This window comes from Zootoca vivipara, chromosome 6, assembly GCF_963506605.1.
Source record: "Zootoca vivipara chromosome 6, rZooViv1.1, whole genome shotgun sequence".
Taxonomy (NCBI): Eukaryota; Metazoa; Chordata; class Lepidosauria; order Squamata; family Lacertidae; genus Zootoca; species Zootoca vivipara.
Genome location: NC_083281.1, coordinates 71624712 through 71738077, shown reverse-complemented (window position 1 = coordinate 71738077; position 113366 = coordinate 71624712). Strand labels below are relative to the sequence as shown.

At 43.3% G+C, this 113366-nt stretch overlaps 4 protein-coding genes across 6 annotated transcripts; 2 read left to right on the top strand and 2 right to left on the bottom strand.

Annotated features, from left to right (window-relative positions):
• Positions 1-5398: 5398 nt before the first annotated feature.
• Positions 5399-49279, top strand: RHPN2 (rhophilin Rho GTPase binding protein 2). Its single transcript, XM_035117952.2, has 15 exons — positions 5399-5800; positions 17403-17518; positions 19960-20088; positions 22459-22534; positions 26803-26880; positions 27537-27661; positions 28125-28291; positions 34514-34701; positions 37384-37540; positions 39912-40031; positions 41136-41330; positions 42410-42486; positions 44034-44180; positions 45504-45659; positions 46331-49279. Exons 1-15 carry the CDS (start codon positions 5732-5734, stop codon positions 46583-46585), a joined length of 2055 nt encoding a protein of 684 aa, XP_034973843.1. The 5' UTR covers positions 5399-5731; the 3' UTR covers positions 46586-49279.
• Positions 49280-54551: 5272 nt separating this feature from the next.
• Positions 54552-57604, bottom strand: FAAP24 (FA core complex associated protein 24). Its single transcript, XM_035121007.2, has 4 exons — positions 57484-57604; positions 57042-57181; positions 56196-56348; positions 54552-54929 (listed from the first exon to the last, which is right to left on the bottom strand). Exons 1-4 carry the CDS (start codon positions 57590-57592, stop codon positions 54681-54683), a joined length of 651 nt encoding a protein of 216 aa, XP_034976898.2. The 5' UTR covers positions 57593-57604; the 3' UTR covers positions 54552-54680.
• Positions 57605-59607: 2003 nt separating this feature from the next.
• CEP89 (centrosomal protein 89) lies at positions 59608-112415 on the top strand. 3 transcript variants are annotated; one of them, XM_060276102.1, is made up of 19 exons: positions 59608-59771; positions 62306-62412; positions 63868-64029; positions 64523-64721; positions 67099-67192; positions 68155-68183; positions 68733-68787; positions 70204-70413; positions 73654-73796; positions 74268-74318; positions 79444-79527; positions 80473-80580; positions 82288-82399; positions 83430-83610; positions 85589-85756; positions 86509-86650; positions 88889-88978; positions 103395-103564; positions 111813-112415. In XM_060276102.1, exons 1-19 carry the CDS (start codon positions 59733-59735, stop codon positions 112051-112053), a joined length of 2385 nt encoding a protein of 794 aa, XP_060132085.1. In that variant the 5' UTR covers positions 59608-59732; the 3' UTR covers positions 112054-112415. The 3 variants fall into 3 exon arrangements, with proteins under 3 accessions (XP_060132085.1, XP_060132084.1, XP_060132086.1); XM_060276101.1 differs by having other exon boundaries at positions 64520-64721; XM_060276103.1 differs by lacking the exon at positions 62306-62412 and having other exon boundaries at positions 59662-59771; positions 64520-64721.
• Positions 94014-103399, bottom strand: LOC118086936 (E3 ubiquitin-protein ligase RNF182-like). The gene is made up of 3 exons (XM_035119040.2): positions 103252-103399; positions 98041-98116; positions 94014-95611 (listed from the first exon to the last, which is right to left on the bottom strand). Exon 3 carries the CDS (start codon positions 95593-95595, stop codon positions 94870-94872), a length of 726 nt encoding a protein of 241 aa, XP_034974931.2. The 5' UTR covers positions 95596-95611; positions 98041-98116; positions 103252-103399; the 3' UTR covers positions 94014-94869.
• Positions 112416-113366: the final 951 nt, after the last annotated feature.

Genomic DNA, 113366 nt, shown 5'->3' with positions numbered 1-113366 from the left:
AATCACGTTCAAAGTAAATTTCTTGCCCTCGAATAGTTCTGGGCACTGTGATTTGTGAAGGTTTGTTGAGAAATGTCTCATTATGACAGATAAACTACAGTGCCCTGAACTCTTTGATTGAAATAATGTGCTTCAGATTTGAAGGCTACCAGATTTATTGTAGCATAAGCTTTCTTGGGTTAAGAGTCTACTTTGCCAGATGCACGATGCATGCATCTGATCCTTAGTTGGCTGGTTTATATGTGTATGTGTGATTTTCCCCACCCCGGTTTTAAAAGTTATGAGGCATGTCTGAAGAACACGTTTCTAAAACCTGTCATACATTGGCCAGAAGAGGTCAGTCAAGGACTTATCATCAATATCGAAGGGTTGCCAGAAGGGTTGCCCTCATTTTGATGCAGTAAGTAGAGTAGGAGCACTCTTGTGCCACTTTTTACAGTCATGGCTTCTTCCAGAGAATCCTGGAAAGTGCAGTTCATTAAGAGTCCAGGGAACTGCAGCTCAGTGACATTGGTCAGTTTCCAGGATTCAAATGTATGACATGGATGTGATCCAACTTGGGGCACCTTAAAGACTAATACAGTTATTATGATATAAACTTTCAGGACTATAAGACATTGCATCAAGGATGATGTCACTGAAGGAGGCAGGAACGAGATATGGAAGGTTCTTCAAGGTCCAGACTATGGGAAGTCCGGGGGGGTTAATAATTGGAATTACAATTTGGTCTTTTTTTGTTTTAGTTTGTTGTTTTTAATTGGATTATGATTATATGTTGATTGGCTGTTTTTATTGGAAAATTAATAAAAATGTTTTGTTTTGTTTTTAAAAAAGGAGGTTGTCACTGCTCTTTTCCCTCTGGCTGCCTTTAATCTTTAAAGGTAAAATATAAAACATACTCAAGCATAACTTCAGAATTATTGAAGGAAAGTGGTTGTTGTTGTTAATTGAATTTATAGTTTTGTGTCCATGCACAAAGTTGGCATGAAGTATAACAACAGTAAAAACTCAACAAGTTCTAAAGATGTCTCCAACCAACAGAATTTGAATGCAAAAAACTACATCCCTCAGGTTGAGTGCAAATAAATGACTTAAGGCTGAAAAAACAAAATAAATTTGGAGAATAGATTCCATATAGAAATTCAATTCAAATGTATGTACTAGTTCATTGGAAGTGTTTTATTGTTTAAATACAGTACTTAAAAGATCATATCACCCCTTGTATGCCTAACTGCACTTCACAGGAGAAAGCCTTCTGCAGATACCATTGCACCAGGAGGTCCACTCTGTAGACATAGGAATCATGTTCTTAGTGTGGTGGTACCTCCCCTTTGGAACTTCCTCCTGATATGTATCAGACAGAAACCATATCTGGTGTCTTTTTGGTGCCTGTTGAAGACATTTCTTATTCAACAAGACTTTTAAGTGGATATTTTTATCCCAACCTGTATCTGTATTGGTTATGATTTTTTTTACAGTAATTGGAATTATTTTGATGGTTTTAATTTGTAGTTTTTTATTATTACTTTGAGATATTATATAATAAGTGATTTATGAATGGAATGGGATAAATACAAAAATAAATAGTGTACATTTAGTGTTGTTAGCGTACGTAACAGGAGATCTGTATTCAAATTCATGATTGGCCACAAAACTGGATGAGCTTGTGTCAGTCAGCCCTTTTCAGCCTAAGCTACCACGCAAGGTTGTTTTGTGGATAAAATTGAAGAGGCCTTTCTGTCTTTTTTCTCATTCTACTAATCACTGTCAAATTTTATTTTAATTTTTGAATATTCACTTTAACAAACCAAAAAGAGTATATTTTATTCAGTGCAAAAGAAAGTATCTGAGACCTCCAGGGTTAGGGCGGTATATGAATTCAATATATATATATGAATTCAATAAATAATAATCTTTTTTCTATCCATTTATCTTCAGCCTAGGAACACGTTGACAGCCTTAAGAGAAAAGTTCTTATCAACATACCGTAGTCATCCTAACTCACTCATCAGATTGCCATATTAGCTGGACAACCCATAAAAATTTCTGCCTGACCTTTAGAACTAGAGTTGTGCATTTGTCACTAGCATCACACACACATAAATCTTTTTACAATTGACAACACACTCACCCCACCTAGAGCTTTATAATAGTTAAGATAAACAAGCTGGGATTGATCAAACATACCAGATACTGTATATATAGAATCATAGAATAATAGAGTTGGAAGGGACTATCAGGGGCATTTAGTCCAACCCCCTGCAATGCAGGAATCTTTTGCCCAGCGTGGAGCTCGAACCCTTGACCCTTGAGATTACGAGGGTTCTACCCACAGAAAATATCATCCATCCATCTATCTATCATCTATCTCCTGCCTAGTCTGTTAGATGAAAACATTTATCACAGATGACTAATAATGCTTTTGCCAAAAATAGCAAATTTCTGCCATGAGCACATTATGTCTCAATGATTTTCAAGTAGTTCATGGGGGTGGGGGGAGTTTAGGAACCACTATAATCAATAATTCTTGTGCCCAGTAGCAACTAATTTAGGCAGTCCTGTGCACACTTATTGACTGATTTAATTTCTATATGGCCTTTTGATTCTGATGTGCTACATTTAAACAGGGCGGTCCAACATGTGGCCCAAGGCCCACCTCAAGGCCTTTTGTTTCAGCCCACCGGAGCATTTGAGGAGGCATGAGGGCTCTGACAGGATCCTCCAGTCTCCTTCCCAAAGCCTAGTTAGTGCTTTCCCAGCATTAGGAAGAAGGTGGTAGGGCTCTATAATTCTGCCAGAGCCTCGTGCCTCCTTTCTAAAATCTGGCACCTTACCTGGCTTTGGGAAAGCAGCATGGGGTGGGGGTGGGGCAACAAATTTTGACCTTGTTCCCTCCTCCTGTGCAACAAGGCGGTGTACAGGCCATGGGTTCTGTGTTGAAGTACTCTTGAAGCCCAACTTGTTGAAGTACTCTTGAAGCCCACTGGCTACCCCACCCCCCACCCCTGTAGCTACGGCTCTGCCTTGATGTTATTTTAAAATGAATAGAAAATTAAATTCACAGCTTTTTAGAATAGTAGGCTTGGGTTTTTCCAATAATAACACTACAAAAATAGCACTTGTCATCTTTGCCATGGTTGTTGTAAAAGCCTTCTTACGTGCCTTTCTATTTTTATAGACTATCACTGTGTACTTCCCACTGACCGGAACACAACTGGGTGTTCAAGAATGCTGGGTGTAAGTCTGTTGCAATTCATCCTGAGACCTTTTTTTGTGAATGAACAGCATTTTGAAGCTGCTCCCCACGCTATGGAGAATGACTCAGTCATGAAAGAGGGAAGGGTAATGAGCCATAGTGACCACATTATCTCTTGTGTTGCAGAAGTTAAAGTGAAGCAATAGAAATAAAATTCTTCTCCAGAAATAGAGACAAAATGATGACAAAAGAAGCAGCTCTAAAACACCAGGGAGAGGAAAGCTTCCAGCAGGGAAGAGTTTCCTGGCAACTAATTGTTTTCCTTTGATTCACACAGCTGCCACTTGCTATTGCCTACCCATGCCAAAGATGCAAAGCTTGCTCTGAATTAATTTAAGAATTAATGTTCTTCAATGATTGTAGCTGTCTACTCATAAAATGATTCATTCTACAAAAAACTGGACCAAATAACAACAAAAAGTGTACTGTATATGGAGAACTCTTTCCGCATGAATTCACAACCAAGGAACTTGGCAACAGGTGATGCCAAAACTATTTTCAACAAAATACCTCACCAAATAATCCAGACCAGAGTAAGCTTAGCACAGTCAAGAAATAAAGAGGATACATCCGTTTGTGGATCAGGAATTGGTTAAGTGGCAGGAAGCAGAGAGTAGGAATAAATTGACACATTTGCTTATTGTGTGATTAAAAAACAACCCATAAAACACTTTGTTCTAAAAAGAAAAAACCCTCAATTGGCTGGATCTGTGGGCAGCTCCTCAGGAAAAGGCACTCCAACCCCCGACTGACTGTATCTGTCCACACTGGTTTTACTGAACTTTGCCAGCCTTGATTGCTTTGGTTGGTAAGTTTTTGGGTTTTTTTAACAGTAAATTTTTATTATTTTCTTTTTCCAATTGTTCAACTTCATACAAAACATAATTGACAACTGTACAGCAAGTAGCTTTGTCAAGCTTTGACTTCCCTCCTCCCCTCAGCAGGTAAATTACTCCATCCCAATCGCGTATTTCCTAAATTTTATTTAACATCAGGGATGTAAGGTTTATTTCAATCCCGCTAGGCTAGTGTCTCCATATATTTATAGTTGTCTTTTACGTATTCTACACATTTACACCACTCTTTTCGAAATCTCGTATCGTCCTGGTCTCGGATTCTGTAGGTCAGTTTGGCCATTTCCATACAGTCTAGCATTTTCATTTGCCACTCTGCTATCTAAGGTATCTCTTGTGATTTCCTCTTTGGGGCTATTAATGTTCTTGCCGCCACAGTGGCATACATAAACAGTCTTTGGTCTGGTTGGTAAGTTTTGGTGCATGTGCTGTTCTTGACTTGCTCTGGCCCTGGCTCCTGGCTTATTGTGCAGTTGCTGGTTGCCCTCTCCTGGTTCATCCCCTCTGGCTGATGCCACAGCCCACCTTTGACAGCTAGGCAGGTCCCACCACTGTTAGTGTTATCTTCACAGGCATTGGGGATGGCATTGTGGACATCCCCTTCAGATGCAAGCAAATCTTCAGAGAGTTTTTCCTTGCACACACAGACATGGGGGGGGGGGTGTTTTCCTCCAGGGGACCTTTTTTATTTTGCATTCATTTGCTTGCACAAGACCTACACACAGATTATTAGTCTATCTCTGGGCCTTTATTGAGCGTCTGTTCTGATTTGTTTGCATGGAGTTATTGGACAAGGAGCCTTCCTCCTGATTTGCCTGTAGAGTGTTTATACCACGCCTCACCTCCCTGTTCCTCATTCATTCATCTTACACTTTTCAGTGCCTTTCCTCATCACTTTCCAAGCTGTAAAACATCACTATTTTTTAAAAAGTGGATTTTTTTACTCCAAGGTGAGGGGGCACTGCCATTCACTCTAACTGTGCCCGCCTAAATATCCAGCACGTGCTTGACTCCCTCCTGCAAAATACTGACAGTCTGGAGGCAACCTGGTTCTTCAGAAGACTTCAGGAGGACACAAACAGTGTTGCTTGGGGAGTTGCGGAATCGAGTTGCTGGCTGGTGTTTCCCCCTAAGTTTTCCATGGCAGATCGGCTGCTTGAATCAGCGTCACTTTCGGTAAAAACTCTCCTTGGCGCATCAGCTGAGGAGCCTCCCTCTGCCTGCTGTTAGGGAGAGAAGAAAAGCTGCCGCTCCCTGCACACCCCGAGGTGTCTCTATTGACTCTCCGAAGGGTTGGCTCAGCTGTCCTGATAGCGCCGTTGCTAGGAGCGGACTCCGCCTGGCTCCACAAATACACAGGAGATCCGAGGAGGCGGTCTCTCCCTCCCTCACCCCACCCCGATCTCCCGTGGGCTTCCCCAGGTAGAGGAGGAGGAGGAGCGACGGAAGGCGAGGGGATCGAGAGTGCAGCAGGGATCCGGGCTCTCTCAGACATTCATCGACTGGACGGTGCGCCGCGCCGCGCCGACGAGCCAGACTCCGCGAGCAAGGCAAGCGCAGCGACTCTAGTCTCTTATCGCAGGGCGAGGTGGGAATTACCCCGGACTTTGCTGCTCTGGCTATGACGGACGCGTTGTTGCCCTCGGGCTGCCGGGCGGCGGACCAGAGGGGAGACTGCTACTTTCGAAAGGTAAGTCGAGGCAAAAGCATCGCGGCGACCTGACCTGCGGACAGATGGGTGGGTGGCAGGCAGCGCACGCCCCCCCCTCCCGCCGCCGCTCCGTAGGCAAGGCGCAGCGCGATTGAATCTGCCTGCCACCCCGATCTATACTTTATGACCTGAAGAACCCTTGGCTCCGCCAGGAATTTGGAAAGCCAGGGGAGGCGGTTATGGTCCAGTATGGTCAAAACTTTGATTTGGCTTTTTGAAGGGTGTTTTTTTTCTCCTAGTAAAAGCTAAGCATAACAGGTGGGGTGGGGAGTCTTTGGGGGATTTGAATAGCTGTTTCATTGTGTGGTTGAATGTATTTGCTTATCTGCCTAGAGCAAGTTGATAATAACAGTAGTTATCTTATGGAAACATAAATGACGGTGAGAGGGCAATTAGCAGTTGCTGGAATTGTTGGAGACATTGCTGCCTTCTAGAAGGAGCGTGAATAATCTTTAGAGTTGCTACCATTTTGCCTAGCAGGGCTACCTTGTCCATAATACAGTAGTGTCTGGACATACATACAAAAATTCAACAGGGACAGATGTCCCCAGCAGGGAACTTTTATGGTGGGAACAGCTGTTAGCTCTTATCAGAGGAAATACAGAGAGACACAGTCCTACATATGTTTACTCAAAAATAAGTACCACTGTGTTCAGTGAGGCTTTCTCACAAGTAAACATATATAGGATTGTAGCCACAAGTACATAGGCATAGCCAAGGGGGGACAGGGAAGGGCCCTGCCCCCCAATAAATAAAATTCAATAAAAATACATAGCAAACTGACGTTCTCCCCGCCCCCAACCAAAAGCTCTGTCCCACCTAACAAAAATCCTGGCTATACCCTTACACAAGTAACTGCTAACATTTACCAATGAAAAAATTATTTGTTTGTATCCAACCAAATCCTGCCTTCTATTTTTGTTAGTGCTTGTCTTTATGTGGAAGTTATTCACATTGAACTCAAAAGTACCTACTCCCAGTTTTTATTGGTTGGGAAGTTTTTAATGTTTGATGTTTGATGTTTTTATATGTGCTGGAAGCTGCCCAGAGTGGCTGGGGAAACCCAGCCAGATGGGTGAGGTATAAATTATTATTATTATTATTATTATTATTATTATTATTTTATCACAATAAAATTAACAAACTATATTACTCCCAGTTTTTAAGTGTACATAGGACTGCAACTTTTAGCTTCGTAATGTATTTTTTTCTAATGCCTAGAGAGCCTTTTTATAAAAGGGACCCAGGTGGCGCTGTGGGTTAAACCACAGAGTCTAGGGCTTGCTGATCAGAAGGTCAGCGGTTCGAATCCCTGCAACGGTGTGAGCTCCCGTTGCAGCTCCTGCCCACCTAGCAGTTCAAAAGCACATCAAAGTGCAAGTAGATCAATAGGGACCGCTCCGGCGGGAAGGTAAACGGCGTTTCCGTGCGCTGCTCTGGTTGCCAGAAGCAGCTTTGTCATGCTGGCCACATGACCCGGAAGCTGTCTGCGGACAAATGCCGGCTCCCTCGGTCTGTAGAGCGAGATGAGCACCGCAACCCCAGAGTCGGACACGACTGGACCTGATGGTCAGGGGCCCCTTTACCTTTACTAGAGAGCCCATAGTTTTATATTTCAAAACTGTGTGTGAGAGAGAGACAAATCTATTGCCCTCAATTTTTCAGAAGGTAGAAACTCATTATAGAGTAGGATTTATTCAATCCTATTATAAAACAAGGAAGCTGTTATTATGCCATCCAAATAGGTACAACTTGATAGATGGCTGCAGAGTTAGGTACTAATTTGGTACATTCCAGCACTAGGTACATCTAAGAAAGAAAACAAGTAGTAAGCAACCTCTTTAACAGATTGGATGGCATGGTGTATTCCTCCCATTTTGGAGACTGTTCTAATTATCAGAATCTGATACAGAAGTGACCTCTGCCCTTTGCTACTCTTGTACTTTTAGATGGGAATCACAGCCTCTTTAAAAATGTAAAATTGTCTCCACCACCACCTCTTGCAGAAAATAAACTTGGCAGGGATTTCCAGAAGCCAGGTCAGATTAATTTTTTACTAAAGCATGTCTGCAGTTTCCAGACCAAACCAAGTGGGTGGTTTAGCGAACTAAAGTAAAGATTTCTTTAGTGCAAGCAGTTTTTTTTTTTTTAAAGCATTGCAGCCTACATTTCTAGACTAGCCCTCATGCAGTGGGATCCACAAGCCGTTTCAGCAGGGACACTTGGGCTTAAAGCTGAGCCCAGGAGATGCAACTGTAGGTCAGGGGTAGAGCACTAACTTTGCATGCAGAGACACACAGGTTCGATCCCTGGCATCTCCACTTAAACTGGTCAGGTTTATTGTGTGTATGGGGGGGGGGGGAAGACCCTGTATGAAGAACTGCTGCCAGTCAGAGGAGATGTTACTGGGAAACGTGGACAAATTATTAGACTCTGTAAAAGGTGGCTTCTTGTGTCCCAGTCGGGGGATGTTTGAAACTCCATGATGCAGCCTCCACTTTGAGGTTAAGCAAGTCTGGGTCAGGTTTGGTCAATGCCAGGATGAGCTCCATGGAAGAAAGATGGGTTATAAATAAACGATGTGGATCACAACTATAGCTTCCGTAAAACGGCTTGCAAACTTGATCACAGTGCGAACACCCCTTCCCCTCAAACATTCTCCTAACTCTGATGGGTTGTGAAGCTGGTCTGAAACTTGAGTTAACTTTAGCTAAAAGCAGCTAATAAAGGGAACTGCTGGCCCCAGGCTTGTAAAGGGAAAGCTATTCAAAAGGAAACACGATAAGGCATTTTAGATTAGGGCATTTTTCAGCTGGCTAAGAGCCTGACAATACAGCAGCTAGCCCCAGGTGAGTACTTAAAAGGTTTGTAAACCTCTCCCTGCATATCAGATTACCCAGGTTAAATTTAGGGCACTTCTGAAACTCTGGCAGCTCATTTTGTGAGCTCCCAACAGGTTTCATCAGGTGCCTCATCAGAAAGTTATGTAAGTGCTGCCAAGTGTGCTTGACTGAACTCTCTGTCCATTTACAATTATTCTATGTAACATATCATCAGACCTAATAATATATAGATAGGGAACAATTTCCATTTTAAATAGTGGTACAAACATCAGAATTCCTGCATAGAAAGCACTTCGGTCTAGGAAGATGTAGGTAAAGGTAAAGGTACTGTAAATGACCCCTGGATGGTTAAGTCCACTCAAAGGCGACTATGGGATGCGACGCTCATCTTGCTTAAGGCCGAGGGAGCATCTTTCCAGGTCATGTGGCCAGTATGACTAAACCGCTTCTGGTGCAACGGGACACCATGATGGAAACCAGAGTGCACGGAAACACTGTTTACCATCCTACCACAGTGATACCTATTTATCTACTAGCCCTAGTGTGCTTTCAAACTGCTAGGTTGGCAGAAGCTGGGACATTCCCCTGTAGGAAAATGTATCCAACCTCAGCCCTGGGCAGATGTTATTTTCTAGTAATTGGGGGAGGCAGAGGCAGAGTTTCACCATCTTCGCATATTCAATCTCTGCTATTTCTTCATGAGAGTTGTGGAACCTGGGGACAACATTCTAGCCACCATGTGCTGTATTGGAGCATTTAACTACGAAGACCCAAGTTCAAATCCCTGCTCAGCCACAGAGATTTGATGTGGGTTTTCTGGAAAAATTCAAATTTTAACATTTTCAATTTTCATCTGATTTTTTTCATGCCCTACAGCAGGGGTGGGAACAGGATCACATCTGTGGGCCAGATCCTTATCTCTCACACCCAGACAACATTGAGGCTATCTGCCTGTCATTCACCTGACATGATCATCGTGGCTGACAACTGTCAAAGCTAAATGGCAGTTGTCATAACTGCCAGTCAGCTGAACCTCATTCAAAGCCTTGCTTTTGCCACTCAGCTGCATACATAATCGTTAGCAAGGATCATGTTGAAAAGTAATCTAGGCTGATTTGTTTGCATATCATTAGAATCATGTATATGCCAACTGAAGTGATGCAAATGGCAGAGGTGGTGTTCTTGCTGTGGATTGGGCAGAGTCTTTTCATATCCAGCAGAAGCAATCCTGATGTCTGGAAAAAAACATCCCAACCTGCCTCTTACAGTAAATCATGTGTAGTCATTTTCTTATCTTGCATTAACTTTCAAGCATTGGCAAATGTAGGCAAGAGGTGCCATTCATTGCAGCCCTGCGCTTGTTGGAGCAGATAGCTGAATGATTAATCACAGGCATGAACAGTAGCTCACCGTGATGTGCAAACACACTCATCAGCAATAAGCTGGAGCTGGTGACTTCCTTATTACTAAGTATGCAGCTATATATTTAGATGCAGGCAAGTGAGAAATTGACTCTGGAGAATGAAAGGGCTATGAACATTTGTGACCAGTCTTCATCCTCACGTGGACAGTGCATGTGCCAATGGGTGGGAATGAAACGTTGAGTGCATTCCCCACATTTAGAAGAAAAAGAAAACCTGCATAAAGGAAAACAAGCTTTGCTCAAATTCTGTTTGACTTTCTTATTTGCATTGCTCAGTTGAAACAGCTGGCAAGTGATCATACTAACACTTATAGAGCAGAGTATCAACCAGATACTGCTGGCAAAACAATCTCATGTAAGAAAGAGACGGAGAGAGAAAGGTGCATAGTTCTACAAGTTAAAAAGCAAAGATTTCTGGTGAATTGTGTGTGACATACTCGGGGTGGCCTATGACAAATCATTCACTATTTTATTTTATTATCTGTGAAGCAGTAGTCCTAGTGACCTTTCTCACAGTGGAATTCAAGAAGAGCCATGTTGCACTGACACCCCCCCCCAGGCTTGTATGCTCCAACATTTCTCTTTCCAACAGCAACTGGCCATATCTTTTTGGAAAGCCCATGAGCAGGACGCAACGGCACCCACTGCCCCTGCTTCGCCCCTTCCCAGCATCTGACAGACGCAGAGGGAAAGCCTACACCCATAGATTATCTTGGAAGCTGGACCCTGTGCAATCAAACAACCAGCTTTCACGAAATCTTATAGAGAGGTGTGCATGCATTGGCTTTCCTCCTCCTGGTATCCATGACCAATGCGTGGACATCAGAGGTGAGCCAAAGGAAGCCATGTGACTCAGAGGTGAGGTCAGCAGTGTGATCATTGTCCCTAGTAACTATGTCAGGACCCCTTCATATATACAATGTGTGGAGCAGTCTAAAATATTGAAGTGATCCAGGGTAGAAATGCTACAGGGAACAGGTGCTTTAGTGTAGGTTGAGCTGCTGCAGGTGGTGCGGAAGCCCAAACGGAAATGACCCAGCTTCATTTTAGGAATGCATTTGTTTGCCCGCTTTCACCGTTTGAAAAGGAGAGAGAACTTTCTGTCCTTGCCCTTGTCAATGATTATACAGAAAGAGGAAGATCTTAAATGGACCTCTATCTTTTTGAACACCCACCCATGCCTTTAAAGATGTAAATACAGGAAGTCTGGGCAAAAGGCTAATGTCAGCGTACTTGCCAATTTTTATTTACACAGTCTGGTGGAGTTTTCACACTTTTTATCTAAGGCAGGAACGGGTAACTTGTAGCCCTCCAGATGTTAATGGATTACAGCTCCCAGCATCCCATTGGCTAGGTCAGCTGCTGGGGCTGCTGGGAGTTGGGAGTCCAAGAGCATCTTGAGAGCCACAGGTTCCCCATCCCTAATCTAACAGGTCCCACCATTGGTTCCCCCTTTCTTTGCTTAAGGGCTCTCTGCTTGTCTAATTTCATGTCAATAGCGGCAGCCTGATAAAAGTGTGCATATGCAAACCATTTTACCGATTACAAACTTTTCCCAGCCTGGGAACCTGGAGGTATTCCTGCATTGCCTCTGGTGATTGATTGAAAGGCCCAGTCAAGCTACTTTCCTAAAAGCTTGTGTTGGCAAGTTTGCCTCAGGCCTCCATGCTTGTTTAGTCGTTTAGTCGTGTCCGACTCTTCGTGACCCCATGGACCATAGCCTCCATGCTATGATCCACCTTCTGGCTGTCACAAATATGTCTCAGATTTATGTAACTGTTATGTGCTGAGTACACACAGAAGGTGGTTATATATTAACTGCTGGTTTTTAAATAGCCATTCACCCCACTTCTACTTGTACACAGAGGTTCCCTATTATGTTGACACCATTCTGTGATAGGAATAAATTGTCTTGCTGGCTCAGACTGAGGTCCATCTAATTCAGCATTCTTGTTTCAAACAATGGCCAGACAGATGCTCTCTTGGGCCCAGGATTTATTTTTTTTGCCTGAGGTGAAAGACTGGTGGCCCACCAGCACCACCCCATGTACAGAAGCCCCACAGAATGAACAGTAGAGTTGGAGGGTGCCCTGCAGGGCGTTATCCCAGCTGTATGCTGAATGTAGGAGCTCTATAGCTGGACCAACCATAGAGAAGCTTTCCAATCTCTGATGACACCCAGGAAGGGAGAGTCCACTGCCTCGCTATGTAGCCATTCCTATGGTTGAATGAACAGTCTCCTGCCTCCCATAAAACTGTTGGATCCTTCTGTTTCTTAAAAGCCATCCAAGCTAGTGGCAATTGCCACATTTTGGGGTAGTGGAGTAGTATCACTCTGGTGATATGTTGCATGAAGAATCAATTCCTTTCATCGGTTTCCTTGAGTGACTGACATGGGAATGTAGAGGATACAAGCAAAGGGGTTAATGGAGCTCCTTGTCTGAGGAAACCTTTTTGTATTTGGGAGTATTTGCTGTGTCAGTGTTTGTTTGCTCTGGAGGTAGGACAGTAACACAGGGTGGAGCAGAATGCCTCACTTTAACCATTGAGGCACACCCAGATTCAACTCTGTTTCAACTTCTCTTTTGCCATTAACATGCATCTCAGCTTATCAGTTGTCAGTTTATCATGACATCATTTGAAATATCTCATCCACTGGCAACACTGAATACATTCAGTACTATACCTCTTCCGCTGAATAAGCGATCAGAGCTTTGTTAATGATGTCACAACTGCAGCTTCCAATTTCAAAATCCAACACTGTCAGTGTTTATTGGAGAGTCTGTGTGGAAGTGGATGGGTATATCTGGCTTCTGTTTTGTATAAGTGCAAGGTGTTACATCTTTTGCTTTTCCAGATTTGCTAGCAGCACCATCAATTATCACGTTATGCAGTTAAGAGTGGGTTATTGCCTAAGCAGGGTCAGCTTATTGCGCTATGAAGCAATCTGTACACTTGAGAAATAAATATGTGAATACTGGTGGTTTATGTCTTTCTCTGTCCCCAGGTGAAATCAGTTCCACAACAGCTAGACTCTTTCCTCCTGCCCCTGTTTGCAGAATAAGAATCTTAAGGACAGCTTTTAAGTATTTTGGGCTGCTAGAATTCCAGTATATATCCATTCTTACAATAAATATGGGATCTATATCAGGGTTGAGGAATCTGTGGCCCTCCAGGTATTGTGGGAAGGCCAGTGCCTCTCAGTGCCAGGCAGCCTGGCAAATGGTCATATATGGTTGTTGTTGTTGTTGTTGTTGTTCCACAACATCTAGAGCAGGGGTCAGCAAGGTTTACCTTGCCTGGGCCAGTTCACTCCAGCGGAGATCCCTCCATGGGCTGGATTGCCCCCCCCCAATTTCCGGTGTCTGTGCAGACACGATTTCTGACATCTGTGCATGCACATACGCGATTTCCACTGCCGCAGAGACCCCGTGCCGTGTCACACCACGCTGATTTAGCACAGTGTGCGGGGGCTTGCTGAGCGGGTGACTTGGTTGGGGGGCGGCTCATGGGCCAGTTAAACGACCTAGGTTGCCTACCCCTGATCTAGAGGGCTATAGACACAGGGAGATCCTTACTCCTCCCAGATGCATCTAAGCCAGGCATGTCAAACATGCGGCCCTCCAGATGTTTTGGCCTACAACTCCCATGATCCCTAGCTAGCAGGACCAGTGGTTGGGGAAGAGGGGAATTGTAGTCCAAAACATCTGGAGGGCCGCATGTTTGACATGCCTGAATTCTAAGCCAAGTGCCACCTAGTGATTAAACTCTGATTACCCTTTCCTCTGAGGCATTGTGGGAAAGGTCACCAGGAACGTTCCGGTGCCATCACCGTGATGGTGGCAAACTGCTCCCCCCCTTTTCATATAATGTTAAATAGTAGTTTGCTGCTATTACAGAAAACTGGCACAGGTGCTAAGCAAGACCTGGAGTGCCCACATCACTACTTTGCTTCGCAGCTAGTGGACAGGTGAGCTGGGTAGGCAGCAGCAGCATATGCTGAATGGAGGGATGGAGGAACACAAGCCGCTGTGCCTCCCAGCCTGCTGCCTGAGCTATGTAGCTTCACATTGTTCATGGTAGGGCTGGCCCTGCTCACACTGATCCTTCTTTGGCTAGAGATGTTGGGGGTTCACTTGGGAATCACTCTGCCAGTGAGCTGTGCTCCTTTACCTATGTTGAAATACATACAGCAGAGCTTGGATTCAATGTTGCTTTTCTCCCTACAGGGCAAGGCCTGAGCATGTAAACTTGAGATTTTTATTGGGTTGAGATTTCCCCCCTGGAAGGTGCGCCTCAAGCAGGCCCACAGATTTTGCATTTCCATTCTCCCTTGTACTTGGTTTCAGAGAGCAAAGCTCATCAGTAACAAGAGATTAATTCACGATGACATGTTGTTCGGTCAGTTTGGCAAACATGAAGCTTCCTAGAGATGATTATGCAAGTTCTTGGGCCAATTTGCATACATACTCCAACCGTCCCTATTGGTCAGGGACAGCCCCTGTTTTCTCTAACATGTCCCTGGGAAAACTCTGCTACTGTTTCCCCCCCTTTACGGGCACATCTCTTGATATCCGGTTAGTGTGAGTTGTGACATTTGACATGCTTCAGGTCTGTGGAAGTTAACATCTCTGTGTTGTATCCAATTGACTAAGTCTGAATCCACCTCTCTGAATTAAGGGCATGGATGTATCTGTGTGTCTAATGTGTGCATACACACACATGTGAACTTTAAGGTGAAGCTCAGTTTGAACTGGCAGGCAACTAAATGACCAATTATTTTACTGGTTTTGAGAATAGTGCAGGGCATGCTGTTATGCTTAGAGCAAATAAATACAGACTTGAGATTAGGCAATGGAAAAGCCATAGTTTCATGTAATGAGAATGAGCCACAATAAGCTCATGTACCGTATTTCTCTCCCACCTGCAGCCCAGCTGTGAAGAGGACTTTGAAAACTTCTGCTTCTGCTTTAGATTTAAATTAACCACAACTTGTTTTGTTGCCCATAGATGCATGCTATGTTTTTGCACGACATCCAAATGTAGCAAATGCATAATTTGGAATTAGGCAGTAATCACTTGTAATTATGATGGAGGTGTTAGTGGCTTGCTCCTCTTTTCATATTTTCAGTGTTGGTGGGTGTGCTTTTCAGACTTCATCAACATCACAGAATGAATTAGTTCCATTAATGAATGAAGAACATCAGGTGATGCTTTTAGTCTCAGCACCTATGATATATGTTTCTTCTGAGAGCCCCAGCATTTGCTGAAATTGGACTTCGTGTAGAGGTTTAGAACACTGCGTTTCCTGGAGAAAAATCTGTTGCAGGATGTGTTAGTGATTAAGCAATTATTTTGTCATTGGGTTAAACAAAGACATGATTTAGACTTAAGGCTTTGAATGCTGAACAAGTTATGAAGACAAGGTGCCTAAGCAACCCACCAGTCTTGTGAGAGTGTTATCCTAGGTACTAATCCAAGAAATTGCAACAAGCAACAATCCTGTGCAATGCTGGTAGCCAGGTTATCCTAGTTCAAAGAAATGTCCATTTTTTTCCTGAAACACTATAGCTAATAGTATATCATGGGTGTTATTAATTTCAGCTAACTCCAGCTCTGTGGAAAGGAAGCAGACTCACCAAGAGACAAGGTTGCCCATCCACTCTAGACAATATTATTTTTATGTAAATATTTATAAACTGCACTTTCATAAAAAAATACAAGCATACAAAATGATAATAAAACACCAGTGGCAACATAATAATAGCTGGTAAGAAGAAATCAACATTGCAAAGGCCTCCTTGAATAATAGCATTTTTAGGAGACATCTAAAGGAAGGCAGGAATGATTCTTGCTGAATCTCTACCTGTTTCGGGAGTTCCAACAGGACAGTCCTCAGCCAATCTTTCTTGCAATATTTGCAATGTAGTGTCACTCTGAGGCTTTATGGGAAATTAAATAGTTTGTCTGATGCTGCCAAGTTAGACCCACAGTTGGAAGCCCAACTGGAGAACTTTTGCTATGGATCCTCTCAAACTGGTCCAAACAAGGCCCCTAAAACTTGAAACAAGTACAGTATCAGTTACCAGCCTTTTCTTGGTTTCGAGTCCTTGCTCCCATGACTGGGTTTGCTCTTAAACAAACCCTTTTAACTTTGTTCTGCGGTCATAATAATATTTGAACTTCTTATCCACCTGTAAGAGGATTTTGACCACAAAAATGAAAACACTTCTGCTTATCAATATAGAAGAAGTGGAATGCCTTCTGGTTTTCTTTGTGAGATTGCACCAGGAATGCAAGCAAGACTTTTCTTTTTAATCTAATCAATATTTTGTAATTGAACGTTGAAGGAAAACACACCCCATAAGTCCTTATGAAGCCCTCATATAATCAGCCATGTTTTCAACCATCTGGAAAGCCAGTACTGGAAAGAGATTTCAAATTTCTATTTGCTAGCCTTTTGTTTTATTTAAATGGATTGGTGCTCATTGTTCTGAAAACTTTTGGGATGAAGGGTGGGATATAAATCTTAATAATATTAATACTAATGACCTCCTATTGCTTGAACCTGCCCACCAACTGCCTTCCTCTTCCAATGTATTCTATTGCCAAGACGGGTGCGATTGGCAGGGACTGGGGGCAGAGCCTTCTTTAGTATCAATATCAGCAGACTTGTAGGAACCCCAAGGTTTGCAGAGGTATGAAATAAATATGTGGGGAAAAACAACTTCTAAGGGGGGAAATAGAAACCCCAAACAGCTCAGTGAGGGCTGACTGTTGGAGGGTTTGGAAAAAGAAAACCAGGAGGGCGAGATGATGGAAACGGAGTGTCCTGATCACAAGCACCACATGCTGCAGCATTTTGTTGCAGGTTCCACTGGTTACTGTGTGAGGCAGGCACCCCCAAACTGCGACCCTCCAGATGTTTTGGCCTACAACTCCCATGATCCCTAGCTAACAGGACCAGTGGTTGGGGAAGATGGGAATTGTAGTCCAAAACATCTGGAGGGCCAAAGTTTGGGGATGCCTGGTGTGAGGCATGCTTGGAGTCACATAAGTATTTGTAGAATATTTATAAAGGACAGAAGCTATTGGCAAAGGCTGTAGAGAGATCTTGGCTTGGGTCAAAGATGCAACTCCTCGTTGCTTCCACATTAGTAAGAGGATTGGGAAACACTGTGTTGGATGACATATATGTTTTTTTTATTTTTTAAAAATGTGGAGATCAGTGTTATCTGCTTAGGGAGGTGTCCATTCATTCTTTAGTTCTTTGCTCATCCACTTTTGATAAACGATGTGTGCTTCTGTAATCCAGGGGTGCAACCCTCTTGCGGAGACTGGACGGAGCAAACTGCAGAACCAAAGAGCAGTTCTCAACCAGCAGATACTGAAGGCGGTGAGGATGAGAGCTGGCGCTGAAAACCTCCTCCGGTATGTTCCCACGACTTCCCTCCTCCCTCTGCCCACAGCCCCAGAATGCAGCCTTTGTTCTGTCCAACAGGAGCAGCCTCTGAATCCCAGCCAGCAGCCCAGCGACTCCCAACATCTCACTGAAGAAATTGCAGCTAGGAATAATCCTGCATGTAGACTCATTGTAGTATTTTTAGCCTTTCATCTATCGGAAATTTGTCTGCTCTAAAAGCTCTCCCTTGCTTTTCTTTACACATGTTTTGTTTTGCAGTACTGTATTTAAAAGAAATCATATTTATTTGTGTACTGCCTTTCCATTTAAAACAACTCACTCAGGGTTTACTCCAAACTGCGTAACAGAAATAATGAAAAAGCAATCTTAAACAGATAAAACATCAGCATTTCTAACAAACACAGTAATGGATAATTTCATAACTATCTTTTGATGCCATAATAGTTAATTGAATAAACATATTTTTCAGCAGTAGGGAGCAGCTAGGATAGCTCAATACACAACATGATTCCAATATTTCAAACAATTCATTTCATAAATCTAATGGCTTGGGTTCTAAGATAACTTAAGAAAATTTGCAGAAGGAAAGTTTCTCGTCCGTTCCTTCTTCATGCAACCTGACTGGAGGTTTGGGGGCCCTCATTTGCTGAGCAAATTGGGATCAGGCATAGGGACCCTCCCAAACAAAGTGGCACAGAAGTGGGGTGGGGAGACATTCCTTCCCCAAACTTTCTTAAGTTAACTTGGGATCCAAGCAGACATCTGAAAGCTGTGCATGTTGCTGTTTTCTGTTGGTGTTTGTTGGCCTTGTTTGTTGCTTGTTACTCAGCAATTTCCAAAGAACTTGCAGCACATTTTAATAACATAAGCATGCATAAAATACATTATAATGTTGACACATTCATACAAAAACCTATGTAATTAATTTAAAATAGGCAAAACAGTCCTTGCCCCAGACAACCTCAGAAAGCTTTGACAACACACAAGCAGCAAAAGCAACATTATTATAGTCCATCAAAAGCCTGGACAAAAGGTTAAAATGAACCCCCCCTTTTATTAAAAGGGATCTAGTTCAGAGTTTTGAAGCTGAAACCAAAGCAAAAATCTGAGCTAGTCCTGCTTGGAGAAGGTGAGGAGTTTGCAGATTTTAGCTGGGCATGTTAAGCCTAGATTTGGCTGTGTACATGCTATGCCTTTCAAGCACATTCAAAGCACATTTCCGCCCTCAAATAATTCTGGTCATTGTAGCTTACCCCTCACAGAGTTAAATTTGTAGCAACTCTTAACAAACTACAATGCCTGGAATTATTTGAGGGCGGAAATGTGCTTTAAAGTATGGTGTGTGTGCGCAACCTTTGTTGCTAGCAACTCCCCTGTTCCATGCTGTGTCCCTGCACAAAGCCCAGCCTGGCACCATTTTGAAAGAAGTAAACCTTTACTAAGGCCCTACCTTTAGAGAATGAAGCAGCTGCCCCAGGTGGAAGGGCAGGGACAGCAGAGAGCTGCTCTTCCTGGGGGCCCCTGACCATTTCATTTTGATGGAGGGCTAAGCTGTTTGTGCTGTGTGGCTTGCCCTGTACTCTCTAAACTCTAGCCTGCTGCCGTCACATTCAGCGAAGGGTACAGTCCTCTCACCAGAGTTCAACAGCTGGTCTGGTAGAGTTGTGTGGGCAGCTACTATCTTGACCTTTTTACCTCAGGTAGCAAAATGTCTTGGGCAAACCCTAGCGACAGCTTTAAAAAAAGAAGTGAGGGATAAATTATAAGTTCTCTCTGCCACTCACCAACACTTGGCGACCTGTCAACTGCATTTGTGGGCCTTGGCTACAGTGCTATGGGTCAATGGAAACCATTGCCATTAAAAACTGCAGTGGAATTGTTAGGCAGGCCTATTGCTTTGTTTGTCTTCTTCGGCTTAACAATCACAACAATAGTATCTGTGCCATGAATGTTGTCTTGAAAGCCACTCCACATTCTTTTCGTTTGGCAGTGGGCCATATCAATTCTGAAACCAGAGTTTTTTCATGTCTATTATTAAGGGGGAAATCTCAGAAATGTAGAGAATGCCGGTAAGGCCCATTATACAATAAAGAGGCTGTCCTCAAAGCGTTCTCAAAGGTGCAGCGCATAGTTAAACTATGTAACTAGCTCCCACAGGAGGCAATGATGGCCACCAGCCTAGATGGCTTTAAAAGAGGGTTGGACACATTCATTGAGGGAGGTTAAGGCTATCAACAATGGCTAAGCACTTCCTCCACAATAGGATGCAGCAATGCTTTTGAATACCAGCTGCAGGAAGCCACAGGAGGGGAAAGTGCTCTTGTGTCCGGGTCCTGCTTCCCTTTGGGGCATCTGGTTGGCCTCTGTGAGAACAGGATGCTGGACTGTATGGGCCACTGGCCTGATCCAGCTGGCTCTTCTGATGTGTATGCCTTTTTCTTCCTGGCAGGGCGACAACCAGCAACAAGGTGCGCGAGCAGGTGCTGCTGGAACTCAGCTTCGTCAACTCAGACCTGCAGATCCTTAAGGAGGAGCTGGAAGGACTCAACATCTCTGTTGAGGTTTACCGGAACACAGAGTGAGTGGGGGAGGAGCTATTGTAGTATTGTTCCCCAGACAAGTATGTTACCTGTGAGTAAAAAAAAAACAAAAAACACAAAACAAATATTTGTCTGACAGAGGGGAAAAAATGCAGAGAACAAAGCTGCACAGGAGAGAGGCGAAAATATTCAGTTTGGTCTGGCTGTTGACTGAGGAGATTACAGCGGGTATTTACCTTCCTCCTTGGGAAAGGTATTAAAAGCAATTAATTCTGATCCCTAATCCTCAGAAATGCCTTCGAAGAGGTGACTTGAATGGGGAGTGGCAGAGAAGGCCAGAACTAACTTCTCCTCTTGGTATTAAGCTGCACAAAGCCAGCAGGCAAAGTGGGGCGCTGATTTGCAGTGAAACATTTAATGCCAGGCTTTGCTGTTCCGTTCTTTCCCTTTTCATAGTTATTTGTCCCTCTCATTTAATAATTTCTTTCTCTCTTAAATAAATAAATAAATAAATAAATATTCCTCTCAGGGGTATACATTTTAATTCTCTGAAACCTCAAGCCCATTGTCGGCACTGTCACAAACTTATATCCCAGCCTGCTTTTAAAAGACAATATACTGTAGCTCTGTTGTGCACCGCCCCCATGCTGTTGTTGTTGTTGTTGTTGTTGCTTTGCTTGATCTTAACAGCCCACACTTTAGCATAGATTTAAGGGACATTTTGGAAAAGGCTGTGTGTGCTGCCAGTCAAAATTGAGAAGTTTATTATTTCTCCCACCATGAGGTTGGCATTTCAATGAGAGATTGAATTCCACCCTGCATTCATCTTAGAGCTGGCAGGAACACAGGTGCCCATGGAAATTTGTGCACAAACATGGCAAACTTAATAAAGATGGATCAGAGGGGAATGCCTCGAATCAACAAGCAAAGGGTTCGTTTTAATGTCGTGGTTAATGCCAGGGATTTGGTTTTGATTTCTCTGAGAGTGGTATGCCTGTGAATAACAATGAATGGTTTTGTAACCCGTTCTGCATCAGGTTGTTTATTTGTACATCAGTGATGAGGGGAAGGAAGGCTGGGAGGAAGGGAGCCTTAAACTACTTTGGCAGACTTTGCATTTTTTATGTGAAAATGCTGAGGGGTTGTATTTAAAAGAAGGCCTGCACTCTTTCATGGAGCCCTTCCCTATGCTAGAGTTGAACAACACATTTGTATTGCATTGCATTGCATTGCATTTGCAGCATTTATACTCCATACTTTAACAAAAAAGACTGTTTGAGTGGCTTAAGAAAACAGTGTTAAGATGGTTCCTGTCCTCAGGTTCACAATCTAGAAAGCCATGGAGCCATGGCACACATAAGAGCATGAGAGCCTGCTGGATCAGGCCAATAGCCCATTTCGTTCAGCATCCTGTTCCCATGGTGGCCAAACAGTTGCCTATGGAAAACCAGCAAGCAGGACCTGAGCACAAGAGCCCTCTTCCCTCCTGTGGTTTCCAGCAACCAGCATTCGGAAGCCTTGCTGCCTCCAACTGTGGAAGCAGAGCAATAGCTATCATGGACAGTAGCCATAAAGAGCCCTCTTTAATGGAAGACCATAAAGAGGCAGAAGAAGCAACCTCCAGTCAGTGGCTTTATCTCTTGATAAAGAGCAGCCGCCCCCCTCCCTTAAGCTCTCTTCCCAGATCAGATTCAGGAGTGGAGCAGGTAACAATGTCGCCCTCCTCCCTTGTCAATGTCAGTGCTGGCTCTAGTGGGCTCACCCTGCCTTGAAATGCTGCCCCCCACCCACCCACCCACTGCAATCAGATTCAGGAGCTGAGTTGGTGACAACAACAGAACTGGTGATGCACATACATACACCCATAGGTGTCCATAGAGGCCTTACTTGGTCCCCTTTCCTTGCTGAAACTAGGCTTTGAAAGAAGTGTTCTGTTCACCATTAGAATAGGTTGAGTGGCATGTGTGCTTGGTGGCATGGAGTGGGTGGTGCCCACAGCAGTCCCCCCATTTAGTAAGTGTGGTCTCAGGCTCATAAAAGGTCAACCAGGAGGTCAACCTTAAGAGAGGTCAGCGGCCTATGTCTGCCTATGAATGTCTGCCTATGTTTAACTCATTGCATGGCCTTGGGCAAGTCACTTCAACTTTCATCTCCACTTCCTCCTCTTTGAAATGGAAAGGAGTTTGTTGTGAGGGTGAAGGAAGAGTTTGCAAGCCACTTTTTGGTTTGCTTGCTTTTTAAATGATGCAATTGAACCTATTGGGGTATAGGTGTCAAACAAGCTAGTCTACACTTATGGATACTATATAGAGGTTCATAGAACAACCACTTTCCTACACCAATTTGCGGTTTTTGAAAAGTTGGGGGAGGGGAAATTTGATCTTAATCTTCTTCTTTTTTTAACACAGGGAGGCTTTTAGCATTCCTCTGATACCACTTGGCTTGAAAGAGACCAAAGACGTTGACTTCGCAGTTCCTTTGAAGGTAGCGTTTCTACTAAGCAAGGAAAAAGTATACACTGCAGATGTTGGGGTGATAAGACAGATTCAAATTCTCATTATGACTTAATTTGCTCCCCAGGGAAATGTTTCAAGAGAAATTTACAAGCCACAAAAGTTGGTTTAGATTCACAATAAAAACCTTGATTCGACGGTGAATCTCAGGGTTTCATTGTTAAGAAAAATCTTCTAAATTTATCACTCCCACCTAGATTATTTCTAGCTCTTATGGTTAAGAGAATTAAAAAAAAAGTTGCATGCTTTAAATTCCAAGAGCAGATTACAAATATGGGCCAGGCATTACTTCGTCTTTTGAGAAAAACAATAATGTCTCATTCATGCTGTCATAACATTAAAATTGCACACTTCTTTGTGGTTCTTCTACTGTGCTAGTCCCATTGTGTCTAGAGATTGCGGTGGAGGCACTAGCGAAGAACCATTTCTTTAGGAATATGGAGAGATGCTTTGCCCATAGGGGCCTTTCCTACCCTTATCAAATGTTACTGTGAGATGCTGGATTTACTCTCCTGCAGAGATGTGCAAGTCCACATGCATGAGCATTTATACACCACAAAATGCACAGCCTGCCAGTCCCCAGACTGGGGAGGCTCATTTTACACAGCTGATAACAGATTGTGGGCACTTGTGCAATTTGAAGATATATTTACGTGAAAGAACAAACCCCTTCCTTGGTTTTTAAAACAACTCAAGACTGGCTGTTGCAGAGTAAATGAAAGCAGCATGAGGAACAGGACTTGGGTCAATGGTCAGACAATCATATTTTGCTTTACTAAGCTGAACCATAGAAAACCCTTTTGGCTGCACAATCAGTTCCATTGCATGATCTGGCAAACCCAGACGTCATCCATGAACTATAGTTTGCCACTGGGTGATATCCAATGTTATTTGCACAATACTAACTTGGGTCCATAAATTTCAATGGGTTGCGATCAACGTAGCATTAAGCAGATTGTTCCATTAGTGAAAGGATTTATCCATGCACAATGGAGCAATCTATCCCTCTCTTCTCCCTGTATGTCCTCTGTAAACCTGTTCCGGGGCTTCCCCCAAATCTCTGGAGTAGATCTGGGGATGGTGAAAGGCACACACAGGGGGAGGACTCTCATTGTGCTAGTGCCCAGTGGGTTTACTTTAAGTAGAATTTCATTGGTTACAACCCATTGTTTCCAAAATTGTAGTTAACAGCTTTGGGATGAGCCAGGATGCTACGCTATGGTTTAAAGTAGCCTTAATATCCTGACTTGCGGTTCGAGGACCCGCCCCCCGCAATAAATAAAGACACAGTGACACGTGGTATTAAGGTTGATGGGTAGAATAAGGCCACAACTTTATTGGTTAAAGCAAGTGAGAGGTATTGGCTTAGGCATTGGACTCGCTAGCAAGCGTGACTCCGCCCCGCTTGGCGGGGGGGGGGTCATATCAGGTTAACACCCCAAGGGAGGAGCCTGTTGATGCAAATACAACTGAAAGCTCACCCTGGTGCCACCGGGGTTGTGCCATGGCCCTAGCCACCAGCAGGGCGTCGGACGGGATCCACGACCGCCGGATCCCTTTAAGGGGATACCCCTATAAGAGGAGGGTTGGATGATGGCCACAACCAGTCCTCGAACACACCAGACAACTCCATATTCCAATGCCTACCGCCAAATACCGAAGAAGTTGTGACGAATTGCTACGAGGTAGGCGAAAAAACCAAGAGGCCGGTGCCAATTAGCCAATTGGAGAAAAAACTCCTACCCGGACCCTTTGGGCCACCAAAGGCGACCCAAAGGCGACCAACCGAAGTCCATAGCAAGGTCAAAATGAACCTGACTAAGGGACGACCTAAAGGGCGGGTGGGTGGGAGATCCGATGTGGTGCAGGGGCGAAAAGGGGCGATCTGGAGCCTGCCGCGCTAATTTAAAGACCTGTTAGCTCCGCCCCCCCCAGCTGGCCCTATTGGCCAGCCCTGAGCGCGGCAGGTAAAGGTGGAGCAGGGGGGCGGGAACCGCCCCCTGCTCACTGCGTAGAGCGGGTCCCGCCCGCAAATTCCCCCCTCTCTGAAGAGGAGGGATCTTGTTTCAAAGCTCTTAACTTGTTGGTTTGGGCGACATTTAATGGAAGACTTCTTGGCAGAAGCTTGTTTGCCAGGATCATGCAAAGGTAGGAATAGGGTTGCCAGACTCAATAGAGGACAGGACTTCTGTGCCTTTAATTACCCTGCTCTCTTTTGAGTCTGGAAACCTTAAAGAGAAACCAGCAGACCCTTTGCCTGGAAATTAAACAAAGGGTCTGCTGGTTTCTCTTTAAGGTTTCCAGACTCAAAAGAGAGCAGGGTAATTAAAGGCACAGAAGTTCTGTCCTCTATTGAGTCTGGCAACCCTAGGTAGGAATGAAGGGACTGCGGGTGCTGAAATCTGAATGCAGGCACTATGAGGTTGGGGTGAGGGCGGTGAGTGTCACATGTTGGAGGCCATTGGTAGCCCTGCAGTGTAATAACCTAGATAAGGGCCCCAGAGTTCTGAGTTGACCAAGGCTGGTTTGTTGGCCTGTAGTTTTTAGCAAGAGGTAGACAGGTTTTACTTGCTTTACTGCAAGATGGTTGTGAGGTTTTATGGTTCTCTTTCCTAGACTGATCTACTGATCTGCTTTTATGTGTGTGTATTGCCTTGCTCCACTGAATTGGTGGTATAAAAATTCCCTGTCTGCCCAAAGTAATTCCCAGATGCCTTCTTTTGAGCCAATCACACACAAGACTGAAGAGCTCTGGTTTTAAATTTTCTTGGTACAAGTAAAACACCAAATAAATGTCCACAGAAATCTGAATGGAGAGCAGGCTTTGGCTCAGGCAGGCAGTTGTGACTTTTAATAGACTTTGTTTCAAGTGCTGTTGCTGCTTCTGTGCAGTAAATGAATCACATGAACAACCCCCCCTTTTGAAACAGGAAAGTGAGACAGAGAAGGACAGAGAAAGATTTATCAAGATTCTGTCTGGGGCACTGGGGAGCTGGGCAAATATTTACACCATGAATGAAATCAGGTTCTCTGCCCCTGTCCATGGCCATTCTGTCTCACTCCAAATGAACCGACCCTCCCGCAATGCTGTGCACATCTAGGTTTATTCTGCTAATTTACCCCCTGCCCCCTTTCATTTTAAAATGCATAGTCCATTTCCAATAGTATTCTTGTGCCCTGAATGGGATTATGAAACAGGTGTGTGTGTGCAGGAAACCCTGTCTTTGCCAGAGAAATGTCAGAATTAGGCAACAGACTGATCTTCCCAGCAAACATTTCTAAGGTTTGAAGTTGAGTTTGCTCCCTTTTAACCTGGCCAGTGGTGAATAGTCAGCCTTTTAATCTCAGAGGAGCAAAGTGGACATGAAACAATTTATAGAATACCCAAGAGTGTAAGAAGAGTCTTGCTAGATCAGAAAAAAGGGCCACCCATCCTTTTCCTCATAGTGACCCGCCACATGGCATCTCAACAAGCAGGTCATCAAGGTCAAAACACAGTCCTGATGTTGCTCCTCAGCAACTGCTATTCAAGGGTAGACTGCTTCTAAATGTGAAGGTTCTGTACTGGAGAGGGGAACCGGATCTGTATGTGCCCCCTCATTCCATTCAGTTTGATCATTCCTGTCTTCAGGCAAAGCTAGCAGACATCATGCCTTGTGGCAGTCAGTTCTGCTAATTAGTTTTGTGGTGTTGATTTTGTTGGATGGCCCAGAATTCTAGTGCGACAGAAGAGAGAGAGAAATTCTCGGTCCACTTCCTCCACCCAAGGTGTGCATACTGTCTAGTCGCATGCTTCACATACAAAATTGGAAACTGGCTCATCTTTTGCATAGTGGTGGTCATAGCCTTTAAGCAGCAATTTCAATTTTCAGAGTGTGTGTGTGTGACATGAGCTTCTCTGGATTTTTTGTCTCTTAGAATGTGCTATGCTCTTTACTAAGAGATGCTGAACAAATGTCATTCAATGGCCAACCTTCAATGTTATAAACCAGCCCTCAAGGCTTGGGGCTTTTCTAAAAATTAGGTGAGGATTTAGGCTTCATACAGAGTCAAGGACTCTACTTGCTTAAGGTTAGTTATTTTTTGGCAAATGCACATGTCAGTTCAGGGCTACATGATTAGGTGAGCTCTTCATTACTTATTGATAGCATTGTCAAAGTTTTTCTTTAAAATACTTGTGCAGCCATGGTGAAGAAATTCAGGATTTGAACTGTACCATGTCTCCTTTATCATTTCCAGGACTTTATCCTGGAACACTACAGTGAAGAAGGTTCTGAATACGAAAATGAAATTGCTGATCTTATGGACTTAAGACAAGTAAGTTAAGTCTGTTTAGAAAATGGACTTGGATTTCAAGTGTTGTGTGTTTTTTTAAAAAAACACACACCTGTAGATGAGAACTTAAAAAAAAAAAACGATTTAGATGCAAGACTGGCCCTAGGCATCTCCCCAAAGGAACATTGGCCACATAGGAACTTGAACTAGATGCTCCAAAAAAAACACAAAACCTGTACCTGTATAAACTGTGGACATGGTAGCTGTAATTCCTGCATTGCAGGGGGTTGGATAGATGATCCTTGGGGTCCCTTCCACCTCTATGATTCTCTAGGTGCCGGGAGAAATGGGCTCACTACAAAAAAGTAATTGCCATATTTTAGGTGTTCGCTTGCTATCCATTAGTTTATTACTAGTGAATAATTGGAATTTGGATACCCCCACTGCCTGGATCTTGTGTTCATTTGTACACTGCCTAACAGTGTAGCAATGCTTTGTTTTCATTTGCCTTCACTTTGACCTCACTTTTGTAAATGTAGTCATTGTAAATCATTTAAGAAGCCACTTTGGGCATGACGAAGTGAGCTGTGACCTATGAAAATATGTTCAGAACTCTGTACTAATGTGACGGTGTAAAATCCATTTACCTGGCACATGTTGATGACATACCATGGTGAATGTATGTTTTGTATTCTAAGGCCTGCCGTACCCCCAGCAGAGATGAATCGGGAGTTGAGATGTTGATGAGCTATTTTGTTCAGCTCGGCTTTGTAGAGAATAGATTTTTTTCACCCAGCAGACACCTGGGGATTTTATTTACCTGGTAAGTTCCATTTAGAATGTTGTTAGTGTTGGTTCTAATGCATTGGGAGCGCAGCTTTGTGGGTTTGAAATTTGACCTGATGGATTGCAGCCCTGTGTTTCTGGAGGCAAAATGCAAAGCCTCCCATTTGGCCAAAAAAGCTCTTAGCGATCCAGTCAAGCATTGCAAGGAAGGGGTGTGCTGCTTTTAAGAGAGCAAAAAGAAATGTGCTTTCTAGTTGACAAAGCTCAGCAATTAATGTGTGTTACGTGCCCTGGATTATGAGCATTGTTGACTCTTAGTTAAAGTAAAAAAGAGCCCATCAATGAGCTGGTGCAAATGTAATGCTTGTCAGATGCTTAACTGTAGCTAAGAGGGTTGGGAGTGGGTCTTAAAATTGTTCTTTGTCCTAATCCCCTCACCACCACCACACCACCCTTCTTAATTACATACATATTCGGTTTTGTTTCTGTTTTTGCTGAAGGTATGACTCTTTCACTGGTGTTCCTGTCTGCCAGAAGAACCTGTTGCTGGAAAAAGCTAGTGTTCTGTTCAACATCGGAGCTCTCTACACCCAGATTGGCACAAGGTGCCATCAGCAGACGCAGGCTGGGCTTCAAAAGGCCATTGAGGCTTTTCAGAATGCAGCAGGTAGGGAAGAGTTGTATGTTGGTTCTCCAAACACCTTGGGATAGTGGCTTGATCCAGTTGCTTCTCTTTTGCATGCATAGAGCCTTACACGTTTCACATGAGCTTGTGTGTGCACACTGTACCTGTCAGGCACATCCAAAGCGTGTTCTTTCCCGTAGAGATTTCTGGGCACTGTAGTTCATCCTCCCAGAGCTACAATTCTCAGCAGTCCTTTACCAATGACAGTGCCCAGAATTCTTTGAGGGAAAGAATGTGCTTCAAATGTACCTAAAGATGTAGTGTGTACACAGCCTTCATTTAATTGCAATGTATTTGCCCTCAAAAGAGACCCAGGATTAAACAGGTTTTTAGCATGAGAGGGGCACACGCTTAAAACAATAATAATTAAAATATTCACTTTTCAAGTTTAGTCCCATCCTATATAATAAAGTCCCTGTGTCTCTGCGTCCAGTCCCTGTGTCCCTGTGTCCGCGCTAATGCGCATGTGCCCCACGGACACAGGGTCTGGACGAAGAGGTGGGACGTACACACGTGCGCACTCTCTCCCCCCCTCAACCCTCTGCCCTCCGTTCCCCTGCGGCGGCGGACCAAGATGGCGGCCTCGGGTCCGCCTCCTCCTCCTCCTGACAACCCTACCTGGCCCGTGGGAGGAGCGGCGGGGCCGCGGCCTTCCCTCCCTCTCTGCGCTCGGCCGCGGGACACGACGGGAGAGCGCTTTGTTTAATTGCGTTCCCGGCGCGCCCCGTGGCCGAGCGCAGAAAGGGAGGGAAGGCCGCGGCCCCGTCGCACCTCTAGCGCCCGTTTTCTTAACGGGCTGAATGAGACTACAGTGGTACCTCGGTTTATGAACACAATTGGTTCCGGAAGTCTGTTCATAAACTGAAGCATTCATAAACTGAAGCGAACTTTCCCATTGAAAGTAATGGAAAATGGATTAATCCGTTCCAGACGATCCGCGGAGTAACCGTTCATAAACTGAAGCGAACTTTTCCATTGAAAGTAATGGAAAGTGGATTAATCCGTTCCAGACGGGTCCGTGAAGTACTTAAACTGAAGCGTTCATAAACTGAAACATGGGTGTAATTGGTTCCGGAAGTCTGTTCATAAACTGAAGCGTTCATAAACTGAAGCGAACTTTCCCATTAAAAGTAATGGAAAGTGAATTAATCCGTTCCAGATGGGTCCGCGGCGTTCATAAACCGAAAATTCATAAACCGAGGTGTTCATAAACCGAGGTTCCACTGTAGTTAAATATAAAACTGCCCAAGTAACTCATTTAGTTGAGACTAAGGGTTGTATCCGATTTAGCTACATACACAGCATATATTGATAACCCCTGCCCCCCCCAAACCCTAGGAATCATAGCTCTGTGAGGGGTAAACTACAATTCCCAGTACCGGTATTTTGTCTGTCTGTCTGTCTGTCTCTCTCTGTCTCTCTCTCTTTCTCTCTGTGTGTGCATGTGCGTGTTTTAAACGTGTGGTGTGTATGCAGCCTAAATTTTATTCCGGAGTAGACCCATTGAAATGAAGTGACAGTGTTAGTTATGCTCAGCCATTTTCGTGGGTTTCCTTTCTAACTTTGGATGCAACCCAAAGTGAATATTATGGTTAACAATTAATGAGCTGTAGTTTCAAGGCCTTAGAGACTGTGGTCCATTATTAACAGCTTTTTTTTAGTCTCATAATGTGGTCTTTCTCCTCTCCTTCCCTAACGTAGGCATTGCACTGGCTGGTATATAATTTATTGCAGCTTATACTCCAAAGGAAGGGCTGCCTGTAACTTGGTGGCAGAGCACTTGTTTTGCATGCAGAAGGTCCTAGGTTCAGTCCCTGGCAGCATCTTCAGGTAGGGCTGGGAAAGTCTCTTGGCTAAAACCATAGGGAGCTGCTGCCAGTCACTGCAGTACTGAGCTGGAGAGGCCAAGGGTCTGATTTGGGGTAAGGTAGCTTCCTGTGTCTCCAATGATCCACACTTTAAATTATCCCCACCCTAAGTGCAATGGCATCCTATATTGTGCACACCAATCTCTGACGGGTGAGACGTTCAGGGGTCTCGGCACATACCTTGGTTTGTATTTCCTTGCAGTGGTGGTCACAGGAGACTGAGGGCATTTTCTGTGCCCTAAGGTTTATTTTTCCTGGTTTTAATTTGGTTTAGTTAAAGGAAAAAATAGAATATGGAGAAATACAAGGAGAATCCCCTGGATGCCCAGATCCAGGTTTGGGACAAGTACTCTTTGGTGAGAGAGTCCCAGCAGAGATTTTAAAATCATAAAACATGCAGCAAAATAAGTGTGGAAATATACGTAGGCTGTTGGACCATTAAAATATTCCCTTGTAAGTTGCTTCCAAAGTTACCCACTTCTCTTAGCATAGATATAGAGACCATACATTTGGTAAGTTAAAAATGGTTTACTTACAAATTATCCAAAGGTCAGATTCATGTGCTTTTACATACAGCAGCAAGAAAAGACAGACAGTTTAACTTACACAATGATAAGACTTTCTATATTACTTGTATAGAAATACAAAGATGGCTTGCTAAAGCCACGTGGTCTAAGCTTCAAGCATCCAGCTTAGACATCTGTACTGTTTGGGTTCACATGGTGGAAGAAAAAAGACCCAAAGGGGTTGGTAGCCCTTCCTCCCAAGGCCTAGCTAAGCCTGGCAGGACAATTTTCCAAAATTGTACCATCTGTTCATGAGAGGGAAATGTCAGAAGACTTGGGAGAAAGCCAAGATTTTCAGAAGTCCAAAAAAGTTGTGGGTTTTTTTGGGGTGTGTGTATGTGTGTGACCGACACCTCTAAGTACAACCCAACAAGGACTAAGTGTTATCTGTGGTCACGGAATGCTGGCTGGCTGGCAATGGGAGGAATGGAATGAATTGGAATGGCCTAATTTCTGAACAGCACCTGCAAGCTACACACTGCAACATTTTGTTGCAGGCCCCACTTGTCTATTTTGCATAATTTGTACTCGGCACAGAATCTGCGCCCCCCGGAGCAGGATTCTGCCTCCCAGACCCTTGAATACAATCAAACTACACACAGACCCAGCTGAGATTATTCTGAGATGGGCACCCAGCCTAAATCTGTCTGCTTCAAAGATGTGCCTTTCCAGCAAAATGCTTTTCATTGTACCTGTGGGGCGTGACCACATAGCATTGTGCACAATGCGTTATCATTCATAACCGTACACGTAGTTCTTTGTGGACAGAGGGAAGATTGTTGCTATGGCTTTCGTCTATAAACACAACCCTGTGCATACATATATGTACTTAAGAGACGGAAGGAAAAAAAAAAGGTCACGGCTGAAGTTCTTATGATGTAAAGATGAACTAAACCAAGACAAGCTGCTGTGGACTTTAGTCCGTGGATCTGTTAAGAAATTGAGGGTTTGGCATTTTTAAAATCTAAATCTGACAGCTATTTCTGTGAGAAGTTGAGAAGAACCTTTGCTTCCAGAATCTATTACAGCTGCTTTTAAGGCAAAACGTATTATAAATGGAGCATTTAATAAAAGATTGCCCCACCCAAGACTGCTTTTCATATGACAATGGAAGCAGGAAATTTAAAACTAACAAAAGCTCCACCATAATGTCAGTAACCCCCTTGAGTGGGGGATGGGGGAATTCACAGAACCAAATAATGCAATGCTCCATTCTCTGTCCTATTGGGCAATTAAAAACTTGCTTCTGAAACTTGACGAACTGGTTGGGTAAGGTGCATTTTTGAGATTAGATTTCAGCACCAGCATGCAAGTATTACTTTAGTACTTATACTACAGTAAATGTTTGTTTTAATTTTCCAAAAGGATAGTTTGTCGTCTAACTTCATTTTGGCTCGCTTGCTGCTATGGCAGAGCTCTGGCTCGGCTCCAGACTCTGCTCGAGGGAGTGGCCTGGCTCAGTCACTCAGGGATTTCTCTTCCTCCTCAGACCCTCAAATGTCTCTGCTCTTTTTCGCCCCTCTCCTAACTGCCATGCCATTTCAGTGTTACTGTCAATTGTTTTTATCCCACATTTCCTCCAAGGAACTCAGGTAGCACTTGCGGTGTTCCTCTTCACTGCCACTCTTTTATCCTCACAACAACCCTGTAAGGTAGGCCAGAGTGAGAGTGGGTGATTGGCCCAAAATCACACAGCAAGATGCGTGGCAGAGTAAGATTGGAACCTGGGTCTCCTTGGTAGTAGTCCTGCACTCTTGGGGCTTTGTGCATACTGTACCTTTAAAGCACACTCGAAGCATCTTTAAATAATTCTGGGCACTCACAGAGTTACAGAAACCTGTAACAAACTACAGTGCCCATAATTATTTGAGGGAAAGGTGTTTTAAACATATAGTGTGCACACAGTCTAACTCTGTGGTGGGGAACCTCCAGCCATAGCTGCCAAGTTATCCATTTTTTTAAGGGATTTTCCCTTATGCTGAATAGGCTTCCTCGCGAGAAAAGGGAAAACTTGGCAGCTATGCCTCCAGCCCATGAGCCTAATTAGGTCCACCAGGCCTCCGCATTTGGCCTTTGAGGCAGTTTTGGCCAAGACTCACCCACCTGCCCAACTGATGTCATATATGATGCTAGGGGTGGAGCAAGTAAAGAGTGAATTGGGCCAAAAAGAGGTGTGCATAGAACTATGTGTGGTGCTCTAAGAACATAAGAATCGCCTGCTGGAACAGGTCAGTGGCTCTTCTAATCCAACCACCTGTTCTCACATTGGCCCCCATGGGAAGCCTGTAAGCAGGACCTGAGCACAAGAGCTGCTTCCCCTCCTGTGGCTTCCGGCAACTGGGATTCCAAAGCATTGCTACCTCTGTCTCTGGAGTTGGAGCATAGCCATGATGGCTAGTAGGCATTGAATTTGGCTAATGATTGTTGTTGTTGTTTAGTTGTTTAGTCGTGTCCAACTCTTCGTGACCCCATGGACCATAGCACGCCAGGCACTCCTGTCTTGCACTGCCTCCCGCAGTTTGGTCAAACTCATGTTGGTAGTTTCGAGAACACTGTCCAACCATCTTGTCCTCTGTCGTCCAATGATCTTTAATAATAATAAAATTAAAGCCATCTAAGTTGGTGGCCGTTATGTATTTAGTGGTGGTCTGTGTTTGCCTGAGCTTGAGTCTAGACTAACTATTCTGAGCTCCTGTGTTCTGATTCGATATATGATATCCAATCACAGAACATTCCAGGATTTGGACCTCAGCCATTGGCCCTTAAACTCTTAGTCATGATTCACAGATTGGAAGTTTAGACAGCCAATCACATTGGGAGTGGTCCAGGCCTTCAGAAATGTATACAAGCAGTTGCTTTGCCCCTGTTGTCCAGTTCTGTTAGTTAAATAAAGGTTCTTGCTGTTATCACTGTGTCTTACCTTGTGAGAACCCACCTACACGTCAGTGGCCATCACCAGCTCCTATGGGAACAAGTTCCTTAGTTGAACTGTGCACTGCATGAAGAAGTCATTTTTTTATCTGTCCTGAATCTTCCAACATTCAGCTTCATGGGATGTCCACAAGTTCTAGTGTCATGAGAGAGGGAGAAAACTTTTTTTTCTATCCACTTTCTTCACTCCATGCATAATTTTATAAACTCCTATCATGTCGCCTCTTAACTCGCCTTTTCTCTAAACTAGAAAGCCCCAAATGCTGTAACCTTTCCTCATAAGGGAGTCACTCCACCCTTTTGATCATTTTGTTGCCCTTTCCTGAACCTTTGAGTAATCAGTAGATTGCCAAGAGCCACTCAGGGCTCCAGGTCAGTGCCAATGGGCCACTGGACATCCACGTGCTGTTCTGGACCTTGTGCCCATGCAGTTTAATTTCAGAACTGCAAGGGCAAAAGCAGCCCCACCCACTTGTTGAATACCTGTGTTGGAGAGAAAAGTCTGGCCTGCTTCAGAAAATGCATACTGAGTTCTTGGCTATCTAATGCAGGTATGGGAAACTTTTTGGCCCTCCAGTTGTTGCTGAACTACAACTCCTATCACCCCTGGCCATTGGTCATGCTTGCTGGGGCCTCTAGGAGTTGTAGTTAAGCAACAGTTGGCGGGCCAAAGGTTCCCCACACCTGAATACTTTAGTGTGTCCACCACACACACAGCCGAAGTAGCTGCTGTTACAGCTTTAATTTAAACTCTATATTTTGTTAGCCAGTAATCATGATATCTTATAAACATTGTATCACTACTAACATTTTTTTGTTCCCTCCCCTCCCCATTTCAGGAGTTTTAAATTACCTAAAAGAGACTTTTACTCACACCCCAAGTTACGACATGAGCCCTGCCATGCTGAGTGTGCTGGTCAAGATGATGTTGGCTCAGGCTCAGGAATGTGACTTTGAGCAGATTTGCCTTCCTGGAATACAAAACGAATTTTTCACGCTTGTGAAAATGGCCCAGGAAGTGGCAAAGGTAAGTGACAAGGTGAAGGTCCTGTTCATGTAGGCATGTTTTTATTATTTGACTATGGCATATCTGAACTAGCCATCGTAGAATCATAACTGTAGAACTTTCATATAATCTTATGTCAATATGAATGGAAAACCTTTTTTTAAAAAATGGAAACAGGAACACACATAGAGTCATCACATTGGTCCATCTAACTCAGTATTGTCCACACCGGCTGGCAGCAGCTTTCCAGGGTTGCAGATAGGGCTGGGAATGTCCCCTATCTGGATCTGCCTGGAACCAAACTGGAACCTCCTGCATGCAAAGCAGACAGCCCCTCTCCTGGAAAGTTACTCTCAGAGCAACTTACATACAGTCAATTAAAAACAAGGCAGTTCTTCCCCACAGGCTTGCAATGTAAAAAAGATGTGATGCAGAAGGAAGAGGAAATGGGGAGGGAAGAGGAAAAGGCAAGCTCAGGCACAATTTTTAAAAGTTTTATAGTATTTCTTATAATGAAATGGAATTGGAATGGGGACAGTTCAAGGACAGGAAGAGTCTGATGGGGTCCATCGGTGCTGGTGGAATGGGTCCTGCTTCCCATTTCTCCCACTGCTGGAATTGACTTGCAAACAATTGTTCTACTGCCAGCCAAACTTTTAAAAGAGTGGGGTATGGAGGGAGTTGAGCATGCACATTCCAGCTGTGAATCTCACCCTGCCTACCTTAGGATTCTCAGAAAAAGAAGGCTCCTCCTCAGAATTCCAAAAGGGCAGAGGAAGGTTTCCAGGAAATGCATGAATTGCGCCTGAGAGAAATTGGATTTGATGTCCAAACTGCATAACCTGGTGAGCAAATAAAGTGCCTCAGTTCGCAGCGGCCAATGAAGGTCATGGAGCACGTGACTTAATGCTGCCTCTGCAGACTTTGGCTTGCAAATGCTCATAGCTGCCAAGTTATCCCTTTTTTACAGGGATTTTCCCTTATGCTGAATAGGCTTCCTCGCGAGAAAAGCGAAAACTTGGCAGCTATGAATGCTAAGTGCCAGTGGCATGGTTGCAAGCAGGACCTAAACCCAGATTTTAATCTAGCTATTCAGAAACAAGTGCATGTTTATTAAATTAGCCATCTGCCAACAGTTCTTCTCATTAAGGCAACTGAAAGATTTGCCTACCAATTATGCAGCCCCCATTATAGCAGGTAGATTACTGAAGCACATTCAAAGCACTTTCTTTCCCACAAAGAATTCTGGGGACTGTAGTTTGTGAAGGGTTGCTGGGGAATTGAAATTCTGTGAGAGGGAAACTGCAGTGCCCAGAATTGTTTGAAGGGATGGAAGGTGCTTATGTGCTTTAAATGTACAGTTTCTACACAGTATTTTCCACAGAATGAAGGACTCAGACAGTGCCCTTTCATAGTCAAGAAAATCCAGATTACACTAAGAATGTGAAATTTTACATTCATTAGAAAACAAATAACTTTCTACTATTTACTTAAAAGGGGAGGGGGTAAAACTCCCTGGCTGGTAATGAAAGAATGTGGATAGTGTGGGTTCAAGGTTCAGTAACAGAGCACATGCTTTGCATGGAGAAGATATCTGGTTCTGTCCTCTACTTCAGTGCCTTATTCTCTCCTGGGTAACCTTCTGGGGGCCACATGTCAGTGGTGGTTGGGGCCAGAGGCCAAAGTGGGTGGAACAAGGGGTGTGACTTTTTCCTTTGTATGGTTGTCTACATTACAGGCTTTGCAAAAGTCAGAGGTTTCTACACACAGAGAGACACACACGTCCATCCTTCATCTAAGGCAAACAAAGGCGTTATTGTAGTTGCAGGATGCGTTCCAGCCAAGAAAAAGCACTTGAGGAAGGCGCAGAGCAGGGCTGGTGAAGGGGGCGTAACCAAAGGAGAACCCCAGAGGCTAGATAAAGTGCCCCAGAGGGCCACATTTCAACTCCACTCAGGCATGGGGTTCTTCCCGCCCCCCCCCCCCAAATTAAAAGATCAGGCAACAGGCAATGGGCAAGACCTCTGACAGAGACCCTGAAGAGGTGTTATTTGTCATGGCAGATGGACTTGGTATGAAGCCGTTTCCTGTGCAAAACCTGGTGTTTTAAGAAGGCAGGACAAGAGGCAAAGTTTTGACTCTGAGAAAGAATAGTGGATTGTATAGTACCACAGTGGCTGTTACTCCCAAGCCATCCTGGATCTTAAGGCATTCCTGGGTGGGACTTCCCTGGTCCCAACAGGCAACATCCAGAGATGCTCCTGCAGTAGCTGAAGGGATTTATGCTTAGGCCAGGGGGTGGGGTGCACTAACCAATTCCCATGGATTTCCTGCTGTACATGCACACAACATCACACATTGCTCTTGAGGATCCTCCAAACCTCATCAGGAAGGAAAGGGCAAGAAAGCTTGAGTGTAACTCTGCTTGTGCTTCTCAGGGTCCACAGCAGATTTCATCCAGTGAGAAGGCCATAGACTGTTTCTTTTCCTGTTTCATTTAAAGTTAGCCTTCTTGCTTCAGCCATTCAGCTTCCACACTCACGTGGTGAGTGCATGCGGAGAAAACACTAATGGTTCACAGTTTTTGTTTTGAATCCTTCCTAATTTCTACCTTTCCAGCCTACAAATCCTCCTAGGTGTGCACACTCTATTGACTATCCGCAAATGGTTGGCATTACCCACAGACTGTGCTTTTGTTTTCAGGTTGGAGAAACATACATGCTTGTTAACACAGCAATGAGTCAAGCACCAGTCAAGGAGAACATCCCTTATTCCTGGTCAAAACTGGCTCAAGTCAAGTCGGACCATTTCAGAGCGTTGGCACATTATTTTGTTGCAACAATTTTGAGTGACCACCAACGTAAGTCAGGTTTTGTATTCATTCGCTTCTTTACCTACCCAGAGTGCTTTGTTTCAGCAAATGGCGCAAGCCAAGAAACATGGGAGGAACGGGTGTTAGACTTGTGTGTGTGTGTTAAACTATGGAACTTGCTCCTATATGAGGCAGTGATGGCCACCAACTTGGATGGCTTTAAAAGAGGATTAAACAAATTAATGGAGGAGGAGAAGGCTATTGATGGCTGCTAGCCATGATGACTGTTCTCTGCCTCCACAGTTGGAGGTAGCAATGCTTCTGAATACCAGTTGTTGAAAACCACAGGAGAAGAGAATGTTCCTCTTGTGCTCGAATCCTGCTTGCTGGTTTCCCACAGGTAACTGTTTAGCCTCTGTGGGAACAGGATGTTGCACTAGATGGGCCATTTTCTTGATCTAGCACGCTCTTATGTTCTTATGAGGTAGCCCAGCAGACGTCTTGGACACTCTTAAGCCAGCATTCCTGCGCCTGATGCCCCCCAGTTCTTTTGGACTACAGTTGACATCACCCCTGGCCATGCTGGCTGGGGCTGATGGGAGTGGTAGTCAAAAACACCAGGAAGTCACAAGGGTGGGGAAGACTAGTCTCTTTATGACACACTGCACAAAATATGGTTTCCCTGATCAAGGAGGAAGCTCTACTTTGTCTCCCACCAAAGGCAGAGACATGGTTGTTGGGAAGGGGAGAGAGACAGAGGGGGTGGGGGCTTCTCAGTGACTGTGCCAATATTGTGGTACACCTTGTCCCGCAAAGCTTATTTGATGATCTTCTGCTGGCTAGTGAAAGTCCTTTTTGTTTCATTAGGCTTTTGCAGGCATCCCCAAACTTCGGCCCTCCAGATGTTTTGGACTACAATTCCCATCTTCCCCAACCACTGGTCCTGTTAGCTAGGGATCATGGGAGTTGTAGGCCAAAACATCTGGAGGGCCGAAGTTTGGGGATGCCTGGGCTTTTGCCTCACCAGGGAATCAGTAGCTTTGAAGCACAGCATGCTGGGCCTCTCTCGCATTTTGTAGTAAGAATCCGTTTGCTATTATGATTGCGTTTTTAATTGCTGGAAGCTAACCTTAATGATGCTTATGCATTTGGATGAGAAATAAATTCATGTATTTATGTACGAATAAATGAATAAAATAAAATTAGTTACAGGTGCTTATACTTGGTTACAGCAGGCATTTGAATGCAATAATGTCCCTGTTTCTTCATGGGTGAAATGTAGGATATTTTGATCAGCAAAATAAAAGCCTCTTTTTAATTCTTCCAAACTGCATTCATGTGTGTGTGGTAGGGATGGAGTCGAGTTGTTGTCTGAGGATCATATCACCCTTGTCCAGAAAACAACAACACCCCCCCCCGCCCCCCCAAAAACATGGACACAGCCTCTTAATAACTTTGGCATTCCCCATCTTGACAATTGGTTTCCTTGTCTGTTTATGAACTTAAGAGCATAACACTAGCCTGTTGGATCAGGCCAATGGTTCATCAAGTGCAGCATCCTGTTCTCATGGTGGCCAACCAGATGCTTGCTTGATGCAGTTTTGGACAGCTTGATGAAAGAAATGGGAGGAATTACTTAGCCAGCGCATGCAGTCTTGAGGAGGAGGCAACTATTATTATATCATGTATGCAAATTACATCACTAAAAAAAACCTGCCAGTTGCTAAGCTTGGCTGGTGATGATTCACTGGTACCACCTACCAATTTATATAGGGTGAGTAAAAAGATACCCTAATGGTCCAGCTTAAGAAGAGTATATTATTTGTATATCTTAATATGCACCTTATGCCAGAGAAATTATCCTTTTGTGCTCTGTCATTTCTTCTCCTCTGTCTAATTTCAAAAAATGGTGCTCTGTAAACTTTGTGTGTTTGATCCTCGCCATACGCCAGCTGGTATGTGGCCCCTGGACCTTTGGACAAGGGGGAATGTGGCCCTCTGGCTGGGAACATTCTCCATACTTGATCTAAAAATCTGCTACATATGGCAGTAAATCTTAAACTAAACAATAAAATTGCACTCAAGTTCCGCTGCCCTCTATTTCCTTGTTATTCTGCAATTAGCTGGTGATGTTTGCAAACAGGTTTGAAGACGAAAGGTGTGCTTTTTTTTAGACATTCTGAGTAAAGTAGCCTTGGTGAGCATGCCATGACATTCAGCCATCTGTCAGCAAAACAAGCCTATGAAGAATCCAAAATAATGTAAAGAGTAGTCAACTTAAACAGGTTTTAGAGATTGTTGTTCATGTTTTCAGGCCACACCTTCACTTAGCAGACCTTGAGGCATCTCCACCAGACGGAAATGAAATTAAACCTGTATTTATCCTCTCTTTCATGTGCATTTGTTTACACCATTCCAGTGCACCAGAATGATGATGAAGATCAACAGGAAAAGGCTTTTTCCCAGCTGTATGACCACATGCCGGAAGGTCTGACCCCCTTGGCCGTTTTGCGGGACCGAGTTCAGCGGAAACAACTTGGTGAGGGCAAACTCCCTTATCTTGGCTCAGTCCAGACATTGCCTCAAACCAGGGCTTTCACTAACCCTGGTTTAGAACCAAAAATCAGGGACTGAACAGCCAGACATGCAGGCAGATTCTGCTCTTTGCTCCAGCCACCTTCCCATGCCTCCCCAAACTGGTGCAATTTGATACAGCCACCCCACCCATTCTCAGTAAGACTTGTCCACATGGCCTTCGGTGGGGAGGTTGATGACTGAAGGTGTGGAGGGACAGAAGAGGAACCCGATTATGCTAGCCAGATCCTCATGTCCGCTTGTGAGTCACAAAAGGGAATGTTACCTGTGTCCCCCATTTCCCCAAGCACTGAGATGCCCCAGGGGCAGCGTTCCCCACCTAGGAGCACAAAGAAGAATTTGCCTGGAATTTAATTGATTTCTAACCTTTTGAAGGAAAGGTGGGATGTAGATGCAAAAATTAAATAAATAAAAAATTGGACAGCATTCATAACCGTATATCTGCAGGCTGAAGAAAGAGCAGTAGATGTTAGATGTTTTCAGGTGAGATAGTGATAGGATGCCATGTGTTATGCCTTACCCTTACCCTTGCCTGAAGATACCGTAGCAGGTAACCTATTTCCATAGGAAGTAATGATTTAAAAGGGGCTCCTCTGTTGCAAATGCTCCTGTGACGGGAGCATCTGAGATGGCTAAGCTCTCAAGCCCCATATGCACACAGGACTCCCATATCTGGCTCTTGCACAGTGCCTCAAACACTTTTGCTGTTCCATACAGGTGGCAAGAGTGAATCCAGGCATGTCTGTGTGTGTGTGTACCTGCTTTGCTGTGGCAAGTCAGGCATTTAAATTTCAGAAGATGCCATGTTCCTGCCCTCACTGAAACAATCCTTACGATTGCATGCCGGTCTTTGAAATGTCTTCTGCAAAGCTTGTTCAGTTTTGCTAAGGATTCTGGGAGTTGGGTGTTTGACCACAACAGCTAGGCTTCTGGTTGTGATGGGGCCAATCTACATTGACATTTACGGAACATGAAGTGGCGGGCAGCGGGGAGAAATATTTTCGGAGCTAACCCTTGTGTTATGGTCCTGTATTTTTGCTTTTCCCAGCAAAGGCCCACCTGCGGAGAGCCATTGCTCATCATGAAGAAGCCTTGAAGGTTTGTGGCTTGTGCAAAAAGCTCCGGAATATTGAGGTGCTCCAGGAAATCCTGTCAGTTGCCCACAAGCGGTCCCTTCTCAAATATTCACAGCAGGAGCATGAAGATGACTTTTCGAGTTTGCTGCAGGCTCCAGATATCCTCCGTAAGTCCTTTATAGTCTGGGGTGCCCCAGAACCGAATCCCTTCCATATACTGTTTCTATTTTATCTGAAATCCCTGTCACGGAAAAAGGCAGGATTTAAATCAGCAGCAGCAGCAGCAGCAGCAAGCAGGAGCTTTAGCTCTTGAACTACTGGCTGAGAAGGGCATTGTCCAAATCTTGTGTCAGCCCAGGACCCACTAAGCAGGGGGAGGGGGAAGTTGTTGGCATACTAATTTTGATACGATACGATACCTCTTTATTGTCATTGTCCCATGCAGAACAACAAAATTGAAAATCCACATCAAACTTACAACAACAATCAACCTACCATCCAAAAAATGCATATCGACCCGCTACCCATCTCGCTTAATTTTGTTAGTTTACGTATTGTACTGCTTTTCAAATAAATGGCACCAGGGTGGTTTAGAAAAACTTTATCACAATCTCAGTTCAAAAAAACTGATCAAAAGAAACCCAAGCTTGTTTTGAAAACAACCAAAAAAAAATACTAAAAGAAAGGGATAATTCCCAACAATATGATAGGAAAAGCCATTGTTTTCAGCTTCATTATAAATGGCTTTGTTATTGGGTGACCTCTAATACTGTAGATAATAAATAAATGCCTCAACGTTGTGAGGAAGGGAACGAAACAAGCCTTCTGTGGAAGGGAGCTCCCAAGCTCCCAGGTAGCCTTGCTTCTTGTAGAATAAGAATAAGAATAATTTATTGTTGGCCAAGTACATTTTCCAACATACTTGGAATTTGTTTCGGCTACATTGCAATGTAAACATACACACACTGTTCCACTCACAATACAAATAAGGAAAGGAACCCACCCATAATTGACCTCCCCTTCAGCTACACGTCTACAAATTTATCAATTTATTGGCACAAGGGAAAAAACTGTTCCTGTGCCTGGCTGATTTTGTATATGAAGACCTGTAGCGACGTCCAGAAGCTGTTCTGTCTTCCTGACAAGGGGGAGGCTTAATCGGGGCCTTGTGTGCTGCTCTGCACTCCTTGCCAAAAATGTGGGATAAAAAAATAATAATACTAAGTTTTGTTTGGTTTTCTTATAGCTAAGGCAGACCATAAAATAGAAGCGGTTGCTCCTCTGTTCTCCAAGGTCAAAGTCAAAGACTTCTTTGAGAGGCTGGTATGTATGAAGCAACGTTGCCTGTTCCTGTTTGCTCGGGTGCCCCTCTGTAATTTTGCTTCTAATGAAAGCAAATTCCTTTTCTCGTTAAAGGGAAATTCACTACGAGTCTGCAGTTAATAGAGCTCATTAAGGGAAGCTTTTCAAATTGCATACATTAAACTCCTTGCGACTAGCAATGGAGACTGTACTTCTGTGATCTGAATACAGAATTAGCTTTCTGTTCAGATGAGGCGCATCCTCGTCCCAAGTCAGGCTTATACCAGCTTAGCCAGACCTAGTCAGGATCTGTTGACTGTCAGGTGGGTTGAGGTACATGTCTGTTTAGTCTGAACTATAGATTTGTGTGTGTTATTAATGTGGATTAAGCTATTTGTGTTTACATGCACACCACCACGAACCACTTGGATTAAGAGGGGTAAAAAGTAAAATTTGCTTTTTCTCTTGGATACTCACTGACAGTCTGATGCAGACAGAGCATTTCCTGGTGCCTATTGTTAAGACATTAGGAACACCCCTCAGGCTTGAGCGCTCCTCTCCTGCTGCCCTTGGCCTTGTGTACACCTTCCTCTCAAAAACATAAAAGAACCTGCTGGATCTGGCCAAAGGCTCATCCGGTCCAGCATTTGGTTCTCACAGTGGCCAACTTTGGAAAGCCTGAAATAAGGACCTGAGCGCAACAGCACTCTCCCCACTTTCAGTTTCCGGGAACTGGTACATCCACAGCTTTAACTATGGCTTATTCATTATTGTTAATGTTAACTATATGGTTTAGCAAACCGGTCGGGAGAATGCGTAACATTGGACCTAATTGATCAAATGGCCATACATCTGTACCAGGCCTAATAAAAGATTATTTAGATTTTATTTATTAAATATATATCCTGCCCATCCTCCCAAAAGAGCTCGGGGCGGCATAAATGTCATAAAAATTGCAAGGACATTTCTAGGTAATATGAAAGAGGGGAGAAAAAGAGGGAGGGTGACCATGTGTAGTGAAGGCTGTTCCACTGGGGCTAGTGAAGCAATGCCCCACCAGCTTCAGTGTACCCTCAGCCAGCCTGCACCTGCCTGCCTTCTGACCAGGGCCGGCTCTAGGTATAGTCCCGGTGGTGCGGGGCGCCAGGGTGCTGGGCTGGCAGGTGGGGCGCTGTGCGGCAAAGCCGCGCGGAAGCCATACTGCGCGCTGCGAGGGCGCTGGAGCGATCTCTGCGCCTCAGCGCCAGGGCGCCCGACCTGCTCGAGACTGCCCTGCTTCTGACTTGACTTAACAGGGCCAGGGGGTGGTCTTGCCTGCCAGCTTTTCTCCTCCTCAGTCTCAGTGTTGCCCTCATAGAACTCAGCAGCAAGGAGGAGGCTGTTGGCAAGACTAGAATGAGTTGGCTCTGGCGCCACCTAGTGTTGGGCTCCCTGCCTTCTGCCCACCAGTCTCAATGGGCACCACCCACCATTGCCCCCACCCCACATGCAGTGGAGAGTTCCTATGCCTCACATTAACATTTGCAGATCACCGAGGATAATGGACCGTACTGCTCTTCCTCTTTCAGGGTCCGCTGACAGTCTTTTCAGCGAAGCAGAGGTGGACTGCTCCTCGCACTGTCCGTTTCCAGTGTGAAGCGGAGGGTCTGGGCTTTACCCTGAAAGGAGGCCCCCCAGTGCACGTTTACTGCCTGGATCCAGATTGCCCTGCATCAGTAAGTAGGACTCTCCCTATGCTGCCTTCCACTGGCTTTACAGGGCTCTGTGGGAAAGCTTCACGTTTGGTGTAGAGGGTATCGCGTTAATTTCAGTGAAATTTTCAGAGTTAAATATTAGCAAAAGCTGAACCTTCCCTCTCTTGCACAGTTGTTCGGTTTCCCCTTACAGCAGGGGTAGGAAGGCCTGAGGCAAAAAAAAATATCAAAAATCTGTTCTCCTGTACCTTGAGGTCTTGCTCACAACAGCAGGCCTGTGAAGTGGGTGGATCAATAGGGGCAGATTCTATGTCAGGTATGGACAAGGTGAAGTTGGGACACAGCCTTGGAAGGGGGTCAGAAATGGAAAGAGAAAGAGCAGCAGGTGGAGAGAAAAGGCTAGGTGTTCAAAAAGGAAACCATGTGAAGAAATAGCATCCCCGAGTCGTACGGTCTTACGAAGCTGCTTTTAGAATGAGTCAGCCCACTGTTACCCACTCTGATTGGTGGTGCAAGAGTGGGCCTGCAGTGCTCAGAGAGTAAGATGATGTTGAGGGTCACGTGTTTCCTGCCCCGGATACAGCATCTCGGGCATACCCTTCCTGGCTCCACTGCTTTGAATTCTTTTAGCTGGAGATTGAACTAAAGTTCTTCTGCATGCCAAGCATGTGCTCTTCCCATTGAGCCATGCCTGCTCCCAGAAGAGAAGGTAGGGTCAGTCTCTTTTGTGCAGATTTAGCAGTGTGGTCCTGGGCATGTTTACTCTCTTCAACGGGGCTTCCTTCCCAGTTTACATGTACATAGGATTGCATACCTGTGACTTTAATTATGCTTGTCCTTCACTGTGAGAGGCAGCATTCTCTGGGTTAGGCAGCACCTGACCACTCACATCCTGCTTGCCATATATGGGAAGAGGAGGAAATATTTCCAGAGGATGTGACCTGGGGCCCCTCTGGACAGGTGCTTTTCTTCTGGTATCTTCTGCGACATCTTTTTGACACAATAATGATGCACTACGGTAGTAGTGGACTTAACCTGCTTCAGCAGTTCTGCAATACTTCTCCAATGCTACCACATTATTGCTGTCTGGAGGACCAAACAAAAAACCCAGAAAATTTGTTATATTTGACACAGAATTTTATCAGGAAATTACAGAATCTGTAATGAAATGAAGCCCCAAAAGATTTGCATGCGCAAACAGAATTGAAAATAGGATTGTGTATGGCTTTCCTGATAGCATCATGAAGCATCAAAGATATACGCAATAAAAAGGATGTCCAGAGGGGCCCGTGTTACTTTCTGCCCAATCTCAGCTGATACTAAGATGCACCCAATGATCCTAAGTTGGCAGGTCTGAAAGAAGGAGACTGTGTCGTTTCCATTGAAGGCGTGGATTGCAAATGGCTGGGAGTGAGTGAGGTCTTGGAAAAACTGAGAAACGTCAGCAGGCAGGAGATTGAGATCCAGGTCATCAGCTGCCAAGATAACACAGTGTCTATGGTAAGTAAAGAGTTAACTCTCAAATATGAGCTGGTAATCTACAACAAAACGTTGCCACATGGAGTGCTCTTGTTCAAGGCACTAGGCAGCCATTCCCTTTCTAAGGATACTCCATTCCATTCTCCTTCTTGCTCTCCCACAAAAAAATGCCTGACAGCATTCCATGCCCACTGAATATGCTGTCTGGGCGAGGAGCTATGGTTGTTTCCCTCTAAAGTTTTTTTTCTTCTATTCTGTTGACTTTGTGTTGGTTTTGGATGTTTTCTAAATCTAGGAACTAGGGAAAGGATTTCACCTTTTCTCCACAGTCTCCATGCTAACTAGACTAGTATTAAATTTTTATTTTTCCAAAGTTGCTGCTAATGATCTGTCCAAGTATATGTTTCAGGGATTTAATGGTAAGCATACAGCCCTTTTCAAAAGCAGGCAGCCCTGGACAAATTGCCTTCTTACAAAAACGTGCTTCCCCGTATGAGCCTTTCCAAACCTAACAAGCAAAGTTCAGTGGTCTAGATTGGCCTGTGTCCATCATGGAATATAATTAATGCTGAAGAATGGCAAAGTCTGTCTCAGCAAATGGTTCACACACTGCATGCCCTTTGTTGTCTTCCAAATGTTGACGCATCGTGGATGACTGATTATTAATATTTTTAATGCTCTTTCCCTCCTAGCATAACAAAAGTGCAACTTATTCTGCGGGAATGCAGAAAACATACTCTCTGATTTGTTTGGCTATGGAAGAAGATAAAATAGATAAGACCAAGAAGGTGGCTCCTAAACTTTCCTTTTTGAGTTGGGGAACGAAGAACAGAAAAAAAGCAGCCAGTACACTCTGCCTGCCTTCCGCTGTGCCTGGAAGCACCCCAACCAAGAAGAAACTTGTCTCGCCTTTCACACTCCTGAGTACGGACAGCTCCTTGTACTAGGACTTGAAAAGAGAGGCTTCTTCTTGCTGGAAAGGTTCCCTGAATGCATGTGCCATAAATCTGAAATGTGGCCCTTTTGTGAATCTGGAGTAAGCCCAGAGTTATGGCACTGCCAGCTCATATTTGGCCCCACCCTACATGGTTTTTAAGGATCCTGCGCTGCCATTGTTGGAGAAGCACAGCATTGTCATCAGGAGAGATTTGGGAGTCCTTTCGCTTGAAAAGAAAATGACGTATGTTGCTGCCAGACTACATGTGAGATTCCTGTCTGGGTTTCTGTCCTAGTTATTATTTGTGCTGCAAAACTATAGACAAAGTTGTTTATAGCATGCAGTATATGCTTCAAAGACTTATGAAGGATTTTTTTAAAAAATGTCATTGTATATAGCAGGGACAAGTTCATGACATGATACCGGTGATGAACAGCAATTTTAAACAAAGGCTGATTGAATGTACCCTTTAGACTGGCAGACAAAGGAAAATTGCTTGCAAAAATGCCAGGGTTAGGGGCAGCTCTCCTGTCGCTGTACATTGGAGCCATTGAAGTCCAGCAAAGATTACAGAGGAGACTGATGTGGTGGGAGCCTGTGGCCCTCCAGATAATCTCTGACCATAATCCCTAATCACTGGCCAAGCTGGTGGAAACAGCTGGAGGGCCTCCAAATACCAGGGGTGCAGCAGGTTCCCCCATCCCTTGTTTAAGTTAATATTAAGGATTAAAAATATCACACCCAGAAAGAGCCAAACATAATTTAAACTGCTTTTTTGAAGGTTTGCATGGTGTCAAGGCCTTGACAAAGAGCGACTGAATACTCCTCATCCCACTGATGAAGAACATCAAGTCACTTTGGTGCCCTTTGTGGCTTAAGGGAGCAGCTTTTTGTGGCTTCACCAGCAGTGCTGCATGAAATTCTCAAAGGCCCCAAGGAACCAACATTACTGACTCCACCCAGGCTTGGTGCCCTTGGCATTCCTGTGCCACAGTAGCCCCTGCTGTTGCCTTCCTTCCCTGGGCCACCATTTAAAACCACTGCTCCTGTCAGTTCAGGGCAGCTGCTGAGCTGCCATTTGCACTCTACAATGCCCCAAAGGTTCAGAGCATTGTGGGAAACAAAAATGGCAGCAGTCCAGTGCCAATGAGAGTGAGTGCACCAGCCACTTCTAGGGCTTGTCACTTTAGGAGGGGGACTCATCTGAGAACACTTTGTCAAAGGTCCCCTCAAACTTGGGAGATGGTCTCAGTTATGAACATAACTGAATAAAAGCCTGCTGGATCAGGCCAATGGCCCATCTGGTCCAGCATCCTGTTCTCACAGTTGCTTGTGGGAAACCAGCAAGCAGGATTCAAACACAAGAGGCTTCTCCCCTCCTGTGGTTTCTAGCAACTGGCAATCAGAAGCATTGCTGCCTCCAACTGTGGAGGGCAGAGCATATCTGTTGTGGCTAGCAACCATTGATAGCCCTCCCTTCCATGAAGTTACATGAATTTAAACCAGTGGTGGGGGACCTCTGGCCCTCCAGATGTGGTTGGAGTCCAACATTACAGCGCCACCACAGGATAGACCCACAGCAATGCATCTTCCATGGTGCTGCTATGTAATGTGCAGAGGGCAATGAGTATACCTTTCACCAAAAAGGTTTAGCAGTCCTAATATTTCAGAATTGCATGATATGCTGTACGTAGGTTCTTTAACTCTGTGAAGCCGAATAATAATAACTGTAAATATGGCAATTTGTGGTGGCTTTTTAAGACTATCTGGGTTATATATTGCTACAGATGTTAAAGATAGGGAGGGGCAATAAAAAAAATCGCTTTTGGCCTGAATCAAGCTCACACCATTGTAAAAATGTATAGTTCAGTTACAGCAGAGCTAGTGATCTTCCAGATTGTGTTGGAATCCAGCATCAGAACCAGTTAGTAGGCCGCAACATCTGGAAGGTCACAGCCCCTACCCCAAGCTGCAGCTTCCATAGTGCCACTGTATTTGGAGTAATATTCCAAAGTGCTTCCAGTGTAATTAACAGTGCCTTAAAGAGAAATGTAGGGATTCATCAGTGACTTAGGAACTCAGCCAGCTGGTAAATGTGATCTCTTCCCCACCCCGTAATTTTGTGTTTCATTGCTGCTATAACTTCTGTTCATTGTAAAGTTGCAGGTTGCTAACACGGTTGTGTTAGACTGAAATATTGTCTACAGGGTAGATCTTACAATGTTTGGTCAATACAGATTAAGTGGATGAAATCCTAACTCCATCTGAGCTCCTGCTTTGGGTTGTGCTGGAGTTGAGATTGCTTCTGCTGATTTGAAATTCAAGTGGAAAGTTTTTGGAAAGTCTGGACCACTAACTTTGTATTAACTCATGATTCTTCTTAGGCTTTTGTGTTAATACATGGTAGGGTGTAAATATATAAATTTTAAAAGATTTTATTTAAGAATGAGTCCTGCAGGTGAATTCTGCTGAGGAACAACCTATTTTTCATTTGAATATGAACAGTATGATACAGTTTCAATTCTGATTGACTGTTGACATTTGTTTAGAATGCAGATTTAAAACAACTTGCTTCATAATGATCCTTCTGTGAAAGGAAAAATCATAAATAGCAGCTGCTGCTATTGTTTTTTGTTGTTGTGCAATATCTGAATTAACACTGTGGAATCAATCTGTCCATTAATAAAATATGTGTAGCAAGTCATGCAGCGAATCTTCCGATTATGTCATTATATTACATATAGCAACACAGACAGTATAATACTTGCATTTCTACTTTTTTAATATATCATTTTGCTTTCTAAATTGTTGAAAAACTGTATGGTATATTTGGATATATTGTGTTAATTTTACAATGTTGCACAGTTGCTGTTCTTCAATCTAGCTCAATATCATCTTCCATGATTAATAGCACCTCTCTAGGGTCTCTGGCAGAGGTATTTCCCATCGCCTGTTGCCTGGTCCTTTTAAAGGGAGATGCCAGATTTGGCAGAGCATCTGCTTTGCAGGTATGGTTGGGTGAGACCCCTGCCTGAAACCCTGGAGAGCTGCTCCCACTTAGTGTAGATAATACCAAGCTAGATTGACTGCTCCTCTGACTCAGTTTAAAGCAGTTTCCCCTGTTCCTAACCTGGGACCTTAAGCATAAGGAATAGGTGCACAGCCACTGAGCTAAGACTCCCTCTTCTTTAAGCTGCAAGAGCCAATAAAGGATCAGGGTGAGGTGGTGGTGGAAATGTATGAAAACAGGGGAACATGCTTCCTCCAAGTCAAATTCCCTTCTTTCACCCACTCTCCTGTGTCCCCTCTTGCATAATAGGGAAATAGTTTTGTTCAAGCATTCTTGCTCCACTTCCCCCTTGCATATTTTCACTCCATATCAAGACAGGGACACAGAAGCAAAAGAAATGTCACACAGCCCTCCTGGCTATTATTATTATTTTGCCTAGTGCTACAATTCATTCTCAGATCTGCTGCTTCTCCAAAGCCTTTCCAAGATCACTAGGATGTGTTAAGAGTTACAGGTTAGCCTTATGTGTCCAGATCCTTACTTAAATAAATAATACTTTGGGTTTAAAATCTTCATAACCCCACTATGTGAAAAAGGAGCAGCATAGCTGTTTCACAAATTGTGATAAAGATTTTGATAGATTAGGAAGTAAGACTTTAACTTCATTAGCAGGAACAGCCCTTGCACTTAATTACTCATGTTCTTGGTTTCCTTAATCTAATGGAACAGGCCAACCATTTAAAATAATTAACTGGACATATAGACTGGAGAACAATAAATGAAGGCATCTAAGTAGACAGAAAGCAGAAAAATATACAAGTGGGAAAAGAAACACCAGAAAGAAGGCATATACTTCAGACAATCAAATAACACCAACACAGCCACCACTTTTCCTGCTTTTGCAAGAAGTCCTAACTACCGTACCAATGGCAATCTAATCATTATATTTGAGGCTCCAGTAACTCATATCTGTAGAATATGGGAATCTGCATCCCCATAAAATTGCATTGCTATGGAAATACAGCCTCTTTGTATTTGAACTACAGTAATGTTTCGCAACAACTGTGATTAAATTATTTTCATCCTACAACCTCCACTGTTTGAGAGATTAGTATGCGCACCCACACTTCAGTGAGGAGTTCACAGGGAGGCCCCAGGAGGGCTCCTAAATTGCCCCAGAAGCACCGCAGCAAAAAAGTTGCAGCTCAGTAATAGCACACATGAGATCTGCGTTCAGAAGTTATCCGGTTTGATCCTGGCTTCTCTTCGCAAGCAATGGGGAGCCTGCAGCATTCAAGATGTTGCTGGCCCACAACTCAACTCCTCTCTTAACTACTGGCCACAATGGAAGGCCCAATCCATGTCCTAATAGGACTTGAAAAGAGTCGCAGACTGAAGCCATGGGCTGAGCTGCTGCCGGTCAGTTGCTTAAATGGAGGCAGCAAAGAGAACCCCTTGCTTTGCAGCTCAGATTAAACTAACCAAAGCCACAACACCCCAATGATTAATTACAATGCTAGATGTATGTGTGGTTTGTTGTTGTTTTTATATAAAAAATAAACATTCTAGAAGGCAGGCATTCAGAAATACTTTTTAAAAAATCTCCAGGGTTGCAGAGATACATGCAATGTACGTTTACAAAATAGATACTTGCATTCCAAATGTTATTCTGCCAACATCGAAAGCAATCAAAGCCCTGTGGCACCTAGAAAACTGACGTATTTGTCACTGAGTGTTTGTAGGGCAAGGTCTAGTTCATCCATGATTCAACATGTAACACATACTGTATCAATCAAGTTTGCTGGGAAAGTATCTGATCATTGATCTATGTCCTAAATCCCTAAGGCTTTAGTCATAGACAAAACTTTTTTCTCTTTAATGACCACAGCTGAACTTCCTGGAGAAGTCTGTGTGCCTGAGGGCACCTTTGTTATCTTTCAGTGCAAGACAAGACTGCCTTAATGATTTTGCCCTTCTGATGACTCATGAGAAGACCTGATGGCAAGAAACTTGAATGTCCTTCCTGCTTCTGCATGTCTCAGCACTTTGGATTGCAAAAGGTTGCTTTTGAACCCCCAGAGAACTTCCTAGCACTGATGTTTGAATGATAACCCCAAGAGCCCACCTGTAGTGCTCTGCTACACCTAACAGAAGGCTTGGTTTAGAAGGTGCTAGTGCAACATTAAAACAGTGAAGTTGGAGCAGCTGCTTCACCATGGAAAGCAGGCATAGGGAATCTCAGGCCTCTCTGGCTCTCAGCATTCTGCCCCCACATCTACACCTCTCCCCAACCCTCCTCCTCCCCTTACCTGGATTGCTTTTGCCTGGCTAGAACATGGACTTCAACTGCGATAATACCACTTGCTTGCCTGGATAGAAGATGTCAAGAGAGATCTGTGTGCACAGAACCCTCTGACTTCTATAGCTTAATGTACAAAGCCAAGTCATATCCATTGTTCCACTAACTTACCCCTGGGAAGGGCGACTGGTGCTATTGTCCTTGATAGCATACTGTAAGAGAAGCCACCAAGATTCAATAAAGGTATCCGCTCTGAAGACTCCTCAACCAAGTTTATTCTGTTGCATCCGTTTCTCTAAAATATCATACTTTTAAACTTCAAACATGAAATGCAGGCTGTATTTCCAATAGTTGCAGCTGCTCTGAGAATAGGTTGCAGAGCAGATTTAAGGGGAGGATGGAATGATGTGAGACAATGCCAGAAATCTCTTGGAAAATTCTGGTCTGAATGGCTTCACATCTGGAAATAGGCACCATGTGTGGTAGAAGGTCCCAAACAAACAGCAATCCCACTAAAAGGTTCTGGATTTGGAAGCGTCCCCATGTTCCCCAGTTTAAGAGGAGTCAAGGGCCACCTCAGGGCCACTTTCCGCAGATTCCCAGACCTAGCTGAGATGGACCTCTATGGGTCTTTGTCCCACATGGCCTTTGAGGACCCTTCAAGGATTGTTTTCCCCAAGTCCACTTCCCACATTTCTTTCAATACAGCAGTAGAATCACAGATCAACAACCACAAAAATCCCTATAGTTCATAGAAATTATTTCCTTCAGATTAAATCAATGAAATTTAGAACAGATCACCTGTGGTTCTTGTGCCTAGAACTTGCAAAACATTTAGTGATTATTTTATTTTTATTCATAAAAGCCATACACCATATTTTAAAGAATTACATAAGGGTCTTCGTCCAAATATCAATTGGGGGGGCATTGGGGGGAGTGTAATAGGAGGAGAGAGAATGAACAAGTACAGTCACATGTATTGAGACTTGGTTTTAGATGAGGTGGAACTAAAGGTGTAAGTGAAAATAGCAAAAAAAAAGTAAGCCATTTTAGTGAAATTTTCAAGTTAACCAAAAGACCCTCAAAAGTGATGAAAAGCAATACTGAACTGAATCAGTTAACTTGTTAGAGGAGACAGACTGTGTCGGCAGCCTATAGACTAAGAGTTTGTCCAATTTGTGTCCCTGTGATGAAGACATGGGAGCACCCAACCCCAAAGTATCTGCTCCAGAGGGTTGGGGGACCTCCTGGAGCAGATCTGGAGGCCACACAGGAAGAATAACTGAAAACTGCATCCTTCCCCCATTCAGCTACTAGATGCCTTCCATCAACAAAGGACCTCTAATTGGAAAACACAATTAATTAACAAAACAACTTTTTTTTTTGCTTGTCTAGAATTGAGTGCTTGTAATGGCAAATACTGTGCAAGGGACAGGAACCAAATTAGTGGACTCATCCATAGCCAAAATGCAGGAACATCCACAGGGGATGTCTTTAAAATGGAACTGCAGGCAGTAAAAAAAGTCAAGAGAGATGCATAACTTTCCATTTGTCCTCCCAGGCGTCCACTTCTCTGAAGAGAACCAAACAGCAGGCTGGGAGCCTTGCCCGGAAGGGCCTGGTTATAACCTTTGAGTTTCAGGAAAACATGACTCCACCGAAAGGCACGCCACCGGCAGGTGAGGAAGTCTGAGTCAGGCACCCTTTTAAACTCTGACACTCCTACGTGTTTCAGGTTGGCAGCATCCCAGGTGCCTGGCAGAAAAGTGATCTTCAGGTTGCACCAAAACAGCCGGCTTGCAAACATGTCACCTGAAACAAGATGAGGTACGCGAAAGCAACCTGGCAGCTGGTCAGGGCAGGTGAGGATGAAAGCTGATGCAACAGCAATAAATAAGGCTTCACAGACTTGCGATCAACTGGGGGGGGGGCCGTTTCATAGCACCACTTGCGAGAATATATTTCCCCAGGCAATTGTGACAGCAGGAGCCTTGATCTGATGAGTCATCTGAGGCAACCACAGCAATGGTTCTTCTTAAGTCGCTTGTCCCTATTGCAGAAAACGGCAGCTCGACTGCTGGCTTCATGTTTGCAAAAGTCAGGCCAGGCAGTACTTCACTCTCCAGAGGCTTGGACCCCGTCAGTGGTTTCCCCCCAGTCATTACAAAATAAACAAAACCGAAGCTTCTTGCAAAAAGGGTGCGTGAATGGCAGCCAAAAATAATTGAGAACTCACTTAAGCATTTGTGAGCAGAGCGCTTCTCCGTCTAACCCTAACCCCAACGTTCAGGGCATTTCATCCTATACTAGGAGAGTTTTATTTTAAGTGAGTGCTTTGATTTGTCCAAGGAAAAGTAGCCAAGATCCAAATAGCTGCTCCAGGTGGAATTTTTGTAATCTCATTTGCTCTTTTGACCTGCAAACTGCTTTTGTGAACCCCCCACAATTCCAGGGGAAGCTTGTTATGGGAAATGGAAGTTGATATTTGAAAAATGATATAAAGCCTCCTTAGGCACGTGGGACCAGCTGCAGTTCTTAGAATCCTGGCCGTGCTACTTATGTGTTACAGATACAAGGCTTACATCAGGTAACTTCAGACAAAAGTTGACAACTGTCTGCCATGGCAGTAACAAGCAAGGCCACTATCCAAATCCAAAATGTGTTTGTGACGCTGTTCAGGACAGGCATGCAGGCTACATGGAGGTTTTTACTATGTTTATAACCCACCTTTGTCCTTTGAGCAAGGAGCTTGAGGTGGTGTACATGGTTCACTTCCACCTTCTCAACCAGGTGAGGTTACTTTGCCTGTGCAAAAAACGCATGGATTTGTTGGGCTAGAGCGTGTCCAACTACTTGCTCAAGCTCCTGGACGGATGCATTGCAAAGCTGGTGGAGGTTTTGAAACCGTTCCAGGAGAAGCAAAGCTTTTGTTTTCCCAACTCCCGGAATCTGCTGAACTGTTTGGAATACAGAAGCCTCTAAGAGCTGGGGACATTTCTTAGCCAAAAAGGGGTTGCTGGCTTGATCTTTAGTTTGCTCCTGCACCTGGAACAGACAACAAGGAGAGTCTGAGCACCCTCTAGTGGCTTTTAGTGTTAATCATTTCATTCTGTTACATGTTTCCCGCCTCTCCCTAGTACTGTAGTAGTGTTGATCCTGCCTTCTAGAAAAGGAGTTAACCCTTTTTCTGTATGCTCTGCTCCTCTGCTGACTGAGAAAATGAATAAAATTAAAAAGCAAAGATCACCAGCATTGTAAACACACTGTAGAGCCTCAATAGAAACAGATACACAATATTAAAGGTGGCATAAAATCATAGAATTGGAAGGGACTCCAAGGGTCATCTATTCCAACTCCTTGCAATGCAGGAATCTCAACTAGATCACACATAACAAATGACTATTGCTTAAAAACCTCTTCCACAATCTCTCGTGAGTCCGTTCCACTGTTGAATAACTCTTAATGTTGGAAAGGTATTCCTGATGTTTAATCAGAACCTCCTTTATTGTAACTTAAATTCATTGGTTCGGGTCCTAGCCTCTAGAGCCGGAGAAAACAAGCTTGCTCCATCCCTCCATGTGAAAGCCCTTTAAATATTTGTAGATCTTTACCAGACTAAACATATCCAATTCCCTCAACTGTTCCTCATAAGACTTGGTTTCCAGACCCTTTATTATTTTGGTTGCTTTCCTCCGCACACATTCCAGCTTGTCAATATGCTTCTCCAGTTGTGCCCAGAATTGGACACAGTACTCCAGGTGTGGCCTGACCAAGGCAGAAGAGAGTGGTACTATTACTTCCTTTGATCGGACACTATACACTGTTTGCTGCAGCATCACACTGTTGACTCATGTTAAGCTTGTGGTCTACTAAGACCTCAAGATCCTTTTCACATGTACTACTGGAAAGTCATGGATCCTCTGTCTTATGTTTGTACAGCTGGTTCTTCTTGTCTAAGTGCAGAAACTTACATTTGTCCCTACTGAAATTCATTATTACCAGCTTCTCTCCAAGGACTTTGTCAAAAGTCTTGACTGAAATTAAGATACACTAGGTCCACAGCATCCCCCCGACTCACCAAGCTCTATCAAAAGAAGAAATGAGATTCATCTGGCATGACTTGTTTTCGAGGAACCCATGTTGGTCTTAGTAATCACAGCATCCTTTTCTAAGTTCTCACAGTCTAATTGTTTAATTATCTGTTCCCTCTTCATTTCATTCCCCATTTGCTACCCATGTCCAACGTAATATGCCTGACATGTGCACAATTCCACTCATTTGGCAGTATAAACAGCTCCTGAAGGGACTTACCAGCTGGATAATAAGCTGTGCTGCCTCTTCTTGGCTTGCCACTGGAAGTAACGTCATCCCAAGTTCCAGGACAACAAATTTTTGCACTGCTGGAAAATACTGATTGCTTATTTGGGTTTTTTCAACTATAACAATTCCTTGGAGATTGCAAGCCTTAAACAGTAAAGAAGAATTAGATGGAACAAAGCTATTAGTGGTATCCAAAGTGACATGGAAATGTGCTTTGATCTGTATGTTCAGTTTCTAATCAAGCCTCTGCTTCTGTTCATGTTCCATCTTTGCTCAGCAGGGATGAGGGGGACCTGGCTGCTGACAAGCTTTTATTTATCATCCTAAAGGTTGAACTTATTTAAAAGACGATGGCTGCCACTTCTGTTCTAATTCAAGTTCTGCTCCTGAGCCTGATACACCCAACACCATCAATGACCACTGTGTCATACTCAGCATCTTGTTTCTTACAGTGGCTAACGCGCTATCTCAGGTTATGAAGAAATCAAAAAGATAAGGCATTTCCTGGTATGGAGATAATGTGAAAAGCTTCCCCTACTAATAATATGTGTATCAGGCAGTTTTTAAAAGGTGAGAATAAAATTAAAACAGAAAATGAAGATAGCAATCCCGGGGACGAACCCCAGGTTTTCTGAAACAAGACAGATAAAGATAAAACTACATGAAAGGGTTGTTTTCTAGCTATATTTAGCATCAGATATAGTACCATCAGTGTGCGAAGAGTAGAAGAGAGGTCTCTATCCTTGAACTGTGTTAAAATTGCCCTGACATTCTTGTTGATGGAAGTTCTATAAATGGGGAGTCAGGCGAACACCAGCTATTTCAGGCAGCACTTACGTTTCTAAAGCGAACAAGTCTCCTTTTGAAGCCATTTCCTGCAACCAGGTCTGCTTCAGAAATATAAAGGACACAGGATCTGTTTGAAAGATGGAAGTCTACGACTCCCAGGCCATCTTCTAGAATTAGTTTAACTTTTCCTTGAAATAAGAGATACAAGAAGATTTTAGTAACGGGATAACAGAGTATCCAATATGAATTCAGGTGAAACCTTGTTTACTTATTCGATATTAATATTTATTTATAAAAAGTTCCATTAATTTCAATAAAACTTACTCCCACTTATATTTAGTGCTATAGCCTCTCATGGCAAGTGCACTTCACAAAAGATCAAAACTGACTTTAAAAATCTGGCTTAAAACATTATATTCTAACTCCCTATCCAGAGCTTGTATTTTAATTACATTTTCACAAATGTTATGTTTTCTATTGATACATTTACCTTGTATCCCCTGAGCAACCAGAGAGCCTTTCCATTTTTCATGGCCAATCACATGCCCATAAGGGACACTAACGGCTCCTAGTCGAACAGGAGTGCCTTCATTTGCCATCACTGACCTCCTTCGTTTTGTAAACACCTGTCATAAAACACAACACACAGGAAAAATAAGGCAACAAGGAATTATTCACGAGATGCAGAAACATTGCATATCTGCACTGGGCTATTGGGTTAATAAACAAATCACCTGCCAGAGGTTTTTATTTCTTTCTGGTATATACTCCATTTGTAAAGCCCTGCATAGCACAATTTTGGACACAAAAAATAGGAATGTGTAAACCAAGGGTCACCAACCCAAGTGCCTACAATGGCATTTATTGGCACCACCAAGCAGAGGTTCCAGATGTTGTTTTCTTTTTAAAAAATAGTATCTAGCCCCCACCACCGGCGCCACAGAAAGTAAGTTACAAAGCAAATGTGCAGGTACCCCTCCAATTGATTTTGTGAGAGTAGGAAACCTGGCTGTTCCTGTCTGCTTATGAGAGAGGTCTGAGCTGCAATTAGTATCCATGTTATTTCTCAAGAGCTGCTGCTTTTAACCTCCCTTCAACACACTTTCTTATATTCTAGCCAGAAATTTGTCAGGTCGAGCAGTTTTTAAAATATGGAAATACAGCTATATGAAAAGCTTCACCATGACTGCGCTTTCTCCAAATTTGTATGATGCCATGGCCTCCCTCCTACATGGTGGCTGTGTTGTTAGGCCACATACCTCATAGCAGCTGTCCTGTGACTATTCTCCTCTCCCACTCCCTCCGAACCATGCTGCCATTTTTCAAAATGTGCACCCTACTTGTCCAGTAAAGGTCGGGACCAGTGCCGAATTTACATATGAGCTAATCAAGCTATAGCTTAGGATCCCACTCTCTTGGGGATCCCCAAAAAAATTAAAGGGAAAAAAACTAGATGTACAATGCCAAAATGTACGATGAAAAACAAATAAAATAAAACCTACATACAGCAACAGGGTTTTGTGTCGTGTAGGCTCCTATGGTGTAAATCAGGCATCCCCAAACTCGGCCATCCAGATTTTTGGGACTACAATTCCCATCATCCCTGACCACTGGTCCTGTTAGCTAGGGATGATGGGAGTTGTAGTCCCAAAACATCTGGAGGGTTAGTTTGGGGATGCCTGATGTAAATAATGGGCCCCGTCTGCCATTTGCATCTAAAGCCGTTTGCACTTAGGTATTATGTGCAAATGGCTTTAGGTACCTATTAGGTCCATAAATTACCATGTAGCATATATTCAACACAAAAAACAGCGACAATTTGTTCTTGACAAAGGACAGCTGGAAATATATAGGGTCCCATTACCTTCAGTAGCTTAGGGCCTCAAATCTAAATCCAGCCCTGGTTGGGAGACCCTTGCTTTAAGGCAGGAGAGAGATCACGCCACGCACAGGGCTGAAAATACAGGCGCCCACCCAGCAACAGCCACACGTTAGGAAGAAGGCAGGAAACTGCTGCATCAGGCCATACAGCCTGGCTTCCTTACGGTTGCAGTGGCCAACCAGATGCCTATGCGAAGCCAGAAAGCAGGGGAGCCTCAGCTGCTGCCGCCTCCCTGGGTGTGCTTGTCCGGCTTCTGCCTCCTTTCCTGGTGCCCTTCCTTCTCCCTCACTGGCACCTAGTGCTCCTTAGAGGTTGCTTTCTGCAAAGGCTACTACCATGCAATAAATGAGGGTGGGTGGGGTGAAGTTAAAGAACCTTCCCTTCTCCCTGCAAAACCCACCCAATCCCCGCCAGCTCCGCTTCCAGAGAGAGAAAGACAGACAAACGCGCCCCAACTTTGAGCAGAGCGCGCGTTCTGCGCCTGACGGACACCGGGCCAACCAGCCAATCGTAACTCAAAGCTCCGCCCTTTCCCCTCCCCGCCGATCAAAACACAAAACGAAAAGGTGCGCGCGAGCGAGCGACGAAAGGAGTGGGCGGTGCTTCTCTTTCAACGGCTGCCCGGTTGCTAAGGGGAAGGCGGTAGCAGTAAAGCGAGCGGCGATTGGTGGAAGTGGAAGGCCGTGGCCAATCGCTGCGCGGCTTGTTCCGGCGTGGTTGCGAGAGGGGAAGCGTCTCTGCTGCCCGGGCGGAATCGCTTCTTTCTCCCCGCTCCCAGGCGGGGCGGCGGCGGCGGGGGCGAAGACTCTCTCTCGCCGTCCTTTTCTGCGTACGCTGCTCAACCCTCTTCCGCACACATGGCGCTTCGCTTCAGGAGCGGCCGGAGGGGCCAGTTCGTGAGTATCAGGGCCGGGGTCGTGGTGGTGGTTCGGGGAAGGGAAACTACCCCCAGTGCCTCCTCCCCCCGTATCTTGTCAGGGGCGCCGGTTGTCATGGCGACCGAGAAACTCTTCCACTGCCACTCTCGGCGTCCCACTGGAAAACTTGCCAGAAGCGGGAGAGAAGAGGAAAGCCTTGCATACTTAGTCATGTCCCTGTTCTGCGTCTTCGGGACATGCCAGTAACCTAAAAATAAGTCTAGAAACAAGACATTTTGCTCTAGAAAAGGACATTCTCATGCGAATAGTGTAAATTTTTTAGGCATGAAGTTTCTTTACGTAGAGTCATGTATATTGAAGCCACCTCGTCCACCATTGCCTTCTGTGACTTGTGGTGGTGCTTCAGGGACTCAGGCAAAGTTACCCCCCAGTCTTTGCTGCTTCGGGCTCCGCTTAACTGGAGAGTCCCCCCGGAGGACTTCCTGCATGCAAAGCGATACTGCAAGTTGGATGGCTCCTTCCCCACACTGAGTGGACATCCGTGTCAAGCTGTGACTGTTGTTGCAGCATTTTCAGGACAATCATTCTGTTTAATCTTGTTCATCCAAGATCAATATACAACTGAACATTGCTGGTGTTAACTTTACCATGCCTGAAGAGCCATGCATATAAATATATGTGCTTCCTATGAATAGTGAACTGAAAAAAATTCAATGTTTTTATTTTAAAAATATTGTTACAGAATCGTAATATTTATTCATTCCTAGGGTTTAGGCCAGGGGGATTTCCCCAGATCTATAACAATATTAATAAGCAATCCAGCATAAGAAACTAGCAACACAGGGTGCAAAGTACACACCACAGATAACTGCTTTGTGGCGTTAATTGCAACTTTTTGAATATTTGACCAGTATTGCATCAGTTGCCAGGAATTGTGGGTTTATATCTGTTGCATGTTATCTGGGGGAAGCAAAATGGGCAAGACACATAATGTTCACAGTATATTATCAGGAGGACCATGGGAATTGTCCTGTTGTGGCACCACTGTAGTCCATGTTCTGATATCTTCCAGACTGCCTTAATACAATGTGCCCTGCATGGGGCTGCCGTTGAAAACAACTCAGAAACTTAAACTGTTCCAAATAGGAGTAGCCAAATTACTGGATGGGGTCCTGTTTAGAACTCGTATAACTCCTGTTTTAAAAGAGCTGCACTGGTTGCCAGGTTGCTTCCATCCCAGTTTAAGGTTATCACGCTAGTGTTTAAAAGCCCTAAACAACATAGCCCACAAATATCTGAAAGACCACTAAGGTACAGACCCTCTCAGGTGTTAAGAGGGGCTCATCTTGGTAGTTCCACCACCCCAGAGGTTCTCTTGGTAGTTCCATCACACTCAGAGGTTCAAGGTTGTGTGTAACTGGGGAGAGCGCATTATCTGTGTCAGCCCATAAGCTGTCAAATTTCCTCCCCACAGAGGTACGGTATGTCTGGCACCTTCATGGCACAACTTTCATGGTATACTAAAGACACAACTCTTTACCCAGATGTTTGACTTTTGAGATATAGCTTCCTAAGACACAACCTAGTAGTGACTGCAATTTGTTTTAAGTTGCTTTTAATACTGTATTTTATATTGCTTCTGGTGAAGGGTGGGTAATAAATATAATACAGTAGCAATAACTATGGTTTATTTTAACATGCAAGTGAGCCCTATTCTTGTGCATACTTACTCAGAAGTATTTGATGTAAGGCTGTATAATTTTGCAGTTTTATGGGAGCGGGCGCAGGGAACAGAATATGCTTCTGTAAATGGCCTTCAAAAATAGAAATGCCTATAGCTCACTGCCCTGCTAGTTAGAAGTGGCTGTCTCCTTTCAATAAATGAAAGCTTTAGTTGCTATCCTGAAAAACAAACAAACAAACATTTAAATCCAGCAGCTGTACTCAGCAGCATGGATTTCAGGTGGTTAAATATTTCATATGAAACATGTCAAGTGCTCTGTCTCTAAGGATCTAATGAACTCTCCAGCCAGTTTTGTTCACCCCAGAAGATTTCAGGCTTGTTTTCCTTTCATAGTAGTTTCCCAAGAGGAGTTTCAAACCAATTTGTAATATAGCATAGTGGTATTCTTTTTAAAAATGAAGTAAAATTATATATATAACTAGGTGCACCAAATCCTCTTTGGATTCTATGCACATACTTAAAAGTATAAAATTAATGAGACCTAATAGTGCAATTCTTTGCATATTTACTTAGCAGTTAAGTACCACTATTTTCAAAGGAACTTTCTTCCAAGTACTGTAAATACAGACAGGACTGCAACATTTGTTCCAAATACATGTATTTTGTACTTCATTGTTCAGTTGCCATGCTGCAATATTGAATGCTCCTGTTATTTAGTGCTATGTCCCTGGATCCAATACATACATTAGTTTGCATGTAATTGCTCTTCCCTTTTGTGTTGTTTCTAGTCATTGTGCATACTTAGTTTTGTGTTTCTCCATTGTGTTTGGTCAGTCATTGCCAACTAACTTTATTTTAAATTGTCTAGAAACATATAGCTCATGGCCTGATCCCTGCAGCTACCATAGCACCTAAAGCTGCCGTCCCCCGCACCCCTCCCCCTCGTAGTCCAAACCCTTCTCCAGAAAGGCCCAGGTAGGTCTTAATGTTTTTCATCTCTTGATTACCAGTCATTGCATAGAATATATATAGATATATATTTAAAATGCATGCCTCTCTCTTGCTTGCAGCTGTAACATAAATCTAATACATTCCAATAATATGTAGGGTTGCAGCTTTGAAGTCATTTAACCATTTGAACATGTTAATTATAAATTAATTTTAAATTGGCAATGATGCCTAAAAAATATGTTGAGTGACAAAAAAGCAACGATCAGAACAGTCCAATTAGCAGCACAAATATGACTCTTTTTTTTACTCTCCTTCCTTCTTTTGCAAGAACTAGTTGACGTATGCTTTACACTGGTGTGCTTGTACTGATCACAGTGGAAATGGTTGAAGACCATTCACTAATACTTTAATAAAGACTGCAGCATTGTTTTCTATTACCTTAGAAGGGGGCAGATTACAGTTGTGGGACTAAGTTAAAATTTCTTAATAACGTTGCAGCTCTATATAAAATTACATTTGAATCAGTGTTTGCAAGAGATCACTTACAAAGATTATTACTGTTTATCTGACAAATAATAGTAATGAAATGTTTGTTTTTTAAATTAATTTAGCCCAGAAAAATGGAGTGATGTAAAATACAATCCCTTAAAAACATTATTAACCTTTTATTTTGACTTTTAAAAGAATCACTGTTTCTTCATTTTGCTTTCTGGTTATTTTTTAATCTCACTTTTCTTCCTCCCTTTTTTACCTTTTCAAAATCACGCTCACAACAAAGCAGCATCTTCTGGCAAATTTATACAATCAGGGCTGAAAGTAAGTCCTGTTGAGTTCAGTAAGACTTATTTCTGAGTAGGCATGTAGGAGAATCAAGTGTTGGTGGAGCTTTCCTTGGACTGTAGTCCTTCAGACACAGGTTTCATGCTTGAATGTTCTTCAACATAAAAAAGCAATCCTTTCCTTCACAAAGAAAATTGTGAGCCAGTATTCAGATACACAGCATCCTGCCTGCAGGGTGAAGTGGTGCAGTCCAGAAAAGGCTTAAGAGGTTCATTCTGTTCACATTTTGTTCTTCAAGGTAAGGAAAGAAAGAAAGAAAGAAAGGTGAGGAGATGGCCTGATCCTGTGATTTAGCGCCCCACAGATGCACAAGCATAGCTTCCTGAAAAAACTAGCCAGTGTGTGCAAGGCTCCTTTCTTCCCATAGTTGATAAGAAGGAGGCACGTGATATTACCTTGAAGACTTAATTCGGTCCACAACTGATTGCAAAATAGGGCTTTACATTTTAAGCTCCTAATGATTCAAGGTATGTTACCAATAATGGAAAGGAAAGGTGGCAGTTTGCCCACCATCTTTGTTTTGCAGTTTCTGTTGCTTATACTGTATGCAATAACATTTAGGTTATTCCTGTCACAAATGAGATGAAATGTTCTAAGCCATTGTAAACACTTCAGTATTTATTTATTTTTATTTTCCAGATCCGCTCTGGCCGCAGCTATTCTTGTGACAACCCTTACTGGACGGACCATTGCCATCCCTCAGCCACGTCATCGATCTCTTTCTGAGAGTGATGCCAGTTACTTGCAAGATCAAGAAAATAATATTGAGCCATATGCCACTGTCACCGAGCTGCGAATGCGGTAGGATATAATGCATGTATTGATGAGAACTGTTGGAAAAGTTGTAATGGAACCTTTATTTCCTCTGGTTAAAGAGTCCAAGATTTTATACCCCACTTCCGACATAATAAGAACCATGAATGTGCCTGTCTGTGTGAGTGTTGGATTCTCACCCTCTCCTCTATCTCTCTTGCTTTCCGAGGAAGAAAATAGAAAGCATCTATTTTCCATTTGTGATTTGTTTAAGCTATGGTTTGAGAACAAGCTAGGATCTGAAACCATAGTTTAAACAAATGACAGTTTGTTTACAGTTGGGACACCTTATGGAATTGTGGGTAATTTAAAATCCAAATCAGATGCTTTTGATCTTCAGGACATGAGAAGAAGGGTATGGAAATCACACATACCCAAGACTCATTAAATCATAGAATTAAAGAGTAGGAAGGGACCCCAAGGTTTTGGAGACTTGAGAGGGTATGTGACTCATATCCATTAATGCATTTTCTGCCAGCAGTCACAACTGGAAGAGCAATGGTGATGACAGAAGCACTGGGCAGTCTTTGGAAGTATCAGGCAGTTGTTGTGAGGATCAGGACATGGATACATATCCTTCAGACACAGAAAAGGAACCAGATCCAAACCATCAGGTTATTGATAAAAAAGTAAACATTATCAGCGAGGCTTGCTATGCTGTTCCACACAAAATTAAACAGGTAAGCATTGGAGTGTCTGCTTCTGCCAGCTCTCAGAATACAGTTGTAAAAATCATAAATTATTTTAATCACATTTGCAAATGTTATATTGTTATCAGTTCCTTTATTGTTACATGTATCATTGACAGTGATGCCATTTTCCTTCACACTGTATGTGTTTCCTGATCCCAGCTTTTTATCTTAAAGCTAGACAGTTTCAAATTTTTGGTACCAACTTGTTAGTAATTAAAAATGGTATTGTGGCTGAGGCAGCCCTTTGTATGGATGCCTGGAGCTATTCCTTCATCAAATAGTTCCCAAATGATCTTGGGAGGACATGTGTAATGTAGCAGCAGAATTTATGAGCAGGCTGTGCATCATACTTGGTATCCAAACTTCAGGGAGCTGTTCACTTTGCAGCCAGACCAGCTGAAATATCTGCTCAGCACTCACTGTTTTACTTGGTTGTAAAAGCTATTTTTGAAACTAGTCTGGCAAGACCATTTCTACAAAATAATGAAAGTCTCTGCCTCAGATTCCCATTGATTTTCCCCCTTTGTGGTGTCAATTTGTATTGCTTGCATCTGAGGGAGCAAACCGCTTAATTGTCTATCGTTACAGCAAGTTAGAGTGTTGTACCAAATGAAATTAAAAATTTAATGGATGGAAAAGCATTGGAGGGGAAAGAAAGGGGGGGGGTTTCAAGAAAACAGTGTTTGTGTAAGGAGGCAGAAAATGTCCTTAGGTGAGGCAGAGAAAAGCAGAAAGGCCAACAGTTTTGAAATCTTTCACTGCACATTAGTTCCACAGCAATAAATAAGAAGACTTTGAGATAAAGTTCAGGAGTGCAGACTAAAGGATGAGTGACATGTTCAGAAAAATATTGTGACTCAACCCTTCTGACTCTCTCCCACTTCAAAGTGCAGGTGGCAACTAGATGCTTCCCTGAATGCAGAAACCTAACAAGACAGAGCAGAAGGTTCTAGCATAGCCTTATCTCTAACAGGGTGGTTCCCTATGCCCATAGAGATTTTGATATGAAGTAGTGTCCCCCCTCCCTGCATTCTGAAGTGATATAATTTGGCTCAGCAAGGCTGGTCTCATACTGTTTCCTGCTACAATTTCCCATGCTTTATTTATATGAAATGGATAAGTGCTTCCTTTGGCTTGGGTCAGTGGATTAATCAGGTTAACTAAAAAAGGTCACCTAGCTAAAATGAGCAGCATACTGACACATATTTTTATGACAAGTACTTGTTAAGAACTGCAGGTGTCATTTTAGGAGAGGCATTCCTCCTCTTTCATGGGGAAGGCAGTGGGACTTGTCAAATGAGGCCCGCTGTGGAACATGATTTCAACAGCAGTTGCCCTGCATCTCCTTGGATTGCTTTTCAGGTGACAAACAGGTTCTCCTTCATTAGTGAGGCACATGTGTTTTGACAGTCAGGGGTTCTGCACCATGGGCAGAAGCCAGATTAGTGGAGATTAGCCAGAGTGGAGATTAGGTTTCATTGATACTAGGTACAGCTTCCCATTTATCAGAAAACATGCTGTGAGAAAGATTGTTTTTAGGCAGATAGATTTAGACAAAGTACTGTTTCTTCAAAATGATTAGTGCATCTGCAAGTTTATATAGATTACATCAGTTAGTAAAAATAAACAACTCAGATTGCTTTAGCCACATGGCATACTTAATATGGGCTTGGTTTTTGTTTTGTCCTAGCATGAGCAAGAGACAGAAGCCATGCTAGGCAATGCAGCCTATGTGCAACTTTGCTGGTGGCATTTCTTATTAAAAAGAGCCCTCCCATGACTTTTATATGCTCTGACTGTGCCAAAAGCAAAAATAACCCCATAATACTAGCTGAAAAATAGGAATAACTTCTTTGCAGACCTAAACTGCAAGCCCTTCCTCCCAGCTGCTTGAAGCCTCAAACTTTGGAAAGCAGTAGTAACCTTGAAAACTTATTGTGTGCAATTGTAAAATGCATACACAACTTTTTGCATACTTGCAAGTAACATGAATCTCCCCTTCTACTGAGGCATTTCCTTCTTTGATCTTCTTATAGGTGATTTTCTTGTAGAGAAAGGATATTCAACTGTAGACTTTGCAACATCAAAGCCTTTTTACCTCTCAGCTGCTCCTAGAGGACTGGATAAAATCTGGCTGCAGGCTGTTTCTAGCCAATGGGTCCGGGGTCCCCACTTCACTAGGGAAAGCATACTGGTCCTCCCAGATGGTGGTAGTTTCAGGCTACCACCATCTGGGAAAAAGAAAAGTAGCTGTTGAGGGTTGATAGTAATTTCAGTGAGTAAAATATGTTCATGTAGCAAACATGCAGGTTGTGCATAAGATGGACTGTGGTTTTATAAATTGTATTGCAATATTTTTACTTAGGAAAATCCCCCAGTATCTTCTAGTGTTGATGGTGAAGATGATTCTTTTCTCTGTGAACCTACTTGCCTCATTCGTCCAAATGTTCAGGTGGAAGGTAATGTCATTTTTCTGCTTTGAGATGAAATGATGGGAAACGTCACTTTAAAAAATCATTATCGTGGTAGTTCATGTTCCAAAAGTATCAATGAACAAGTGCGACTTGTGTCAAAATGCTGTAGCATTTCCCCACATGTATGAGGAGTGGGCCTGTTCAGGGTGCCATCCAACTCAGAAGAGAAGCCTTGTACTGTTCAGGACTCTGGTGGATGGAATGAAGAGAGTTTCAGGAGCCGGAAAGGGATAAAGGACACCTTTTAAAATATTCTTCCTCTGCCTTGTTTTCTCCTACTTTGCTTTATAACTCTAATGGACTACTAACCCCAAACCTGCACATTTTGTAGCTCTGTAATGGCAACACACCCACTGCAGGACAAAAACAGGGAAAGCCAGTGCTGTTTCCTTTCCGCTTCTGAAACATTCATGCGTATAGTATATGGAGGGACTTTTTAAATCCCAGGGGGTCATCTCCTGAACCCTAAGACCATCTCACATCCAGGATCCTTACTGTAAGCCATAAGGTCAATTCCCTCTTCCTCTGCACTCCATTTCCTCCCCCTGCAATAGATTCCCTCTCATTCCATGTTTTGGCTGCTCTCAACTCTTACTCTGATACCTCAGTATCCAAGGGGCATAACCATATTACACCATGAATTGCCTCTTCTCCAGCCCTCCTGAAAAAAGAAGTGGAGCCCTTGTTTGGTTTCTAACTTGACAAGTAGAATGATGGATGAGGCATACAAAAGGTCTCGCATCTCTCAGCCAAACGGTAATATGATAAAAAGGGATGGATTACTTTGGTAACTTCAGAAAATCTTTAATAAAAACCAATTTAGAAAAGCGGGAAATGGTATAATCTTGTGATTCAGTGATGAGAATTTTTAAAAATCTGATCAACTGTAGTTCTCCTTTTCTGTTTTGAACTACTTCATATTTATTACCTTCTGTCTTGTATTACAGAAATTGAACCCTCTGGAGTGAGTTTTCAGGTAGGATTCATATCAAGATACTTAAGTGCATTTAAGGATCTTTCTGCCTTATCTATTTATTTTCATCCTACCTTCTTCCAGGAAGCTTGGGGCAGCATACCTGGCTCTACCTCCCTTTTTATCCTCACAACCACACTGCAGTTTAGGTCAGCCTGGGTGTTGGTAACTGGCAAGTGGATATTTGAATCTGGGCATTTGTACCTACCCTGACAATATGGATTCAACTAACTTTGGCAGGAAATATCCAGAAACCGACGAAGAATGATAAGTTTAAAGAAGGTTTAAAGAATTACTTTTGCATAACAACTTACAAGCCAAGGTTATCTTTCTTCTTTCCAAATGCTGTCCATTACAGTACTTGTAATTTTCTTACATTGTTGTTGTTAATAGAAAACATTTTAATAAAATTGAAATTGTAACTGCAGGAATTGGTTTTTAAATGTTTAGTCTATTTTCTATTCTTTCTGGAGTCCCTGCAGGGTGTTTTTTTTAAAAGAATAGAAGGGTTCTCGCAGGAAATGAGATCAAATTATTTTGTTTCCCTGCTAGGTAGAAAAAAGCACAACTGAAGATACACTGAATGAAAAGCCTCCACTGACTCCAGGTATTGAACTCTGGGTTGTTGTTTTTTAAGGTTGGTATAAATGGGTTGTGCTGGATTCTCTATAAGCTGCGAGGAAGAGTTTGGAGTTTTTGCTGCTGTTTTAGATTAACTGCAGCTTTCCTATCACTTGATCCCAGACAAACCATAGTTTATGAAGCTCGCTTGTTTTCACTAACTGGTTAAGATTAACCATTGTTTGTCTGGGTTAGGACAAAATGCTAAACTGTGGTTAATTTGAAGAGGAAGCTTCCGAGATCCTCATGGCTGTACCATGAAAAAGGGGGAAGATTGTGTGCCCAATGCAATTTGTGGCTTATCCTTTTAACACTAAACCATTAATATTATGTTCAAACCTCTCCTATGTATTTCTATAGCAAAGGATAACACTTTGCTTCATGTGAAATTCTCATGTCTTATTTTCCAGCAGGAATTATGATAGTTCTGGATTTAGAAAAAAATATTTTTTCTTTCCTGGCATGTTTTCTGATAACTGAAGAGCTTGGTTGTATAGAAAGCAAATTTCTACCTTGGGCTTTTCCTGCTGACAAAACCCCGATTCTTCATGCTAGCCCATTGTGTAATATCCCATCAAATTACAGGGTATGCTTTGGTGGAATGGGGGGAAGTAGTAGTTCTGCAGAAGGGCCAGCCTCTTTGTGACTTCAAAACATCAGAGGAGGTGCAGGATTGTGGCTGACTTAAGATTTTTTTAAAAAGTTAATTTAATAAATTCAATATGGCTTTTCCCTGGGAAAACAATTCTACAACAATTAATGTTTTGTTAGCCTTCAGTTCACTAGACTAAAGGTTTCAAAAATATTAATGTACTTTCTTAACGTTTGTGCTGTACTTTTGAAACATATACCTGCCCCAAACTCAGAATCACCTTCAGACTTCCTTTTCCCCCCTTCTCCACCAATGAGGGTAAGGCAGGTGACTACTAAGAGGAGGGTTTTTTCAGAGCTGATGCTTCAGTTGTAGAATGCCCTCAACTGTCACCTTTGTTGTGGTATTTTTGTGGTATTAAGATGTTTTTATTTCTCCAGGCTTTCCAGTTTCAAAAGCATGCTTGAGTGCTTCTTAGACCTTGGTCTCTACTAGTTTGTTCTGATGTTGTTTTCACTGGTGTCTGGTTCAAGTTGTATAGTTTATTGGAGTGTTTTGTTTTTAAATTACACTGTTCAGAAAACACAGCTACATATCCCCCCCCTTGCAGTCAAAAGCAAAATGGAAGCTGAAATGTTTAGGATAATAATGATCTGGGGAGATCTTGAATTTGTAGTCGGCATTCACTTTGAAATGAATGGTTCTCAAATCCATGATGCCTCTTTATGTCTAAATGAGTTTAGGACTGCAGCCTATGGTTGAGTGGCTTGGGTTTTTGGTGTGTCTAATGAGTATTCTCTTCCATTTCAGTCTGCAGAATGCAGGGACCGATGGCCCTCCCTAGAGAAAAGTTCCAGAAACTGAAAGAAGAAAATTGGCATTTGAACAATGCAAATCAGGCTGTGCTTTCCGAACTTGAGGCAACAAAACAGCAAATGAAGAAACTCCAGTTAGAAATAAAGAAACTAGAAAAAGAAAATAGAAGATTTAAAGAAACTGCACCAAATTCACACAGTGAAGGTAGGAGTGACTGTTGTTTGTACGTAAGTGTTTGGGAGAATAATACTGTACTTCTCATTTTTCATCTCCTGGGATAGTCTTGAACTATTGCCTCTGTGTTTGTTGTTGTTTAATGTATCCCAACACAGAATTGAAATAACTTTTGAAGGCTGACAGCATATAATTTACTTGATTTTCAGATAGTATATTATTTAAGTAATTAAAGGTAAAGGGACTCCTGACCATTTAAGTCCAGTCGCGGACTACTGGGGTTGCGGCGCTCATCTCACTTTACTGGCCGAAGGAGCTGGCATACAGCTTCTGGGTCACGTGGCCAGCATGACTAAGCCACTTCTGGCAAACCAGAGCAGTGCACGGAAATGTCGTTTACCTTCTCGCCGGAGCAGTACCTATTTATCTACTTGCACTTCATGCTTTTGAACTGCTAGGTTGGTAAGAGCAGGGACCAAGCAATGGGAGCTCACCCCGTTGCGGGGATTCGAACCACCGACCCTCTGATCAGCAAGCCCTAGGCTCTGTGGTTTAACCCACAGTGCCACCCGCGTCCCATTTAAGTAATTATTGAAGTTTAAAATGAAGTATATGATATCATAGTACCAAAGTACAGTGGTACCTTGGTTGTCGAACCTAATCCATTCCGGGAGTCTGCTTGACTCCTGGAACTGTTTGAAAACCAAGGCGTGGCTTCCGATTGGCTGCAGGAGCTTCTTGCACTCAATCGGAAGCTGCAGAAGCCACGTTAGACGTTCGGCTTTCAAAGAACGTTCAAAAACAGGAACACGTCTGGGTTTTCGGGGTGCAGGAGCCAAACTACCAAGGCATTCGAGAACCAAGGTACGACTGTATTGGGGAAAGCATTTAATCCTCAGTCATGTAAAAATGTCTAGTTCAGTACTGACTACTTGAATGCACAAGTTACAAAAGTTTAAGCTAGCAGGCTTTTTTTTTTACCTAGGGATCCATAACCTGATTAACGGGAAAGTTATAAAATTTGTCCTAAAGTGTCTATTCCCGCATGTGTATATTCAGCTGTACACGTGTATATTATATCTACATGCAAGATTTTGAGCATAGGCTGGAAGGGCCTTGTTCTGGCCTTGTGGAATTTTACCACCAGGCAGCTCATCTGTTCCTTCTGGTTTCACAGTGCATGCTGAACTTCTCATGTGCCTGCTGTGGGTGAGTGGGATGGACTTCCTTTTAATCCCACAGCAAGAGCCCTCAGCTGGTTCCCTTCCATGTAGATTTTGCTGAAAGTGTTCTTGATATTCAGATGCACACAGATCTGACCTGTGAAGCAAGTCTTTGCAGGACAGGACCCTTGGAAGCATATGATGAAAGATCAAGGAAGTTTATTTGGGTTGGCATTGATCCTATTCTATGCTAAAGAAAGATATGAAGGAAACATCCCTTTAAAAATAGAAACATAGCCATCAAGTGGTATTTATAATGGGTATGGCTTTGTACTGTGTTCCATTTGTTTCTAAGGTTTAGTAAAGTAAGCCCACAGGTTCCGGAGATTGCACCTAAAGACAGGATTGTGTATTGTCAAAACCCATTGGGTTCAATGGTGGGTGGGATTAACAAAGTCATTTCCCTTAGAAACTTGCTCCCTTTCCACCCCTTTTTATTTTTTATTTTTATTGACACATTTAAAGCTGAATGTGCACAAGTTAAATGCATGTAAGTATGTACAGTGGTACCTCGGTTTACGAACACCTCGGTTTACGAACTTTCGGTTTACGAACTATCCTAACCCGGAAGTTAGTAAACCGAGGTGCCGGAGGTCTACTGAGTGTCCGATGCCTTCGGGGAGGCCGGGCCTTCGCTCCGATGCCTCCTGGAGGCCCGCAGCGAAGGCCTGGCCTCCCCGAAGGCATCGGAGCGAAGGCCAAACCTCCCCAAAGGCATCGGAGCGTCGGATACCTTTGGGGAGGCTGGGCTTCGCTCCGATGCCTTTGCGGAGGCTGGGGAGCCGCGAAAGCGGTCCCCGGCCTCCGCAAAGGCATCAGAGCAAAGCCCCAGCCTCCGGAAGGCATTGGAGCCGGGACTTCGCTCCGATGCCTTTGCAGAGGCCGGGGACCGCTTTCGCGACTCTCCCCGGCCTCCGCAAAGGCATCTGAGCGAAGTCCCGGCTCCGATGCCTTCCGGAGGCCGGGGAGCGTTTCCGCGACTGGCCTGTGCAGCCGCGAAAGCGGTCCCCGGCAACCGGAAGCCAGGGACCGCTTTCGCAGCTGCACAGCCCAGTCGCGAAAGTGCTCCCCGGCCTCCGCAAAGGCATCGGAGCGACTTCGCTCCGATGTCTTTGCGGAGGCCGGGGAGCACTTTCGCGACGCTCCCCTGGCTCCGGAAGGCATTGGAGCCGGGACTTCGCTCCGATGCCTTCCGGAGGCCGGGGAGCGTTTCCGCGACTGGGCTGTGCAGCCGCGAAAGCGGTCCCCGGCTTCCGGTAGCCGGGGACTGCTTTCGCGGCTGCACAGCCCAGTCGTGGAAACGCTCCCCGGCCTCCGGAAGGCATCGGAGCCGGGACTTCGCTCAGATGCCTTTGCGGAGGCCGGGGACCGCCTCCGCAAAGGCATCGGAGCGAAGTCCCAGCTCCGATGCCTTCCGGAGGCTGGGGCTTTGCTCCGATATCTTTGCGGAGGCCGGGGACCGCTTTCGCGGCTGCAGCCCAGTCGCGGAAACGCTCCCCAGCCTCCGCGAAGGCATCGGAGCAAAGCGGTTAATCCGTTCTAGGGGGTGTTTTTCCTCGTCTAGAACGGATTAATCAACTTCCCATTACTTTCAATGGGAAAGTTCACTTCGGTTTACGAACACTTCGGTTTATGAACAGACTTCTGGAACCAATTGTGTTCGTAAACCGAGGTTCCACTGTATTTATATTGCAGAAATGTTAATCTGAAAGGTTGTTTTAAAAAAACAATCAATACTATCTATCTTGTGTGTGCATGTTTCTATTAAATTTATTAGGCTTGTAGGAGTCTGCATCAAACATAGCAAACTTTATTATACTAATAAAGTCTCCTTGCCATCTCACCAAACATTGTCCACTCTCACTGAATTGATCTGGGGAATTTCTGCAGGCAAAGTATGCTTTGTAATGACATAATGTGGTGCAATTATAACACCTTTAGAAACCCTTGAGTACCCCCTGAAAAAAAGCACTGGATGTTTGGATAATCAGCAAGATTTTCTATAACTGCAATGCACTTTAATGTTTTACAATTTTCTGTTATGCAGAGGATCTTGCAGAATTGATTTTATTAAGACAACAGGCTCAGGAACTGGTGGATGAAAATGACAGTCTGAAAATGACTATTCATCGTCTAAATGCAGAATTGAGTCGCTACCAGACTAAATACAGACCAATTTCACCAAATGAGGTAATGTTTTCTATTAAGCTTCTTAGGAAGAAAAGAATAGTACTGTTCCAACATTAGTGACTGAGAGCTTTTCCTCATTTGTTACAGTTGCAAAATAAGCATCTTTACCAGGGAGCATCCTAGTTGTGCTAAACCATAGTATAGCATGAGGAGAATTAGCCCAGGTGGGCCTTGCACTTGTGCACTTCCTGCTTCTGAGCACAACGTGAGGTGAAGTTCAGAACTTTTCACTTCCATATTTGATTAACCATAATTTGCCATGTCAATGCAACCTGAAAAAGTGGCTTGTTGTAACTATTGGTGTGTGTTTTTAGCAAGTAAATGTCAAACTGTTTTGGAAGCACCATGTTCAATTTTTGCATCCAATTTGCGGGATGAACAAAAATAAATATTTTTCTTTTAAACAAACCTCTGATACAAAATGTTACAGATCTCAATATTAATGTGTAACTTATGTTTTTCTTATTTTAGAGTCTAAAAATTGGAAGCCTGCCAATGAAAAAACCAATACCCCCATGGCTGGTATGTAGCAAACCACTATTTCTTAGTTTCAGTAGTTTAGTGCTAGATACCGTATATGCTGGCGTATAAGGCGACTGGGCGTATAAGACGACCCCTTACTTTTCAAGTTAAAATATAGAATTTGGGATGTACTCCAGCCCTTTTTTGGCGGGGAGGGGAGGGGAGGCTGTCTTCTCCAGCACTCAAGTCTGCAGCCGGGGAAATGGTGGTTTGTTTGTTTGTTTGCTTGCTTAGTTATTGAGAGGGGGAAAGAAGCCAGAGAGAGGAGAGATAGAGAAGCAGAGACATCGAGCAAAAGGGGGGAAAGAAACCATAGAGAGGATAGCGATAGAGAGGCAGAGACAACGGAGGCTCACACAGCCAGCGAAAGACGCTGAGCAGCAGTGAAAGAGAGAGCGGAGAGAGAGACAACGAGGCTGGCTCAGTGAGCAAAAGGGGAATAGAAGCCAGGGAGAGGGAGAGGGAGAGAGAGAGGCAGAGACATCGAGCAAAAGGGGGGAAAGAAACCATAGAGAGGATAGCGATAGAGGGGCAGAGACAACGGAGGCTCACACAGCCAGCGAAAGACGCTGAGCAGCAGTGAAAGAGAGAGCGGAGAGAGAGACAACGAGGCTGGCTCAGTGAGCAAAAGGGGAATAGAAGCCAGGGAGAGGGAGGCAGAGACATTGAGCAAAAGGGGGGGAAAGAAACCATAGAGAGGATAGTGATAGAGGGGCAGAGACATCGGAGGCTCACACAGCCAGCGAAAGACGCTGAGCAGCAGTGAAAGAGAGAGCGGAGAGAGAGACAACGAGGCTGGCTCAGTGAGCAAAAGGGGAATAGAAGCCAGGGAGAGGGAGAGGGAGAGAGGGAGGCAGAGACATCGAGCAAAAGGGGGGAAAGAAACCATAGAGAGGATAGCGATAGAGGGGCAGAGACATCGGAGGCTCACACAGCCAGCGAAAAACACTGAGCAGCAGTGAAAGAGAGAGCGGAGAGAGAGAGAGACGGAGAGATCCCTTTGCTTTGCGCTGACAAAAAGAGAAGAGGCAGCAGCTTGACACCAATGAAATACACAAAACTGTATCTCTGCGCTGATCCAGGTCACAAAGCCATGAGGGAGCCATTCTCCCTGGCGGGGAGCAGCCCCCTCCCGAGCGCGCTTCTTTGCGTTCATATGGTCACTGCATACAGTGGGGATGCGGCCGTTTTTGAGCTCCCCCCACCGTATGCGATGACCGCAGATTCTTGGACCCGGCGTATAAGACGGGCCCCCAACTTTTGAAAAAAAATTCCTGGGTTCAAAAGCCGTCTTATACGCCAGTATATACGGTACTTCTAAAGTGTGTAGAACAATTTTATTTCTTGTTTCCTTGGTGACATGAGAGCCATCTATAGTTGTAATATGACTGCAGTTCCCAGACACCTTATTTCACTTTTATGTTCCATTGAATAAAAACTGATGGTACTCAGTGAGTTAGAATAAGTCTAGTCATGTCTACTTAGAAGTAAGCCTGTTGAATTCATCAGAACTTACTTTCAGGTACATGGGATTAGGATGGCACCTTATTTTACTCTAATAGTTAGCATTAAGCATCAGGTCATCAGTGTTTATTAAAGGAATCTTTGATGGCTGTTTGAAGGTGATGTTACTTACTACTTTATTACAGTACATTTTAAATATCTCCTCCCCCTTTTCCAAAGGAGCGCAAGCCCTTGGAAGAGTCCGGATCATCACCATCAATATTATATTTATTTATGTTTACACATATTAAAAAACACAGAGATAAAATACAAAAAGCTAAAAAATATTTTAAAAATATAAAAAAGTAATTTAACACTAATAGGTTTGTTTTTTATATTGTTTTGATTCTTTTAAAATACAGATGATAAAAACAGCACAGCACTATTAAAAGCCTTTTCCTTAAAAAACAACAACAACTCCAGTCTGTTCCCAAAGGCCTGCTGGAATAAAATAGTCTTCATTTCTTTTTCCAGTTGAGACTGGGGTGCGGGGAGCTGGATTGAAGTAGTTGGTCTGGTTGCTTAATTATTTTTGTCCTGCTTCTGCTTGCAAGAATCCTAGCTCAGTTGCTATGTTCCAGGATCATGTTGTAATCCTGTGAAAATATCTGCACAGGAGCCTCAGAGTGACCCGCTATCATAGGCTATAACAGCTGACAGCCTTCCCTGGAAACAATATAAAATTACAGTGGTGCCTCGCTTAACGAATGCCCTGTAAGACGAATTTTTCGCTAGATGAATGGATTTTGCGATCGGAGGTTGCCTCCCAAGACGACAAGGTTTTCTATGGCCGCCACTTCGTCTTGCGAAGCGTGGCCATAGAAAAACAAACCTCCGACTGCGAAGTCCAGCGTGCAGCGAAAAATTGCCAGGGCTTTTTGCCGCCTGCCTTCTCCTTGGCTTGGGGAAGGCAGGCGGCAAAACACCCCCACACCGCCACACTTCGGCTCCGGGGTTCAGAGCCGAAGAGCAGCAGTGCAGGGGCTGCGAAGGCAAGCAGCTGTGTGCCAGGCGGCTGGGGGAAAGCAGCCCCCGCACTGCCGCACTTCGGCTCCGTCCCCGAGAGCCGAAGTGCAGCGGTGCGGGGGCTTTTCGCTTTCACACCGCACCGCCGCACTTTGGATCTGTCGGGGGGGGAGGAACGGAGGATCCTATGGGTCCTCCGTTCTTCCCTCCCGCTGCCCGACAGAGCCAAAGGCTGGATCTGTGGGCGGGGGGAGGGAAGAACGGAGGATCCGATGGGTCCTCCATTCTTCCCTCCCGCCGCCTGACAGAGCCAAAGCCCGGATCTGTCGGGCGGCGGGAGGAGAGGAACGAAGGAGGAGAAAGGGCTGCTTTCTCCCCGTTTGTTCCTCTCCCCTCACCGCAGACAGCAAGGAGAGCTGTGGGGCTGTTGCCGCCTGTCTCCCTGCCTTCCAGGGAGCCAAGCGAGCAAGCACCGCCACTGCCGCCAGTCCCCGGAGCCCATAGGAACGCATTAATTAACTTTTAATGCGTTCCTATGGGAAACGGTGCCTCGCAAGACGAATTTTTCGTTAGACGAATTGACCGTCGGAACGAATTATATTCGTCTAGCGAGGCACCACTGTAAATGGTCTGGCCTCCCCTCTCCTCTTACCCACAGTGGAGGGGGGTGTCCTCCTAGGAGTTGCTCCTCCCACCCCTACCATTAGGCAGGCTTTGCAAAAGAGCCTTGTGCGCTTCCTGCTATGAGGCCAGGAGGCCCTCCCTCTTCTGTTTATGCTTTGCTCCAAGGACCCAGGCTGTGGTGAAGCTTTGGAGCAGGCGGGCTTCCCCACCATCCCTGGATTAGGCAGAGTTGAAAGGGAGCTGACAGATATTTGTTTTTTATTGCAGAGAAGAAGCTGTGTTCGGATTGCCCCCCTCCCCACTTTTTAACTAGTTCTGGCCCTGTTCCTTGGTAGCAGCCCTACACACATAAATTTAGCAGCTGAAAGCTTTCCCCCAACTTCTCTCCATGCCGCCATTATTATTATTATTATTATTATTATTATTATTATTATTATTATTATTATTATTCAGCTGTTACACTTTTGTGGCTTTGACACACACTGTTGGAGGCATTACCAATGTTAAATGGATTTCTAGCCTGCTTCTCAGAGTGCATACCCTCCCAATGAAATAAAATGCTAAAATTCAAGATTTAAATTAACAGTAAAAGCAGTTAACAGAAGTGTGGTTCTTCAATATAATAACAATAAAATAATTCAGATGTACATCAGATTTAAGAAGAGTTTCCCTAAAGGCCAAGCAAAAGGGGGCCGTACAAATTTCTTTGGAGAGGGCATTCCAGAGATATCGTAAAAAGAAATGTGTTTTCCTGTGAAACTGTTTTCATGGGCTGGGGTGGGGGGTGCCTGATTTTTTTCTATGCAAACGTGATCATATGTGTAGGAGGGTTTCCCTGTGTAACATGGCCCTAAGCCAACATGTTGTCTCTCAGTAACCACAAAGACAGTCTGTCACTCATAAAGCTCTCTGTTCCTTGTCCCTTCTGAGCACTGGAAAGTGCAACCAAAGACTGCAGCCATCTGTCACTCTCATTTTCCCTCAAAGCACCAGCAAATCATAGGTGACCTCCAAGTCCTCAGGTGTATTTAATGACTGGATGGTAGTTTTGGTGTCATCCTGTGTAAAAGTCATGAAGAACCAGGGTTTTGTGCCTTGGTGGCAGAATATTTCTGCATCTGCTGTGGCTTTTAGTGTGCACTCTATAGATATCAGTATAAGCTGTAACTTGGTGGTTGTTTAGGGCAGGCATGTCCAAATCCCAAGACTGTGATCTACTCCCACTATAAAAACCCCCGAAGTGATCTACCCATTGGATGAGCTTTTTTGAGGGAGAGAGACCCAAAGTTGTTGAGCTTCTTTATTTGGGGAGGGGAATCAGGAGTACGTGATTGACCAGGTAGATCGCGATCGACCAGTTGGACATGCCTGGTTTAGGGGAATACTGTAGAAAAGTAATGTGAATTTATGCAATCCATTATGGGGAAATTGTTTAACCACTGTGTGCAAATGACTGAACAAAGTACATTGAAAAGGAGGCAGGGAGATACAATCTGTGTGCAAAAATGTGACAGAATTATTGTCCTTAAAAGATCCACTATTTCAGACAGGAATTATGTTCTTCAGGGATACTTATGTAAATACTACAGATAATTGAATTTTAAAAGTTTGTGGCCATAACTTGCTTTGCTTTGTGGAGGCTTGTTTTAAAATAGGATGCTAAATGAATTTCTTAGCAAGTTCTCTAACAAACAAACAGATGGATGCTTCAGTACTTTGTGTAACTGGCAACGGGTGACCATTTTACCTCTGTTTATTTGCAGCTAGCCTTTTCCAGCTGACGCAAAATTATTTTCCACCCTCTCTATTTCCTCCTCTTATTATCTGCTTATTATTTAGCCTTTAGTTAATGTAGTATTGGGGGTGGGGGGGGAGAGAGAAATTGTTAACCTTTTCTTCTGTCTATCTTGATTTACCCACTGGATTTACCCAGGCAGTAGCTAATCAAAGAGTCATTACACAGATATTTTTTGAATTATATAGTTTTTGAGATGCATTTCAGTGAACTGAAATGACTTTTCTTTCCCTTTAGCTGGATATGAAATATTTATCTCCCCTTCTATTGGCATATGAAGACAGAATGAAGGAAAAGGAAGACCTGATTCTTGCACATGAGGCAAGCTGGCAAATTGATTTCTTTACAGATTGTTTAAGCTGTATAGAACATCAAGAAAAATATGCTTCTATAATGCTATGCATGTCATTTAACTGTAAAGAGTACTCAGCGATACTTTGGAATGTACATCCTCAGGGTACATAATGGAATTTCCCTTCTAGTGAGACCTCCTGTCCTCCATCTCCTTAGACTCCATGGGTTGCCCACATAGCAGACCTTGTGCCCACAAGCAGAGGATGGGGACATAAACATGTGCCTGGACTGAATCGCTTCAGCCTGCAGATGGGAGCTCACATCACATGATGGAATGCTTACCGCTGAAGCAATACAAAGCTATAATGTCACAAAAAAGACTAGGCAAGAACCCTTCTCCTAGACACTCTGCTATTTATGTGGAAGGAAGTTTGTTTTCTCCGGTGGAGCATTATATTGTATGAGCTTCCACTTTTCAGACACAGGTTTACACATCACCTGCTGTTTGGGAGCACTAGACCTTAGTAAGTTGAGCCTTTGATATATGGGGCCTGTTCCATAACCTCTGCTAAAGGCCTCTTTGCTTATTACATTTTAAGTGTATTATGTTTTAGGTGTACACCTGAGGTTTCTCAAATGTACATTTTAAAATGTCAGTGTGCCAGTCAAGTTTATGTCGGTCTGAAAGTTGGGATTGTTTGTAGGTAACTGGCAGGCATACTGACTGGGAAACACACATTTGTGTCTGTAAAATGTAGATGTTTCTTAAGAGTCAGAGCAACTGGTGTGAATTCATAGCTCTACAAATCCCTATCATGAGTGTAGGTATTTTGATCAGCTGTTTGATCATTTGCATGAACAAATAATGGATAATTAGCACGTGCAAATATTATTGAGAGGGAAAACATAAAATAACATGAAGTTAAAACAGGTTGTGAATATTTTATCTGTTCTTTACTGCTTCTCTTTCAGGAGGACATGAAGATCTTTAAAGAACGAGTTGAAGAGGTAGTGAAGGAAAACGAACAGTTACACGAGCAACTAAGTAAAAATAGTAATGTGACCATCAAAGAATGGCAAGTGTGTTGTCTCAAAAACTATTGTTATTCTTTTATATAAAAAAACTTATGACAGACTTGAATTATATTTAAAAATACTTATGATAAACTTGTGGAACAGGGGATTATTGGTTTGCTTTTGTTCCTATTTTTATTATGTATTTTGTGCTTCTTATATTGTAATTTTATGTTGTGAACAGCCCTGATATCTATGGGTATATAGGGTAGTATACCAATTTAATAAGTAATGTAACAAATTAAATCCTATGAAAATCAAAATATTGGCTTCAAAGTTCTCAAAGCAGAATGGGTATGGGAATTTAAAAGTATTTCAAAAATGTTTATTAGTGTGAACCTGAAAGAGAATGACTTAAGATAATTTTCTAGTGATGCTAAACTCCACTCTGTATTAGTAAATTTTTGGCTGAAACATGCATTGTTGGAGGTGTAACATAATTATGTGGGTTTAATGTACAGTAATACCTCGGGTTACAAACGCGATCCGTTCCGGAACGCAGTTCGTAACCCGAATAGTTCGTAAACCGAACGCAATGGGCGCTGCCATTTTGCGCATGCGCAAAGCGCGATTTTCGCGCATGCGCAGATCGTGCGATCGCGCGCGCGGCGAAAACACTTCCGGGTTCGCGCAGTTCATAACCCGAACTGTTCGCAAACCGAGGTGGTCGTAACCCGAGGTACGACTGTATATATTTGAGTTGTAAAAAGATACCTTTCTAGACTGAAGTACTGAATATTATACAAACAAGTGCAGGCTATAATCTTCCAAGAAACCCTAAAACAACTTTCCTTTTGATACTTCATTCTGAAGTCATTAATACTGATTTAGAGCTCAATACTACACTGCCAACAGTGTAGTAAAACAGTGTACTGTATTAACATAACAGTGTACAGCAAAACAGTGTACAGTATTACATAAAAATGGAAAAATACACCCCTACTATAACTGATTGGTTAAGGAAAACCTGGCAAATGATCTTACATATGAGAGAAATGCAATACATAATAAGATTAAAAAATTTTTTTTGGAATGACAATTGTTTTGGAATGACAATTTTTGGAATGACAATGTAAATGATAATTTTCATTTTAATCTGTTCTCCGTACTTTATAGGTTTCTTGCTATGTGGTCTTTTCTCTTTCATACATCATTTTATGTATTATTTTTATTCTTATTCTCCCTTTCTGCTTCACTTTTTGCTTGTTTTTCTTGACAAGCCAGCTTGTTTGATGTTTTGGCTACTAAGTATAATAATATAATATCAATATAATTATAAATTTTAAGCAAAATGCACATTTTTAAAAAGACAACTTTCCATGTGTATTTTCAAATAGTTTTTACAAGCGTAAACATTTTCCTTCAGAAAAACACTATTATCTCTGAGAAATTATCTGTCATCAACCCAATGCATGACATGTATATGTGTGTACTAACTCTACAGCAGAAGAGAAACTTCATGAATATGAAACAGTAAGCTCTACACTTTACTCGGCAAACACAGTTGCTGGTGCTGGTGTTACACTGATGTTTCCCACAACAAACACAAAGTGAGAGTGATATAGGCTCATCTTTGGATGTCCATGTAGGTGTAGGACATCCATGGGAAGCCCTGGCCTAACAGACCACATGTGTTTATTTTTATAGTTAATATGCTTTTTGAAAAAGTTTGAATGGCATTTCACTTTCAAGTTGATCATTATTTACAGGCAGTGTCTGCAAAGCCAGGCCAAGCTAGTATTAGAAGAAAATACAGTATTGGTGGAACAGCTTAAAATACAACAAGCAAAAGCAAAAGACAACCTCAGCCAACATGCCGAAGAAGGTAAAATACCTTGATAACTGTTTTTGACTACTATGTTGATCCGAGATGTTTGCTTATTGCGAATGGGCAGAAGTGTAAGCTAGCATTAGCACCAAATAAAGCACTTCATAAGCCTTTTTAGAATGAGAATGTTGCTAATCAGTAATTATCATAGAACCTGAGCTGGAGCATTTGTTATGGTCTGTAATATTACAGTAAAAATAAAGGGACCCCTGACCATTAGGTCCAGTTGTGACCGACTCTGGGGTTGCGGCGCTCATCTCGCTTTATTGGCCGAGGGAGCCGGCGTACAGCTTCCAGGTCATGTGGCCAGCATGACAAAACCGCTTCTGGCGAACCAGAGCAGCACATGGAAACACCGTTTACCTTCCTGCCGGAGCGCTACCTATTTATCTACTTGCACTTTGACATGCTTTCGAACTGCTAGGTTGGCAGGAGCTGGGACCGAGTAACGGGAGCTCACCCCGTCGCGGGGATTCGGACCGCCAACCTTCTGATCGGCAAGCCCTGGGCTCTGTGGTTTAACCACAGTACTAAACTATTAATTAGTAGTTACAGTACTTAACTATTAATTACTTAACTTTTTATTGTTTTAAGTCTCAGATGCGGTAAAATGATCGCTGGGCACTGGTCAGAGCATCAGAGTACATTACATGGCATCAAACTTAGATTTGTATTAATTTACAGAGGATTTTCATTAACAGTACGTATAAAAGGAATTTGGTCACAGGAACTAGCCCTTCAGAGAGTTATATAGTCTGTTGGAGAACTCTTGGAGACTTTAGTGCTTCAATGAGCTTTCCATTTTACACATCTTTCATATGCTTAACTAATCTCCATTGACATTCAGAACTTGTGAAAAGTACCATTTATAACTAATTATAATACTTCAGATTAACTCACTGAACCAAGCTGAGAAGGCTTCATGATGAACTAAAAATGTCAGAAGTGAATAACTGTGTGCACTCTGTTCTCATTTCCTAAGGCAGCTTCTGACTTTACCTCAAATGTTTTGTTTTCTCTTTTGAAGTTTCTAAATTAACAAAACAGCTGATGACTTTGGAAGCCAAGAGACAGAGCCAAGAAGAAGAGTTGAGAGAGTGTCAGAAGCAGATGGAAGAGCTGCGTTCCGCATACAAACAGCTGAAAGCCAGTGTGGGAGATCACATCACAATGGAGGAGCATGTGGCTTTGGTCAATAAATTCAAAAGGTAAGAGTGTGATAACTGTAAATATCAAAGGAAACTCCTCTTGGAGGATTCCATGCATGGTTGTAGCTATTTATATTTAGTACTTGCTTTCACTTTCCCAATTTATTTGTGCCAGTTTTAAGTTTATTTGTAGTCAGTTGCTACAGCTTGAGGCACAATGTAATGAAGGTTGAAGTTAAAGACACTTTTTACTAGCTTCAAACTCTGATCAAACCTGGAAGAACTGGGTTAGCCTCAGCTACGGTGAACATCCTTCAGACTCAAGTCAGGAACATAGAGAGCTGCCTTTATACTGGGTAAGATGGTCCATCTTGCCCAGTATTGTTTGCTGTACTTTGGCTAGCAGCTAATTTCCAAGGTTTCTTTTCCAGCCCCACCTGCCAATGTCGGGGGCTGATTCTGGAACCTTTTGTATCTAAAACATGCTCTACCACTGCACTGGTGTGATACCATATGGCATAGCTGCCACTGTGGCATACCCTGCAATTCACTTGCCCACCTGCCACTGAACTGTGGCCCTTCCCCTTGTCAGGAGAGCCAGTGTGGTGTAGTGGTTAAGAGCGGTAGATTCCTATTCTGGGGAACCGGGTCCGCGTCTCCGCTGCTCCGCATGCAGCTGCTGGGTGACCTTGGAGAATGTTAGCCGCTTTGAGTAGTGGCTTCGCGTAGTGATAAAACGGGATGTCAAATCCAAACTCCTCCTCCTCCTCCTCCTCCTCCTCCTCCTCCTCCTCTTCTTCTTCTTCTTTCTTCTTCTTCTTCTTCTTGTTCTTCTTCTTCTTCTTCTTCTTCTTCTTCTTCTTCTTCTTCTTCTTCTTCTTCTTCTTCTTCTTCTTCTTCTTCTTCTTCTTCTTCTTCTTCTGGAAGAGTAAGCTCACCATGGGAAGGGAGGAGCATTGTAGTCCTCCTGCTTTTAAAAAAAAAAGTCATTAGAAGAGTTGCCATGTCACATCTATATTTGAAAATAGTGGTGCAAGCACAGAATGCCACTCAGTTTTTTAGATCAATATGTAGTTCATCTTCCCTTTGCCTTAGAACAAGGCATTGGTGGAAATGCTGCCCAGTTGTAAGGAGAGGGGAGGAATTCATGTATTGGTGTTCTGTTTCCATATACTTTGCCTCTGGTCCCAATCCTTGTGTGGTCCACTGTAGCCACCATTTCATCTGTACTGTGACTCCTTTTTCCTGTATGTACTCACAGTACTTTTTAAAATGAGCACTCTGCAACTGCAAATGTGATGCCCCCCTTAAGCATGAAGAAGTGGCCATGCTGGTATTGTGGTCAAGCAGCAGAAATTGCTGGGTGTATGTCTCCAAATTACAGCACAAGCCTAGGCATCTATGCTTAGAAGTAAGTCCCATTGAATTAAATGGGGTTTGCTCCCAGGTAAGTAGGTATAGGATTGCAGCCTCAATGCCAAACTGGATATGAAGTTAAATGTTCCTTTGCCTTTACTGTACAAGTTTTAAAATATGTGAATACCATCAGAACATGGGAGTTGATAGTTTTCAGGATCATATAAAGTATGGTAGGGAGGCCTTACTCTTTCTTTCCTTGCTGGGTTCCTAAGGAAATCCTTGGAAGACGTTGTTTGTATTGGGAAGATATCTCCCATAGGTGCAGGAAAGTAAAGTGTTAAATTCCTGCTTTGACACCTGCTGCAATTTAATAATTTATCAGCCTTCGCTCCCCCTTTTGATGCATATTTACATTGATAAAAATTTGCTCTGAATGCAAAGGTGCATTTAACTCAGCATCTGCTTTGGTCCTTGATCTGACTGTATCCTGTCTGAGTTGTGGCCATATGACATAAAGGTGGTTCTTTGGGGATGTTGTTCAGACTGGAACAGAATCTTTTCATTGAATAATTTTGTTGTAATTGCAGTTTTCCACTGATCTGTTAATTCTCATTATTCATTTCTAAAAAGGAAATAGTACTTTTATTTGATGCCTGGTTTTCATCATTGTTTTCCGTAGTCAGTTGCAACAAGAACAGGAAAAGAGAGAGACTGAGTCAGAGCAGCTAATGGCGAAAATGACATCTCTGCAAGCAGAAAAAAAAGTCCTCCTTCTAGAGAAAAATGGCCTAGCAGCTGAAAAGACAGTTCTCGAGGTTGAGCTGGAAAAGACACAGAAGACAAAGAGGTTTGCCTGTTTTCTTCCGTGCTCCTTTTGGTTAGTTTTTTCCTCCTAAGCACAAGAACATTCAGTAGCCTGACTGCACAAAAAACAAATGGCTGGCCTGTATTGGACAGCAGAATATTGCTTTGTTTTTAATTTAAACTTTTCAAAATGTGAAAAACAAGGAACAAGCTTTGTATAGATGAATCCAATGTTCCTTAAACTAAATCTCAGCTGTTGTTTTAAATAAGAAATAAGAGGGTTAGTCCTCATAGTTGAGGTGGTTTGAAAACACCATCAAACCCACCTGATTCAAACTTAAGGTTAAACCATAGTTTATTTTAAACTGGTTTCGTGAGAGTGAGCAGTGTGCTTTGAAGCTATTATTTCAAAGAATGGGCCTGAAGGAGCCAGACCCCCACAGTTATAGCCTAAATTGTTCTGGGCTCCAACTTATGAATTTGTTACACATGACTGTAGCTGTGTTCAGTAGCCCTTTGTGCTAGATGCTCTGTGTGCAATCAAACACTAGCTCACAGAGTTACTGAAACAACAGTCATGTGTAATAGTAATAATAATTCAGATTTTCTGCAAGTGGTGTAAATATTCGTTAAATATCTAAAAATATAATTGGTTGCATTATAAGTGATTGCTTAAGCTGGTATATTTCAATTGAAGTCATTGTGGGTGTGGAATTGCACCAGAGTTGAATTACAATATTTGTGATCCTAAATTGCTTCCTAAAGACTCTTTCTACCTTACAAAATAACTTGTAGACGATCACAGAAGAAAATAGGCCTTCTGAAGCAGCAGCTGGAAGAGGCAGTGGAAGAGGAGATGGCAGCACGCCGGATTCTAGCAGACCTGGTCAACTTGACAGAAAATATGACTCAAGAACGTAATCGTCTTTTAAACTGGGTAATTTTTTTTAAAAAAACCTTGCCTATATGTGGCCCCTTCTGGTTAAATGAAATAACCATAAGGAATTCAAAACCTTGTTTATATCATGAATGGGGCAGTGTTTGGAGCACTAAAGGCTGAAATACACATAGGGCTATAATCTTATGCCGAGTTGAACCTGGGAGTAAGCACAATTCAACTTGGTGGCACTTATTCTTTGAATAAGTGTTTATTTTGGGGTTGTCAGAGAATTGCAGCCGACTAATTTGTTGCAGTTTTGCATAGTATTTTCCTGAAATTGGCAGGTGCCAAACTGAGTGTCACTGGAGTGCAGACCACAGAGCGTTTTGGTTTAGGGTGAAATCATAATCCCAGCTTCAGCCTGGTGGAACCTAACAGAGTGGCAGGGCCACTGCCACATTCACAGATCTACTGAGCAGGGGAGGGAAGGGGAGGGGAGGGCAGGTGAGGCAGACAGGTGGCAGCAATAGCCTGGAGCTGGTGCAGTGGTTGGGCCCAATACCCTCCCATGACTGCCGAGAGACTGGATCCAGATCCATTGGATCTCAGGCTGGCTCAGACAATTCCTCCAGCCCCAGCTGCCCCATTTTGGATCTTATCACTGGCTGCTGCTGATTCTGGCAATGACACCTCTGCCTGCTAGCCTGTTCAGTGGCTGAAAGTGGGATCACTGCATAGGCATAGCTGCCAAGTTTTCCCTTTTCTCGCGAGGAAGCCTATTCAGCATAAGGGAAAATCCCTTTAAAAAAGGGATAACTTGGCAGCTATGTGCATAGGGGAGGCTGGCAGAGGCCATAAGGGCTGGGTGGAGGGACACACCTGCCCAATCCTGATTGACCCAGCACAGAGGGCATTTGGATTTCCCTGCCAATCAGGAAGCTGAAATGTCTTTACCATCAAAGTTGCTGGTCTAGACTTCAATAACCACTTGACCTCCACACCACCTTGCTTCCCATAGCCATCACCAAGGAAGTCAGAAAAGGTGTAAAACACACACTAATGTAATAGGTGAACTGCAGCCTCATGAGCATTGTGTGAGGGGTAGGGGAGCACACAAACAAATAGTCATATAATTGAAATTAAGCTGGTACTTCTGGCATGCATGCAGTAGTTCCATTTGCCTGCTTGGATCTAAATAATATTTTCTGTATCTATAGTGCCTACCACTAGGTGATTTACAAACAGACCCTATGAATCACAATTTTAGACTGAGAAATGTGTGTTTATTTAAAAATGCCTTTTAAAAAGATAATTGACAAGAAGCAAGGAGAGGAATGCAAACTGTATAAACTGATGGTCCACCACCTGGTTTGGAAAAAATTGTTTATATTTGAAACAATCCATTATATAGTATCCCCTTCACCTATGGGTTCATGACAAGAGCAGTCAAGAAATAGGATGTTTCTGTGCCTCCTGCCCTGTTTTTCTCAGTTTTCCATTTTTATTATTTATTCATTTCATAGGTTTTATGTAAGATTAAAATAATACAGGAGACCTTTGCGCAGAATGCAGTCACAGATGTGGTTCATTGGCATTTAGATTTCCCTCAGCATGATAAATAAATGATTCTTTTGAAACCAGTGAACTGAAGGTAGAATGTTTCCATTAATTCACTGAACAATAATGAGAGATCTATAGGTAATATCTCTTCTTGGTTGTTCAGATAATTACTGTGATTGAAATCTGTTACTAAAGTGGTTGATTTTGGAAAACTAGTCAGCATTTCAGTGTGTGTGTTTTTTCCCAGAACGGATAAGTATTCATTCTGTAATGCATTTTTCCTGCATGTGGGTTTCATATGATTTCTGTAGTTTCTACTAATTAATCTGGCACAAAACATTTGAACATTTCTTTTAAGGCTCACATGCCTCCTGAACAATGTTTTTCAGTAGAGAGGGGCCACAGTTCTGTGGTAGAGCAGCTGCTTTGCCTCCCAATGATGACTGGCTCAACTCCCTGGCATCTTCAGCTGAAAGGGTCTCTGGTAGCAAGTGATGGGAAACATTTGAGGGGGTGGCCTGTGAATGGGCATGGTTATTCTGGTGCTTGTTGCCAAACTGTTTTAATGTAATCCTTTTAATTACTTTATCGTGTGATCACTTCCCTGGGATCCTATGGGATAAAGGACAGTCCAGAAATGTAATTGATATATACATAAATATATCAGTAGAATAGGTACATTTCAGAACAGCAAAATCTTTTGCCAGCTCACCTTCCCCCTCCTTTTTCCTCCAGACTACTTGCTTGGAAAGACAGCAGGATGGTGTTCTCAACAAAATAGTAGAAGGAAACATGCGCCTAGGGATGTTAGAAGAGAAAGTGAAGGTGAGTAGAGTTTGCAGACAATATATCTAAAGCACACTACAGTTCTTCTGTTATTTGTGACTACATTCTAAAAAAAATTGTACTGTAATATATATGTACCTTGGTTCAAAATGCTGCAACAGCCACTATCTCATGCAGTTTTGCTTCTAGCTAATGCATGCCATGGATTTCTGCAGTAACAGCATGTGCTGGGGAAATGTATCTGACCTACAAAGCTGTAAAATGCTGTTAGAATGGGGTTTGTTTCATTTCTGCTTTTATCAGGTGTTTCATCCCTGATTCTTTGGCCTTTTTTTCTAAAGTTCTGCAGTAAAGAGAGATGTGAAAAGGAGCTCCGCATAGAGTATGTTGCAGGCAGGAGGCCACTAGAGCACGAACAACTCTGGCCAGGCTATCCTGGCCCCAGAATGGCAGTGGCTAACAAGCAGTCCTAAACTGGGCATAAGCACACTCCAGCCATGAGCCACTTGGGACTCAAATGATGTGCTGGAATCCTGGAGCACTACCATATTGAACCTGTTCCTTCAGATTACGGTAAATTGCAACCCTTCCCTGAACAGGTCATCCACATAATTTCTGAACTTAAGAGCCACCCACCCACTTGCAGCACTTCTGCCTTATCAGGAGCACTGCTGGACCGGACCAAAGACTCACCCTGCATTAGGCTTCCCTCCGTGGCCAACCAGATGCTTCTGGGAATCACACAAATAAGTTGTAGAGACAGTTTGCCCTTTCATGTTGCTTTTCCCCCAGTAACCTTCTTACTGAAACTTTAAAAATGGCCTGAACTCATGTAATTTGAGGGATGATTAGCAGTTTTGTGATAATTTGCTAGCCGAACCCTTTAGGGAATGACCTGTTTGGTTTACGTTCTCTTCAGGGCTCCAGTTCTGCTCAGAATTAATTGTACCAACAATTATATGGATATTTTGCATGTGTGTATTTGCCAGTAGGAGGCTAATTTGGAAAGTATATTTAGAGCATGTATCTTAAATCCCTTTCACACACAAAATATAGATATAAATACGTCTTTTCAGTTACCAGCTTTTAAATTGCATTGGAATAATAATTATAGGTTTTCATATTAGAACTACAACAGTTGTTTTGTACTCTAGATGTTGTTGTAAAAGAATGTCAGTTTAATTTTTCTGGAACAATTACTGTAATGATAAACATCATAACCTTTTAGCATCAAACTGCGTCAAGCTGAGGCACTTTTGCCCTTTTGGTTTCACAGGCTTGTTTTGCATTCTCTTTCTTCTAGCCAGCCTTAAGATAAATATTTGATTAAAAGCAAGCACCCTGGAGTGAAATTGGCAGTTGGCCTAATTTTTGTTTCTCTCTTTTTTAGTCTTAGAAGAAAAATGCTAGCTGAGGGTAGCTTTCCACTAATCAAAATACTGTAATTCTTCATAAATATGAATGAGCTGTTGCAACTCCTAAGTGTCTCCAGTTAAGTATTTATTTTTGAGAAAAACAGTGAAGGCCCAATCCGCATGTGCAGTGTTGTGTACGATTACTCTGGGCATTCGTTTATAGTGGACAAGATCTGATATTCTGGGACCGGGTGACAGTTGCTGCTGCTGCCATGCCATCTTGTGTTTGCTGCAGTGAAAACTGTGAAGGGAATAATGGGAATACCATATCTTCAAAGGTGTGGTAGGTGAGTGGAAGGGAGTGGCAGGCATTTGCAGTGCCACAGCAGATGCCCTCAAGTTGCTTGGGACACATTTCTCTCCATCGCACTTCATGGAGTTCATTGCAGCAGACTCATCTGCTGGATGCCTAAGGATGTGGCTGATCCTACTGCAGCCTATCCTGAACAAAATATACTTGCGCCACATCCAGTATTAAAGGCACGAACTGCATTATAATTTCCAGAATTGTTTCCTTTAAAGAAAAAGGAGAATTGGTTTAATACTCTGCCTTTCAATGTTATTGAGACTGTTTTCCTAAATAAATGTCACAGAGCGAGCTGGCAGTAAATCACACTGTTCAAAGTTGGTTAACTCTTCATTAGCAAAACCACAATCTTCCCAGATTTGGCTGAGTGTCAGGCCTAATGAGCACAGCAGCTCATCCCCGGTAGGTCTTACCCCACCAATCAGTTGCCAAGACTGAAAGTCTCTGGTTTCCCCCAGCCATCTTAAGTCCAGGGCTTTTCCTGGAGAGGGCTTTCCCCAAGCAGTCAGAGATGGTGCCTGTGTGTAGCCTGTCTCTCTCCTGCAGCTGTTTCAGCCCTCTTCTGGTTCTGGGATAGGGGGGGGGGAATCTTCTCTCAATAGGATGGGGACACACCGATGACTCTTCACCAACCTGACTCATCTCTGCCTCTTGGCCTCCCTCTTCCCCCTCGCCTGCTTCGGCTTCTGCGTCTGATTATGGACTTCTCTCTGCCACACACTCTCTCACTAAGCCCTGTTACCTTTTTGGCTTCCGACTCCTTCTCTTTCCAGTCTTCTCCCTCTGACCACTCATTGTTGCCCCACCACCACTCTGGCCCCAGTTTGGCCCCATAGGCTTACCTGCCTGTACCTAACATTGAGAGTGGGACAGATGAACATACTGTGAGTCAAACTATGCCACAGGCTAAGTGGGGAGGCCTGGGGCAGGCAAGGGACTTGTTAGGTCTGGTAGCTGGAGGTTTACCTCCCCTGGCTTAACATTATGTGTGAGCCAAGGCCAAAGATGTTGTTGTAATGTGCAGTGCAGAAAAACAGTACCTGAGAACTTGACTCAGGCCATCTGAAAGCAAGACCGCATATAAAGACCCTGTGGTGCTTTCAGAAAAGGTTTATGCTCAGGAAGGGGAGGAGGAAGATCCACAGCCGTGAGATGGCCACACCTTAATTTTTGGTGATTTACAACCCAATCCTCTGTACGTTTTACTCAAAAGCAAATGCCACAATGTTATGGGGGACTTACTTTCAGGTAAGTGGCAGTGTGATAAGATAGTTCTTTGGTTTTGCACATGCTTTGCATGCAAGAAATCCCTACTTCAATTCCTGGTGTCAGTAGCAGGTGGTGGGAAAGACGACGCTCTGCCTGAAACCCTGGAGAGCTGCTGCCAGAGTAGACAGTAGTGGGCCACAGGGGCAAATATTATGGCTAGGTGTAAGGCAATTTCCCATGTTCCCAGATGCCATATCAGTATTGTATAGATAAAGGAACTAAATGATTTAGTCCTGTGGAAAAGCTGTGTACTAAATAAATGGTTGGCTCCCTAGCAAATAGTCCAGTCCCTGGGAATTTAAGTCACGTAAGTACAACTTGTAATAGGATGAAGTTCAGTTCCTGTGACATATCAGTCCCGTATTTCACTGCGGCAGTTCTGCTCTAAATCTAGCCTTTTGTGGGCAGCTTAGAGACTGCCTCTCCCAACACAAGGCCAGACAGGTTGGGCTTCATGTGCCTTCACTCCAGGAAGTGAGACAGTTGGGAGGAGCCCTGAGGCTTTGGAGTGCCACCTCATGCAGCACTCACTTGATCCCTTTGTGTCTCTTTTTGCAGAGAGGATGGAAAAACATTCTCCTTCCTCCTGTCCTTTGGGCAGCTACACTTACAGGTGTTCAGCCTGCACCAGCTGGAAGCCTCTTGAACATTTAAAATTCAATTGGGATTTTGGTCCTCCTTTCCCTACCAGCACAAGGCAGCTTGCAGCATGAGGTGGTCCAGCTAAAAACAACAACATGCTCTTGCTGCTATGTTGTTATGGTTTCACTGTTTTATTAAATTATCTGTTGCTACACAACTGTCAAGTTTTTATTGTTTTCTAATGTTTGGAGTATATTAAACTGCCTTGAGCTGAGAAGTCAGGAAAACCTTTAAAAAGTTAGCCTTTATCCAAGGTGTGAAAGAGGAAGCTATTTTATTGTGATCATGGCTGGGTCATTTGTTTTTTCTTGTATTAGTGCCCCCAAATCCTTAGGGGTATTTTATTTGGCATATACACCAGCCTAAGGGCCACATTTTTTGTGGCCAACCTTCCAAGTGCTGGGCAGGGCCAGAGTTAAAAGTGGGCAGGTTATTTGTTTGACAAAATAGTGATCTCTAACAATGACTGGATATGATTATTTCTTGGTTAAAAGCCTATTTGCTACCAAGTACATAGCACATTGCCTGATGCAGTCCTTACATATGCCAGGTATTGGTCAACCCAGGAGCATACCTGGACCTCTGCTTTGTGGAGAAAGGAGCATCTTGGGATGGTACTGGTATATATGAATGAGGTTATGAGTCTTATTGGAGTCATAGATCCAGCAGGTCCTGTCCTGGAGGTTTTGAGGAGGCTGGGATGGTGGTGGAAAAACTTGGTAGTACAGTAACTATTTGACCCAAATAACAAGTGCACAGTTTCAGGTTTCAGGAGGCCCAGTGCTGGTGTTTGCTGCTTCCTTATCCCATCCTTTACAAAGCCCCCAGGCCAGAGCTAGCTGTGTCTTTCTCCTATAAAGCCAGCAACATGCTGACTCCTGTTGACAGCCCTGAGCCGCAGCCTGCACCCACCCAGATCTTGCATGCATTTCCATCAGGAGAATCCTGTGTGCTTCAGCAGACCCTAGTCTGGAGTTCCCAGCTAAGAGTTGCTTTGGTCTCCCATGGTCCCTTCACAGGCTGCTAGTTTAGGGAGGAGGCGTTCCAGATGTACACAGCTCCTGGGCGCCAGATTAAGTTGCTGGTGGCATTGGGTCCTTGGGTCTAAAGCTTACCCTACAACTGCTGAATTATGCCCACCGATCTTAGTGGAGGTTACTTTCACATAAAATAAGTAACAGGCTGCTGGTACCAAGGTACGAAAGCTTGACATTGCCTCAGTTAGGAAAGTTTTCCTCAAGAGTTTCACTCAGAAAATAAAGCATTTTTCTTTCCCACCTGTAATTGTCTAATTACGACCTGTAATTACAATGGCTTAAAAAAAATGTAACAGCAGAAAAGTTGCCAAATCTCTGTTTTAAGTAAAGAAACATTATTCCAGAACAGGAGAATCCATGCAATAAAACAGATCTTATTTCAGACCATCCCAGCTTCATAGCCTTTTATATAAGTATACACACTCTAGTTCCATCATGTTTGATTTGGCATCCCCGTCTCAAAATACACAAATTCTAGACAGGTTGAGGAATAGATTTGCAATACCATTTCACCTAGTCTGTTCTTCAGATCTGCATTTTTATTTCATCCTAGCTACAGGATCATCTAGTTTGACAGGGGAGATAGCGTGATAGTGCCAGTCCTTTCCCAGTCCCGCTGTTCACCTTCAATTTCCTCTTCTTCCGCTTCCTGTCCATTGTTGAAGCCCTTGTTGAAGCAGAACAAGAAGCAAGGCCATATCTCTCCTTCCAAATGCTGTCCCCTCTTTCATAAGCCAAATTTAGTCTCCGGCCTCCGAGGAAGCAAAAAAGAAATACCTTCATCTCTTTTCCCTCAAAAGCTGGACTTTTGGGATGGAAAAAGTGCTGGGGGTGGAATACTCTTTTGCCTCCACAGCTTCTAGGAGGTGGAGGGAGGGAGGGACACTATTCTCCTGGGGGCCTCTCAGTGGTGCTTGGCCCTGTCAGGATTGTGAACATTGTGATGGAAGCTAAATAGCCCCTAGTGAGACAAAGAATTTTGCCTTCTATCAGATATATCCCTTATGGGATCCTACAGCTATGCCCTGGAGAACTCTGTCAAAGCCATTAACCCCTCTGGGTTTTGTTCGTTGGTCACACTAAAGTGTGGCTACCTGTTGGGAGAGTGGGATGGAATGTTAGGAACATCTAAATATAGATGTCTCATTTTTGGCTACTGATATATATATATATATTTAAAAAATCCACAGTAGGCTTTAAATAGCCTATACATTTGAAGGTCTATAGTGCCAATATCCAAAATTCAGTTTTTTAAAAAAATTAGTTTCTAGAGGAACAGTCACACATTCCTTGGCAAAGACATTGACAGAAGCCATACACAAGGCACACAGTTAGACTGGATGGCACGAGACTGACACAGACAATTCCAAGGGTCACTTTCTGAATCACCAATAAATAGATTCCAAGTGGCAAAGAACCAAAATAGAAAAATCCAAGCAACCACACCAGTATTCTGGGGACATGGTTACAGAGCTTAGAGAAAAGATCTTGATCCAGGTGGCTGTGAGAGTTCACAGATGCCGAGTCAAGGCTGTGATCTGTGTAGTAATCCGAGAGGGTGTTCTGGCTTGGCGTCCTTGTGGAGTCTCTCTGTACTTCCATGATGGTAATCACCAAACAGTTTGATGACCCATGAGAAGGACTGGAGGAAGCCAAGTTCTTTGGCGTCAGGACAACTTCTTTGCAGTCCGAGCTCCATGCTGTTTTGTCTTTTGTTATGAGTTTGGACATGATGTTTGCGTCGTCAGGAAGGCCCTCCACTTCCTCTTCCTGCAGCTCTGTCTTGTGGCGGCAGAAGGGGCAGCAAATGCAATGGGAGCCATCTCCCACATGGAGGATTTTTGTCAGGCATTTCGCACACACTCTGTGAAGGCAGTCCAAGATTTTGGGTTTGCGGCTCTGGATGTTAAACTTCTGGTAACAGATTTTGCATTCCAGCTCATCGTTCGGTACTTTTTCTTCTCCCTCTGTTTGAGAATAATTCATCTTTAAATTAGGCAGGCTGTAAAAGATAATAGCAGTGAGTTTCAACTTTAAATTATGCCCTTTTGGTAGTTGTTCCTAGAGCAGCCTTTCCCAACCTGGTCAAAAACTCCCATCATCCCCAACATTTTACCATGTTGGTTGGAGTTATTGGGAGCTGTAGTCCAAACCATTTTGAGGGCATCAGGTTGGGGAAGCCTGTCATAGAGTATATTCTTTACCGACAGAAAAAAGCAAATACGGTTACAATAGTTAAAACTGGTAGCAGTAGTTAAATGTAATTACCACTTCTGATTAGGACTCTCTGGTTTTCAGTTTCGTATAATTTCCCCAAATATCCACTGAATCTGTTTTGTTTTGTTTTGTTTTATATTGTACTTTCCATTCTATAGGAAATTTTTTCTCCACCCCACAGACTGTAGAATGTATTGGACATTTTCTTGAATATCTGAACAGAACTACCTCACATAGTTACATTGAGGGAGCCCAATATTACCCAGTGAGCTTTGAGGTCTTATAGGATTTGAACCCATGTGTCTGCATTCCAAGTGAAGTATTGTGTCCACTGTATCATGCCATCTCTCCCATTAGGGACTAGATATGATTCTAAGGCCTGGGGCAGGTATACCCAGCAGCCCCCATTCCTCTGCTCTAAATTTACTGCCCCTCTCGAGGATTAGTTCTCCCTCTTCCCGTTTTCTAATTCCTTTTCTGAACTGCCTTGGGCTGGCACCTGTGGGGGAAAGTATCTATCTGCACTACACTCAGATTCTGTGTGCTCTTGGGAGTAAGTCTCATTAAATTCAGTAGTGCTTCTGTGCAAACTTACATACGGTTGATCTGTTAACACTAAGGAGCAATTACTCATCTGGAATATTTAGTTACTGCAGCTTATCAACGTGGGAATGAAGCAAGTTTGGCTTTCAGTTGAGGATGTAACTCAGAAACTTGTATAACAGTTGCTACAATCCAACCTTGACAAGCATTTAGAGTTTGATTTGCATTGGAGACGAATCTTCTTATCATGCACGGATGCTCTTGTAATGTTGCAGTCTGTTTTCTGAGCTTACAGAGGGAGGGAAACTTAATAGTTGCTCATTTGGTGGTGCTGTGTATTTGAAATTATTGATCAAAGGTATTACTTAACCTTTAGAGAAAAAACACCACCATTGAATATAGGTTTCCCATGGCATTTCTTTGATTAATAAGAATGTGTGGTTGTGAAACTCTAAGGATTTGATGGGTAAATAAGTGTGACAGTGCATTTCACAGTTTTGTCTGTTTTGCCTGAAAAGGGGATTTGTTTCTGTTCACGTTTCCTAATAAGCAGAGCTGGCTCAGTCTTGGCTCATCACCCTCACGTTGCCATGCAGCAGTGATGGAATTTTAATGAGAACAGGCAAGGTTAACAACAACAACAACAACAACATTTTTATTAGGAGACAGTTTCATTTGCATCTTTGTCTTAACCATCAGGTCTGCTAAATGGTCTTGGTCTTGGTTTCTGACTTACTCTCTGGTGGGTACACACTGCGCACTCTTTCACAAACATGGTGGAGCAGAGCAGGGTCTAACGCTAGAAACAGAGTGTGTGCATTTGCATGCAATTCTTCTTCCCAAAAATAGTTATGATAGCAGCATGTCCAAACACAATTTCTCTTTAAGCATTGCTCCTTGGAAAGCAGTAAGAGTGTAAATGGCAGGCATTAAGTTCCTCAGCTACCAAATTCTCTCTGTCTGCTGTGAAATACTTTAACATATTCACCTGGATGGCAGGTGTGAATGCTTTTTAAGTCGATTGAATTCCATGTCAACAAAGTAAGCAGTTAATAATGTAAAATATTTGTATTCAGTCTCTCTTTCCCTCAGGGACTCCCCAAGGAGGCCTTCAACAATAATAAAACACATTGTTTGGTGGTGGTGGCTGCTGCTGCTGCTGAGCTTTACAAACAATAAAAGCCAAAACCAAATATTCAAGAAGCCAGAGAACAGCAAAGTAATCTCATCGTATGAAAGATAACCAACAAACATCTCAGAATGTTATTCCATTATTGCTTAAATCAAGAGCACCCTGAAAATAACAAGTTTTTCATTGGAAGTTGAAAAATAAGCCGTCATAGAATTGTAGGGTTGGCCTAGGCTGACTCCCTGCAATGTAGGAATTGCGATGAAGAAGACAAGTTGACTTCTCTCAAAACCAGCCCTCCCCCTACAAATCATGGTTTGTGTGATCAGCTGACAGGTCTTGTCCATGATAATAGGGCATAGCTAGGGTACTAGCCTACAGTACTCAAAAGTCTTCATGGCTGCTATCACACTTTGGCATCTGGCAGCTCTTCAAAGCTACAAACCTGATCCTTAACTGGGTTGGGGGGGGGGGTTGCAACTCCATCCAAATTAGACACTACACTTAATTCTAGATTAGCTCTTCTCCCACCTCTGTCTTACCTGGATTAATTTCAGTTTGCTCACCTACATCCAATTCATCGCTGATTTCAGGTACTGGGTCAGAACCTCAGCCACCCTGGGTTTAGATGGAAAGGAAAGAGAATTGTGCGTCACTAGCATACTGACAATATCCTCCTCCTTGTCTCTGGACAGCCTCACCCAGTGATTCATGTAGACGCTAAATAGCATAGGAGAGTCTTGCCGTCACCCACAAGTTAGAGACCAATGGGTGGAGCAGCAGTCTCCCAGCACCACCTTCTGAGATTGGCCCTTCAGGAACAATTCAAACCAGTTAGATGTCCCATCCCAGTAAGACAGCTTCATAAGGATGCTATGATGGGTGATGTTGAACACTACTGGACTTTCCCTGTCCACCGTCTGGTGTGGGTCTTCTAGATAAGTAGTATGCTAGAGCTGAGCCACCTCTGCCCACTGAAGCCCCTGACATAAATCAGGTATGTTCAGGAATTATTCCCCTATTCCTCCCAACAAATATTCTCTCACCCACTCCCTCTCTGACCCTTGTGCATGCTCTAATTCATTTTGTCCCTTTCCTGTTGCAGACATGAAACATGAAAGGAATAGACAGCCTTCGCAAGCAGACGAAATGTTTCAGGTTGACAAACCTGCCTGTGTTAATTATAACAAGAGGGTTTTTTGTTTTGTTCTTTTAAAGCGATGTCATAAGACATTCCTTGGAGAGGCATGGAGGAGTAGTGGGGGAAATGGCAGGAGAGTTTAGGAAAATATTTTCATCGTTACTTAGAAAAAGTCTGATGTGTTGCCTGAAAGGACCTTTTGAACTGGGGGCAAGGCCAGTGGTGCATTTAAATGGTTCATTGCATCCTCCTCACAGCGTTGGGCAGGGGAAGGCACATTTCCTTTCATTTCCAGGGACCAGTGTAAACCAGTCTAGCAACCACTGCAAGTACCATCTTGTGTTTAATACTACCTTGTGTAGTATATTGCTTGGACGGTCACTTTCCAAAATGCATTGCAGGGGGAGTTGAATTAGATGACCCTTTGGGACCCTTCCAACTCTGAAACTCTGAACTTAAAAGCAATGACTTAGTTCAGGCATCCCCAAACTTCGGCCCTCCAGATGTTTTGGACTACAATTCCCATCATCCCTGATCACTGGTCCTGTTAGCTAGGGATCATGGGAGTTGTAGGCCAAAACATCTGGAGGGCCGCAGTTTGGGGATGCCTGACTTAGTTCATAGCCATGGTGCTCTTCACAGTAACAGTGACTTGCTTGGCGATGTGTTTATTGACACACATTTTTTGTGCTTTCCTTGGTTTTATGTAAGCCTCCCTAGGAGACTTATCGGCCGAAGAGCAGTTTAAAAACATACGGAAGAAATCAGAGTGGCATCCTGAGGGTGCGATGCACAGGAAGAAGCAACAGGCATGAGGAATATGCTGAGCCCTTTACCTACCTGCTACTTTTCCTTTGACTATGGCCCCCACCACAGATGCACATGTGTGTGCACACACAAGCACACACACACCACACAGAGTACCAAATGCAAAGTTGTTATCAGAGATCTGGATTTAAACTGGGAACCACAAGCTGTGTTCAGACCCCAAAGTCCTCATCAGGCACAAAAGGCAACAGAGCTATGCAGCATCAGTCTCTGAGATTGGCAAGCAGTATTAAGACCGAGGGTCTGGATTGGGTAGAACTAGTCTATCCCATCTTGTTCTATTCAGAGTAGACCCAATGAATGGCACTAAGTCATGCTACCTGAAATGTTAGGAACCTGGCCTTTCCCCCCTGCCATGTATCACCTGCATGTTTGCACCTAAGGTTTCGGGGTCCTTGGCTGAAGGCTACACCCCTCAGATCTAGATTTGGATGTGGGAGGTGTGCCTTGCTGAACGGTCAAGAAGATGCCACGGTAGCCTCTTGATTAAATTGCTGCAATATGCTCTGTGACACTTTCTTGAAGACTTTCCATAAACTTCAGGTGGTCCAAAACGCAGCAGCCGGAATACCTTCCAAGATTGAGGTCTCATACTACGCTAGTCTTGAAACAACTGCATTTATTACCAGTCAGTTTCCAGACACAATTCAGACTGCAGGTATTGACCTTTTGAAGTCTTCAGCTGTCATGTTCCTAATTATCCAAAGGAAGAATGTCTTCTCCCTTATCTTCCAGTCCTCTTTGTGTGCAGATTGTCAGAAAAGACCATCTCCAGTTCTAATACCTTCCTCTGATAATCCCTTCCCCAGGGACAAATTGCCTACACTTGAGCAAGCTTAACACAGAGAAAACAAAATGAACCTGTCTGCAGCTATAGTTAGCAAGTTACGTTGTTGCTCAGTGAATTTAGTATTTTAAAAGGAACAGAAGACATCTTTCTTGGGAAGCTCTGGATGTTCCCTTTCTTCTGTACCACTCAAGAAGAGCAAAGAATCCGCTTCACTGGTAAAAGAAAGCATCAAAGATGTTGTGGCACCTTGAAGACCAATAGGATTGGTTTTAATTTGTTATATCGTGAGCCACACCAGTGCAGCAAAGTAGCATACCAATAAAGGTGGTGGTGCTAGATTCTACTCAATGGAAAATTAATCCATTAAAAAATTGATTAGTCTCTTTCCTGCTTTTGCTACTACTGATTAATATGGCAACCTCTCTTGAAGTTTGCTTGTAGCTTTTTCTTTTCATTGTTTCCAAGTTTTGCTCTTATGTGGGAAATGGCCAGGTACAATTTCATTTATATTTATGGTTTAGAGGATTTTACGCAGCTGCTTGTGTCTAGGTGATAAAATGGGAGCATGATTCAACCTCCCACCCCACCCCCAATATAGCAGGTTTCCATTAGGGAGTGCCATCCTGCATACACTTGTGATGCACCTTTCAACTCTCTGAAGGGCTAGGTATATTTGCCAAGCTCGACAGTTGAAAGTGGGTCTGGGAGGGAGGAAACCAGGCAACCACCTGGCTGCATTCTTTGTTTTCTTCAGTTCCATTCTCGCCTGCAAGAGAAACCTAAGCCAAGAGATAATAGCTTTGTTCTGTTTCATAGAACTTTTCGTTGGGAAGGGGGGATCAGTTACCTACAGGATTACCTACAGCATGGTGTAGTGGTTAGAGTGTTGGACTAGGACATGGAAGATGAGGGTTCAAATCCCCACTCAGCCATGAAGCTGTTCTGGCCACTGCCTCTTAGCTTAACCTACCTTACAGGATTGTAGCAGTGGTAAAATGGGGAAGGGGGGGGGAACCACTTCAGGTCCTTGAAGTAAAAGCAAGATATAAATGTAATGATAATAGGAATATACAAATTATATGGACTGGAATCACTTTGCAATAGAGCACATAGCAAATATGTAGGGTTTTACCAGTTCCCTTGAAGGAAGATTGGAAGTGAAATTTACTGGACTGGATAAACTATATTTTAGTGCACCTTTTGGGTTCTTTTTTAATTTTTCATTAGTGCCTTTTCTCCCCCCTGCCCTTTATACCATTAAAAGAAAAGAAAAAATCACAGCTGTCAAAACCATATTATACACTTCAAAGAAGCAAACTGACACAGCGTAAGATTGGCAGCCAATAAAGTAATAAAGAAAGAAAACACTAAAAAAAAAAACCAAACCAATAAAACAGTACAACTGGCAGTGTATACTATAACCAAAACATGTCCATCGGGCAGATAAGTTTGTTGTTCGTTGCTGTCAGAATGGATGAGTTTAAAATAAATTGAATATATATATATATATATATATATATATATATATATATATATATATATGATACATCCTGTGAAAAGGAAAGTGTGGCACACTGGTTCAGAGTCACAACCAGATTTCCAGATGTTTACCAGGCCCTGCTACTCACCTATCTAGTCCAGTACTGCCTACTCTGACTGGCAACAACTCTCTAGAGTCTCAAGCAGAAGGCTTATCTACCGCCTGCTTTCTTGCATTTTAAAACGGGACCCCAGAGCTTGGACCTGAGACCTTCTGCAGATACAATGCATGTACTCTATCCCTGAGCTGTGATCCCTCCCATAAAGTTCAGGCTTCTTAAAATCTCAGGTGATAGTTGTTCTGAGTTCATCCGACAGGCAAGCACCCAGTGCTCAGCTCTGCAGGACAGCCAATGTCCTTTCAGGTGCTGTTGGACTCCAAATCCCATCAGTCCCCAACAGTGTGGCTAGTGGTCAGGGATGGTGGGAGTTGTAGTACAGCAACATCTGGAGGCAATCCGTTGGGTACCTTTGCAGTACCCTTTGTGCTAAACCGTTATCATTAACACAAGCAGACAAGCTTCCATATACCATAGCCATCCATTTAAATATTGAAGCAAATTAACATGCTTGAATTTTTATCGGATGGACTCCCACATCACCCCAGCTTAATTCTTTCCCCGGGCCACTTGTTTTCCTTTTAATTCCTGCTCTGGTTTTAGACATGACTCTTATTACAAAGACTTGAATTGGAAAAGTGCTTTTCCAAGTCTGCTGGATAAATTTTCAGACCATGAAGACCTGGGGCAAGGGTGTAGTTTTGATCTTCACACTAATAAATCTGAAATTGGATAGCAATAACATCAGGCTCCTCTAGAAGAAAAAGTCAAGGTATCCACAAAGCTGAGACTTTTTAAATATAGGCGGATAAGAGGTTTCATGTAAAGTAATCATCAGAATGAAACTTTTTATCTAAGATGAAACCTTTTTTTTCCTCCTTCACGTTCACTTAGCATTGCTTTTTGCATGCTTAGCCATTTTGTGGTTCAGAAGTAAAATTTACTGTTTCAAAAAAGAACTAATGCTTTCTAAATAATGCCTTGCTTTTCTTAATAATGCATTTTCTCAGCAAAAGCAGGGAGAAACGTGTTGCATTCCAGTGCTTCAGTGAAAAGATACACAGCTTCAAGGCAGCTGAGTTGTTTTTCCAAGATGAAAGGATTAATGAACATACATGCCACCCAGTAGCATCTCTTCCCAGCCTTACAGTGATACATTGACAATTAAAACTAAATTATTAAACTTGTCTATAAGCAACATGTGCTTAAAGTCCAACTTGGCTTCCTGATGAGTCAAACATATTTGGATTTAAGACCTGTTTTATAAAAACCTTTCTACAAAAGGATGCATTAAAATAGCACAGTAGACCTATGCAGTGACACCTTTTGCTGTATGCTGTAGAAAGTGCATGCAGTAGAAATGCTTGAAGGAAGGACCAGGTCATTTCCAACCTACCCGATTTGTTCTTTGAACAAAGCACCCCTGGTTTCAGGATCAAGCCCCTGTGGGAGAAAACCATCTTCCCACCAGTTGAGGTCCGTCGGCCAGCTTGCAACCCCAGTGCTGATTCTAACTGGGCTCTGCTCCAACTCTCACAGGTGTATAAAAAGACGGCTGCCGGAAAGCTCGGAGACATCAGCCTCAAAGCATCGGAGCAAGAGAAGGAATTTGCCGGAAAGGCTGCTCAGTACCAGCGTGAGATGAGGCACCTCCAGCGGCTGCTGCAAGAGAAGCAGGAAACCCTCGACGACGTGCTGCAGCAGAAAAGGTAAGTCAGCCAAAGCCTTAAACAAACCCATTAGCCCCTACTGGTAAAGGAGCAGGACATGCTCTGCCTAAGAGCCCCCTCTGGCGTGCTCTGGCTGTTATTCACTTCCCTGCCTAGCTGCTGGGTTGAAAATCTCCTCCTCTCAACTGACTCTGTTAGCTCCCCCATCCTTCCCTCCCTCCTTCTCCCTTCCTAAGCCGCCCCCCCCCCCGACCTACAAATCCTTGAAGGAAATCGTTGCCTGCTAGCTCTGACAGCCAACCTTAAAAATCCTCCCGGCAGCTGTACTGCCTTTTGCTGAAGGGAAGCAAACACACAGAAGCTATTAACTTGAACTGAGCTGTCAATAATTCTCTCCAAAGTGAATCACTGGTCACATGCTCATTGATTTAATAACGTCTTCCAGTGAGGACTGATGAAGTCCCAGGCTGACATTTTTCTGACAGACAGGAAATGAGGGCAGTCAGTTAAGAGCACTTGGCAAAATGAATATTTCGTGGATCTGGAGGTTTCTAATCACAAAAAAAGGGAAATAAACAGTGGAATAGGTCTTGGCTGGAAGATGATTCTCCGTGTCCAGAGAACCTATAAGGAGTCCTGCTTCTTGCTTCTTCTTGTGTTAGCGATGGGAAGGTTTCACAGATGGTTCCTTGTACCAGCACTGAAACAACACAGGAGACAGATAATTAGGCAGCTATTTTGCAGATCCTCTCAGCCATTGTGAGATAAAATAATCCAGCCTGGAACTCAAGTTGTATGCCATCTGTGTCAGTTATCAACTCTCCCAGTAGAGGATAAATAGCATGGTCAGATAACTTCTGAATTTTTTGGCAAAGTGTGTATGTGCTCTCTGTAGATAGTCCCCGTGCTGCAGTGACTGGTGTATCAATTCACATGTCTTAGGGCACCTCCAGATTGCAGAAAGCTTGGACGGAGGTTATACAATGCCCTCTCTTTATTGACCATTCATCCTGATTTGTTTCTGCAGAGGACATAGGACTCCCCAGCAATTGGTTGTTAACTATCACTTTCCTTACTGTAAAAAGTCTTCTTTTTTAAGTGGGTTTTCTTGTGCAGCTAAATTTGCCATTGTGCAATTGAGTTCTTTCTGCAAAAGCCCACTGCTGGAATCTGGTGTAACTCTACAGCAGCTTCTTGTGCACAGGAAATCCACATGGCATCCTCCAACAAGCTGTCTATTTAGAAAGGGTGCAAGGAAAACTTCCTCTTGGGAATAACTTCCAGGCGGACTGTGCTTCTTGTTGCTTTAAAAACATTTCTTTTTAATAATGACCTAAGCCACAGTGGGTGGCGCTGTGGGTTAAACCACAGAGCCTAGGGCTTGCCGATCAGAAGGTCGGCGGTTCGAATCCCCGCGACGGGGTGAAGTCCCGTTGCTCAGTCCCAGCTCCTGCCCACCTAGCAGTTCGAAAGCACAACAAAGTGCAAGTAGATAAATAGGTGCCGCTACAGCGGGAAGGTAAACGGCATTTCCGTGTGCTCCTCTGGTTTGCCAGAAGCGGCTCTGTCATGCTGGCCACATGGAAGCTGTATGTCGGCTCCTTCGGCCAATAACGCGAGATGAGCGCCGCAACCCCAGAGTCGGTCACGACTGGACCTAATGGTCAGGGGTCCCCTTACCTTTTTAAGCCACTTTAGGAGTCCCTTTGAAGGCTGAAAGGTAGCATATAAATGATTGAATAAATGTGTTTTGTAAGCACTAGCTTATCATCAAACAATGCTACGGGACCAGATACTCTAACCTGGAACTGCTTGCATATCTGGGGAGCTGAAGATGTGAATACAGCCAGGTTTCCCTGTGGTTCAGGTGTGTGAAAGGGGAGGTCCTCCCACCACCACCTTCCAAACCATACTTTTGATCTAACATAAACTCTCTATTGTGTGCATATAGCCTGTATTGCTTCATACAGCTTGACAATATGTATGTATCTGGGAGGGGAGAACACCTGTCTACCAGTGTGAGAGGCAGTGTGGTATAGCAGTTAGAGTGCTGGACCTGGGAGGGTTCAAAGCCCCCACTTGGTCATGAAACCTTGGGGGTCAGTCCTTGCCTCTCAGCCCCCCATTGTTGTTATGAGGATAAATGGAAGGAGGGGGGAATTTTGTACACCACCTTGAGCTCCTTGGACTAAAGGTGGGGTATAATTGTAAATAATAAATATGTTAATAAAATAATCCTCACTTCTTTTATCTCTAGTCCTGGCATTCACCAACATGTCACCCCCTTAGAGCAGTGTTAGATATGTCAACCCCATAGAACCATTTCTCTTCTCTTATTTTTCATTCCAGAGAGCACACCCACCCACCCCTCACGCTTCCCACCTCAAACAGGAAAGGCTATTAATATACTTGTCCAAGTTTTATGAGTTACAGGTAGGTAGCTGTTGTTGGTCTGCAGTCAAAACAAAATAAAATAAATAAATAATCCTTCCAGTAGCACCTTAGAGACCAACTAAGTTTGTCATAGGTATGAGCTTTTGTGTGCATGTATCTGAAGAAGTGTGCATGCACACGAAAGCTCATACGTATGACAAACTTAGTTGGTCTCTAAGGTGCTACTGGAAGGATTTTTTTATCAGGTTTTATGAAGCACTGACATAAAAATGGGTTGTATCCAGTATTTGTTCTGCTCAGAGGAGACACATTGAAATGAATGGACATCAACTCACTTGGGTCCCTTAACTTCAGTGGGGCTGCTTTTAGTCAGTTGGATACAACTCCATAAAGCTAAAATAATTGCCCACACTTTGATTTAGCAGTCCACTGTGGCAGAGGAAAATGTAATTGTGGGAAGTAGTTCTAAACAGCAGCACTTTGTCCCTTGTTATTGTCACCAACAGCAGCAGAGTTGCTGAGTGTTTTGCAGTTGGTTGCCAAGTCTTAGAATCATTGAATCGTATAATTGTAGAGTTGGAAGAGACCCCGAGGGTCATCTAGTCCAACCCCCTGCAATGCAGGTATCTCAACTAAATCATACATGACAGGTCGCCATCCAACCTTTGCTTAAAAACCTCCAAGGAAGGAGAGTCCACCCCCCGAGGGAGTCTGCCGAACAGCTCTTACTGTCAGAAAGTTTTTCCTGACATTCTGGAAGATGAGCAGTGCTTGTAGCTGGTGAAAGGCAAATGCAGCTTTTGCCTTGCCCTCAAAGAGATGCTTTCCTGCTGTGATGTCTCTCTTATTCTAGGCCAGTTTTATTAAACATCTGTATTGGATGGGACAGATGTATAGTTGGGTTAATCATTCTGGCCAATGACCATGGGAAGTCAGCTTAGCTATGCAGACAAGCAATGTTACAGTTCAGGAAGCTAAAATGGTTTGCATATGTTTTCCCTACACTTCCTGAATGTGGGGCTCCTTTAGTTTAGTCAGATTCCTTCCATTCTGGTTGCATTCTGCTTTCAATATAATTTTGTCTTGTAGTGCAGCTAGTCCCTGAACAAAGCTGCCATTTGAAAGGTTGTTCTGGATCTCTCTCCTCCTCCTCCCACTCTACCCCCTACCCCAGTCAGAAGAAAAGCAGACCAAGGACTTAGGGGTGGGTTTCTTATCACTAATCTTCTGTAGCTTGGCAACCAGAATCGGCAGTGCTGGGCAAATAATGTCCTAATGCAGATTCATTTCCACCAGCGCCGCTCAAGGAGAAAATTTGTGGCCTGCAAAATTGTTCCCAGTAGATAGAAATTTCACTGACACATTTATTCTCAGCACTATACCCAACTGAAAGTAATAGACTGTGTGAATGGCATGTTTATTTTATTAAAACCCTTAAAGTGTTGTGCGTAAGATTTCGCCACGACAACTGATGAAGCCAACCATCCAGTTTTCAAGATGAATCACCCACTTTGCAGGAGTCTTGCAGTATTTCCTTTCTTTTAAATGTAATACCAGTACTTCTTTGGGAAACAATGACAGGTGAAGTCATGGAGCGCAAAACCCTAGAGAGGCTGAACTTAGAATCACTGAATGGTAGAGTTGGAAGGGACTCCCAAGGGTCATCTAGTCCAACTTCCTGCAATGCAGGAATGACAGCTAATCATTTGCAGGTCAGAGGTTGACACTGAAAGGTGGGTTCCCAAAAAGCTGAAAGATAGTGAGCTTGAAAGCTCGGGGGACAGTGTTTACTTTTGGATGTTGAGGATATTATTTTTTGCTTTATAGCAACTCTCCAGAATATCACTTGTACAAGCAGACTCAAGAATCCCTAAGGCACACGACTGTGTCTTTTCTATTCCAAAGAGCACGTGGGGGGCAGGGGGAGAGGATATTTTGTTTGAAGACACCAGGCTAGAAAGACACTCCTTAACCTGAAAGCTGGCATTCTTGTTTTGAGCTTCTCCTAGGGGAATCTCATTTTGTCTCCACTCACAGTGAAGCAATCTGAGAAATGCTACAGCATGATCATTAAATCTCATTTATTCTGTAAAAAAAAGGGGAGGGGAATAGCACCTTAAATCATGAGTGATAACATGGGAAAACTCGATTCATGTCTCTCCCCCCCCCCGTCTTCCTTGTCTGCTCTGCCTCCCCCATTTGCCCTTCACTCCACCGGGAGCAGCATTTGTGTTTTGCTCAGTACACATGTAATGAGTGAGGAAAAGAGCAGCCTTTTTCAGTCATCGCTGCAAATGCAGTAGAAAGACCAAAAAAACCCCACTGTGTTAAGCAGCTTTGAAATAAACATGTCAAATTTTGGGGGCCTCGGTGAGGGAAGCTGTTAATTTAGACTTTTAGGCTCATCCTTCGAGTTACGTGAAATTTCACACCACCATACATCACCATATCTGATAAAGTGCTCCCTCAAATGAGGCCTTATTTGCTCCCTTTCCTAAACGGCAGTACCAATGCCCACTTAATGACTGAACCAGTGCCTAAGATCAGGAACGGGGTGGCTGTGGGAGAATAAACTGAGACTCAGTTCAAGATGGAAGTGCTTTGGCCAATAGAAAAGCAAAGGCAGGTGTGTTTTGAATGGGTTTGCACTCCCCTTGAAGAATCAGGTTCATAGAGATTTCCTGGATCCAGTGTCCCTCCTGGATTATCACCAGGTGGCTACTGTGGCCAGCCGTGTTCTTGCTCAGTTTGGTCTGCACTGCTTCCTGGAGAAGACATCTCTGGCCACTGGCCCACCTGCCTTAGTCACAGCCAGATTGGTCTCCTGCTTCAGCACACCCTTTGTGGGGCTGCCTTTTGAAAGCTGCAGCTGGTGCAAAATATGGCAGGGAAAGCATCCTAACTGGAGCCGGCCTTTTTGATCATGTGTGCTTACCCCTGCACCCAGAAGAATTGGCTCCCAATCCACTTCCAAGCTTGATGGGAAGTATTGGTTATCATCTTTAAAATCATATACTGTTTGAGACCTTGAAGGGAAACCTTTCTCTGTGTCCCACCCAGAAGTGGCATGCAAGGTGAGGCAGAGCTGCTGCTGCCCTTGCTTCTTGGCAGGTGAGTCGCTGTTACTTACTAGGAAGGGCAGGCAAGGCAGCAGGGAGATAGGTGTGAGGCAAATGTACTGAGGGAGCGAACCTGGTATTCCTGCCAGTGCATTTCCCCTGCATTTCCCCCTCCCCTCGACCTTGCCCCCTCCTGGGTGGGTGTTCCCCAGTGTGCAACCCAGGAATTCCTTATACCAAAAGGTGCGGATGTCTCCTCCTTTGATGGCATGTCAACACTCCAGGACATTGGTATAAGACACTTAATTTTTGCTCTCTTTTGGGATTCATATTTTTATGTTGTTCTGATTTCATTAGATTCTTTTAAAATAATAATCATAAATTTATAATCATAATTTTATTATTTATACCCCGTCCATCTGGCTGAGTTTCCCAGCATATATAAAAACATAGTAAAATATTTTTATTACTGCTTGTGTGTGTGTGTGTGTGTATATATATATATATATATATATATATATATAATTGATAAAAAACAAAAAGTGTTGTTGGATGCCTTGGAGGTTCCCCCAGTAGAACAGAAATTGAGGAGTACCAATACCTTACTAAATGAAATAAATGTGTTCTAACCTATAGCCCAACAAAATTAACATTCATTATTTATTTCAAAAATGTATATGCCACTTGATTGTAGAAAAAACCTCAAGGTGGTTTGGATCAGCATTACAGTAATACACAACTCTGTCCTGTGAAGTTCTTGATGGTGTATTTGGTTTCTGACATATAGAGCTTAAGCAGGACATGGAGCAAATGCAACAATGGTGCAGCTTGTGTAGACCTTTTTTTGTCAAGAAAACTTAAAAATCTGTGCCCAGAATAAGTTGTATACTTAATTTGCATAACTTATTTTTTCGCCATCTTCCTCCCTTTATCACGATGTCAAAAAACACAAGATAGTGACAGGCTGAAATGGGTCCCTCTTGCCCTCTTAGGACATTCCTTGGCCAAGAGGTTGAACCAGGACAAGCGAATGCAAGATTTACAGGCTGGGAAAGGACGTAAACAGATTTCTGACTGCTTTGCGGGAAAGTTTGCTTGAATGATTTATGGAGCAGAGACAGATTTGAAGACCAAAAGAGCATTGAACATGTTTTCTCTTTAACCATAAGATGATCCACCAAAAATCAGATCTGATAAAATCACAGGAAGTGCAGGCACCAGTAGGAAGGGAGATGGCACCAAATCACTTAACAGGTTCTGGAACCTGCCCTGATTGATTAAGGAATATACTTAGAAGCAGAGCGGCTTTTTGAGATACAAATAAAGGCTGTCATTCATGCCTCATTTGTTGACATGACCATCTCTAAGCTGACTGGCCATCATGGGACCAGAACAGAGAGCTCTGTCTACTAAGTCTACTAAGCTCTGCAGCAAAAAAAATACCTCTTTGAGGTTTCATGGGCTGTATCTCTACTATATTCAGTTATGGGAGCAACATATAGGCATATGTTATTATTGTGATTCAGATTTTCTGTTGTTGAGGATTTTTGTTTTTCTTGCAAAGGACATTATTGCAATACTCTTGAGACCAGACTAACTCCTAAAAATTGCCACATGCTGAGCTCCTTCTGATGGGATTCCTGCCAAAGAAATGCAATGTGACCTAGAAAACCTTCACAGGAAACAGGATTGTTTTGACCAGTTGCTTTTGACCTGATATCTCACCCTTCAGCCACATTCACAACTTCTGTTACGTATTTCACAGGGGGGGGGGGGATTCAGTACAAAGTGTGAAACACAATGAAATTTGCAGAAATATGCTATGAGGTACCACTGCGGATATCAGTTATTTCCAGTTGGAAAACAGTCCTAAATTCCTTTGAGTTTAACAGGTTAAAAATAAAGCTGTGAATGTCCAACAGTAGGATGAGAAAATATTAAGGGTAAGAGGAGAAATTCAAGGTAGCGGCTGACAAAATGTGTCATAAATAAAAGGGCAAATCCCATGCTAGGTATTGTTAGGAAAGGGATTGAAAATGCAGCCACTGGTGTCATAATGCTTTTACATACAGGTGATCGACCACTTTCTCCATTGGAAAATCCCCCAGAGCATTTAGGAACACATCCAGTTCCATCCATCCACGAGGGTGGGCCATCTGAATGGGTCCAGCACTCTTACAGGGGGTACTGCCATCCTCAAACTGAGCTTAACCTTATCTAAGCATGACTCCATCTCAGTATTTTGTAGGAAAGAGGCTTTTCATCAACAATTTAAAGCAGCTATGAAATAGTTCAGACATCTGAAGCAGCCTTATATCGAGCCCAGACCATTGTCCACTCTGACTGGCCACAGGTGCCCAAGATTTTCAGCAGGGGACTTTCCCAACACAACATTGGATGAGCCTAAAGTAGTGGAAAGGACAATGCAGTGTGAAAATGACTGAAACTGAAAAGATCCTCTGTCCCAATCCACTGTGTGTGACTCAGGCAGCCAGATCTACCCACAACAGCCTTAGAGGAGAATTTGTAGTCCTGTTTTGAACCATGACATCACCAATAAGGGGCCCAGGATATTAGGGTTACCTTTTGTGATGCTTTCAGAACTAGACACCGATAAAAACTGGTTAAACAAGTACATTTGATTGAATTATATGCCAGAGATCCTCTGATTACTCTTTCTGTTCTGTGCACATGGTGTTCTCTAGACAACATTCCAGGTACAAAAATAAATTTAATTGTTCTTTCTGTACTGGCTGGGTAGTTCACCTTAAAAATACTCTCAAAAAAGGCAAAGCATCTGAAACTAGCAAATCCATTTTCATTTTTCTTCCTAGGGAAGTGGAAAGTGAACTTGAAATAATTTGGGAATCAACCACCAAAGAAAACAGGAGGATGAAGGAACTCTTGCATAAATCTCTAGAGAAGAGGAACACACAGAGTCCTGTCAAAGCTTATGAATCAGATTTAGCTGACGTTTCTCAGAAAGACCTGCTGGTTGGGTACGGTTTTAGCTACTGTGATGTGGAGCTTCTCTTGCCTGCAAAAACTCAGAGTCAACAGGAACTTGCATGTTAAAAACACAGACACACCTTCGTTTTTCAGAGGAGAATAGGTCTGAAACAAACAAACATGAAGAGCAAAGCAGTTTAATCAGAATAGAGTCGGCATTGTATTCAAGTTGATCTTTCAAAAGAGGCTGATATTCCCTTTGGTAATATTTAGGGGCTTTTAGAAATCACCATGGCAGGGATTTGCATTGTACCATAGAAATATGGCCGGTAGATTCTTCAAAATCCAAATGTTTCTAGCTCTTAACAGTTACAAAAATTAAAAAAGTACCAAACACATTTCGACACTTTCTGCTAGATACTAAAACTTGCAGATGGGAGTTCATTGTGGAATTGGTACTGCTCGTGCATTTAAGTTTTTTTAAAGCACCTACGTTATGATGTCATTAGGCAGAGACAGAAGCATGATTTTTAAAAGAACGGGGGGGGGGCAGAGTTTCTTAAGATGGTGATGGTTAAGTGAATCGTACCCTCTTCACTGCACATGCAGCAATATCATGCCTCCTAACAGGATGCTCATACACAAAAAGTGTGGTATCCTTTGCCACTTGGAAAGTTCAAATGACTGAGTCATCTAAGGAGGGAGGTGTTCATCTGGAAACACCCTAAGAAAGGAAAATGTGTTCCCGTGGGGCTCCTAATTATGAGGATGGGGCACATATTCCTACAGCTTAAATGTTATCCGCTATCTCTATTGGAACGTTGGGGACTTTTTCTCCCAGGCTGCAATACTATGAACCCTGCCTTGGAAATAAGCCTCGCTGAGTACAGATTGACATGCTTCCAAGTGAACATGTTTAGTATTGCATTGCCAGTGATGTTAACAGTTAAAAGGAAATGGGAGGGATAAGTCCTCTGTGGGAGATGTGCTAAGTAGCAAGTGCATCACTATTCTTGTGTTGCCTCCACTGATCTCTCTACTCTGTTTGCACTTGCAGCAGCAAGACTACTGCCCCCCCCCCACCAGAAATTACAGTGCAGTGCACTATAATTCACCAAATGCAAGCAGCCCAATATATCTCATTTCCACCACTTTCTTCTCAGTTTGTGACCGAATAATAATAATAATTAAAAAGCTCTCTATATCCTGAAAAAGCCATGCAGTTGAAATAAAAGAATGCAAATTCTTTTTCAAATTTGCATTGTTTAATGTTCACAGAATTTGCGTTTTTAAATACTGGTCACACTGCTATAAGCTGCAACGTTTGGGGTTTTTCTTTTTTAAATAGAAACTTGAAATCAGCCTTTTTTGCTAATAAGCCATCTAGCTTTTCAAACCAAAGAAAACCATAATGCAGCCCAAGCTGCTGCTTAGAGCTA

Bases quoted from the DNA above. Each gene is read 5' to 3' on its own strand.
- RHPN2 (XM_035117952.2), top strand. From the start codon at position 5,732: ATGACGGACGCGTTGTTGCCCTCGGGCTGCCGGGCGGCGGACCAGAGG. The intron at 5,801-17,402 runs GTAAGTCGAGGC...TCTGTAATCCAG, and splicing joins GAGACTGCTACTTTCGAAAG to GGGTGCAACCCTCTTGCGGA. The intron at 26,881-27,536 runs GTAAGTTAAGTC...TTGTATTCTAAG, and splicing joins ATCTTATGGACTTAAGACAA to GCCTGCCGTACCCCCAGCAG.
- FAAP24 (XM_035121007.2), bottom strand. From the start codon at position 57,592: ATGGCAAATGAAGGCACTCCTGTTCGACTAGGAGCCGTTAGTGTCCCT. The intron at 56,349-57,041 runs GTAAGTGCTGCC...TTACTGTTTAAG, and splicing joins GACTTGTTCGCTTTAGAAAC to GCTTGCAATCTCCAAGGAAT. The intron at 54,930-56,195 runs GTAAGTCCCTTC...TGTCTGTTCCAG, and splicing joins CACAGCTTATTATCCAGCTG to GTGCAGGAGCAAACTAAAGA.
- CEP89 (XM_060276101.1), top strand. From the start codon at position 59,733: ATGGCGCTTCGCTTCAGGAGCGGCCGGAGGGGCCAGTTC. The intron at 79,528-80,472 runs GCAAGCTGGCAA...CTTCTCTTTCAG, and splicing joins ACCTGATTCTTGCACATGAG to GAGGACATGAAGATCTTTAA. The intron at 82,400-83,429 runs GTAAAATACCTT...TCTCTTTTGAAG, and splicing joins CAGCCAACATGCCGAAGAAG to TTTCTAAATTAACAAAACAG.
- LOC118086936 (XM_035119040.2), bottom strand. From the start codon at position 95,595: ATGAATTATTCTCAAACAGAGGGAGAAGAAAAAGTACCGAACGATGAG.